Source organism: Scyliorhinus canicula, chromosome 9 (assembly GCF_902713615.1).
Source record: "Scyliorhinus canicula chromosome 9, sScyCan1.1, whole genome shotgun sequence".
Classification (NCBI taxonomy): domain Eukaryota; kingdom Metazoa; phylum Chordata; class Chondrichthyes; order Carcharhiniformes; family Scyliorhinidae; genus Scyliorhinus; species Scyliorhinus canicula.
This window is the reverse complement of record NC_052154.1, coordinates 79134766-79257684: the sequence shown is the minus strand read 5'-3', so window position 1 is coordinate 79257684 and position 122919 is coordinate 79134766. Positions and strand designations below refer to the sequence as shown.

General features: G+C 49.9%; 1 protein-coding gene and 1 long non-coding RNA gene across 4 annotated transcripts; one reads left to right on the top strand and one right to left on the bottom strand.

Annotated features, from left to right (window-relative positions):
- Window positions 1-4074: 4074 nt before the first annotated feature.
- Window positions 4075-51299, top strand: ccdc113 (coiled-coil domain containing 113). Of its 2 annotated transcripts, none has more exons than XM_038807018.1 (9): window positions 4075-4219; window positions 22391-22514; window positions 23403-23567; window positions 25062-25217; window positions 25781-25861; window positions 42212-42367; window positions 43109-43216; window positions 46134-46289; window positions 51013-51299. In XM_038807018.1, the coding sequence occupies exons 1-9, from the start codon at window positions 4110-4112 to the stop codon at window positions 51100-51102; spliced, it is 1146 nt and encodes a 381-aa protein (XP_038662946.1). In that variant the 5' UTR covers window positions 4075-4109; the 3' UTR covers window positions 51103-51299. The 2 variants fall into 2 exon arrangements, with proteins under 2 accessions (XP_038662946.1, XP_038662947.1); XM_038807019.1 differs by lacking the exon at window positions 4075-4219 and adding an exon at window positions 4269-4288.
- On the bottom strand, window positions 23421-91246 carry LOC119971459. Of its 2 annotated transcripts, none has more exons than XR_005461838.1 (3): window positions 91136-91246; window positions 89199-89301; window positions 23421-23498 (listed from the first exon to the last, which is right to left on the bottom strand). It is a non-coding gene; the product is annotated as an uncharacterized LOC119971459 (long non-coding RNA). The 2 variants fall into 2 exon arrangements; XR_005461837.1 differs by lacking the exon at window positions 23421-23498 and adding an exon at window positions 78967-79074 and having other exon boundaries at window positions 91136-91243.
- Window positions 91247-122919: the final 31673 nt, after the last annotated feature.

Here is a 122919-nt window from a genome sequence, read left to right as displayed (position 1 = left end):
GGAGGAAAGGAGGGGGGTGGAGGAAAGGAGGGGGGTGGAGGAAAGGAGGGGGGGGGGGAGGAAAGGAGGGGGGGGTGGAGGAAAGGAGGGGGGGTGGAGGAAAGGAGGGGGGGTGGATGGAACAGGAGGGGGGTGGAGGAAAGGAGGGGGGGGTGGAGGAAAGGAGGGGGGGGTGGAGGAAAGGAGGGGGGGGGTGGAGGAAAGGAGGGGGGGGTGGAGGAAAGGAGGGGTGGGGGGGGGAAAGGAGGGGGGGGTGGAGGGAAGGAGGGGGGGGTGCGAGGAAAGGATGGGGGGGTGGAGGAAAGGGGGGGGTGTGGAGGAAGGGGGGGGGTGGAGGAAGGAAAGGAGGGGGGGGGTGGAGGAAAGGAGGGGGGGGTGGGGTGGAGGAAAGGAGGGGGGGTGGAGGAAAGGAGGGGGGTGGAGGAAAGGAGGGGGGGGTGGAGGAAAGGAGGGGGGGGGTGGAGGAAAGGAGGGGGGGGGTGGAGGAAAGGAGGGGGGGGGTGGAGGAAAGGAGGGGGGGGTGGAGGAAAGGAGGGGGGGTGGAGGAAAGGAGGGGGGGTGGAGGAAAGGAGGGGGGGGGGGGGGGAAAGGAGGGGGGGGTGGAGGAAAGGAGGGGGGGGTGGAGGAAAGGAGGGGGGGTGGAGGAAAGGTGGGGGGGGTGGAGGAAAGGAGGGGGGGGGTGGAGGAAAGGAGGGGGGGGTGGAGGAAAGGGGGGGGGTGGAGGAAAGGAGGGGGGGGTGGAGGAAAGGAGGGGGGGGGTGGAGGAAGGAGGGGGGGTGGAGGAAAGGAGGGGGGGGGGAGGGAAAGGAGGGGGGGGGTGGAGGAAAGGAGGGGGGGGGGGAAAGGAGGGGGGGTGGAGGAAGGAGGGGGGGTGGAGGAAAGGAGGGGGGGGTGGAGGAAAAGGGGGGGGGGGTGAGGAAAAGAGGGGGGGGTGTGGAGGAAAGGAGGGGGGGTGTGGAGAAAGGGGGGGGGTGTGGAGGAAAGGGGGGGGGTGTGGAGGAAAGGAGGGGGGGTGGAGGGAAGGGGGGGGTGGAGGAAAGGAGGGGGGTGGAGGAAAGGAGGGGGGGGTGGAGGAAAGGAGGGGGGGGTGGAGGAAAGGAGGGGGGGGTGGAGGAAAGGAGGGGGGGGGGGAGGAAAGGAGGGGGGGGTGGAGGAAAGGCAGGTGGGGGGAGGAAAGGAGGGGGGGGTGGACGGAAAGGAGGGGGGGGTGGAGGAAGGAGGGGGTGGGTGGAGGAAAGGAGGGGGGGGTGGAGGAAAGGAGGGGGGGGTGGAGGAAAGGCGGGGGGTGGGGTGGAGGAAAGGGGGGGGGGGTGGAGGAAAGGAGGGGGGTGGAGGAAAGGAGGGGGGTGGAGGAAAGGAGGGGGGTGGAGGAAAGGAGGGGGGGGTGGAGGAAAGGAGGGGGGGGTGGAGGAAAGGAGGGGGGGGGGTGGAGGAAAGGAGGGGGGGTGGAGGAAAGGGAGGGGGGGGGAGGAAAGGGGGGGGGGTGGAGGAAGGGGGGGGGTGGAGGAAAGGGGGGGGGTGGAGGAAAGGGGGGGGTGGAGGAAAGGGGGGGGTGGAGGAAAGGGGGGGGTGGAGGAAAGGGGGGGGGTGGAGGAAAGGGGGGGGGGTGGAGGAAAGGGGGGGGGGTGGAGGATAAGGGGGGGGGTGGAGGAAAGGGGGGGGTGGAGGAAAGGGGGGGGTGGAGGAAAGGGGGGGGGGGTGGCAGGAAAGGGGGGGGGGGGAGGAAAGGGGGGGGGGTGGAGGAAAGGGGGGGGGTGGAGGAAAGGGGGGGGGTGGAGGAAAGGGGGGGGTGGAGGAAAGGGGGGGGTGGAGGAAAGGGGGGGGTGGAGGAAAGGGGGGGGGTGGAGGAAAGGGGGGGTGTGGAGGAAAGGAGGGGGGGGGTGTGGAGGAAAGGAGGGGGGGTGTGGGAGGAAAGGAGGGGGGGGGGTGTGGAGGAAGGAGGGGGGGGTGTGGAGGAAAGGAGGGGGGGGGTGTGGAGGAAAGGAGGGGGGGGTGTGGAGGAAAGGAGGGGGGGGGTGTGGAGGACAGGAGGGGGGGGTGGGAGGAAAGGAGGGGGGGTGTGGAGGAAAGGAGGCGGGGGGTGTGGAGGAAAGGAGGGGGGGGGTGGAGGAAAGGAGGGGGGGGGTGTGTGGAGGAAAGGAGGGGGGGGGGGTGGCGTTGGAGGAAAGGAGGGGGGGTGTGGAGGGAAAGGAGGGGGGGGGGTGTGGAGGAAAGGAGGGGTGGGGGTGTGGAGGAAAGGAGGGGGGGGGTGTGGAGGAAAGGAGGGGGGTGGGTGTGGAGGAAGGAGGGGGGGGGTTGTGGAGGAAGGAGGGGGGGGTGTGGAGGAAAGGAGGGGGGGGTGGAGGAAAGGAGGGGGGGTGGAGGAAAGGAGGGGGGGGTGGAGGAAAGGAGGGGGGTGGAGGAAGGAGGGGGGGTGGAGGAAAGGAGGGGTGGGGTGGAGGAAAGGAGGGGGGGGTGGAGGAAAGGAGGGGGGGTGGAGGAAGGAGGGGGGGGGGTGGAGGAAGGAGGGGGGGGGGGTGGAGGAAAGGAGGGGGGGGGGTGGAGGAAAGGAGGGGGGGGTGGAGGAAAGGAGGGGGGGGGTGGAGGAAAGGAGGGGGGGGGGGTGGAGGCAAGGAGGGGGGGGGTGGAGGAAAGGAGGGGGGGGGTGGAGGAAAGGAGGGGGGGTGGAGGAAAGGAGGGGGGGTGGAGGAAAGGAGGGGGGGTGGAGGAAAGGAGGGGGGTGGAGGAAAGGAGGGGGGGTGGAGGAAAGGAGGGGGGTGGAGGAAAGGAGGGGGGGTGGAGGAAAGGAGGGGGGGTGGAGGAAAGGAGGGGGGGTGGAGGAAAGGAGGGGGGGTGGAGGAAAGGAGGGGGGGGTGGAGGAAAGGAGGGGGGGTGGAGGAAAGGAGGGGGGGGGGGGAGGAAAGGAGGGGGGGTGGAGGAAAGGGGGGGGTGGAGGAAAGGGGGGGGGTGGAGGGAAGGGGGGGGTGGAGGAAAGGGGGGGTGGAGGAAAGGGGGGGGTGGAGGAAAGGGGGGGTGGAGGAAAGGGGGGGGTGGAGGAAAGGGGGGGGTGGAGGAAAGGGGGGAGTGGAGGGAAGGGGGGGTGGTGGGAAGGGGGGGTGGTGGAAAGGGGGTGGAGTGGAGGAAAGGGGGGGTGGAGGAAAGGGGGGGGTGGAGGAAAGGGGGGGGGGTGGAGGAAAGGGGGGGGGGTGGAGGAAAGGGGGCGTTGGTGGAGGAAGGGGGGGTGGAGGAAAGGGGGGGGTGGAGGAAAGAGGGGGGGTGGAGGAAAGGGGGGGTGGAGGAAAGGGGGGGGGGTGGAGGAAAGGGGGGGTGGAGGAAAGGGGGGGTGGAGGAAAGGGGGGGGTGGAGGGAGGGGGGGGGTGGAGGGGGGGGGGGGGTGGAGGAAAGGAGGAAGGGGGGGGGGGGTGGAGGAATGCACCAAGGCAAAATGCAGGACAAGTATGAATGGGGAGAACCGCAATGGACAAGGCCCAACAAAAGAAAGAGCGCACCCAGCGGATGTCCCCTCCTCCCCCAAAAGTACTGCGAAGTGCCAGGAGGCAACGAGGGCGGGGGCAGGCGACCAGCACCGACCCACACCGGGATCTCCCTGCAAGAGGCCTCTTCCCAGGAGAGCACAGTACCGAGTGGACGTACTCGGGGCCCTGGCCTGGCCTGGCCCAGCTAGCCACTTCTTTCTGCATCTGTCCCCATCACCTTGTGACCTCAACTTTGAACCTCGTAGGATGCTGCACCCTATGCAGAATAGTTAAAACTACAGTGGTTGTAAAATTCTTGTGAATACACGTTTTGATCTTGGAAAAAAAACCAGAATTAATTTCTTGATCATTTCTCTCAATAATTTGTCGTACAGATGGTAAATGCCGGTTCACTAAACCACTGAGAAGATGTTTGCTTAGTCCCCCCAGCCCATGGAAGCTGCTCTCCATGACCAAGATGGCCACCCACTGGAACAAGGTCCAGGCGTTTGCGCCTGCGTGTTGGCGCTTCGCTTTACCCCGCCTGCGCCTGCGCTCCCCTCCGGCCTCATCTGCGCCTGCGCTCCCCTCCGATTTCTATGGAAACGGGTGTAAACATTCGCAGCGCCGCGAGGTGGAAGACGGCCGGTCAAGATGTCGGAGCTGTTAGAGATAGACAGCAATTTGAGCGTAGATGCCCACCTGAACGAACGGATTAATGAACTGACCAATACAAAGCTCCAGAAATTGCTGGATGGTATTAGGTATCGAGCGCCTAGAACATCTAAATACAAACTAAATCTAAACAAAGCAGAATGAGGCCGGCGGCGACCGTGGGTAGCGTTTGCAGCGTTTATCTGGTTTTAATTCCAGAATTCGCAGTGCTTTTCATGCTTTCGTAATTCCAAACTGATAACGTTGACGAATAATACGGTTGTTGATGCTGAGCGAGTGTGGGGTCCGCGCTGTAGTGGCGCCAAATGCCACTGGCATCATTGCTATTGCTATTGCTTTCACCATTGCTATTCACTTTTGGGCAGTGTTTTCTATTTTTTGACACTGGAATAATGATTTGAATAACCTCTTTCTTTCAAGGACCTCAGTGTAATTTCCGGCACCTAGTGTGTGGGCTTAGATGGGTTGGTCTTTCCAGTGGGGACTGTAAATTTGCACTGTAAATTCTATGATATTGTGGAGTCCACCTTCACTCTGGAGATTTGGAATGGCACTGCTGCCTCACAGGGCCAAGGACCCGGGTTTGATTCTGACCTCGGGTGACTGCGTGGATTTCCTCTGGGTGCTCCGGTTTCCTCCCACATTCCAAAGATGTGCAGGTTTGGGTACTTTGGCCTGGGGAAATTACTCTGCGTGTCCAAAGATAGGGTAGGGATACAGGGTTAGAGTGGGGTTTGGGCTTCGGTAAGCTGCTCTTTCGAAGGGTGGCGCAGACTCGATGGGCTATAGGCCTCCTTCTGCACTGTAGGGATTGTATGGTTCTATGGGTGCGCCATCTTCTCATTGTTGTGCAAGGAACCAGCCCTAGCCTGTTGGGCTATGACTGGCACGCCAACTGCAGTTGGATTGGCAGCATATCCTCCAAGTGGGCTCTAGTAATAATAATAATCACTTATTGTCACAAGTAGGCTTCAATGAGGTTACTGTGGTTTATGTACAGTACTAAGCAAATTCCCGGAGGGATTCCAGCCTTGTTTGGATATCATTAAAGGGCTCTTGGCCCTCGATCTCCTTGCTGCTAAAAAAGGATAAGGATTCAATAGAGTGAAGGTTATACAGGCCTATATCGCTATTGAATGTGGATGCGAGATATTGGCGAAGGTGCTGGCGGTTAGGTTGGAGGGGTGCCTCCCAAAGGTGATAGGGGAGAACCAGACGGGGTTTATGAGAGGGAGGCAGCTATTCTCGAATATTGGGAGGGTGTTAAATGTGGTTGTGACGCCGGCGGAGGGGAGGGAGACAGAGGTGGTTGTTGCGCTGGACGCAGAAAAAGCATTTGATCAGGTAGAGTGGTTGGGGATTGGGCCGTGATTTGTGGAGTGAGTGTGGCTATTGTATAGGGAGCCGAGGGCGAGTGTCCGCACAAACAGTTTGAGTTTGGGCTATTTTGCTCTGCATCGGCGGACCAGGCAGGGATGTCCTATGTCCCCTCTGTTATTTGTGTAGTGATCCTTACTTGAGTGTGTACAGAAGGGGCTGATGGGTAATGGAAAGACCACCAGGGGGCAGCACGGGCATGTATAAAAGTGACGCCGAGGAACGGAACGGAAATTTAGCTCAGGGCTGCTAGTGTGGTCAGGCCTAGTTGCTGAGCATAGAAAAGTTGTAACCTCATTTACAAGTGCAGTTCTTTAAGTAAGAGCTCACGCGGTTATTTAAGTTGTGTTGCTCAATAAACCTACCATCAAACTTCTGGACAACCTCTAACCTTCTTTCCAGAGCGTCTACTGTAACTGAGTTACCATCTCTACGGGTAACAAAACATGGTACAGGAGTGGCTTTATTTGAACAGCACTAGATAGATTAGGTTAGAGACCAGAAAGAACCAAAGCAACCAGCAAAAGCAACTGGCCGGCCGCTCGACTGTGGAAGACTTCACAGCATTTTGATTCCAAACAACCTACTGAAGCGATGGATCACACGCTACTTCCAGAGGTGCTGAAAACTACCGGTAATTTAAATAGTAACTGGAAAATGTAGAAACAGCAGCTTCACATATACATGGCATCTATGGACCTAAATGCAGCCACCGACGAGAGAAAGATTGGACTATTACTCTCAACGGCAAGCCGGCAGGCGGTAGACATTTATAACTCACGTATGGTGATACTGAAGATAAAACTAAATATCAAGTGATAGTGGCAAAATTTGATGACCACTGTAAATCACAATCAAATGAAATCATGGAACGATTTAACCTGCGTAACAGATTCCAGAAAAAAGGGGAGACTATCTCCAATTTTGTCACAGATCTCCGCTATGCTGATGTAACAGACTCCATCATCAGGGATCAATTAATCTATGGTCTTTCCGCCAAAAATTTAAGGGAATCATTAATGCAGCAAAATGATTTAACACTAAAAACCATAATAGCAAAATGCTTACAGCAAGAGCAGAAAAAGCAGCAGTACCTGGAGTTTCTTGAAAAAAAAACATGGAGAAGATCCACCATGAGGCAGACGTAAGAATGGTGGCCACTCCTCAGAGGCCTTCTTTTCCGGTGGCTGGCGCCCATAATGGCACGTCTGCGCATGCGCGCAATCAGGACAGACGCGATCCCGGAAGGACCCGGTACACGCATGCGCAGTACGCACAATACCGGCCCCAGTCTGAGCGCGCTGCACATGCGCGAACGCTGCCAGCGCGTGACAACATGGACGTCATGACGTGCTACCGCTGTGGCACCGCCCATTTAAAAGGGAAATGTCCTGCACAAGGGAAAAGGTGTCTAAAATGCTCTAAGGTGAATCATTTTGCCTCCCAGTGTCAGTCTACAGCCAAATACTACTCTCCAATGCAAAGGCATGGAAACTTTAAGGTACGCACAGTAGATGCAATGGACACTCGGACACCCGAAGAAAATTTTTCCAACCACGAAGAGTTCCACTCCTGGGAGAACACGTACGGTGTTGGAATCATAAACTCCACAGCGGAACCACATGAGCTGACCACACAGCCTCGATACGTGCATACCGTTGAATCCACAAGCAAATGGAGTGCCACGGTGCAAGTGAACAACTCCCCAATTACGTTCAAGCTGGAAACAGGAGCATTCGCAAACTTGATGACAAGCAAAGATCTCGCATCCATCCTAGGGACACACAAGATGCTACCTGCTGCATGCAAGTTAACAGACTACAATGGGAACCACATCACCTCGAGGGGATCATGCCACCTACAAGTAGTCAACAAGACAGTCACAAAAGGACTACGTTTTGAGATTGTGGACGACAAAGAACTTCACTATTAGGTGCTCAAGCCTGCAAGGATTTGCGGCTGATACAAAGGATTTTCATGTACACGGCTGACTCATCACGACTTGCCGATTCATACAGCTGCTTCTCAGTGACTATCCCGACGTCTTTCCTGGCATGGGTACGTTACCTTACAAATACAGAATCCTGCTCAAAGAGGATGAAATACCGGTCATTCATGCACCAAGGAGGGTTCCAGCTCCGTTGCAGGACAAGCTAAAAGCAGAACTCCAACGCCTCCAATCTCAAGGCATCATATCACAAGTCACACAGCCAACTGACTAGGTCAGCTCATTGGTGTGTGTCAAGAAGCTGTCTGGTGAACTCAGAATCTGTTTAGATCCCAAGGATTTGAAGAAAAATATTTGCAGGGAACACTACCCTATCCCCAAGCGAGAGGAGATAACGAGCAAAATGGCACAAGCTTGCATATTCACCAAACTTGATGCCTCACAAGGCTTCTGGCAAATGCAGCTCGATGATTCCAGCCGACTGCTGTGTACCATCAACATGCCATTTGGACGTTATTGTTATAATCGGATGCCCTTCGGGATTATATCTGCATCCAAAATATTTCACCGAATAATGGAGCAGATGACAGAAGGCATTGAAGGCGCCCGTGTATATGTTGATGACATCATAATATGGTCAACGACAGAGGAAGACCACATTGCTAGGTTAAAACAAGTCTTCCAAAGAATCCACTAATTTGGGCTGAAGCTCAACCAAGCCAAGTGCACCTTTGCACGTTCCTCTCTGACCTTCATGGGTGACACAATATCAGAGCACGGGGTGAAGCCGGACACTGAGAAGATCGCAGCAATTCAGAGCATGCAGCGACCACGTGACAAGAAAGCGATGCTCAGATTCCTAGGATTCATCAACTTCCTAGGGACGTTCATATCGAACGACGGCGTTAAGGCAAATGATAAGGAAGGACACGGAGTTTGACTGGACCCAACTTCACCAAGATGAATGGGACGATCTGAGACACCAATTGATGGCAGCTCCAACGCTGGCATTCTTTGACCCGGCAAAACCCACAAAGATCTCCACCGACGCCAGTCAACATGGAATTGGTGCGGTGCTACTTCAACAGAATGACCAGTCCGACTGGGTCATTCTTACGCTTCTCGAGTGATGACCGCCACAGAGTGCAGGTATGTACAGATAGAGAAGGAGTGCCTGAGATTGATCACAGGCGTGACCAAATTTCACCACTATGTGTATGGTCTCCCCACATTTTTCATGGAGACTGATCATAGGCCACTGGTTAACATCATCAACAAAGGTCTCAATGACATGACGCCGCGCCTGCAACGCATGATGATGAAGTTGCGGAGGTACGACTTCACGCTGGTCTACACCCCTGGTAAGGACCTAATAATAGCTGACACCATATCCCGAGCCATTGACGCTGACAATCCGCCACCAGCTTCCATTAATGATGTGGGAGCTCATGCACAGGGAGTGGTGCAGGGAGACACTCCCGGCAACGGACGAGAGGCTGCAGCAAATTCGACAGGCGACACGGGAAGATGCCATCCTGCTTCAAGTCATGCACAACCTTCAGCATGGCTGGCCAAAAGGGCGGTGCCCACAATTCCAAAACGTCCAAACTGAACTGTCCATGGTGGATGGCATCATACTGCGGAATGACAGAATCGTCATTCCACTGGCGCTCCGGGCGGACATACTCCGCAGGATTCACGAGGTGCGCCTTGGTGCTGAAAAGTGCAAAAGGAGAGCACGGCAATCAGTGTATTGGCCTGGGATAAACGAGGACATAACGAACATGGTGCTCACATGTGACACGTGTCACAAACATCGACCGGCATAATGCAAGGAGCCACTGCAGCAGCATGAGATGGCTACATCACCGTGGGACAAAGTTGGCATAGACTTGTTTCACTCCATGGTTCGAAACTATGTTCTTCTCATCGATTATTACTCCAACTTTCCGGAAGTACTGAAACTCCCGGATCTCACATCGGCGTCAGTTATCAGAGCCTGCAAAGAAACCTTCTCCACAGACGGTCATGTCCGACAATGGTCCTTGCTTTGCCAGCTGGGAGTGGCTGGAATTCGCCAAAACAGTACAACTTCAAGCATTGTGACGTCGAGTCCACACTTTCCTCAATCGAATGGCAGGGTGGAGAAAGGTGTCCACATTATTAAGCAACTAATCAGCAAGGCTGCTGACTCAAAGTCCGACATACACTTGGCCCTATTGTCATACCGTTCGTCGCATTTGAGCTCTGGGCTGTCACCGGCTCAAATGCTCTTCAATCGAGATGTGCGGACAACGCTACCAGCATTACACTTCACCAATCCCGATCACTCGCCAGTCCTGGACAAGATGCGTCACCAACGTCAGGTACAAAAGCAGCACTATGACCGGCAGGCAAAAGTGCTGCATCCGTTGGCAATCAACAACACGGTGAGGTTGCGACACCCGGCTGGGGGTTGGTCTAACATGGCAATGGTTCTCCGCCAAGTATCGCCACGATCTTACGTTGTGCAGTCTGATGATGGAATACTGTTTCGACGCAATCGGCGAGACCTGCTGAAGGTTCCACCTCGTCAACCTGCATTTCCAACATTAGATCTGCAGGACTCTATCATGCGACATCCTGGGATTCCAGCAGTGGGTGCCTGAATGGACATAGAAGACTCTGGGTCTCCATGCCCACTCAGGAGGTCTACCCGGATCAGACGTGCACCCAACCGCCTGAACTTGTGAACATGGACTGATACAATCATTGCTCTGCTCTGTTTTTGTGCATGAAACTAACTGTGTTTGAATTTTATTTTTAGTTACAGCTCTGCAACTATGAAAAAAAAAGTGAAAAAGAGGGATGTAGTGATCCTTACTTGAGTGTGTACAGAAGGGGCTGATGGGTAATGGAAAGACCACCAGGGGGCAGCACGGGCATGTATAAAAGTGAGACCGACGGCCCTCCCCCTCACTTTGGCTGATGTGACTGTGAGGTGAACAGGAACGGAAATTTAGCTCAGGGCTGCTAGTGTGGTCAGGCCTAGTTGCTGAGCATAGAAAAGTTGTAACCTCATTTACAAGTTCAGTCCTTTAAGTAAGAGCTCACGCAGTTATTTAAGTTGTGTTGCTCAATAACCTACCATCAAACTTCTGGACGACTTCTAGCCTTCTTTCCAGAGTGTCTACTGTAACTGAGTTACCATCTCTACAGGTAACAAAACAAGTTGCACTAGCCTTTGGCCATTGCGCTGAGGAGTTTGAGGGTGTGGAAGGGAAGAGTGCAGGGGGGTGGAATATAGCGTGTCTTTGTATGCGGATAATTTATTATTGTATGTGTCAGAGCCGAGCACTCCGAACGTTTGGGTACTTTTCAGGTTATAAGTTCAATTTAGACGAAAGTGAATACTTTGTGGTGTCGGGGGCAGGGGTGGGGAACTGCCATTTTGTAGGGCGGTTATCCACTTTAGATATCTGGGGATGCAGGTGGCGCTGGACGAGGGGGTGTTCCGTAGGTACAATCTTACTACGTTGCGAGGGAGTGTGAAGGCAGACTTGGCAAGGTGGGATGGTCTTCCTTTGTCACTGGCAGGTCGGGTGCAGGCGATTGAAATGAATGTGTTACCGCGGATTTTGTTTATATTTCGGTGCCTGCCGATCTTTTTACCGAAGGTGTTTTTCAAGGAGGTGGAGAAGTTGAATACCTCGTTTAATTGGGGGGAAGGTGGTTAGGATGAGGACGGTACTTCTGCTGAGAGAGTGGCAGGCAGGGGGGTTGGGCCTGCCAGATTTATTGTATTTTTAGTAGAGAGCGAATGCTGAAAAGTTGAGGAGTTTGTGGGGGGGGGGGGGAAGAGTCCCAGTGGGTTAGAATGGGGTTTGTACAGGGGGTCGGGGCTGAGGGCGTTGGCAACAGCATCACTCCCGATGGCCCCGGGTAAATATTCTGGGAGTCTGCTGAAGATTTGGAGTCAGTTGAGGCAGCACTAAGTTGTGGGCGGAGTCAAGAGAGATGCTGATTAGGGGGAACAATAAGTTTCAGTGAAGGAAGTGGGATGGGAGGTTTCAGAGATGGAAGGAGAGGGAAGTTAGGGTATTAAAGGACATGATTCTGGGAGGTTGTTTTGCGAGGCTGGAGGAGTTGGGGGAGAAATATGGACTGGGGAAGTATTTAAATATCTGCCAATCCTGGATTTTGCCAGGATGGAGGTTCAGAGCTTCCCGATAGCGCCGACTTCCACATTGTTGGAAGAGGTATTAACGACAGGGGGAATGGAGAAGGGGGCGGTGTCAGCAATTTATGAGAAGATTCTGGGCAAGGACAAAGTATCATTGGAGGGGATTGAAGCTAAGTGGGAGGAAGAGTTGGGGGACGTTATGGAGGACGAGCGATGGTGTGCGATGCTCCAGAGGGTGAATGCCTCAATCTCGTGCGCGAGGCTGGGGCTGATACAGTTGAAGGTGGTGTAGAGGCCGCACCTCACAAGGGTGCGGATGAGCCACCATGGAACTTCACTGTTTCCTTGGATTAGAGAATTTTATGGGCGCTTCATTCTGAATCTGGCTATCGTCCTTGCCCTCCTCCATTTGCTTCTGAAAAACACCAGCCGTGGGATTGGGACAAGGCCCAGGATATGGCGCTTAACAAGGTGGAATGGCGGTTATCTTCCTCAGGGGTGTTGACACAGTCTTGTATATCACGTATGATGCTACTCTATATGGTATTGGAGCAGTTTTGCCCCATCAAATGGATGACAGCCGCGACTGTCCGATCGCTTTTGTCTCCCGAACGCTGGCTACGGCTGTAAGAAAGTATGCCTAAATCAAGAAAAAGAAAATTTCACCAATACATCTAATGGCTGCCATTTTTTAATCATCACCAACCTCAAGCCATTGCGAGGCCTTTTCCATGAGGACAAAGCAGTCCCACCCATAGCATCTGCAAGAATTCAGCGCTGGGCTGTTATTGACTGCCGACAAATACTTTCTCAAGCACCGCCCAGGGACCCAGATTGTGCATGCTAATGCATTGAGCCATCCTCCCCTGCATGTCGAATCCGTGAATCCTTCTATGGTGGAGAAAATGATTGCTGACCTAAATTTCATAGACTCTTTGTCCATCACTGCCTTGTGTGCTCGTAACTGGACGCAAACCAACCCTGTGCTTTCCAAGGTGTGGTGACGGTCACACAAAATTGTTGAAGGTCCACAAGATGGCGTTGATCGCCTCCCAGGTGACCGTCAAGCAATTGTGCATTTCCCTTTCCACCCACGGAATCCCGGAGGTATGCGTGACCAATAACCAGGTGAGGAATTTGCTGCTTTTGTGAAGAGCAATGGGATTCGCCATGCCCGCACCGCCCAGTACCTTCATGATTCGAATGATTTGGCAGAGAGGGCCATGCAGATGGTTAAACGAGGGCTCCAGAAACAGATACCCACAGAACATAGAACACACAGTGCAGAAGGAGGCCATTCGGCCCATCGAGTCTGCACCGACCCTCTTAAGCCCTCAATTCCACCCTATCCCCATAACCCAATAACCCCTCCTAACCTTTTTTTTTTGGCCACTAAGGAAAATTTACCATGGCCAATCCACCTAACCTGCACGTCTTTGGACTGTGAGAGGAAACCAGAGCATCCAGAGGAAACCCACGCAGACACGGGGAGAACGTGCAGACTCTGCACAGACAGTGACCCCATCCTGCCAATGCAGCCTGCATGGGTGGGTGAAGCCATGTCGGTTTCACCTAGGGCTGTGCTGCGACACCACGCGGCATCAATGACGGTGCGCACGTCTGTAACCGGTGACGCCGTTGTGATTGGCATCACGCCGCTGCTAGTCCCTTCCGGGTCGGAGGTTTCCTGATGTTCCGGGTGGTCAAACTTTGCCTATATGTAGCTCCCTCCTCCTCGCCAGAGGACCCGGCATCGGATCCTCCGCGTGCTTTCCATCTACCTCCAAAATCTGCTCTATCAACTGCTGCCGCTCCGTCCTTACCCTGCCTCGTTCCCTGTGTAACGAAAAGTACCCTGAATTCATTTCATTTGTTCGCACACACGCCATCGGATCCTTATACAACAATTTCACCCATGCCACAAACCTCTCTAACACTGCAAACAGGTAGCTTCACTCTACTTGATCAAATGCTTTCTCCACATCTAGCACCACCAGCACCTCCAAGTCCCTCCCTTCTGCCGGAGAAAGCACAATATTCAACAGCCGCCGCACATTTGATGACAACTGCCTGCCCGTCTGATCCTCCCCAATCACCTGCCGAAGGCACTCCTCCAACCTGAACGCCAGCACCTTCGCCAATATCTTGGCATTCACATTCATCAGAGATATGGGCCTGTACGACCCATACTCTACCGGACCTTGTTTTTTTTAAGCAGCAATTAAATGGATGACTGACGCATGCACCCCTGACCATTGCCTCCTCAAACATTTCCACTAACAGCGGCACCAACATATCCTTGACCATCTACATTCTCCCTATCGTCGCCTGCACTTCTTCCACCCCCACTGGCTCCTCCAATCTTGCTCTCTCCTCCTCTTCAGGGCCCTCCAATCACCCCCAAAACTCCCTCATATCTGAATTGTACAAATCCCTGCAGAACTCTTCAAAATTTTGTTCACCTGCTCCGCTGCTACCACCAGCTCTCTTGTCTCATGCCTGACCCGAACAATCTCTCTCGTAGCCGCCTGCCGATGGAGCTGGCCTGCCAACAAGCAGCTGGCCTTCTCCCCATACTCATGCACAACTCCCCTCGCCCGCCTCAGCATGCCCTTGGACAGAAGGTCAAACCTCGCCTATGTGTAGCTCCTTCTTCTTCGCCAGAGGACCCGGCGTCGGATCCTCCGCATGCTTTCCATCTACCTCCAAAATTTCCTCTATCAACTGCTGACGCCCCTCCCTTGCCTCCCTGTCCACCTGTGCCTTAAATAAGGTGACCTTGCCCCTCACTACTGCCTTCAATAGTGACACCTCCTCATCCCAATTGAACCCTAGGTAATCCTCAATCACATTGCTCCACACTGGGTGGAGGTGGACATGGTCTGAAACAGCGATTGCAAAATACTCTACCTTCCTCACCCTAGCTAACAGTGCCTTCCCCATCACACAAAAAAATCAATCCTCAAATACACATGTACTGGCGAAAAAAGCAAATATTCCCTATCCCGCAGGTGCAAAAACCTCCAGGGGTCCACTCCTCCCATCTCTTTCATAAACACGGCCAACACCTTCATGGCCCCCCCCACCCCACCCCAAAAGGAGTCAGCGAACGTGGCTTGGACTGTCCGCCTTTGGATCCAACACTAGTCAGGTCCCTTCCCAGTATTAACTGGTGTGTAACCAAATCCTGAATGGCAGCCAACATCATTTTCTTAAATCCTACATCGTCCCAATTTGGTGCCGATACGCTAACCAACACCACCATTCTCCCTTCCAATGCATCCGTTACTATTACCTGCCCCCTTGGTCTGCCACCACCTTCTCCATCTGAAACGTCATCCTCTTACCCATCAGAATTACCACCCTCCTGGCCCTGCTGTCAAAGCCCGAGTGGAACACCTGACTCACCTAGCCCTTCCTAAGTCTCACCTGGTACTTCATCCTCAAATGGGCCTCTTGCAACAGCACCACGTCGGCTTTCAAGCTCTTCAAATACGAGAAAACGTTTGCTCGCTTCACCTGTCCCCCAAGCCCTTGCATGTTCAAAGTCACCACGCTGACCGGAGATCTCTCACCTTCCTCCCAGCCCCTCCTATCAGTCATAAGTGCTACTCCTGGCCCGCCCAGCAGGCGGGACCCAGTCCGACCTCTAATCACTGTCAGCCCCCTACCCCCCTTCCCAGAAACCTCCCAATTACTTACTCTCAAGAACGTCTTCCTTAGCATCGACCCCATCCCCCCACCCTTCACACTTCCCAGGCCCATTGAAACTTGTCCATACAGGTGCCAATGACCGTGGCCCCTCCCCCCACCTTGCTGCCATTCACTAGCCAATTTGCATTTGCTAGCGAGGTGGCCCCTGCCAGACCCCCACCCCCCACACAGAAAACCAAAGCAACACCAAATCCCCATACCCAAACCTTCCAAAACCCCCACCCAATAATCCAAAGAAAACATCAAATCCCTGCTGATCATTATCAACTCCCAAACCATCCCTTCTCAACTACAACTTTAATCACAAGTTAAGAACAAAAACCAAGAAAAAAAAAGAAGAGAGTTCTACCACCAAAGTCCAAACTCATTTCAGTCCCAGTCCTTCAGCTTTCACAAACGCCTTCACCTCCTCCGAGGTCTCAAAGTAGAAGTCCTTAGAGTTGTGCGTCACCCTCAGCTTCACCGGATAGACCACTCCAAACCTCACACTACTCTTGTATAATGCCACCTTCGCCTGGCCAAAGGCCAATATAATAAAAAAGAATATTATTATTACCTTCTCGCCAGCTCTGCCCCAAGATCCTGGTATATACCAACACCTTCCCACCCCACCTCTTGATTTGTCTTTGGCTTCAGCTGGGGTGCTCGGTGGACCCTGTCCAAATTGTAGAGAGAGAGGTCCTCCTCCTCTCCCATCAACTTAGGAAGCATCTCCACAAAATACTCCGTCGGCCTCTGGCATTCCACCCCTTCCTCAGGCAGTCCCACAATCCCTAGATTCTGCCTTTGTGACCTGTTCTTCAGGTCCTCCACTTTAGCTCTCTGCCCTTTATTGCTCTTCACTACCCTCCGCAGCTCCTCACCCACCGAGGTGAACTAGTCTCTGTGCCCCGACAATGCCCCCTCCACCCCTTCAACGCCTTTCCTTGCTCCCGTACTGCCATCAATGTCTTAGCAAAAGCCTCCTTTACCGGGACAAGAGTCTCACCTACCACTTCTTGAGCGAGGTCATCATCTCTTTCCGATGCACATCAAAATGCTTCAAGAACAGCTGTTCAAACTCCACCGCCATCACTTCGGCCAGCTTATTCACCGTCATGGGCGCGGCTCCACTCGGCAAGCTTGCACCCATCATCTTTCCTCCTGCTGGACTGAACCAAACTCATCGCTCGCCCCCTTCTTCCCCTGATTCTTCTTCTGGAATCTCAACATCCTACAACGTCTTCACACTTTCCAACACCTAGTCATCCAAAATTGCCCCCAAAAACTGGGTATAAAGGGCCAAAATCCAGAAGCTCTAGCAGGGGCCACCCAACGTGCGGCCTCCACCTACATGCTGCCACTGGAAGTCTTGAACATTTTAAAATATATGTGCAAATACAAAAACACAGCACAAAAAAATAACAGCACCCCAAACCCCCTACAACCCTCCCCCAAAAGTTGAAAGTGACCAGCTCTGTAAAATACAGAACAAACGTTTGCCAATTTATATAGAACCTCCCAATTGACCCTCTCAGCGTGTATTTAGCATTCTCCAAGTACAAAAATTCCAGGAGGTCCCCCAGCCATACTTAGTCACTGGGTGGTTCCGCTCCAGCAGAACCCACCTGCGAGCAATCAGCGAGGCAAAGGCTAAAACATCTGCCCACCCCCCACTCCTGCCTGCAACTCCGGCAGCTCTGACACCCTGAATATGGCCTCTAGGGGACCTGGCTCCAGTACCCTGCCCAAGATCACCGACATGGTGCTGAACAAAGTGCCCCAAAAGTTCCCTAGCTTAGGACATGCCCAGAACATGGGCAAAATTCTCCCCTACCCGGTGGGGCGGGGGGTCCGGTGTAGTGGAGTGACGCCAACCACTAGGCCCGCGCCGGTGTGGTTCCCGCTCCGCCGACTGCCTTTGGCGCCACGCCGCCCGGCATCGGGGCTGGCCGAAAGGCCTTCTCCGGTCGGCATGAGTCCGTGCATGCACCGGCACATGCGCGGTGGAGGGGGTCTCTTCCGCCTCCGCCATGGTGGAGGTCGTGGCGGGAGCGGAAGAAAAAGAGTGCCCCCACGGCACAGGCCCGCCCGCCGATCGGTGGGCCCCGATCGTGGGCCAGGCCACCGTGGGGGCACCCCCCCGGGGTCCGATCGCCCCGCGCCCCCCCCCCCCCCCAAGGACCCCGGGGGCCTGCTCCCGCCACCTGCTCACGCTGGCACAGAGGTGGTTTAGACCACGTCGGCGGGAGAGGCCTGACAGCGGCGGGATTTCGGCCCATCGCGGGCCGGAGAATCGCCGCGGGAGATCCGCCGATCGGCGGGGCGATTCCCGCTCCCGCCGATTCCCGGTTGGCGGAGAATTCCGGCCATGGCGGGGGCGGGATTTACGCCGGCCCTGGGCGATTTCCCGACCCTGCGGGGGGGTCGGAGAATTCCGCCCCCTATGTACATGATTCGCTGGGCCCTCCCACACTGCTCACACTTAACTTCTACCCCCTCAAACACCGACTCATCTTTGCCCTCGTTAAGAGTGCTCGATGCACACCACCTTCAGTTGTATGAGCCCATGCCTCACACACTTCTTTTTAAAAAATATTTTTATTCTCCATTTTCACATTTTCTTCAGAATTTACACCCCACCAACAAACAGTAACAAATACAATGTCAATCCCCTTATCAACAACAACGATCCCATCCTCCCACCACCCCCCAAACAACGGCCCACCTGACAATATAAGCATCAAATAAAATGAAACATCCCAAGGAGGAAAAAAGCAAAAGGAATCAGAAATCGCCTATGGTCATCATTGACATATATAGTCCACCCCCCCCCCCCAATATTCAACGCCATCCAATCCCCGAAAGAGTACCGTGAATGACACCCATGAATTTTAGACACCCCCACCCCCCCCGACTCCTCCCCTCCACTTCCTCTTGTAAACTCCTCCCCCCAACCTTGGTTATGCTCACACACGTCTACGTGGCATTCACCCTTCAAAAGGCCTCACACCACACCCCCTCCTCCAATTCACCCCCTAACTCCTCCCCCATTTTGCTTTAATCCCCTCCAGTGATGACCCGTCCTTCGCCAGCAGCTTCCCATAAATATCTGAAGTTATACCCTCCTCCAACCCGGCCAGCGACAGTGCCCCTATACCAAGGACACTGGTGGCGCATCCAAAAAATTTGAATAAACCTTCCTCACAAAATTCTGGACTTGCAAATACCTGAACGCCTCAGACTGCGCAAGCCCATACTTCTCCACAAACTCGCAAACCGCCCCTCCAGGAACAAATTCCCCATTGCTGCTACCCCCTTATTCTCCCAACCCCTAAACCTGGCGTCTATCCTAGCCGGTTCAAAAATATGGTTGTCCCTGATGATACATCCTCAACCTACTCCCCCCTTTAAAGTGTTGCTGTAATTGCCTCCATAATTTAGCGTAGCTACCGCTACCGGGCGCCCTGGAAACTTCCTTGGGGAAAGCGACAGTGGGGGAGTCATCGGTTCCCGCAATCCCATCCCTTCACACGACCTGGCCTCCATCTTTACCCAAACTGACTCTTGATCCCACCCACCAACCCAACACCTTCTCTGCATTCGCTGCACAGGTTCAGCAGCCCCAACCCCGCTGAAGGCCGGTCCCTCTGTTGGGCCACTCTTCGGATGCTCACCACCTTCCATGCCGATATAAATGACAAAATCATGCTTTCCACCCCTACAAAGAACACCTTTGGTGGAAACACCAGCAGGCATTGAATCAGGAACAAGTGCCGTGGCAAGATATTCATCTTCACCGATTGCACTCGCCCAGCTAATGTCAGTGGGAGACTGTCCCATCTCTGTAGGTCTGCCTTCAGCCTGCTCACTAGGCTTGTAAAATTTAGCTTCCAAATCTGCGCCCAAATCCTTACCACCTTTACCCCCAATTGGCTGAAATGCGAATTTGTCAGCCTAACCGCCAACACCCAAATTAGTTCTCCTCCCCGGTGGAGTGACCGGAAAACATTCGCTTTTGTCCCGATTCAGTTTATACCGAGAAAAATTTCTTTAGTATCCCCATTGTGTCCCCCATCGTTGGGACCGGATCTATGACATACAACAGGTCGTCAGCATACAGTGACACGCTAAGCTCCTCCCAACCCCCTCATAATCTCCCTCCATTTATACAACCTCTTCAAGGCCAAAGGCTCCATCGTCAACGCAAATAGGAGAAGGGACATAGGGCATCCCTGCCTCATTCCCCTATGCAGTCGGAAGTAGCCTGAGCTTACATTATTTGTCCGGACACTATCCTTTGGCTCTTGGTACAACAACTTAACCCACAACACAAATTTCGGCCCTATCCCGAATCGCTCCAGCACTGCGAACAGATACCTGCACTCCACCCTCTCAAAGGCCTTCTCTGCATCCAGCGCTCCCCTCTGCCTGAGATAATACCACATTCAACAGATGCTGTACATTGGAAGACTATCACCTATCCTTCACAAATCCCGTCTGATCCTCTCCAATGACCTGCAGCAGACACCGCTCCAATCTGAGCGGCAACACCTTCACTAAAATATTTGCGTCCAAGTTCAAGAACGAGATTGGTCGGTATGACCCACATTCCATTGGGTTCCTGTCCTTCTTCAAAAGGAGTGAAATGGAAGGCTGGATCATCGTTTCTGGGAGCACTTCCTGAGCCACTGCATCCTCAAATGCTTCCACCAGCAGTGGAACTAACATGTCTGCGAACTTTAAATAAAACTCCACCGGGAACCCATCTGGCCCTGGTGCCTTTCCATCTGCATATTCCCAATTGCCTTCCTGACTTCCTCTGCCCCCAGTGGCTCCTCCAATCCCTCCTGGTCATTCTCCTCTACCCTTGGACACTCCATCTCCTCCAAAAAATGAACCATGTCTGAATCGTCCTCAGAGGTTCTGAGTTGTACAAACATCCTATTCACCTTCTCTGGGGCGAAAACCAACTCACCCCCCTCTCCTGTATCGGAATGATTTCCTGGGATGCCGCCTGCCACCTCAACTGGCATGCCAGCAGTCTGCTGGCCTTCTCCACTATTGACTGATTAACTCAATCAAAAATACTGGACTCCTATTTGTAAGTTACATCGCAAAAGAGATGCGGGGAGTGGGTGGGAAAATGGAGTTGCAACCAAAACTCAGCCATGATTGTACTGAATGGCGGAGCAATCACAATGGGCTGTGTGGTCTACTCCTCCTTTTCTCCTTGGGTCGACATGGTGGTGCAGTGGTTACTGCTGCCTCACAGCACTAGGGACCCAGCTTCAATTCCGGCCTTGGGTCACTGTCTGTGTGGAGTTTGTACATTCTGCCTGTGTCTGCGTGGTTTCCTCCCAACGGCCAAATATGTGCAGGTTAGGTGGATTGGCTGTGCTAAATTGCTTCTTAGTGTCCAGGGATGTGCAGGTTAGGATACACGGTTATGGGGATGGGGTGGGGTGGACATGGGTCGAGTGCACATTCAAAGGGTTGGTGCAGACTTGATGGGACAAATGGCCTTCTGCACTGTCAGGATTCTACTTCTTGTGTAAGTTTTCAGTAGATAGATGGCCTTGAAGGTGAAATCACACACTTCTCCCAGCTTTCCAGTGGGCTTCCTTCTCCCTGCCACAAGATGAATCTTCCAATGTCTTTTGAAAGTCATTTTACTCAATCTTCTGAGTATCTATGAACCGCCTTCCAGCAACAAGGCCCTAGTGACTCCTTGGTGCTTAAATCTCCACAATTTCCGTTCTTCGAACCAGATCCTTGTGGCTAACAGAAATCTGTCTTCCTCTGCTTTGCACAGGATCAGCTTTTTGCAGTCTGCCTCTCCAGGTCTCTGAGTTGGTGAGTCTGTGTCCAGAAAGACCAGCTATGCCTCTTTTGTGTTAAGGTGTGAAAACTGGCACTTGATTTTATTTAGGTATTTGGCTGGGCCTCTCTCCCCATGACAACAAAATCACATGGGCAGAGATTAGTATATTTCACCAGGACATCCTGTTTTACCTTAAATTAAAGGAGACATTAAAAACAGAACTGTCTTATAAAGTTCCACATTCATAACACTAACATAGACACGCCTATGGTTACAAAGCACTAAATCCTCTGATTCACCGTGATCAATGCTATTGACAATAGGTAAGAAATCTTATGCCTTTGTGCATCTCCTGTCATCTTATTCCATTTTAAATGCCTATATTAATATTTAAATTTACAATAAAAACTGACTATGTAAACTATTATGCTGTGATTACATCTCCCAGCCAGCAAATCATTATTGGTTAACTAGCAGCATTTGCAGTTGTTACCAATATTTTCTCTCATTCTCTTTAAAATTTGCCATCAATTTGCTTGAACACTTGACCTCTCTTCACATCCTGGGAATCACCCATCATCAGTCCAATGGGTCACGAGCACACCCATGCTGAGTACATCAAGCTAACATTGCAAAATTAGATAGGGATCAGCTCACTGATGACTTTGAAGGTGTTAGTTATCCACTACTTGATTAACTGACTGATTGAAGTAGCATAAGGATAGATGCTCCTGTTTGTTTGCAATCAGTTGTTAACCAGTGATGCTGATCCTGATCAATCAACTTAAGATTTAATGGGGGCAACAGTGGGTTAGCCCTGCAGCCTCACGGCGCTGAGGTCCCAGGTTCGATCCCGGCCCTGGGTCACTGTCTGTGTGGAGTTTGCACATTCTCCCCGTGTTTGCGTGGGTTTTGCCCCCACAATCCAAAAATGTGCAGGTTAGGCGGATTGGCCACACTAAATTGCCCCTTAATTGGAAATAAAAATGAATTGGGTACATTAAATTTATATTAAAAAAAGGAAAACAAAACTTAAGATTTAATAAAATTATTGATTATGCGACGTATTAAATCATGATATAGTAAGTCTGCTAATATTGTGATATTTAAGAGGGACTGTAATGTCATGGCGGACTCAAATTAACTATGCACTCCATTTGATATACTTTGAGCAGTTCAGAATTTCTTGTGTAAGCCATCTTATGAACCTCTGATAATCTGTGCCTTTCAGTGATTTATTTTTCTCTTTAACATAGTATTTCCAATGAAGCCTTGCAGATAGAGTCCGATATGCTTGCTAAGTACTATGAACGCATGGTGCCCAAAGAATTGGCCCTACAAGCCCAAGCTCAAGCACAAGAGCTTGCCCAGTTGGCACAGGTAGTACCAAAAGAGCAGTATTAATACTTTTGCATTGGTTTTTAATGTTCAAAATCTGAGAGAAAGGAACCTGAAATATCTATAGCAAAATTTCATACCTGTTTGATGAAAAGTAGCTCTGGCTTTACAAAGTGATTCACCTGTCATGGCAGTCCATCTTGTATAGGATGTAGGCCCAATGTTAGTGGTATAATGAAGGAATGTGAGGTAAAATCTGAAGTTGAGCGCAACTAAGATTAGTAATATTTTGCAACTGTTTTTATAATGTTAAGAATATTCTTAATTTTGCCAGGGAAGAGAGTTTCAGCTTTTCATTTGTATGAGAAGAACAGATGGGGAGGGTAGCTATTTAATAGCATGATGGCTGTGAAGAACCTGGCTCACTGTCAGCACCTATGTGGAAAATGGTTTGCTTGCCTAGCAGTTCTTTATAACCAACATGTACTTGGAAATTTACACTCCCTGTATGCTTGCCATACCTTTATAGGTAGCACATAAATCTGGTGTCAGTGATTTGAATGAATTTGAAAAGTGGAGTTTGAGCTGCCAACATTTTTCTCGGACCAGTAAGTGCTTCATGTCTGCAATTTCAGCCAAGCTGAGTTCACAGTCCTGACAGTAGCAGTCAGAACTGCAGGAAATAATGAGCAGATATTGAGTAAGGGCTTCCCCCAATGGGAAAAAGGAAACATCAAGGATGAGCTACACCAAGAAACGCATATACTGTCTGAGCCCACTGGCTGAATTAACCTGGGAAATTTGACTTAGCCTTCTCAACCAAAGATATGTGGCAGAGGAAAAGCTTGAAAAGTTTAGAAAAAAAACAATGATTAAGTTTTATTATAAAATGTAAGGTTCAGAACTTAAAGTATTTGGTAAATCTTGTAGGGACGGTCAAGACATCGATCCAGGTCTCGCATTGCGGCAGTAGAGCGTCTTTTGACTTTAACAGCAGAGCAGAAATGCAACATTGCTTATAGAGAACTAGAGGAAACAAAAGAGATATTAGCAAAGATGAAGCATGAATCAGACCACACAATTCGGATTTTACAGGTAAGTGACAACACAAAGCCATGTTGTTCAGTCTGCACATATCAGTGACTTGACTCCAACTAGATACTGTGTAGGCAGCTAGCACTGTATTTCAAATATTCATACTTCTCAAATGGCACCTAAAACCAAATTAGAGGTCTGTCGTTGCTAAAGTATTCTATCTAAACTGCTGGTTTGTGATTTGCACATAAAAAAATTGATGGAATCATGGAATGTAATTCCAAAATAGGAGAAAAATGTTTTGAATCGCAAGTAAGGATTAAAGAGAATACGAGCGTCTTGGAGATAGAGGATGTCATGGAGGCGTTAAAGACAGAATTTATTTTGTTAGAGTTAAGAAATAATAGAGGTATAATTACACTTCTAGGTATATTTTATCGACCACTGTCCAGTGAGATAGATATAGAGAGAAAATTTGTAAGAAAATTACATGGAGGTGCAAGAACTATAAAATAATGATAATAGGGGTCTACTTCAATTGTCTTATATGGACAGGGATAGGAATAGTGTAAAAGTCAGCGAGGGGGAAGAGTTTCTGAAGTGTGCTCAGGAAGTGTGCTCTTGATCAGTACTGCATTTTCCTGGTCCAATTAGGAAGTATTGCTGGATCTGGTTCTATGAAATGAAGTGGATCAAGTGTCAGAAGGGGAACATTTAGGGGATAGTGATCATAGAATCATAAGCTTTGGGTTAGCTGTAGAAAAGGACAAGGAGAAATCTAGAGTAAAAATATTTAATTGGTTGAGGAGCAGCTTTCGTGCGTTGAGAATGGATCTGGCCCAGATGTTTTTGGAAATATTTTTATTGTGATTCTAACGATTTATTACAAAGTTTACAAGAAGGAGAACCACCCCCCCCCCCCACACCAATCACATATAACAACCCCTCCCCCACACCAATAACAGTTAACCCCGCCTCCAACCCACAACTGTGTGATTTAGTATTTTATTGGTTTCGCATTTTATATTACATGTCTTATAGTGTCTTAGTTATTTGCATGTGACAGCATCCTCCGAAAACTGGAGATGGAGATGTACATGCAGGATACCCAGATAACCCCGTCTCTATCTCTGTCCCCCTTTTGGATATGCATTGGCCCGTCTTGTCCGCTGGTTTTATTTACATGTTTACATCTGTGTGTGTGTATGGGAGGGGGGTGGGCGCGGGGGTACATTCTCATGGAGAAAGCTAGGGCCACCAAAGTCAGATTTCCCTGGATGATGGAAGAGATAGTGAAGAAGCTGAAAAAGAGGGTAAATGGCAGATGTTGATAATGCAAGCAAGAACCAGGTTGAATATAGAAAGTTCGGAGGGAAGATAAAAATTAAAATCTGAGAAGTGGAGGAAGCATATGAGAAAATTGATTGCTAGGAATTTCCTCTGATCTATGTTTGCCCTGTTGCCATAACTGATTCTCAAGAAAATTCCTGGCTACTATCTTTGTGACTGCTCAAAGTGCAAAGGTCTTTAACTCGGTGTGTTTTTTTTCTCTAGGCTACGCTTGAGGAAGCTGAGTTTGCACTGGCTGAAATTAAAAAAGCAGTCAATGAGTTTGAACGCGATATCGGGAGCTTTGCACAAAGCAAAAAGGGAAGCACAATTGTAACTGAGACTCTCTTTAAATATTTCGAGGACAAAATCCATGCAAAAGTGAGTTCTATATCAAAAATTAGCAAATCCAGCAAACAGCCCAGAACTAGTGAACATAAGTAATAGGTAGATGTAGAACTGTCAGAAATCACCAAATGAGACAGTGGGTTGCTTTTCTGAGTAGATGCTGTCAGTGTGAAAACTCACCGCTGGCCAGGTAGATCAGGAAATTGAAGTTTGTGATTTTCTGTTCATCCGGTCAGAGCAGCAGCCTTTACCCCATGATAAGTAAGGAGTGAAGAGGGTAGGAGCAACTTCAGAGGGATGCAGGCAGACTGGTGAAACGGGCAGACGCATGACAGATGACATTTAACACATTTTGCGGGGGGGGGGGGGGGGGGGGGAATACATGCACTAAATGGCACAATTTTAAAGGGGATGCATCCATAGCATAGGTTACTTTCTCAAAAGACTCCCAGAAGTTGAGTAAACGTGATTTCCCTTTCACAAAATCAAGATATGAAGGTACTGAGTTGTCTTGTAGTTAATGTTTGGATAGTGACCAGTGTTAGCTGTGGTGTTTCCTACACGCTGCCCTGTCTGATTGTTTCCTTTCTTCTCAGGAAATGCTGATTGATAAGCTGCAACTGAAGAATCATGCATGGAAGATGCTCAAGGCTAAACTGCACCAACAGCTCCGACTGGTTTGTAAAGGGAGGGTGGCAGGCAGGAACACAGTTATCACAATATAATTTCTGAGATACCACCGTCAATCACTTTTCTCTTTCAAATGCAGCAGTAATGAAATGAAAATCGCATATTGTCACGAGTCGACTTCAATGAAGTTACTGTGAAAAGCCCCTAGTCGCCACATTTCGGCGCCTGTCCGGGGAGGCTGGTACGGGAATCGAACCGTGCGGTTGGCCTGCTTGGTCTCCTTTAAAAGCCAGCGATTTAGCCCAGTGAGCTAAACCAGCCCCTGCGAGTTACCTTTTTAATTTGTGATATAAATTCAATGAATTGCATCATTTGAAAGGAGCACTTTGAGATGTCCGGTAAAGTACTAGATAAATCACAGAAGAGGCCCTTCAGCCCATCGGGTCTGCACCGATACATGAAAAAAAGTCTGACCTGCCAAACTAATCCCATTTGCCAGCACTTGGCCAATAGCCTTGAATGTCATGACATGCCAAGTCCTCAACCAGGTACTTTTTAAAGGATGTGAGGTAACCCGCCTCTACCACCCTCCTGAGCAGTGCATTCCAGATCATCACCACCCCCTGGGTAAAAAAGCATTTTCTCCCCCCTAAACCTCCTGCCCCTCACATTGAACTTGTGTCCCCTCGTAACTGGCCCTTCAACTAAGGGCCACATTGCTCCCGATCCACCCTGTCGAGGCCCCTCATAATCTTGTACACCTCGATCAGATTACCCCTCAGTCTTCTCTGCTCCAGCGAAAATAATCCAAGCCTATCCAACCTCCTTTCATAATTTAAATGTTCCATCCCAGGCAGCACCCTGGTGAATTGCCTCTGCACCCCCTCCAGTGCAATCACATCCTTCCTATAATGTGGTGACCAGAGCTGCACACAGTACTCCAGCTGTGACCTCACCAAAGTTCTTTACAGCTCCAGCATGGTCTCCTGGCTTTTGTAATCTATGCCTCGATTGATAAAGACAAGTGTCCCATATGCCTTTTCTATCACCCGATTAACCTGCCCTTCTGCCTTCAGAGGTTTATGGACAGACACACCAAGGTCCCTTTGTTCCTCGGAACTTCCCAGTGTCAGGCCACTCATTGAATACTTCCTTGTCACATTACTATTTTCAAAGTATATCACCTCACACTTTTCAGGGTTAAATTCTACCTGGCACTTTTCTGCCCATGAGAGCATCCTGTCTATATCTGTAGAAATGCAAGTTTCTCTTCAGTGAAGAAAGATTGGTGTTTACTTAACACCTCATTGTATATCTCAAAGCACATCCAAGTTACATTTAAGTGAAATGACTCGTAGAATTGGCAAATATTGCAGCCATTTTGTGCACGTGCTGTATTATCCCACAAGCACCATTAGCCATTTGGACACAAGAAATAGAATGGAATAGTTGGTAGGAAATAGATGCAACAATAACTTTTATACTACAGATCACCTTGGAATAAAACAACCCAAGGTGCTTCTTCACAGGACCATTAGCAAACAAAATTTGGCAGTGAGCCAGATAGAGATATGAGGGCAAATGGGCTAATAAAGCAAAAGCAGATAACTTTTCTGTGCTGTACTGTTCTATGTTCTAACTGCAGATGCTGGAATCTGAAACAGAAAATACTGGACAATCTCAGCAGTTCTGACAGCATCTGTGGAGAGAGAAGGGAGCTAACGTTTTGAGTCTGGATGACTCTTTGTCAAAGCTACTGACAAAGATAAGACTGTTGTTGTGTGGCAAACTGACATCTACCTTGCAAAGCCTGTGTGCCACTTCTCAGACAGTTGCTCCTACCTTCTCCTGGATCATGACTCCACCACCGAGCATAAAGCCACTGTTTCCAGGATTGTCACTGACCTCGGGTGGGATTCTCCCGTACCCGGCGGGGCGGGGGGTCCCGGTGGAACGGACTGGCATGAACCACTCCGGCGTCGGGCCGCCCCAAAGGTGCGGAATCCTCTGCACCTTCAGGGGCTAGGCACGCCCTGGAGTGGTTGGCGCCCCGCCGGCTGACGTGGAAGGCCTTTGGCGCCACAGCAACCGGAGCCGAAGGGACTCCGCCAGCCGGCGCAGGTTCGCGCATGTGTGGGAGCGTCAGCAGCTGCTGATGTCATCCCCGCGCATGTGCAGGGGGGTTCGCCTACGCGTCGGCCATGGCGGAGGCTGACATGGCCGGCGCGTAGGAAAAGAGTGCCCCCATGGCACAGGCCCGCCCGCGGATCGGTGGGCCCCGATCGCGGGCCATGGCACCGTGGGGACACCCCCCGGGACCAGATCGCCCCGTGCCCCCTCCCAGGACCCCTGGGACCTAGTCCAATTTGCGCCGGCGGGACCAGGATAAAACCAGCGGGACGTTGGCCCATCGCGCGGGCTGGAGAATCACCGGGGGGGGGGGGGGGGGGGGGTCGCTGACCGGCACGGCGCGATTCCCGCCCCCGCCGAATCTCCGGTGCCGGAGGATTCGGCAGCCGGCGGGGTCGGGATTCACGCCGCTCCCGGTGATTCTCCGACCTGGTGGGGGATCAGAGAATCCTGCCCCTCATCTCCTCTGGAGATCTTCCCTCCACAGCTTCCAATCTCATAGTTGCCCAAACCTAGACAGCCTGCTTCGACCTCTTCCCTAAGATCCACAAACAGGATTGTCCCGGTAAACCCACCCAGGTCCTGTTCCTGCCCCACCCTACTCACCTCTTCCTATCTGGTCTCTATACTTTTTCTTCTTGTTCAGTCCCTTCCCACCTCCATCCATGATTTCTTTGATGTGCTACAACATAACAACTTCCAGTTCCAGCCCTAAACACCACCTCTTTACCATGGAGTCCAATGCCTGTATACCTCCATTCCCCACCATGATGGTCTGAGGGTTATCCTCTTCTTCCTCAAACAGAGGCCTGAACAATCCCTATCCACCATCACTCTCCTCCATCTGGCTGTCACTGAATAATTTCTCATTTAACATGTCTCACTTCCTCCAGACCAAACGCATGGCTATGGATACCCTCAAGGGTCCCAGTTTTGCCTGTCTCTTTATGGGGTATGTGGAACATTCCCTGCTCCAGTCCTACTCCGGCCACATCTCACAACTCTTATCGGTACATCGGCGACTATTTCAGTGTCGCTCCATGTTCCCGTCTGGAACTGGAAAAATGTAATAAGTTCACTTTCAATTTCCACCCTTCTGATATACCTTCAATTCACTGAGAGGCAGAAAGAGCCAGTGAACAGTAGGCTTTATAAGTCATGAACTTGCCGAGCCAGAGTCAGTAGTACAGATGAATGCCGCCCACAGGCGACCGGTCTATATATGGCCCCGGTGAGGACGGAGCCAGAGGCGGAGCCATACTGGGGTCACAGTACAGTACCTGGAAGCAGTTCATATCACCACTTCCAGGTCGTAGGTCACGGGATACAGTATCATGCATGCGTTATGGTGAATATATTCACCCCCTGCTAAAAAAATCAAGTCCAGCGGGGGTGACGTGGGGTCATTACATATTCAGTCTATCTGGAGGCTGGATCGTTCTCTTCGACCTCCGCAGCTCTGGCGGTGCGGCGGGCACAGTTGTCGCAGGTGGTGACTCCAGGGGCGTTGTGTCTGGAGCTTGAGCGTCAGTCCGGGGTGTCGGAGACGGTTGGGGTGTGGGGGTAGGCGGGGGGGGGGGGGGGTGATGGGTGGCGGCAGTGTCGGCGTGGGACAATCAGGAAACCCAGGGGAGTGAACGGGGCACTGTGGGTAGTGGCGGGCAGCGGGGAGGGGGGGATGAAGGCAGGGAGGGTGCGTTGGCGGGGGAACCAGCTGGAGCCAGGTCCCGTAGGGAGACCGAATCTTGCCGTACGTCCTGGTGCGTGATGTAAGCTTATTGGGGGTTAGAGTGGACCAGCTGGACCCTCTCGACCTTATGGCTCCTCATGTGCCTCCGGAGAAGGACTGGTCCCGGAGTTTTCAGCCAGGATGGAAGTGAGACCCTGGAGATGGACCTCCTGGGGAAGATAAACAAATGATTGTGAGGGGTCTCGTTCGTGGCCGTGCAGAGGATCGATCTGATGGAGTGGAGGGCGTCGGGGAGGACCTCCTGCCAGCGGAGGATCGGGAGACTTCTAGACCTAAGGGCCAGAAGAACGGCCTTCCATACCATCGCGTTCTCCCTCTCCACCTGCCCGTTTCCCTGCGGGTTATAGCTTGTAGTCCTGCTCGAGGTGGTGCCTCTGTTGAGCAGGTACTGACGTAGCTCATTGCTCATGAACGATGTACCCCTGTTGCTGTGGACGTAGGCAGAGAAACCGAACAGTGTGAAGATGCTGTGCAGTGCCTTTATTACGGTGGCTGAGGTCATGTCGGGGCAGGGGACGGCGAAGGGGAAGCGGGAGTACTCATCGATGACAGTGAGAAAGTATATATTCCGGTTGGTGGAGGGGAGGGGCCCTTTGAAGTCAATGCTTAGGCGCTCAAAGGGCTGGGAGGCCTGTACCAGGCGGGTCTTGTCTGGCCGGTAGAAGTGCGATTTGCACTCCGCGCAGACTTGGCAGTCCCTGGTCATGGCCTTGACCTCCTCGGTGGAGAAGGACAGATTTTGGGCCTTAATGAAGTGGGTAAGCCGGGTGACCCCCAGGTGGCAGAGGTCATTGTGGATAGCCCAAAGTTGGTCATCTTGCACGCTGGCGCATGGGCCACGGGACAGGGCATCTGGGGGCTCGTTGAGCATCCCAGGACGATACCTGATATCGTAATTGTAGGTGGAGAGTTCAATCCTCCACCTCAAGATTTTATCATTTTTTATTTTGCCCCGTTGTGCGTTGTCAAACATGAAGGCTACCGATCTTTGGTCGTGAACGAGGGTGAACCTTCCACCGGCTAGGTAGTGCCTCCAGTGCCGCATGGCTTCCACTATGGCTTGTGCTTCCTTCTCGACAGAGGGGTGTCGAATTTCAGAAGAGTGGAGGGTCCAAGAGAAGAATGCTACTGGCCTGCCTGTCTGGTTGAGTGTGGCGGCCTGTGCGATGTCTGACGAGTCGCTCTCTACCTGAAAAGGGTTGGACTCATCCACCGCATGCATTGCGGCCTTGGTGATGTCAGCCTTGATGTGGCTGAAGGCCACGCGGGCCTCATCCGTCAGGGGAAAAGTGGTTGTTTGAATAACTGGGCGGGCTTTGTCCGCATAGTTGGGGACCCAATGGGCGTAGTAGAACAGCCCCAGGCTGAACAGTTGTTCAGCTGTTTTGGCTGCGACTGGTTGAGGGTGACTGCGCCCAGCTGCGGGTAGTCTGTGTGGTCGGTGGACTCATAAGATGACGGCCCCCATGAGTCGCACCTGTCGGGCTGGGGTGAAGATGGCAACCAAGGTGGCCGCCCCCATCGGTCGCACGTGTTGGTCGGTCCCGGGGCCGGCGGCTAAGATGACGGCTCTCGTGAGTCGCACGTGTCGGTCAGTGTTGGGGCCGGCGACCAAGATGGCGGGGCCGGCGACCAAGATGGCAGCCCCCACGAGTTGCACGATGCCGATGACGCATCTGACGGGGGTGTTCCGGGCAGGCACGCAGCCGCATTGCGGGGTCTGTGGGGCTGCGTGTCCATGGGTCGGGCCTGGTGCGTTTTCGATTTCTGGGACTTAGGCCGGCCCAGACAGACTCTAGCGAAGTGCCCCTTTTTCCCACAATCGCTACACATCGCAGTGCGGGCTGGGCATTGCTGCCGGGGGTGTTGACCCTGGCCGCAGAATTAGCACTGCGGTTCCCCGGGCTGGGCTGGCAGATGCGCGGCACAGGCCTGCGACGTAGTTGGATCCGATGTGGGCCGCGACGAGGGTGTCCACGAGGGGTTCGCCAGGCCCGCGGGTAACGCGCTGAGGCTCTGGTAGGCCACCTCTAGCGAGATAGCTAGTTTTACCGTGTCCCGCAGGTCGGAGGTCCCGTTTTCTAGCAGGCGCTGCCTGATATAGTTCGAGCGGACCCCCGCCACATAAGTGTCCCGGATCTGTGAGTTCATGTGTTCCTCCGCCGTCACATCTCAATACCTGCAGTTCCTCGCGAGTAGGGTCATGATTTCGAGATACTCGTCCAGCGATTCTCCGGCGCGTTGACGGCGAGTAGTGAGGAGGTGTCTCGCGAACACCTCATTTACAGGCCTCACGAAGTGTGCCTTGAGAGTTGTGACCGCCGCCTCGTACGTGGCTGCTTTCTTGATCATTACTGAGATTCAATGGCTCACCCGAGCGTGGAGGAGTCGCAGCTTGAGAGTCTCTGAGGAAGGCATAGTGGAGGAGTCGAGATAGGCCTCGAAGCATCGGAGCCAATGTTCGAATATTTTCTTGGCTTCGGACGCGCGGGCGTCGAGTTCGAGCCTGTCTGGCTTTAGAGCGGCTTCCATAGTGCTGTCGATGACTAATAAATTGATATACCTTTGTGGTGAATGTGATTCACACCGGATTATAATCTGTATATACATGTGTCTATATTGTAAGTGCAGTTGCACTACCTGACAACTAGGGGGAGTAGCTCTGGGAATGCTCGAGAATTGTACTGGGCTTCTCCCTTGGCTCCGCCCAGGACTCCTCCCCCTGGAGCTGCTGTATAAAGATCAGTGCCACATGGTCAGCCGGCCAGTTTACCAAAAGTTCAATGGCTAACAGGCTGGCTCTGTTGTGAGTATATTAAAACCGCTATTCTAATCCTACAAGCACGTGTCCGTAGAATTGTTGGTTCCAACAATTTAATATACTCAGGAAACAGTCGAAGAAATCATGGAAGCAGCCCTCAAGCCCGGACGCCTAGAACTTGACCCACTAGATGCAGAGGCTAAGGAAATTATTTCCCACTGACTGAGATGTTTTAAAGCCAACTTGACAGAAGCCAGCACAGCCGGAATAATGGAGGAACAAAAACTCAGCCTACTACATGCGAGGGTAAGCCACAGAATCTCCACACAGCTGAATCCGGCTGGTTCTTGCACCGCAGCGCTGGCAATATTGGACAAAATGTACGTTAGGCCCATTAACGAGATTTATGCACGCCACGTGTTTACAACTCGCCATCAGCGGCCTACAGAAACGCTAGCCGAGTTTGTAAGGGAATTGAACAATCTTTCCAATGACTGTAATTATCAAGCCGTTACCGCGGCTGAACATGGGGAGCTTGCTGTGCGGGACGTTTTCGTGGCGGGCCTTAGGTCTAACTATGTGTGCCAAAGACTGCTAGAAAAGGGGGCCCAGGACTTAGACACTACTGTGGAGGCTGCTACCACTATGGAATTTCCATCCGCAGCCTCACCTCGTTTCCCGCGGACCTTGCGACCTCATTGTGGACCCCCGACCAACAGTCCCCCCAAGCCTGTGCCGCACGGCCCCCCAGCTACCGCGCTGCCAAAGTCAGTTACTCTGCTGCCCCCGCCAGCTACTCGGCTGCTCGAGCCTGCCATTTCTGTGGCCAAAGCCAGCACCCTCGGCAGCACTGCCCGGCCCATAACTCGACCTGCAGCAGCTGCGGGCGAAAAGGACACTATGCCAGAGTGTGTATGGCGAAGAAAGCCCCAGCCTCTAACTCTCCCACGGCTCAAAGCACTTGTTCCGCCCCAGCCTCTAACCCTCCCACGGCTCAAAGCACTCGTTCCCTGGATTCACAGGCCTGCAGGACCCGAAATGCTGCAGCCGGTATGCCGACTCCGCCCCCACCCGACATGTGTGACTCATGGGGGCGGCCATCTTGGGATCCATCCCCTTCAAACTCTGAAACTCACCTCGACGACTACGAACTCAGAGGGCAGTCATCACGGGGCCACTCCAGCACAGCTGATCGAGCCGCCGACTACCCGCAACTCAGCGCAGTCACCCTGGATCAATCCCGCCCCAAGCACCTACGAAGTTCGATGGCGGAGGTCCAGATCAACGGATACAGCACGCCATGCCTCTTTGACTCCGGGAGCACTGAGAGCTTTATACATCCAGAGCTGGTAAGACGCTGTTCGCTTTCTATTTTTCCGGTGAGCCAAACTATCGCCCTCGCTTCGGGCACCCACTCAGTCCAAATCCAAGGACGCACCGTTGCTACGCTCACAATTCGAGGCGCTAGTTATTCAAAATTTAAACTTTACGTCCTGCCCGACCTCTGCGCGCCAGTCTTATTAGGCCTGGATTCCAGTGCAACCTCAAGAGCCTCACCCTCAGCTTCGGCGGGCCCCTGCCCCTACTCACTATCTGCAGCCTAGCCACGCTGCGCATCTCCCCCCCCCCCCCTCCTCTCTTCACTAATCTCACTCCAGATTGCAAACCAGTAGCTACTCGCAGCAGGCGATACAGCCTACAGGATAGGGTCTTTATCCGATCGGAGGTCCGAAGGCTGCTCAGTGATGGGATCATAGAGGCCAGTAATAGTCCCTGGAGAGCTCAGGTGGTGGTCGTCAAGACCGGGGAAAACTTTTGCATGGTCGTCGACTATAGCCAGACCATAAATCGCTTTACGATCCGAGACGCGTATCCCCTCCCCAGAATTGCAGACATGGTTAATCAGATCGCCCAATATCGGCTATTTTCCACGGTGGATCTGAAGTCTGCATACCACCAGCTCCCAATCCGCCCGGAGGACCGCCACTACACGGCATTCGAGGCCGATGGCCGCCTCTTCCATTTCCTCCGGGTCCCTTTCGGCGTCACTAACGGGGTTTCGGTGTTCCAACGAGCAATGGACCGAATGGTAGACCAGTACGGGCTGCGGGCCACGTTTCCGTATCTGGACAATGTTACCATTTACGGCTATGACCAGCAGGACCACGACGCCAACCTCCACCGTTTTCTCCAAACGGCACAGAAATTAAATCTCACTTATAACAAGGAGAAATGCGTTTTCCGCACAAACAGATTGGCCATCCTCGGCTACATCGTGGAGAACGGAGTCCTGGGCCCAGACCCGGACCGCATGCGCCCCCTCTTAGAACTCTTCCTCCCTCATTGCCCCAAGGCCCTCAAACGGTGCTTGGGGTTCTTCTCATACTACGCCCAGTGGGTTCTTCAATATGCGGACAAAGCCCGCCCACTCTTTAAGGACACACGATTTCCCCTGTCAGCTGAGACGCGCCAGGTCTTCAGCTGCATCAAGGAGGACATCGTCAAAGCAGCCATGCGGGCGGTGGATGAATCCACTCCCTTTCAGGTTGAGAGCGACGCCTCAGAGGTAGCTCTAGCAGCCACTTTAAATCAGGCAGGGAGGCCCGTTGCATTTTTCTCCCGTACCCTATCTGCTTCAGAACTCCGACACTCCTCAGTCGAGAAGGAAGCACAAGCCACCGTGGAGGCTATTCGTCACTGGAGGCACTACCTCGCAGGTAGGAGGTTCACCCTCATCACCGACCAACGATCGGTTGCCTTTATGTTTGACAACTCGCAAAGGGGCAAAATAAAAAATGATAAAATCCTTCGGTGGAGGATCGAACTCTCCACCTATAGTTACGATATTAAATATCGACCGGGGAAGCTCAACGAGCCCATGGATGCCTTATCCCGCGGGACATGCGTCAGCGCGCAGATCAGCCGTCTGAAAGCCATCCACGTTGACCTCTGCCATCCAGGGATCACCCGGCTCGCCCACTACATCAGAGCCCGAAACCTGCCTTTCTCCATCGAGGAGGTAAAAGCGGTCACCAGAGACTGCCCGATCTGTGCAGAGTGCAAACCGCACTTCTATAGACCAGACAGGGCCCACCTGGTCAAGGCTTCTAGGCCCTTTGAACGCCTTGCGATCGATTTCAAAGGGCCACTCCCCTCCACTAACAAGAACATCTATTTCCTCAACATCATCGACGAGTTCTCCCGATTCCCTTTTGCCATTCCATGCCCTGATATGACCTCCCACACAGTCATTAGGGCCCTGCACAGTGTCTTCACCCTGTTCGGTTTCCGCACAGCGACCGGGGTTCGTCCTTTATGAGCGACGAGCTGCGTCAGTACCTGCTCGACAAGGGCATTGCCTCGAGCAGGACTACCAGCTACAACCCAAGGGGGAACGGACAGGTGGAGAGGGAGAACGCGACCGTCTGGAAGACCGTCCTACTGACCCTCCGGTCTAGAAAACTCCAAGTCTCCCAATGGCAAGAAGTCCTCCCAGACGCGCTCCACGCAATCAGATCCCTCCTCTGTACAGCTACAAATCAAACCCCTCACGAGAAACTCATCATTTTCTCTAGGGGCACTACCACGGGAGTCTCACTTCTGGCGTGGCTGAGGACACCAGGCCCGGTCCTCCTGAGGAAGCACGTCAGGGCGCACAAAACTGACCCCCTTGTTGAAAAGGTGCACCTCCTCCATTCCAACCCCCAGTACGCGTTCGCGGACGGTCGCCAGGACACAGTATCCCTTCTGGGACCTGGCACCCGCTGGATCTAGCCACCCCCTACCCCCGCTGAGGAACCCCTTACCCCGTTCCCTATACTGCCGCCCCCTCGCGCCCCGATTCCGCAAGCTCACCCCACCGGTTCCACGCGCCCCCAGTCTCCGGTCGAGCCAGAGGTGTATAAAGTTCGGACGAGACCCGCCCCGGAGTCTGCCATCGTACCCCAGCTCTCAACACCCACCCAGCCACCGCAAGAGGCTGCAACCCCGGTGCTCCGCAGATCGAAAAGAACAATTCATCCACCGGACAGACTAAATCTGTGAGCCACCACCCCCGCTGGACCGATTTTTTTCACAGGGGTGAATGTGGTGAATGTGATTCACACCGGATTATAATCTGTATATACATGTGTCTATATTGTAAATGCAGGTGCACTACCTGACCACCAGGGGGAGTAGCTCTGGGAATGCTCGAGAATTGTACTGGGCTTCTCCCTTGGCTCCGCCCAGGACTCCTCCCCCTGGAGCTGCTGTATAAAGATCAGTGCCACATGGTCAGCCGGCCAGTTCACCGAAAGTTCAATGGCTAACAGGCTGGCTCTGTTGTGAGTATATTAAAACCGCTATTCTAATCCTACAAGCATGTGTCCGTAGAATTGTTGGTTCCAACAACCTTCAATTCACTGAGAGACAGAGAGAGCTCATGAACAGTAGGCTTTATTAGTCATGAACCTGCCTAGCCAGAGTCAGTAGTACAGATGAATGCCGCCCATAGGTGGCCTGTCTATATATGGCCCCGGTGAGGGCGGAGCCAGAGGCTGAGCCATACCGGGATTACAGTACAGCACCTGGAAGCAGTTCATATTACCACTTCCAGGTCGGAGGTCATGAGTTACAGTATCATGCATGCGTTATGGTGAATACATTCACCACACCTTCTATCACCTTCACATGGTCCATCTCCGACACTTCCCATCCTTGACCTCTCTACCTCCATTTCTGGGGACGGAACGTCCACTAGCCTACATTACATGCAGCTTTGACAAAGAGTCACCCAGACTCGAAACATTAGCTCCCTTCTCTCGCCACAGATGCTGTCAGACCTCCTGAGATTGTCCAGTATTATTTGTTTATGGGCCCAATAAAGCTTGGTCAAAAGGGTAGGTTTCAAGAAGCATTTTAAAGGAAACAGAGGTGGAGAGGCAGGGAGGGAACTCCAGGGCTTAGGGCTCATAGACAGCTGAAGTTTCAGTTGCCAAGGATAATTTGGGGTGCACAAGAGGCCAGAGGTCTGAGAGTTGTAGGGATGAGGAGGTGGCAAAAATAATGACTGATGAGGCAATGGAGGAAAATAAACACAAATATGTGAATTTAAGGTTCTAGGTATTGCCAGACTGGGACCCAATATGGGATGTCACAGTATTAGAGTATTGAAGTCTGAAGCTCATTGATGAAGATTTCAGCAGTAGATGGGCTGAGGCAGATCCTCCGCTTCGCCGCAAGCGCACTCACGCCCATGGATTTCCTAATGGCATGGGGGTGCCCACAATGGAAACCCAATTGGCCAGCTGCCGGGACGAAGGATCCCGCTGCCGGAAACAGGTGTGCCGGGACGGAGAATCCCATCCAAGGCCTGCGTCTTCTCAATATTTACGCAGTGGGTTCAAAGATTAGTTCCTTTGTTTTTAATTTTGCTGGTTGAGGGAAGAATATTGACTAATATTATGGTTCTTTAATGTATACTTGACCTACCAGACCAGTCAGAAGGGTTTGATTTAATGCTGAAAGTTTTGCATCTCCAGCTGAAGTCAGTGCCAGGATGCCTGCATCCTTTCAAAAAAAAGTCAGTGAGTTGTGGGTACCATACAAGAGTTCTGCTACAGCTCACAATTTCTGGGGAAATAAATGGGCCCAATATAAACTGAGATAGTCAGTAGGTTGAGTCAGGGAGGGAGGAGAGTGCATCCTGGAGTCAGGCAATGGTGGATGGCAGCAGTTTGTTTATGGAGCCAGAGGAATTACTATTCTTTCCGATCCACAAAAGCTGTCCCCCCAAATCTTATTGGCATTTGGTGAATTGGCCACAAACAATCTCTTTAAGGGCTGCTGATTTGACCACTCACCACCCAGTGCAAAATGGGTGAGTGTACTTGGCAAATATTCCACCCAGTTGCACCTAAAGGTTATAACTGCAACCCGACAGAGAGCCACAGGAGAAGCCAAAGAGGGAGATGACCAGAGAATGAGAGATACAAGGAAGAAGTAGCAAGAAATAGTGAGATCTTGAGAAAGACATTGTACAGAGGAGTAGAACAGGAAGAAAGTGATAGATGGAATAGATAGAGATGCCCAAGATAGAGATGCCCAAGAGCCTTGTTGACATAGTTCAGAACATCAGGAAAATTACGCTGTGCCAATGAGTCGTAAAGTTTTGAACTATCCGTTCCCTATTTCCAATTGGAGAACATGCACATGTTCATACAGGGATATTTACTCTATACACTCGGCATAAATATAGTAAGCAAAGAATGGATTAATAACTTTCCACAGAGGAAATCTTAAAACAAAGAAAAAAATAGGAGATAGTCAAGAGACGGCTTCATTCAGTTGACGGCATTCTTGCCCCATGTTCCAATGCTGTCCCAGATCTTGATGATGTAATCTAAGTTTATAATTTCTGTTGCACTGACGCAGTGTTGCATTATCAGATGTGCCATTCTGTGAATGAAACCGTGAACGGTATCCCTTTCAGATGGTAGCAGTATTTGAAAAAGAATAAACGGCGCGATTCAGCAACCCCATTGCAGGTGGCGCGGATCTGGGCGTGTTGGGTGAATAGCAGGAGAGAGCAAAATCGTGGTTCGCGGGAACCATTTTGTGCTTCACCAGACCCACTCCCAGTGGTGAGTTCTGGATCTTGCCCATAAATGGCGAGAATATCATTAACCCTAATTTTCATTCATTTAAATCTCATTAATTAGATTGAAGTCAAATGCAGTGGCCTCCCGGGAGTTACCTAACTCCCAGCATAGAGTCACGCTGGCATTATTTAGTACTCCTTTTCAAAAATGTGAAGCTGGCGTAATGGCTACCGAGAGGAAGTGTGGAGGAAATTAGTCCTTTTCATTTATTAGCATGGAGTCTAAGGCACCGGAGATGCTGCCCCAGTGCTTGTGGGTGGGGGCCCTTCAAGGAGGTTGGGCTTGATCGGGGGCTGGAGGGATCCAGGCCGGGGGTCGCCCCGGGCGGGGAGATGGGTGATTCTGCATCTATGCCCTGGGAAAATGCATGACAGCTACACCCTGGGGCACTCAAGAGTCCCCGGCATCTTCGAGGACCACCCCAAAATGAAGGGTTGGCTCATGGGGGGACCAGAGATACCCGCTGAGGTCATGGCTGATGATGCCACTGCGGAGGTCTGAGACCGAGTCAAAGACCAGAGTGCATCGGGCTGCTCAAAACGCAGGTCCGATGCTACATCCCCCCCCCCCCCCCCCCCCCCCCCCCCGCCCGAGGATCTTCCAGTTTGTGATATTCTGCTATGCACAGGAGCAGGGTGACATGCCTGGAGGAACACGTCGCCTCATCTGAGGAGGAGGAGGAGCCGGACCAGGAAGGACATGAGGGCGACCACGTGAAGAAGCCGGAGGATGGAGGACATGCTGAGGCGAGGGTCTGACATGTCAGGAGGACCAAGGAGGCCCTCATTGTCTCTAGATTTCCTAGGATGTTGCTGAGTGCATCAACTCAAACATCCCCCCCCCACCCCTCCATCATCTCTCTGTTGAGAGTGCACTCACACCCATCATCATGACGGAGTTTGCATCGGGGGCGTTTGATTTCGGACTGGTGGAGGGGGGGAGAGTGACTGCTGGCCGCCTTACAAGTGACACAGGTGTCACCGTGCCACCCTGTTCTGCCTGCTACCCTTGAGATGCACTGGTGCCAGTAGCGGGGGAGGGGGAATTCAGAAGAACTGGAGACCACCATCGTCTCCTTGGTGAAATGCCCGGTGTTAGGCTCCAGTGCTTCCTCCTCCCTGAGGGCCCTGGGTGACTCCATGAGATGGAGGGGCAACGAGAGTGACCTCCAGAAGTCTCTGCGCATCTGGCACTGCCGGTCTTGGAGGCTCCCCATTGTCTGCACCATGGTGTCGCCACCCTCAACGCTGGTCCTCGGTAACTACGCCATGCTCTGGAGTGCCTTGGCAATGTCCACCTATGTTGAGAACCACATCAACTGGGACATGATGTTGAGGCCCTCAGCCATGGTTATCACAGACTGAGCCATTCCTTGGACAACATCATTCAGCGGTGGAAGCCACGCTCCAGGGTTTCTACTCGGTCACCAATTTAGCTGTGTTGACCTGGGTGCCACACATTGCTGCCACCGTCCTCTGCCCCTGAAGGCTTTGGGACTCCACCAATCAGCCTTGCAGTGGCTGGAATGTCGCTGACTCCCCGTCCTGAATCTCACAGTTCTGGCCTATCATCTGCATCAGCTCTGGGAGAATCTTCTCCAGAGGCCCGGCATCTGGGACCCAGCTGTGTCATGGGATCCAGCTGATCTCCGACTGCTGTCTTCCTTGGATTTGCTGCCTCCACCTGATGTGCATCAGCAACTGTGTGGTGCTCACCAGATTGTGCCCTCGAAGCCTGTACACTGATGTTGCCCATCGAGGTGTGTGCTTCTGCGCTGGTGGAAGGTGCAGGTGATAGCTGTGACACAGCCGGTGTTCTCCTCTGAGCTCTCCTCTGAGGCATTCCCTTGGGTGGCAGGAGAGGGTACAAATCCAGACTCGGAATCTGAAGCAGCAGAGAGAGAGAAAAACAATAGAAAGAAAAAAATTGTTTTAAAATCTCCCACAATAATTAAAAGTTGAAGGAATGAGATTCCACACTTACAAATTTATAATTATAATTTCAAAGAGATTGCCATGTCATTAAAAGATTACTGAGACAGAAATGGATAAGCCATTTTGTGGTGAGTTTCCTCCAATATCGACACCATCATGCCATTTAATACATTTAGGGGGAACCAAAATGCTATTTCCATGCAGCTTACAGAAAATGCTATATCTAACACAGCAGGTTCTAGGGGGCGATTCTCCACTCCGCGGACCAAGTGCCTGCACCGTCGTGAACACCGTCGCGTTTCACGATGGCCCGAACAGGGCCTGGGCACGACCTATTCTGGCCCCCACAGGAGGCCAGCACGGCGCTGGAGTGGTTCACGCCACTCCAGCGTCCTTACGCGGCACCAAATGGGCGCCGCGCCAACCTGCGCATGCGCGGGGAACTTCTTACGCACGCCGGCCTCGACGCAATATGGTGTGGGTGTTCAGGGGCCGGGGTGGGGGGGGGAGAAGCCGGCCCACCGATCGGTGGGCCCCGATCGCGGGCCAGACCCCTTCGGAGGCACCCCCGGTGAGGGCGAACCCCCACAGGCCGCCCCCAAGCGTTCCCGCAGAGTTCCTGCTGGCAGCGACCAGGGGTGGACGGCGTCGGCAGGACGCTGTCGTGTCGGAGCGGCCGTTCGGCTCATCCGGGCTGGACAATCGCCGCTCGCCGTTTGCGGCGATTCTCCGAGCGGCCCGGTGCAATTCACGCGGCGCTGGTTTCGGGGGGTTGGGAGAATCGCGTGCGGGGGTCGGGGCGGTGTGGTGCGATTTGCGCGGAGCCCCAGCGGTTCTCCCACCCAGCCGGGGGGGGGGGGGGGAGAATACCGCCCCTAGATTTTCACATTTAACTGCTTGATGGAAGTTGTTCTCCAATTTCTGCATTAATCCCAGTCAGTATCATTAGCCTCACAGCTATTTTCACAACAAAGTCTGGCCAAAGATAATTTCTTCCTTTTAATCTCTGATTCTCCTCTTACAGCCAGCACTAATAATCTGAAAATAGAGTTGTCAAAACTTGGGGTGAAGATTGGCTGTTCTTTCTGTCAGTAGTTGTGTTATAATGTGGTTTGGTGAAAGGGGCAAAAATAACCAGGAAAAACTGAGAATATGTTTTGAGTATTTCTTTCTGTACCTAGAAAGAGGAGGCGGGGGAGGTATTGCGGGAGGTCGACTTTCATCAACTGAAGATTGAAAACAGCCAATACTTGAAGCAAATTGAACAGTACAATCAGGACCTCCTGCAGCTCAAAGTAATGACCGGGAAAACTCAGTTGGTTCTCAACTCCTACAAAGTAAGTTTTGACTGACACACTATTCAGACTATCTTGGTTACATACGGTCAGACACCGTTTGAATCAGATAAGTTGATATCTTTTCACTGGATTGAAGGGAGGACAAGATAGTGCAGTGGGTTCAATTTTCACCTTTGATATTTTAACTTGGTGGTTAACATTTCTCCTCTTCCTACTTCAAAGTCCAATGTGAAAACATACACTGGGCTTAATTTTGGTCCAGTTCCTACAGCAACAGGCCCACAGTGTGAAATTACCCACAGCTGATGGAAAAGTGTCAGTTTCACCCATGAGCCTCTAACATTATTTGATTCAATAGAGGACAATCGTCTGAGATTTTGGGCCTTATTGTTGGGCCATATGTGGAGAGAGATCTCCTTTGCATTTAATTTGTGCTGCACTGACTTTTTAACAATTGAGAATTCAAATTAAGGAAATGTTTAGGAAAAAATGGGAATGGGTGGTTGAGGGAGGTGAATACTGATATAGCTAATGGAATTTATACTAGATGGATTGGTGGCTCGGGGAGGAAATGGAAGACCATGGGAGGCAAGTGATGTTCAAGACTAGGAGGAGTGAGTCAAGAGATGGTATGGCTGGAAGTGGGAATTGCAGATATAAATGGTATTGTGGTTTAAATGCACCAGTAAAGCCTGGAAGGCACAAGGCCCAATTAAAACAAACTGTATTGTTAAGATGTCTACCATGCTTTCAAATCCTCTGGTCATGTCCCTTTTCCAGAGGCAGTTACATAGAATGTCATCAGAGACAAAGCAACTTATCAGCGAAATAAAGTCCAGACAGGAGCTGCTTAAGAAGATTGAGCTTGAGACTACAGAAGTGGAAGAAGTAGGTGATAAATGATGTATTTTGCTAGAAAATACTGATCTCTTGTTTTTAATTTTAAAAAATACAACAAAATAATAAAAAAGATATTCATAGAGTTCTCCAATTAATTATTTTAATATAGAATTAAAGGTTAACTTGCTAATTGATGTGGACAGCAACACGTCTGTTTAAATGCAGCAATTAAAAATGTAATCAATGTCCGAAATTCTCCCGTCGTTGCAATTCACTTTTTGCGCCAGCAGTACACCACTGCCAGTGGGTTTCTCAGCGGCGTGTTGTGGTTTTAATGGGAAATCCCATTGACAAGCGGCGGGAAAATAGAATCCTGCTGCCAGCGAACGGCTGGGGGATCGGAGAAACCAGCCCAATGTTTTTACTTGCCTCAGCCTATCCAATTACTGCACATTTGATGACAATCTCTTCCTCCCTTTTCCTTAAGGCATTGAGGAATTAAATTGGATAGCCCACGAAAACAGATGCAGGAGTCTTAATGTGCAATTAACCCACAACCTTTAGTGTAATACTGGCAAATGTATACTTCTGTTCATTTTCATGATTTCTGCATACAGCAAGTGCTGACCACATTCTTCATTGGTTGCATGCATCAGCAACGGCACAAAATCGTAACTTGCTAACACCGGTTTGGCACTGTTTAAAAGTGAGCAGGTGCTGCCAGTTGTGTAGTATAGAATCTGACACAACATGGGAGGGCACAGGTTCCAAATCTTCAATTGCTTCCTTGGAGGCTTTGCTGGAGGAGGTAGAATGTAGGAAAGGTACCAGGTGATGCCTGGAGGGGACCAGGAGGTTTTACCAGTCACGTACTCAAAAAACAGTGAGAGCTGAAAGCCACGGAGGTCATCATCATAGAAGTAACAGTGCAGAAGGAGGCCATTCGGCCCATCGAGTCTGCACCAGCCCTTACAAAGAGCACCCTACTCAAGCCCACATATCTACTCTATCCCCGTAACTCTGTAATCCCCACTTAACATTTTTGGACACTAAGGGCAATTTAGCATGGCCAATCCACCTAACCTGCACATATTTGGACTGTGGGAGGAAATCGGAACACCCGGAGGAAACCCACGCAGACACGGGGAGAATGTGCAGACTCCGACAGACAGTGACCCAGCCGGGAATCGAACCTGGGACCCTGGAGCTGTGAAGCAACTGTGCTAACCACTATGCTACCGTGCTCCGGTGAATACCAGAAGTCAAGCCCCGAGGACCTGGATACAATGCTGCAACGTTGAGTTCCAAAATGGCAGCACTGGCACCAAAGAACAATACAGCACAGGAACAAGCCCTTCGGCCCTCCAAGCCTGCGCCAATACCACGAGACAGGTGTTTCCTACTTTTGGCAACCCCATTCACTGCACTAGTACTACTACCCATAGCAGTTTGGGGTCTGGGTAATAAGCACAAAAGGCTTGTGCTACAGATGCCATGTTGAAGTGCTATGGACATACAGGTGCTAATTTCTCTGATTTTTTTTTGATGAGGTTTGATTCCTTAATTATCTGTTGCCCTTTTAGAATGTTGCCAAAGAGGTCATTCTTCATGTGTTCACCCTACTTAACAAGCTGTTGGATCACTTCACCGATTACCGCCCCATCAGTCTACTCTCGATCATCAGCAAAATTAAGTGCTATTAAGTGGCAATTTCCAGCAACAACCTGCTCACTGATGCTCAGTCTGGGTTCTGCCAGGGCCATTGAACCCCAGACCTTATTACAGCCTTGTGTAGCCCCTCGAGGGGCTATGAAAGTGACTGACAACAAGGCAGCATTGGCCTGAGTATGGCATCAAGGAGTCCATACCTAGCACAAAGGAAGATGGTTGTGGTGTTGGAGGTCAATCATCTCAATTCCAAGGTACACTGCATGAGTCCCTCAGAGCAGTGTCCTAGCCCAACCATCTTCAGCTGATTCATCAATGACTTCTTCTATCATAAGGTCAGAAGTGCGGGATGGTCACTGATGAGTGTACAATGATCAACACGGAAACAGTCCATCTCAATATGCAGCCATACCTGGACAACATTGAGACTTGGGCTGATATGTGGCAAGCTCATGCCACACAAGTCCCAGGCAATGACTATTTCCAACAAGAGGGAATGTAATTATCTACTCCTGACAGAGGCAATCTAACCGTTTCCCCTTGACATTCAACAGCACTATCATCACTGAGTCCCCTGCTATCAGCAATCTGGTGCTATGATTGACCAGAGGTTGAACTGGACAGCCATGTAAATACTGTGGCTACAAGAACAGGTCAGAAGCTCAGAATTCTACAGCGAGTAACTCGCTTCCTGACTCCTCAAAACCTTTCCACCATCCACAAGGCACAAGTCAGGAATGTAATGGAATACTTTCTAGTTGGCTGGATGAGTTCTGCTCAAACAACACTCAAGAAGCTCAATGCCATCCAGGGTAAAGCAGTTCATTTGACTGGCACTCCAACCAACACCTTAAACATTCACTCCTTCGACCACTAATGTACAATAGCAGCAGTGAGCACCATCTACATTGATGCACTGCAACAACTCACCAAGGCTCCGTCAACAGCACCCTCCAAACCCTTAACCTCTATCACCTCAAGGGACAAGGACAGCAGATACATGGGAACACCGCCATCTACAAGTTCCCCATTCAAGCTATACTGCATGCTTGGAACTATATCGCCATTATATTTAATATTCCTTCACTGTCAACATCCTGGAACAAGTTTTCTAACCACACAGTAAGTGCACCTAAACTATATGGACAGCAGCAGTTCACGAAGGCAGCTCACCCTACCTTTTCTAGGGCAATTACGGATGGATAATAAATGCTGGCCTAGCCAGCAACACCCACATCCCGTGAATCAATACATTTAAAAACATATTACCTTGTGTTTCTCCCCTTTGCAACTGCAGGACAAAGCCAAAGAAGAGGAGCTAAACAGGAAGTTCCGTGATGACATTTCCAATTACAGAGTGCCGGATGTCCTTGAATATGTGCGTGAGACATGGAACCGCTTTGACTTGGAGAAGAAAGTGAAAACCTGGGAACGTAAGGTTGACATTGCTGAGGTGAGTGTCACTCTGGGTTTGTGAAGTGATGGTGAATGTGACTGCATTTGGGCTGCAGAACTAAGTGACATGTGTCTGGATAATAGATGCATGGACTTGTATCTACCTTCCGAGAGCAAGGCAATAGTAATGAGTTTAATTATCTCTGGATTGCAAAGGTGTGCAATGGTAGAATTTGTTGTGACAGGATGGCTGAGGGAGTCTGTTGAATAAGAGCGAAGTGACGCCCATGGAGAAAAGCCAGCATTTTTCTCTGGTACACCGATAGCCTATTGAAACACTGGCATGAAATATGTTAGCTTGTCAAACTTCATCCATTGGATATTCCAAGGGGGAATCAATGTGAAAATATCAATGTTTCTGTCAAATTAAAATTAAAAACTTGCACTTGCATCTTATCACAGCTTTCATGAATAACAAAAAGCACTTCCTGCAATGAATAACTGCAAGGTGTAGACACTGTAGGTATGTAGATATGTTGGTCAATATAGAAGCCAATTTGCACACAGCAAACTCTCATAAAGAACAACTTCTCATAAAGAACAATTAAGGGAGTGATTCAAGTAACAGGGAACAAAGTCCCACAGTGAGCCTGTTGAGCCACGTGTTTCCCGGCGTTCGCAGCAGCGAGAAACACATGGCTATACAATGCCACATTAACTCACGTTAAATAATGGGCCTCAGAGGGGATCGAGCGGCTGATCGAGCGGCTGAGGGTGCACATAGCCCCGTTTTCTACATCAAGGAGCTCCACTTACTGGAACACCTCAGTTCCGCCATTTTAAAATGGCGTCCTGATCTCTGAGGCCCCAATGCGACACCGACCCCTCCCCCCCCCCCCCCCCCCCCCCAAGCCCCAACACACTATGGGACAGTCTAGTCGGTGTCTCACTCTAATATGCAAATTTGCTAAAAAGTGATCCCACCCCCAATGGGCGGGATTTCATCGCAGATTCTCGTGAGAACACATTAGATCTCGCAAGCCATTGTGAACTAGGTAGATCCCGGGACCGGGGTCTCCTGGCTTCTATTTGCCATGCTCTGCTTCGGCAAGCTGCTTTTTGGGTGCAGCATGGCCATTGGATCGCACCCTAGATGTTAGTCAGTTTATCGGGATTGTGGTTAAATGAAAAATACTGGCTTGGAAACTTTAATATTCATCTCAACAGACACCTTATCTGACAGTGCAGCACTCCCTTAATGCTACATTAAATGCCAGCTTAGATTATCCATTCAGATCCTGGAGTGAGTTTGAATTCACAACCTTCAGTTACTGTTTGTTAGTATTTACAATAAAGAAAGAGGTCAGCATGTCAAACATCCTCAGAAAAGTAATACTGAATCAGGATCAGGACCTCACCCAAATTAATGTAAGCAATATAACAGTAATGAAGAAAATAATGGCATGTAAAAGTGACAGGTCTCCAGGACCAGATGGTTTCCATCACAGAGTGATAAAGGAAGTAGGTGAGAATATTGCCAATGTCTGAACTCCAATCTACCAAAGTTCCTATTCAGGAACCATTCATTTAGATTGTAAAATTGTGAAAGCCATTCTGCTTTTTAGTAAAGTTGAGAGAGGAAACTCAGGGAATTATAGATCAATTAGTTCATGTAGACACCACCTATGTCGCAAAATCACAAAAGTCTATAGTTAAGGAATAGGTGACGAAACACCTTGAAACTTTCAGCAGATTAGAGAGCCAGTATGGATTTTTAACAGGTAGGTCATGTCGAACATTTTTTTTGAAGAGTTGATTCAAATAATGAACAGAGAAATGTCACTGGATGTTATTTATGTGTGTTCCCAGAAGGCAATGAATAAACTCACTCGCAAAAGACTCTTAACTAAAGTTGAAGCTTATGGAATTGAAGGAAAATTATTGACTGGTCAAGATATTGGCTAATTGGCACCAAATATCCTGCAAATAACTGTTATTTGCATATTCATGGTATTTATTAATGATTCAGGAGATGGGGTAGAAAGCCACATATTGAAGATTTGCAGCAATGTAATAAAAATCTTTATTAGTGTCACAAGTATCCATTAAGGGGAACAAAAAGGGTATTTTTTTCCCCTAAAATTTAGAGTACCCAATTCTTTTTTTCCATTTAAGCAGCAATTTAGCGTGGCCAATACACCTACCCTACATATGTTTGGATTGTGGGGGTGAGAACCAAGCAGACACAGGGAAAATGTGCAAGTTCCACATGGACAGTGACCAGGAGCCATGACTGAACCCGGGTCCTCGGCGCTGTGAGGCAGCAGTGCTAACCATTGCATCATCGTGCTGGCCCGCTGCTGAGTAATTTCAGCACTTTCTGTTTTTCTTTCAGATTTCTAGCATCTACAGTATTTTGTTTTTATTTTAGGGTCACTGTTGGATCATCCTTCTATGAAATTGTTGCTGCAATTGCCCACCACATTAGTCACTGTACTTCAAAGTATTTCACTGTGCTTGAGGCAGTTTGAAATGCTGAGGAGCATATCTTTTTCTGACGTGCACTGCTGCTGTATGCTTTGATCTCTTAAGAAAGTCAATTTGGATCAATTAGTAAGGAACTCTTGTGAAATACACAGAGGGATTACGAAACAAGCGGAAGACAGAAGTGATAGAAAGGAGGAGAGACTGTCAGAAAGAGGGAAAGAATGCAAAAGAGTTGAGGGCAGAAAGATATGGAGCCAGATATAATGCAGTCTGCCATGGCAGGAAGCATGGTAACTAGGCCCACTTAATCGCAGTGGAGGCCAGGCATCAGTTTCCTGGTGACGGAAAAACCTCCTGCAATTAATTGGAAGTGGAAACAGGATCATGGGAGAAACGCGCTTGCTTATGGTAGGTTGTCAAATAGGCTCAAATTGACAGCACTTAATCTGGTTGGGCCTCTCCCTCAAAAGCGATTTTCCGACTGATGGACTTGAATCCATGCTGGTTCTGTTAAATTCTGTCCATGATACAAGTTTTCATTTTTGCTGCTGATGGGCTAAAAATTAGCTTTAATTATAAGGCTGCCTGATTTGATTGAACTCAATGCAAAAAGGTATAGAAAATGAGTGTGGGCCGATAGGAAAACAAAGGAGTTTTAAGGCATTTGTATTGGTAAACATTAGAAATACGGTATAGTTCTAAGTGAGATTAGTTTAATGTTTTGCTGGAAGGTAGGGTAATTCCTACAGTTAGATTCATAGTGGACGGCCAAACATGGTTGTATGTGTGGGGGTTGGCTTTAACTTCAACTGTGTTTCCATTGTGCTTAGAGTAGGTTACGGCGCGAAGAGTAAACAGAGGCTAGCAGAAGTAGCAGTGGTCGCTGAGCAACTGGGAACCTTTTAAGGTAGAAAGGTGTTTGAATTTAGTTTTTAGCTGAATTTGTTTTCAGTTGAAGGGCACCAGGGAGTGAACATCTCAAATCTGCCAGAGGAAGCTGGACAGGACAAGGAAGTGGCAAAGAGGCAGACTTTCCAAAGACCCAGATACAGTCCAAATAACTAGGGAATTGGGACAGAAAGAATGTCTTAAGATTGAAGTTGTAATGAACTCCAATTGGCTTTATTGGTTGGCCAATTGGAGTATGAGCTCCCTCAATGATAGCTCATTGAGGGGGCCCATATAATCACCTGTGTAGGCTTTGTGAGCCAGTCTTAAGTTGACTGGACTGCTAGCAGCACTGTTTGTGGCTGCTCCTGTAATATCGTTATTGTAAATAAATATTGGTGTGGTGACGGAACTCCTGCCTCCCGTGGATTACTACAGAAGTTAAGAGAGCAGATACCAAGGTATTGTTCAGTAGAATTCCGGAGAAAAGTAAAAGAAGTGTTCTGAGTTAAAGAGTCAGTTACAGTAACCAGAGTTAAAGTCGGAAACCAGACTTTATAGGTAAATCAAAAGCTTGATGCCATTTCCATAGACTCTGGGAATCGAGAGATAAAGTAATTTTAAACTGTTCATAAAACAGTCAAGACAAGGAAATCCTCAAGGGTAAGTTGAAAATCCTGGATGCTGGATTCTTTGTTAAACATGGAGCGGAAGCTTTGTTTAAGAGTCATTTGGAAAATCTGGACTGGGTTTTGGAATGCAAACCACTGATGGAAAGCACTGTTGTGAAAGAAAATTTTAAACCGTACTTTTTGGGAGTGAAGTTTAGAAACTCTCATGTGATAATCTTCTTGGAGGATTCTGCAGAGAAATCCACAGATATTCAGAGTAGAGAGTGTATTTGATCACAGCCAGTCTTGTGTGTTTAAAGGGACATTGTATTGCTGAAACTGCTGTTGCTTAAGATATATTTTGTAAACCATGTTAATCTTAAAACCTGGCTATATTTGTTAAACTAAAGGGGAGTAAAGAAATATTGTATCATCCAGTTTTTTTCATGTTTAATATATATTTTTTGTTGTTACAAAAAAATTACCGGTCCCGTGATTCTGTTCCCTCCACGTTTTCTAAAAAAAAAGTTACGATCTTTTAAGCTTGAGTTCCATTCTGGGTTTATCCTGTCCAGTTATAGTATCAACTGGAATCGTAAGGATTTTAAAAAGGATAGTTTGATTCTATTTTCGGTCCAGTGGTCTGAAAGTGAAGACTTGCCCCACAGAGTCACTCAGAAGGTTTTCTTGGAAGTAAAAAAAAAAGAGACTCCAAGAGATACAGGTAATTACAGGAAAAAGAGATAATATTTTGAACATCAAGTAGTAATCAACTAACACTTAAACTTTTTTCAGCTTGCGCATAAAACTTACAGTAAAACCTGGGAGAACATAAAAATGTACAACGATCAAGATCAGGACATGAATAAAACCAGCAGAGAGTGACCAGGACATGGAGAGATTCTTGATACCAGAATTTTAGCACCAACTGGACAAGGGAGCAACATTCACAGGAATCCAAAGGAAAAGGTTTCTCAGAATGAAGAATTAATTTAACCTAGCTGCAAAAGACAGTCAAGTTCATGCTGATAATCTGATTCTATTATTATTCCAAATAAATAAAGCCAGCTATTGATTCATTGCTCTGTTGCCTACTTACAACCTCCTAATTCTGTTGTTACTATCAAACTAACAGTTAAAAATGTAACGTTGAGGGCATGTCACAGCGCTGTATTTCGGGATTACCTTTAAGAAACCCATCCCGCTGCACTGTTTAAAAAAGATATATATTTTTATTGGAATTTTTGCACTTAATATCAAAACTTTGCAGAACAATATAAAAACAATAATAATAACCAAAATAATAACTACACCAAGACAAGTATTACAAGTTGCCACCCTGTCTGTGACGGTAGTCCAAGTAATTTCATTTCCTTACACTTTCCATTAGTGTGTACCATACATTTTATTTCAGTGTTCTTCTTGAGATTTTTAACATTTAGTACTAAGAATTATACACAACTTTACATTTGTATTCATAATTACTGCCAGAACTTTTTCATTGTTACATTGCTTATAATTACATTTGTTTGCTGGTGGTGGGTAAGTCCTGTTCTCCGCTTGAGTTCTCGAGAAGGGTTTGGACAGTCCGCCTTCCCGGTTTGACATGTGTGGGAGGGATAGTATCCCTCCCTGCAAATGGCTTTCCTCCCTGTTTCTCCTCTGCTCCCTTTCATCCCTGCGGTGCTCCTTGCCCCCCCCTTCCCCCCCCCCCCCCCCCCCCCCAAGTTAGTTGCTGGTTGAAAACAAGTCTGCATAGAGGTTTGTAAACTTCTTCCACGTGTCATGGAATCTCTCTTTGGACGCCCTTATCAAGACTTTCATCTTTTCTAGTTTCAGAAACTCTATCAGGTCTGAGAGACACTCCGAAGTCCTGGAACTTAGCAGAAGTCTCCACCTGCTGATCAGTGAAGCCACGGCCTCCATGTCCAGAGCTCTGGATGCTCCGGCACCCCGAAGACCACCATAGTAGGGCACGGCTCCATCTTGAACCCCACAACCTAGAATGGAACACAATCAAAAAAGGCCATCCAGAACTCCGAGTCTGGGGCAGGACCAGAACATGGGGATGTGGTTGGCTTCGCCGCCCTTACACTGCTCGCACTTATCCGGGAAGAACCCGCTCATGCGTGTCTTAGTAAAGTGTGCTCTGTGCACCACTTTAAGCTGCATCAGGCGTAGCCCGACGCAAGAGGAGTTTGAGTTGATTCTGTGCAGTGGCTCGATCCTCCCCCTATCTCCATGCCCAGCTCCTCCTCCCATTTCCGTTTGGTCTTGTCCAGTGGGGTCCTGACGTTTTCTTCGAGTCGTCTGTAGATGTTGCCATATTTGTCATCCCCTAACCAGTCCAGCCCAACCATTGTGTGTCCGGGTCTCTGGGGGAACATTTTTGTCTCCTTGCGGAGAAAGTCACTCAGCTGCAGGTACTGGAGCTTGTTCCCTTTTGGAAGTTGGAGCCTCTCTGAAAGTTCATAAGAGCAGAATTAAGCCATTTGGCCCATTGAGTCTGCTCCGCCATTCGATCATCGCTGATCACATTCTGGCCTTAACTCCACCGTCCTGTTCATTCTCCATAGCCATTCCACCCATTACCAATTAAAAATCTGTCTCTCCTCAAATTTACTCACTGTCCCAGCATTCACTGCACTCTGGGATAGCGAATTCCACAGATTCACAACCCGTTGGCAGAATTAGTTTTTCCTCAAATTCATTTTAAAATTTGCTACCTCTTATCCTAAGACTATGGGGCGGGATTCTCCGATCCTGGGGCTAAGTGTTGACGCCGTCATAAACGCCGGAGCGATTTACGACAGCGTCATCTGGCCCCTAGGATCAGCGGTCCTGCGCCGCACAGGGGGCCAGCACTGCATTGGAGAGCCTCACGCAGCTCCAGCTGCCGATACAGGCGCCAGCATGGCAGGTGCAAGTTCCCGCATGCGCGTGTGCTGCGCTCTCCGAGCCGGCCCCCAGGGGCCCGGCACGGTGGAACATAGGCCCCCCCCCCCCCCCCCCCCGGAATAAACCGCCCACTGATTGGTAGGCCCCGATCGTGGGCCAGGCCACCTTGGAGGCCCCCCTCCCCCATACCAGGACGGACCCTGCAGCATGAACGCTGAGGTCCCGCCGGGTAGGACCAGCTGCTAACGGCGCCAGCGGGACTCATCAGGCATTTGGCCTGTCGAGCGTGGCGAATCGCCGGGGGCAGCCCCCGACTGGCGCTGCGCCGACCGCGCTGGCGTCATTGGCGCCTATTCTTCAGTCGGCGGACCGGCGTCGGAGCGGTGTCGCGTGATTCGCGCGGGGGGGGGGGGGGGGGGAGGGGTTGGAGAATCCCGCCCATGATCTCTTGTTCTAGAATTCCCCACAAGAGGAAGCATCTGCTCCACGTCTACCTTATCCATACCATTTATCATATTGTATACCTCAATTTGATCACCTTTCTTCTAAACTCTAGAGAATATGCCTAAACTGTTCAATCTCTTCATACAACAAATCCCGGGGGCGCGATTCTCCGTAAATGCGGCGAGTCATAAAGGCTGCCGTGAAACTGACCGTGTTTCACGGCATCCTCCGCGCCCCCTCCCGGGACCCGATTCTCTCCCCCCCCGGGCGGGGCTAGCAGCGGGGCCCCGTGAAGCACGGCATCGCGGCCTTAGCGATGAAAGAAAGGCGGCGGAGGAAGAAAGAGTGCGTCCGTTACGGACGCACTGCCCGCGATCGGTGCCCACCGATCGCGGGCCCATGCCCCCCTTGGCACGGCCGTGGTACTGCCGTGCCAATCGGGGCCCTGGATGCCCAGAACGGGCATGTTGCGGCCGTTTTGTGTCGTGGGGCGGCCGTGTGTGTGGGGGGGGGGGAATAGCGGGAGGGCATGAAAAATGTCGGGGACGCCCTCCCGCTATTCTCAGATCCGTCGTGGGCAGCGGAGAATCGCGCCCCATATCTCTGGAATCAACCTAGTGAACCTCCTCTGAACTTCCAGGTGTGATCTCACCAATGCCTTGTATTGTTGCAACAACATTTCCTTACCTTTATACTCTATTCCTTTAGCTATAAATGCCAACATTCATTCACTTTCTTTATTATCTGCTGCACCTGCATGCTTGTATTCTATGACTCATGAATGAAGACCCCCCAGATCTCTCTGCATCGGAGCACCCCGAAGTCGCTCCCCATTTAGATAATAAGTTGCCTTCCCATTTTTTTGACCTAATCCGTGACCTCACACTTATCCATGTTAAACTCCATCTGCCATATTTTGGCCCACTCTCCTAACACTATTTATATCCATTTGTAAGTTCTTATTTCCTCATTGCAACTTACTGTCCAAACTATTTTTGTGTCATCTGCAAATTTGGCTATGGAACCTTCTATCCCTGTATCCAAGTCATTAATATACATTGTAAATAACTGGTACCCAAGGATCGAACTCTATGGCACTCTGTTGCATCAGTGATGGCACTAGTTACATCTTGCCATCCAGATAAAGACCCAATTATCCCGACTGTCTTCTGTCCATCAGCCAATCTTCTGCCCAAGCTAATAAATTACCCCTAATCCCATGTGATCTAAGATTGTTAATTAACCTTCTGGGTGGCACCTCATCAAACGCCTTCCGGAAGTCAAGATATACTACATTTACAGGATCACTATTATCCAGTTTACTTGTTAGATCCTCAAAGAACTCTAGCAAATTAGTCAAACATGATTTGCCCTTCATAAAACCATGCTAACTCTGATGGATAGCGTTTGGACTATCAGGGTCACCAGTCTATCATCCACATACATATCTACTACTTTCAACTTCCGGTTGCGGCTATGACTAGCTAAGCCGCACATTTGGAAGCTCCTGCAACAAAGGTGTTTTTGGGCCAATTGGAGGGCCCCAACGGCGCTGAAAAAACGAATCCCGGTGGGGGAAGGTCCCCTGAGGAGAACTAGACCGATTTTATGGTCGGTACCCGGAGTGGAGCGGCAAGAAAAACGGCAGCAGCTCCCCAAAAAAAGCGGGGGAAGAAAATCAAAATGGCGGCCGGCGGTGCACCGGAGGAGTGGAAGAAATGGGCGGAGGAGCAGCAGGCCGCTCTCCTCCGTTTTTTTCACGGAGATGAAAGTGGAACTCTTAGAGTCCATGAACGCGACGGCCACCAGGTTGGTGGGAGCCCAGGCGATCCAAGAGGCGTCGATTAAAGATCTGCAGCAGGAGATGGCCGCGAGGGAGGAGGAGGCCACAGTCATCGGGGCAAAGGTGGAGGTGCACGAGGCACTCCACACGAAGTGGCAGAGCCGCTTCGAGGAGCTGGACACTCGGATGAGGAGGAAAAATTTGAGGATCCTGGGCCTGGAAGAAGGCCTGGAGGGGTCGGATCTCCCGGGATATGTGGCGGAGATGTTGAGCTCCCTGATGGGGGAAGGGGCCGGTCCGGCGCCCCTGGAATTGGAAGAGGCATACCGGGTCATGGCCAGGAGGCCTAGGGCAAACGAGCCCCCGAGGGCGGTGCTGGTGCGGTTCCAGCGGCTAAGTGATCGAGAGAAAGTCCTGAGGTGGGCTAAAAGGGAGAAAAGCAGCAAGTGGCAGAACTCGACGGTAAGGGTGTACCAGGACTGGAGTGCGGAGGTGGCAAAGCGGCGGGCCCGGTACAACCGGACAAAGGCGGTGCTACACGCGAAAAAGATCAAATTTGGAATGTTGCAACCGGCGCGCTTGTGGGTCACCTACAAGGACCAACATCATTATTTCGAGTCCCCAGAGGAGGCCTGGACCTTTGTACAAGAGGAAAAGTTGGACACGAACTAAAACCTGGGAGCACCGGCGGTCGTAGCCGCCGGGGGACTCTTGATTGTGCAAGTGGCCCTTTTCTTTTTCAGGCCAGGTCGGAACTGGGTAACAGTTTCGTGGAGTGTTTGGGGTGTTTTTTCTCGAACGGTTGACTTTTCTGAATATTTTGAAGGTTTCGAGTTGTTGGGTGTTTCTGTATATTTGTACTGTTGAAATCTCTATTGTGGGTCGTTGGCTTCTTATGGGGTGTTTTTTCCCGTTTCCAATTTCCCTTAGTTATTTACCCCTCTTACCCTTTTTCTTTGGGTGCTTGGGGGGGTTTTTTGGTTCTTTTTTTTCTTTTCGGGTTATGGTTATCTGCGGTTATTTATACTGTTTGATGGAGGGTGATGGTTGGGCACGCGGTTAGTTGATAGTTAGTTAATTATTTTGTTATTTAAGTATGTAGTTAAGTATTTATGTATTTAGTTGCCATTGGGTATTTGTATTTATATCGTTAAGTTGGGGAGACGGGACGGGGGGGAGCGGGTTGATTATGCGGGTCTTTCTCGGGGGTTTTAAGGGGATCTTTCACGGGCGCAGATGGGGTGAACCGGGAGGAGTCGGAATGTGGCAGGAGCAGCCGGGTCAGCGGAGACCAGCTGACTCTCGGGAGTACGATGTGGGGTACATCGCGGCTAGGAGGGGTCCTAGCCAGGGGGGGGGGGGGGGGGGGGGGGGGGACTGGGGGGGGACACCGGGTTGCTGCTAGAAAGACCAGGGACGAGAAGGGGAGAGCCGGGGGGGGGTGGGGGGGCCATCGCTATGGGAAGCGGGTCAGAAAAGAAGGGATGACCCGGGGCGAGCAAGGGACAAGACATGGCTAATCGACAGGGAGTAGGGACGGGTCGCTCTGCGACCCGATTGATCACGTGGAACGTAAGGGGGCTGAATGGGCCGGTCAAAAGATCAAGGGTCTTCTCACACCTGAAGGGACTGAAGGCTGATGTAGCAATGCTGCAGGAGACTCATTTGAGGGTAGCAGATCAGGTCCGCCTGAGAAGGGGGTGGGTGGGACAGGTGTTCCACTCAGGCTTGGATATCAAGAACCGGGGGGTGGCGATTTTGGTGGGAAAGAGAGTGTCGTTTGTGGCGGCAGAGGTGGTGGCAGACAAGGAGGGCAGGTACGTGATGGTGAGGGGTAGGCTGCAGGGAGAGAGTGTGGTACTGGTAAATGTGTATGCCCCGAACTGGGACGACGCGGGTTTTATGAGGCGCCTGCTGGGCCTCATCCCGGGACTGGAGGCAGGGGGCCTGATCATGGGAGGGGACTTTAATACGGTGTTAGACCCTGGGCTGGATAGATCGAGTTCCAGGACGAATAGGAGGCCGGCAGCGGCAGAGGTGTTAAGGGGGTTCATGGAGCAGATGGGAGGGGTAGACCCATGGAGATTTGGTAGGCCTAGGGCGAGGGAGTATTCTTTTTTCTCCCACGTCCACAGAGTGTACTCTAGGATCGATTTTTTCGTATTGAACAGGGGGCTGATACCGAGAGTGCAGGACACGGAGTACTCGGCCATTGCGATATCGGACCATGCACCACATTGGGTGGACGTGGACATGGGGGAGGCGCGGGACCAACGCCCGTTGTGGCGCCTGGATGTAGGGCTGTTGGCGGACGAAGAGGTGTGCAGAAGGGTGAGAACGGGCATTGAGAACTATCTGGGTACGAATGACACAGGTGAGGTGCAGGTGGGGACGGTCTGGGAGGCCTTGAAAGCAGTGATTAGAGGAGAGCTGATCTCCATAAGGGCACACAGAGAGAGGAAGGAGAGGCAGGAAAGGGAGAGGCTGGTGGGGGAGCTCCTAGAAGTAGATAGGAAATATGCGGCGGCGCCAGAGGAGGGGCTATTAAGGGAGCGGCGTAGCTTGCAGGCCAGGTTCGACCTACTGACCACTAGGAAGGCGGAAATGCAGTGGAGAAGGGCGCAGGGTGCGGCGTATGAGTACGGGGAAAAGGCGAGCAGGATGCTGGCACACCAGCTTCGTAAGCGAGATGCAGCCAGAGAGATTGGGGGAGTGAGAGAGAGGGGTGGGGATGTAGTGCAGAAGGGGCAAGAGGTGAATAGGGTCTTTAGGGACTTCTATAGGGAATTGTATAGGTCTGAACCGCCGAAGAGGAGAGGGGGAATGAAGAACTTTCTCGACAAATTGGGGTTCCCAAAGGTACAGGAGGAGCTGGTGGAAGGGTTGGGGGCGCCGATAGAGCTGCAGGAGCTAATTAAAGGGATAGGCCAGATGCAGGCGGGGAAGGCGCCGGGGCCGGATGGGTTCCCGGTGGAGTTTTACAGGAAATTTGTGGACTTGGTGGGTCCAGTGCTGGTGCGAGCCTTCAATGAGGCGCGCGAGGGGGGGGGTTCTGCCTCCAACAATGTCGCAGGCCCTGATCTCCTTGATTTTGAAGCGGGACAAGGACCCGGTCCAGTGCGGGTCCTACAGGCCTATCTCCCTCTTAAATGTAGATGCCAAGCTGTTAGCAAAGGTCCTGGCAACCAGGATAGAGGACTGTGTGCCAGGGGTAGTCCATGAAGACCAGACGGGGTTCGTGAAGGGACGCCAACTTAACACAAATGTTCGGAGATTGTTAAATGTGATTATGATGCCAGCAGTGGAAGGGGAGGCGGAGATAGTGGTAGCGCTGGACGCGGAGAAGGCATTTGACAGGGTGGAGTGGGAATACTTGTGGGAGACGTTGGAAAGGTTTGGGTTTGGGGAGGGATTTATCAAGTGGGTAAAACTGCTCTATTCAGCTCCGATGGCAAGTGTGGTAACAAACGGGAGGAGGTCAGAATATTTTGGGCTCCATCGAGGTACTAGGCAGGGATGTCCCCTATCTCCCTTACTCTTTGCATTAGCGATTGAGCCGTTGGCGATGGCACTGAGGGGTTCAGGGGGGTGGAGAGGACTGACAAGGGGAGGGGAGGAACATCGGGTCTCGCTCTATGCGGATGATTTGTTGTTGTATGTGGCAGACCCGGAGGGGGGAATGCCGGAGGTAATGGGGATACTAGCGGAGTTCGGGGACTTTTCGGGATATAAATTAAATCTGGGGAAAAGTGAGGTCTTTGTAATACACCCGGGAGACCAAGGGGAGGGAATTGGGAGGCTCCCCTTCAAAAGAGCAGTTAAAAGTTTTAGGTATTTGGGGGTGCAGGTGGCAAAGAACTGGGGGACCCTACACAAGTTGAACTTTTCCAGACTGGTGGAGCAGATGGAGGAGGAGTTTAAGAGGTGGGACATGGTGCCGCTGTCGCTAGCAGGGAGGGTGCAGTCAGTTAAAATGACGGTCCTCCCGAGGTTCTTGTTTTTGTTCCAGTGTCTGCCCATCTTCCTCCCCAGGGCCTTTTTCAAGAAGGTAACGAGTAGTATCATGGGGTATGTGTGGGCACATGGCACCCCGAGAGTTAGAAGGGTCTTTTTGGAGCGGAGTAGGGATAGTGGAGGGCTGGCGTTACCCAACCTTTCCGGATATTACTGGGCGGCAAATACATCGATGGTACGAAAGTGGATGATGGAAGGGGAGGGGGCAGCCTGGAAGCGCATGGAGAGGGCGTCCTGCGGCAACATAAGCTTAGGGGCACTGGTAACGGCACCATGGCCGCTCCCTCCCACGAGGTATACCACGAGCCCGGTGGTGGCGGCCACCCTCAAGATCTGGGGGCAGTGGAGGCGACACAGGGGGGAAGTGGGAGGTCTGATAGGGGCACCACTAAGAGGGAACCACAGATTTGCGCCGGGAAACACAGGAGGGGGATTCCAGAGCTGGCAGAGGGCGGGTATTAGACAACTGAGGGACTTGTTTATAGAGGGGAGGTTTGCGAGCCTGGGAGAGCTGGAGGAGAAATTTGGGCTCCCCCCGGGAACACGTTCAGGTACCTCCAAGTGAAGGCATTTGCCAGACGACAGGTAGCGGGGTTCCCCGCGCTCCCCGACAGGGGGGTGAGTGATAGGGTGCTATCAGGGGTCTGGGTCGGGGAGGGGAAGATCTCGGACATCTATAAGATTATGCAGGAGGTGGAGGAGGTACCAGTAGAGGAGCTGAAAGATAAGTGGGAGTTAGAGCTGGGGGAACAGATAGAGGACGGGACATGGGCAGACGCCCTGGAGAGGGTTAACTCGTCGTCGTCATGTGCGCGACTAAGTCTCATTCAATTTAAGGTACTGCATAGAGCCCACATGACGGGGACAAGGATGAGTCGGTTTTTTCGGGGGTGAAGACAGGTGTATTAGATGTTCGGGAAGCCCTGCGAATCATGCACATATGTTTTGGGCATGTCCGGCACTGGAGGAGTTCTGGAAGGGGGTGGCAGGGACGGTGTCGAGAGTGGTGGGGTCCAGGGTCAAGCCAGGATGGGGACTTGCGATCTTCGGGGTTGGGGTGGAACCGGGGGTACAGGAGGCGAGGGAGGCTGGAATATTAGCCTTTGCGTCCTTGGTGGCTCGGAGGAGGATCCTGATTCAGTGGAGGGACGAAAGGCCTCCGAGTGTTAACACCTGGTTAAACGACATGGCAAACTTTATCCAATTGGAAAGGATCAAATTCGCCCTGAGAGGGTCGGTGCAAGGGTTTTCCAGGCGATGGCAACCCTTCCTAGACCTCTTGGATCAGAGATAGAAACTGAGGCCATGACAGCAGCAACCCGGGAGGGGAGGGGAGGGCGGGAGGGGGGGAGGGGGGGGGGGGGGGGAGGGGGGAAAACGACGAAGGAAGTACGGTAGCGGCGGTGGCACGGGCAAGGCCTGCCCGAGGACGCTGCTAGAAATGATAAGTTGGTCTGACTGTCGGTTCGCCGGCGCGGGGGGGGGGGGGGGGGGGGGGATGCGCGGGTAGGGGGGGGGGGGGATTCTTTTTCTTTTCCTTGTTAAGTAGGGGGGTTTGACTTTGTTTTGTTATAATTTAAATGTAAATGTAGGGGGGGTTAAAATGTTTGTATTTTGAAAAATTCAATAAAAATTATTTTAAAAAAAAAACATATCTACTACTTTCTGTATCCCTCTGTTCTTCCCTTCACGTGCCAATTGTGCCGTCTATCCTCACCGGTGTGAACCTACGATTGTGCAGATGGGGGACTCTATGGACATTGTGCCTGAACTGATTCCATTTCCTTAGAATGGCCACTGTCATTGGACTCCTGGAGTGTGTGTGTGGGGTGGGCTGGGAGTGGTGCGATGGCCAGTGCTCGGAGCGACGTTCCCATGCAGGAGGCTTCCTCTTTATGGACCCTGTCTGCTTCCAGTTCCCCCTGGTTCTCTCAGCCACACCCTCACCCTCTATATTTGCCACCCAGTAGTAGAAAGGAGGTTCGGTACGGCCAGGCTTCCCACATGTCCCCCATCGGTGTAAGATGTTCTTGCCTATCCTAGGGATCCCCTCCCCCCCCCCGACAAAGGCCTGATTTTCTTTTCTTATTTCTTTATTTTTTTATAAATTTAATGTGCCCAATTAATTTTTTTTCCAATTAAGGGTTTAGAGTGGCCAATCCACCAGCTGCACAACTTTGAGTTGTGGGGTGAGCACGCAGACACGGGGAGAATATGAAAACTCCACGTGGTCAGTGACCCAGGGCTGGGATTGAACCCAAGTGCTTGCCGCCATGAGGCAGCAGTGCTAACCACTGCCATTGTGCTGCCTTACAAAGGCCATGATTAACTTGTCCACCCTGGTGAAGAAGGATTTGGGGATGAAGATTGGGAGTGATCTGAATACGAAGAGGAACCTAGGCAGCATGTTCATTTTGACTGACTGTACCCTGCCCGCTGGGGAACGAGGGAGTGAGTCCCATCTTTGCAGGTCCCTCTTCACCTCCTCCACCAGGCTGGAGAGGTTCCACTTGGAGAGCCTTGTCCAGGTCTAGGCCACTTGTATCCCCAAGTACCTGAACTTGGTTTGGGTCACTTTAAATGGTAGGCCTTCCAGCTCCACTGCTCCCTCTCGAGGGGTTCATTGGGAAGATTTTGCTCTTTCCCAGGTTGAGTTTGTAACCTAAGTTCTGTTATCTTCCCATGCTGGCTAGGGGGTTCGACACGTAGAGGAGCAGATCATCTGCGTATAGTGAGAGTCTATGCTCTCTGCCTCCTTTCTGAATGCCCATCAACCATTCCACCAATCTGAGGACAATGGCCAATAGTTCAATTGCCAGTGTGAATAGCAGCGGGGATAGCGGGCATCCCTCCCTTGTTTCCCTGTGCAGCCAAAAGTATTTGGAGCTCGCCTTAGGAGCGCTGTACAGGAGCTTCGGCCACTCAGTGAACCCTGGTCTAAACCCAAATTGTTCAAACACCTCCATAGGGTACCTCCATTCTACTCGATCAAAATCTTTCTCAGCATCCAGGGAGGCAATCATCTCGGTGTCATCTCCCTTGATGGGATCACTATTACATTCCGCAGGCATCTGATGTTCGCTGTTAGTTGTCTGCCCTTGACAATGCTGGTCTGATCTTCCGCGATCACTTCAGGCAGGCAGCTCTCCAGGCACCTCACCAGTGCTTTCGTTAGGTCTTTTACATCAGTGTTTAAGAGAGACATAGGTCTGTATGTGTGGTGGTATGACTAGGAGGTTTACGGTACCTATCTGCCATTGGTGCAGAGCACTCGCTGCCCATTGGCTCCGGTCGGTCATGTGCCTCTCTGCTGATTGGTTGAGGCCAGTAATGTGACTGCTCACCCATTGGCCGAGAGGCAAGTAGTCCCGCCTACGAGGCGGGGTATAAGAACCCGTAGGACCCGGCAGTCGGCCTTTCTCTGTAAGTCGACTGCCGGGCACACAACTAGTTGATTAAAGCCTGATATTTGGAACTTCTTCACGACTCGAGTCCAATTGATGGTACATCAATTTAATCAACTAGAATTTTGAAATGGAGCTTCGGATCAAACCAGACTGCCTCCGCATCAGCCCGCATGCTACAAACGCGTCAGCAACTTTTAAACATTGGCTGGCGTGCTTCAACAGCTACCTCTCCACCACAGGCAGCCAACTCACCAAGGAGCAGAAACTCCACATCCTCCACTCGTGCGTGGGCACCGCCGTCTACTCGATGATTGAGGATGAACAAGACTATGACGCGGCCATGGATCTTCTGAAAGGACATTTTCTCGGGCCTGTTCAACCAAGTATACACACGGCATCTCCTGGCTACAAGGCAACAGTTCCCCGGTGAGTCCCTTGATGAATTTTATCGGGTCCTCGTTGTCTTGGGGAGAAATTGCGCCTGCCCGCAACGTGGCACGCAACCCCCCTGTCCCCCGCTGACACCGACTCCCTCACAGGCCTGCGCTGCGGGACGCCCTGATAAGCTCACGGGGCCCCGCTGTTACTTCTGTGGCCTGGCCAAGCACCCCCGCCCCGCGCTGTCCGGCCCGCTCCGCAGTATGTAAGAGCTGCGGTAAGAAAGGTCATTATTCAGTGGCCTGCCAATCAAAGTTGGTTCGCTGCTGTTCCGCGCAGCGACCGCCCCCCCGCGCTTCCCCAGGGCCCCACGCGGCACACAGGCCTCTCTGCCCCCGCTCCCGGCCACCACGAGCGACCCACGGACCTCTTTGCCCCTGCCTCTAGCCACCACGTGTGACCCACGGTGCTGCCATTTTGGGTCCCGGACACCACGTGTGGGTCCTGGGTGCCGCCATCTTGGGGCCCTGATTCCACGTGTGGGTCCTGGGTGCCGCCATCTTGGGGCCCCGACTCCCCGTACGGCCGATGGGCGCCGCCATTTTGAACCAACACAGAGGACCCCACCAGCGACTACTCCGCAAGCGAAGATGACCCAGACCTCCTGCCACGACTCGCTGCAGTGACTCTCGACTAGTCGTGACCAAGCACGCTCTCCATGGCGACGACACAGATCCTTCTCTATGGACACGAAACGAGCTGCCTACTAGACTCCGGGAGCACAGAGTTTTGTCCACCCCGATACGGTAAGACGCTGCGCGCTCCCTGTTCACCCGGTCAAGCATAAGATAGCTCTAGCCTCAGGTTCGCACTCCGTCCACATCACCGGGTGCTGCGTAGCGGACCTCACAGTCCAGGGGAGGGTATTTTTAAATTACAAACTCCTCGTCCTCCCCCGCCTCTGCGCACCGGCACTCTTAGGACTTGATTTCCAGTGCAACCTGCAGAGCTTGACCTTTAAATTCGACGGCCCTATTCCCCCCCTTACAGTCTGCAGCCTCGCGTCCCTCAAAGTGGACCCCCCTTCCTTGTTTGCGAACCTCACCCCGGATTGCAAACCCGTCGCCACTAGGAGCAGACGATACAGTACCCAGGACCGGACCTTCATCAGGTCCGAGGTCCAGAGACTACTAAAGGAAGGAGTCATCGAGGCCAGCAACAGTCCATGACGAGCCCAAGTGCTGGTAGTTCGGACTGGGGAGAAATACCGAATGGTCATTGACTACAGTCAGACCATCTACAGCTGGACACGTACCCTCTCCCTCGTATTTCCGACCTGGTTAACAGGATCGCGAAGTACAAAGTCTTCTCCACGGTGGACCTTAAGTCCACCTATCACCAGCTTCCCATCCGTGCGAGTGACCGCAAGTACACCGTGTTCGAGGCAGATGGGCGCCTCTATCACTTTCTAAGGGTTCCATTCGGTGTCACAAATGGGGTCTTGGTCTTCCAGCGGGAGATGGACCGAATTGTTGACCAATACGGTTTGAAAATGAAATGAAAATCGCTTATTGTCACGAGTAGGCTTCAATGAAGTTACTGTGAAAAGCACTTGTCACCACATTCCGACGCCTATTCGGGGAGGCTGTTACGGGAATCGAACCGTGCTGCTGGCCTGCCTTGGTCTGCTTTCAAAGCCAGCGATTTAGCCCAGTGTGCTAAACAGCCCCTATAAAATCGCTTATTGTCACGAGTAGGCTTCAATGAAGTTACTGTGAAAAGCCCCTAGTCGCCACATTCCGGCGCCTGTCCAGGGAGGCTGGTACGGGAATTGAACCGTGCTGCTGGCCTGCCTTGGTCTGCTTTAAAAGCCAGCTATTTATCCCTGTGCTAAACCAGCCCCTTTGTTTACGGGCGACCATGCCGAATCTTGATAGCGTCACCATCAGCGGCCACGACCAGCAGGACCATGACATCAACCTCCAAAAATTCCTCCGTACCGCAAAATTCCTTAACCTCACATATAATAAGGATAAGTGCGTGTCTCGCACCGGCCGTCTAACCATCCTCGGCTACGTAGTGCGTAACGGAGTGATAGGCCCTGATCCCGAACGCATGCGCCCCCTGATGGAATTCCCTCTCCCCAACTCCCTCAAATCCCTCAAACGCTGTATGGGCTTCTTCTCTTATTATGCCCAGTGGGTCCCGAACTACGCCGACAAAGCCCGCCTCCTCATCCAATCCAACACTTTTCCACTGTCGATGGAAGCCCGCCAGGCCTTCAGCTGCATCAAAGCGGATATCGCAAAGGCCATGATGCGGGCTATTGACAAGTCCCTCCCATTCCAGGTCAAGAGCGACGCGTCTGATGTAGCTCTGACGGCCACCCTCAACCAAGCGGGCAGACCCGTGGCCTTCTTCTCCCGGACCCTCCACGCTTCCGAACTCTGCCATTCCTCGGTGGAAAAGGAGGCAGAGGCCATAGCTGAAGCTGTGCGATACTGGAGGCACTATCTGGCCGGCAGGACGTTCACCCTCCTCACAGACCAGCGGTCAGTGGCCTTCATGTTTAACAACGCACAGAGGGGCAAGATCAAGAACGACAAGATCTTGCGATGGCGGATCGAGTTGTCCACGTACAACTACGATATCTTGTATCGTCCTGGGAAGCTCAACGAGCCCCCTGATGCCCTGTCCCGCGGTACCTGCACCAGCGCGCAGATTGGCCGCCTCCGCACCTTCCACACGGACCTCTGCCATCCAGGGGTAGCCCGCTTCTATCACTTTATCAAGACCCGCAACCTGCCCTACTCTATTGAGAAGGTCAGGACCGTGACCAGGGACTGCCACATTTGCGCAGAGTGCAAACCGCACTTCTACCGCCCCGAGCAAGCGCATCTGGTAAAGGCGTCCCACCCTTTTGAACGTCTTAGTATGGACTTCAAGGGTCCCCTCCCCTCCAACAACCGCAACACCTACTTCTTAAGTGTGATTGACGAGTACTCCCACTTCCCTTTCGCCATTCCCTGCCCCGACATGACCACGACAACCGTCATCAAGGCCCTCCTCTCCATTTTCTCCCTGTTCGGTTACCCCGCGTACATCCACAGCGACATGGGGTCCTCCTTTATGAGCGACGAACTGCGTCAATTCCTGCTCAGCAGGGGCATCGCCTCTAGCAGGACGACCAGTTATAACCCTCGGGGTAACGGGCAGGTCGAGCGGGAGAATGGCACAGTCTGGAAGACCGTCCTACTGGCCCTACGGTCTAGAGATCTCCCTATCTCCCACTGGCAAGAGGTCATCCCTGACGCCCTCCATTCAATTCGGTCTCTCCATTGCACTGCCACAAACCAAACGCCTCATGAACGTCTTCTTGTTTTCCCCAGGAAGTCGTCCTCAGGATCCCCACTCCCGACTTGGCTGGCCACCCGCGGGCCCATCTTGCTCCGGAAGCACATGCGGGTGCACAAGTCCGACCCGTTGGTGGAACAAGTCCAGTTACTCCACGCTAACCTGCAGTACGCGTACGTGGAATATCCTGACGGTCGGCAGGACACGGTCTCTCTTCGAGACCTGGCACCCACCGGCGTGCGGCCTCAACCCCCCACATCAACACCCTCCTCCCAGTCCCAACCCCCCCGGCGCCCCCGGCCCCCCCGCAACCCAGCGCACAGGAACCCCCTCCCTTGGCCAGAGCTTCACTAGCACCGACCAGGGGTACGGACACAGGATCACGACCGCCACTCCCGGAGTCAAGGACGGCCACCGGCCCGACGTCACTGGCACCACTGCGACGGTCCAGCAGAACATCGAGGGCTCCCGACAGACTGATCGCATCGATCTGATGTTCCACAGGACTTTTATCGGACTCCTCGTGTCATTCAGAGTTCCAATGTACAAGTTGCACATTTTTTTTCTTCGTTTTTCTATTTGTGTACTGTTCATTGTATCTGCACAGTCGTCACGAGCCAGTGGGCAGCCACCATTTACCTCGGTACACCTCGTTCTCTCTAGTCATACCACCGGTCCAACAGCCCCCCCCCGTTTACTCCTGCCCCCCGCCCCCCCCCCCCCCCGGCTTCTTTCTCCACAAGGGGTGAATGTGGTGGTATGACTAGGAGGTTTACAGTACCTATCTGCCATTGGTGCAGAGCACTCGCTGCCCATTAGCTCAGGTCGATCATGTGCCTCTCTGCTGATTGGTTGAGGCTGGTTGAGGCTAGTCACGTGACTGCTCACCCATTGGCCGAGAGGCACGTAGTCCCGCCTACGAGGTGGGGTATTAGGACCCGGCAGTCGGCCTTTCTCTGTAAGTCGACTGCCGGGCACACAACTAGTTGATTAAAGCCTGATATTTGGAACTTCTTCAGGACTCAAGTCCAATTGATGGTACATCAGTATGATCCACACTCTGTCAGGTCTTTGTCCATTTTGGGAATCAATGAGATCTCAGCCTGGGCCAGCGTGGGCAGCAGGGCCCCCTTTGACAGTGAGTAGTTGAACATCTCCCACAAGTGCCGGGCCAGCACTGCTGCACATCTTTTGTAAAAATCTTTCGAGAACCCATCGGTCCTGGCGCTTTGCCTGATTATATAGAATTAATGCATTCCAGTCTGTTGAGGAACTGTTCCATCACTAAGTCCCCCTCCGAGGATTGGGAGGCGTTTCACCCTTGGTAAAACTTTGCAGCCTCGTTCACCTTTTTTGGTCTGCTGCAATCCTACTATTTCTGTCCCTAACTTGCGTAATCTCTTTTGCAGCTGCTGGCTTTCTTAGCTGGTGTGTCAGCGTGCAGCTGGCCTTGTTCCCAAGATCATAGAAGGCCCTCGTGCCTGGTGGAGCTAGTGCACTGCCTTCCTTCTGGAGAGCAGATCAAATTTCATCTGGCTGTAGGTTACATAACGGTTGATGGCTTGGGATATCTTTGTACAGAATTCCTTATTGGCGAGGAGAGCTGCATCCAGCCCCCATGGATGGCATTGGGCCCGGCATCCTCACGTCCATAAAACCATAAGACATAGGAGTAGAATTAGGCCATTCAGCCCATCGAGTCTGCTCTGCCATTCAATCCCCCTCAACCCAAAGATGTGCTGGGTAGGTGGATTGGCCATGCTAAAATTGAACCTTAATTGGAAAAAATTAATTGGATACTCTAAATTTATTTAAAAAAAATGATTGATGTGTTTCTCACCCCATCCACCTGACTTCTCCCCATCTCCCCTGATCCCCAAATGAATCAAGAACCCCCAAATGAATCAAGAACCTATCTATCTCTGTCTTAAAGACACTCAATGACTTGGCCTCCATAGCCTTCTGCAACAATGAGTTCCACAGATTCTCCACCCTCTGGCTGAAGAAATTCCAACTCGGAGCCTTATACAGCCTCAGAAGAACACCCTTGCTCTTGTATTCTAGCCCTTTCAACATGAACGCTAACATTGCATTTGCCTTCCTAACTGCCCATTGAACCTGCATGTTAACCTTAAGAGAATTCTGAACTAGGACCCCACAGTCCCTCTTAAGTGTGTCTCATGTAGGAAGGCTACTTACACCCTCAGACTCATGAGATAGGCGAGGACTCTGGATCCTTTCACCGCCCATTGAGTTGCCTCACATTCCATGTTACTATTCGGTCAGTCACTCTCACCCTGTCGGCCTGGACCTGTTCATCCACGCCTGACCTTGCTCACGGGCCATTCAAGATGGCTGCCGACTACTTCCTCATTTTCATCATCTTCATGTTTTGTCTGCTGCAGCTGGCGCTCTATCCGCGCCCCCTCTGTTTCTCCCCTTGTACCTCCTCCGAGACCCCCCCTCCCCCTTGGCTTTACCCCCTTCTCTACCTCCCTCAACTCCCCACACTTATCACCCTTTGTTTCCCCTGAAGTTCTGTTTTTCCCTTCCCCTCTGCCAGGCACTCCCTCCCTACCGGGAGGCGCACGTGGCCTCCACCTTCACAGTTCTGCCGAACACCAGCCTGCCCGCTAGTGTAACCGCTCTTTTAACATTCGGATTCCCCTATTTAACAACCAACTATTTAATGAAGTTGGTAAGCCCTCCTCACCGACCAGCTTCCAGAGTTTCATTGCTACATATTCCATGGGGTTTCTCCCCTCCGTGCCTTCCAGCAGCCCCACAAATCTCAAGCTTTGCCGATGCGATCGGTTCTCTTGGTCGTCAACTTTATCCTTCAACCCCTTCTGGGTCTTGACTAGGCTCACCACCTCAGCCTCAAGTGCCATGATACAGTCCCCTTGGTCTGTGGCAGCTTTTTCAAACTATCCAGGCCTCTAGCTTCTGCTCCATATTGTCCATTGCCTCTATCATGGGGTTCCTCCACGCTGTCTCGAGGGCTGCCAGGAGGTCTTTTCTCATCTCCTCCCTGTGTCTCTGGCGCTCGGAGGTGATGAAGCACGTCAATTTGTCCATCAGCGCTGGGAGCTCTTCAGGGTTGACCCTCACCAGTTGTGCCTCCAGGTGTGGTTCCCTGCACCGGGGCTGAGGTTTCCCTCCCCTTGCCTTCACTGGCTTTTCGACTGGGCAGCTGATTCTTTCTCAACTTGCTTGGAGTGGGTTGATGGCGGGGTTAGTCTGGGGGAATATGAGTAGTTTTGGTGCCCGTTTTTTGGGGTTAGTCGATGTTCTTAGACAAGAGCCACTTTTTGTGCAACCGCTTAGCTCATGGTTGCCACCGGATGCCTGCCCTGTTGCACTGTTAGGAATAGGGGAATCTTTTACCAGAAGGTACATCCTTTAAGTAAGAATATTGGGTACTATCCCAGCAAAAATGTGTAATTGTGCAATAAAAACTACACTGAGTACGTCATTTTAAAAAAAATTTAGAGTACCCAATTATTTTTTCCAATTAAGGGGCAATTTAGCATAGCCAATCCGCCTACCCTGCACATCTTTGGGTTGTGGGGGTGAAACCCACGCAGACACAGGGAGAACGTGCAAACTCCACACGGACAGCGACCCAGGGCCGGGATTCGAACCCGGGTCCTCAGCGCCGCAGGCAGCAATGCTAACCACTGCATTGAGTATGTCATAATAAATTTAAAATATTGAAGTTCAGATCCATTGGTTCGGGTCGGTGTAGGGGGGACTTCCGGTGACGGGGATGTTCTGAGCGGATGCAGGAAAGGTGGCTCTCCTCCTGAAAGTTGGAATTTGGCACTTTTAGCCAAAAAATAGGCTACTAAATTTGAGAACCCTCCCCCCCCCTTCTTCGTTCAAGGTGGATATTGCAAGGTTGGTGGCAACCCAGGACATGCTGAAAGGGAAGATCGAGAACCAGGAGAACCGATCACTTCGCCAAAATCTCCGCATTGTGGGCGTCCCGGAGGATATCGAGAGCGGGAATTCCACAGAGTACCTGGCCCAGATGCTGGGGAAACTAGTCGAGGGGGGAGAACTTCCCCAAATCCCCGGAGATAGACAGAGGCCAAAAGCGGGGAAGTAGCCCTGGGCCATCATCACAAAGCTGTACCGGTACCAAGACTGGGAGAAGATCCTGAATTGGGAAAGGCATACACGGTCCTGTAAGTGGGAGGGACACTCAATCTGTGTGTACTAAGACATTGGGGGCAGACCCGGCCAAGTGCCGGGCTGAATTCAACAGCTAAAGCAGCCCTTTACAAGAACAAGGTGCAGTTTGGGATGCTATATCTGGCCAAGCATGGGTAACCTTCCAGGGGAAGGAGTACTAATCCACTGCCTCGGCTGGAACTGCTGGGAAGGCAGCAGCAATAACAGTGAACACGACTTGCTTTATAAATAAAGGACAATTGTTCGGGATAGAACTGCCTAATTTTCGATCTGCATTGAGACCCGGGAAGGAGGGGGTGGAAGTGGTGAGGTGCAGAAACGGATGGGGAGAAGGGGAGGATGAACAAAGTGGATAGGTGATCGCTCCGGGTGGTGGGAAGGGGGACAAGCTAGCGAGCAAACTAGCGCAAGGATGTATGGGAGAATGTGGGGTGGGGGGGCGGGGGGGGTGCAGCACAGCTTGAAAAAGGGAGAGAGTGCCTGGCAGAAGGAGGAGAGAAAACTCTATATGGGGGGAGAAAGGGGGGTAGTGAAAAAAGGGTTGACAGGCCCGGGATGGGGGGAACCGGGAGGTTGGAAGGGGGGGGGGGGGGGAGAAAATGCTGGCCACGAAGTGGCACACATGGCAACAGCAGGAACAAATACACCAAAAATGGCCATCTTGGACGGCCCCCAAACAAAGGGAAACCCTGAAGTGATGGAGCCCGTCCACATGGCAGATATGGCGACAACGGCCATTTTTGATAGACCCTGGACAAAGGGAAACCCTGGTGTGCAGGAGCACCTCCACAAGGTAAGTCCGGGCTATCAGGTAGGCAAAGGCAAACACACCAGCCTCTCTTTCCTTCTGCACTCACGGATCTTCTGATACCCCAAATATCGCCACCCACAGGCCCAGAGCCATCTTCACCCCCAAGATCTCCAACATTGTCCCCAAAAAGGACTTCCAAAATCCCACCAATTTCATGCAGGCCTTTGTGGAGATAACAGATATTCAATAATCCTGTGTTGTTTTTTACATTCAACTCCACATGCTACAACGTCACATTCTCTTGCCTGATAGTGCAGAACATAACAGAATAAGAAGAATACTGGCGATGAGGAACAGATAAAATTATTTTCAAGCAAGAAGAGAAAATCAAAGCTTTCAACATTGAGGCAGAACCCTTTTTTTTAAATTAAGGGGCCATTTAGCGTGGCCAATCCACCTAGCCTGCACATCTTTGGGTTGTGCGAGTGAGACCCACTCAAACTCCACACGGACAGTGACCAGGGGCTGGGATCGAACCCGGATCCTCAATGCCGTGAGGCAGCAGTGTTAACCACTGCACCACCATACCACCCAACATTGAGGCAGAATCAACAGCAGGTCAGCCATTTGCCCATGGCATCGGACTGGTAAGGTTGTGGGACAGAATAGATTAAAAAAGGTCCCTACCTAAAATTAAGATCGTCATATCAAGGAGTTCTGGCTGCAGAACTCATCATGTGCGTAGTAAGATTAAGGCATGGAGATAGAGTGAGACAGAGAGATTACTTGCATCACATTAAATCCAAGGCAAGCTATTACAATTGGTTTATATTACAATATAGATAATTTATATTAAGGGAAGCTCCTGAAGGGAAGTTGCAAACAGATCCCAGTATCACTGTAAAATGGCGGGATAGTTTGGTGCCATTGGCCCATTTGAGGAAGAATCCAAAAATTGGAAGTCTTATGCAGAAAAATGTCATTACTCTGGGCACGACTTAACCACATAATTGCACGGATCTGGGCATGTTAGGTACATAGCGGGAAAGGTCAAAATCGAAATTTGCATCAGTTTGCAATTTACCCGACCTGTTCCCGATGGCGAGTTCCGGCTCTCGCCCAAAGATGGCGAGAATACCATTAACCCTCATTTGCATTCATTTCAAACTCATTAGCGAGATTGAAGTTGAATGTAGTGTTCTCCCGGGATACCCGACTCCCCAGCGAGAAATCACGTGCGGGTCATTTAGTACATCTTTTTTTTAAAGTTTGGCTGCCACAATGGCTACTGAGGGAAAGGGAGGGGGTGAGTAGCAATTTCCATTTTCCGGTATGCAACTCAAGGGAATCAAAGCTTTTGCTCCAGTGCTCGGGGTGGAGGGTAGGGGTTGCATGTGGGGACGGATAATTTGGGGGGGGGGGGGGGGGGCGGTTGGGCTTGCTTAGGGGGCTGAAGCGTACCATGTCTCAGGAGATAATTAGTGCATTGCATGTCAAGCAAACTTTGAAGCCTGAACAGTGTGCTTGAACTCTTGGATCCTGAGCATCATAGAGGCAGATGCCAACAATCAAAGGTATGTTTGTGGATCAGGGGCAGCATGTGGTGCAGTGGTTAGCACTGGGACTGTGGCGCTGAGGACCCGGGTTCGAATCCCGGCCCTGGGTCACCGTCTGTGTGGAGTTTGCACATTCCCCCCATGTCTGCGTGAGTTTCACCCCACAACCCGCAGGTTAGGTGGATTGGCCACACTAAATTGCCCCTTAATTGGAGAAAAATTAATTGTGTACTCTAAATGTATTTTTAATAAAGTGTGTGGATCAGGGGAGGGGACTTGAGTACAGTCTCCCTAATGTTCCCGGCAGATGTATGATGTCTGGGAGCTCCTGATGTGGCTGGGGGTGAGTGTACAGAGCCAGGTTTTCCAGCTCAACTGGCTCGCAGGATAGCACTCAGAGAAGGCAGGACGCGCCTACTCTGGGGGTCCCAGGTGAAAGCCCGAACTCATTGTCGGTCTATATCCTTCTCCAAATCCTTACATATACAAAAATGGTTGCTGGTGTCAATCCTGCAGCGGCTGCCCTCGCGTTGCTGGTGGCAGCCAAGGTGGCCAGACGCTGTAGAAGGCAGCAGCAGCGGTGCAGGCTGGAGGCGGCACCACATGTGCAGGGAAGGGGAGGCCAGCGACAGCCCAAGGCATACAGCCATCGTTGATCATTCAATCAGCTGAGTGAAAGCATGTGCCACAGAAGACACCGTCTCAGGAGAGAGACAGTGCAGCAACTGTGCTATTTCCTTGTGGATTTGGCATCCAGTGTTGGACAGCCGCTCCTGGTGGCTGTGAAGGTTACTGCAGCCCTCACCTTTATGCCATTGATTCATTCCAGGGCTCGAGCAGCAGTGGCGTGCAGAGGGGGGGCCGACGGCGCATTGGCCCCGGGCATCCATTGGATGGGGGCATCCAATCAGAGAAGGAAAAAACTTTTTTTTTTTTTTTTTAATTTTTTTTTTAAAATTTAGATTACCCAATTATTTTTTTCAATTAAGGGGCAATTTAGCGTGGCCAATCCACCTACTCTGCACATTTTTTGGGTTGTGGGGGAGAAACCAACGCAGACACGGGGAGAATGTGCAAACTCCACACGGACATTGACCCAGAGCCGGGATCGAACCTGGGACCTCAGGTGAGGCGGTTGTGCTAACCACTAGGCCACCGTGCTGCCCCAGAGAAGGAAATAAGATAGTAATTTTAAAATTTCAGCGGTGATAAATCAATTTTTGGAGGCTCACCACACTGCAGAGGCAGTTGTTAGTCCTTTATTCCTTTAACATGGTGTACCCTTTCTGTCTAGAGAAAATGGTCCTTCTCCCCATCCCCCCACACGCATGCGGATGATGTACGTGGTGCAACCATCAAAAGCAACAAGCAGACGTGGCTGTTCGTTCCTGCGTTTCCTCGAGTCATAACTCGTCTTTTCTTCAGCTTTTTGTGCATCTAGATTAGTTCTTTTACCTACTCAGGTCAGTGAATAGCTCTAGAACAGGTGCAACTATGGTTTTTATAGGTTTTTTGGCGATATTTAATGAAATATTTACGTGGGATGTAGTAAGAGTGAAGCCTGGATGATCAGAGGACTGCTATGGCATTTAATCTCGGAATAGGAGACATTTATTCCTTAACATGCTAATATTCGAATACAGATACCACTAATTTGCAAGTCTATGATATAAATTGCACAAAATTATCAGTGGAGAATCAGTGTAAAATAATTTGATACGAAGGAACAAAGAAATGAAATATGGTTTATCCGTCTGCAACTGACCGATTGTTTACCATTTTCTTCCCATTTTCTCATGCGTCTTACGGTTTTTGAGATAGAAAATGAAATGTCACGAGTATTTCGTGTACAACCGAGTGGAGCACAGAACAGGAAAAAAAAGAGGGCCAGAGTCGAAGAAGAGTCCCATCAAAGAGGGGCATTAGATGCATGGATAAAAAGAAGTAAAGAAGAAGTAGGAGAACCTGGAGAAGTAAAAGATGATGTGGGTGCAGAGAAGGATTTTTCTGATACGGATTCAGCTCGGTCACAACATAATACAGTACTCTCTCTCCTCAGTCTCGTTGTCAGGATGATGATCCATGTGAAGAAAATAAAGAAGATTTTTGCATATTTTTGCAAAGAAGCGATTTTGGCTGTTTGAAGAAACCGATTCCAGATCATTTGAAGATGACAATATTACAACATGGCCCTGAAAGATATCAGAATAAAAGTGGTCCATTTGCTGAGAAGGATGGGAGATCATTTTCCAAACAGTGGTTTGATAAAGTTTCCACAAACGGAGAAATTGTGGAGAGAAAATGGTTGTTATACTCTCCATATCGGAAAGCATGCTACTGTTTTGTTTGCTTTTTGTTTTCAAAGGAGCATTTGTCGTCTGTGTTAAACTTTGGAAAGGAAGACGGTTTCTCCACTTGGAGAAAATTAAATCCAACAATACCTGACCATGAGAAAAGCCCTTCTCATAGAGCTCACATGAGGGAATACCTGAACCTCGTAGTTCGACTCCATCATTCAACTACGATAGATGCTGAACTTCAACAGCAAATGTCTGCTGAAAAGAAAAGATGGAAAGCTATAACTGAACGGATTGTCGAGGTTATATCCTTTCTGGCAAAACAGAATCTGGCCTATCGTGGACATCGAGGAGAAGGAATATCTGGGTTATCAGAGCCAGGGGAGACAATCAGTGAAAATACAGGAAACTTTCTAGCAACAATCAGACTTTTGGCCAAATATGATGACATCTTAGCAAAACACTTGCAGAGAGGGAAAGAGAAACCAAAAAGTGTCACCTACTTGTCCAACAGAATTCAAAACGAAATAATCAATCTTCTTGGTGAAACTGTCAAGAAAAATATAATTTCCGAAATTAAGGACGCAAAATATTTTAGCATAATGCTGGATTCAACTCCAGATATTGCCCATGAAGATCAGGTTTCTGAAATTCTGCGTTACGTTCATATTGATGAAAACAGAAAAGTAGAAATAAAGGAGACATTTCTGGGATTTTTTCAAGTCAACAAGAAAGATGCAGTCAGCCTGGTAAATAAATTCAGGAAAAATTGGAAGAAGACAAAATTTCCATGAATGACTGTCGTGGTCAAGCATATGATAACGCAGCCGTTATGGCTGGAGTGAGAGGAGGTGTTCAACAAAAAATTCTTAAAGTTAACCCAAAAGCTGTGTTTGTGAACTGCGAGAACCACAGCCTCAATTTGTCCTGTGTCCATGCAAGTGAGGTGCAACCTGTTGTTGTTACATTTTTTGGCATTCTAGAAAAACTCTTTACTTTTTTTTCTTCATCTACTTCTCGTTGGGAAGTGTTAAAATCATTTGTCACTCGGACTGTGAAAAGACAGTGTGACACAAGATGGAGTTCCAGCCATGATGCTGTGCAAGTAATCCACGAAGAGTGTGACAACGTTATTGCAAGCCTTCAACACCTGCTGGAAGGAGAATTTTCAAGGGAAACTAAATCTGATGCAGGATCGCTACTGAACTCTATTCAACAGTTCCCGTTTATAGCTTTATTAAATTTTTGGTACTCAGTTTTATCATCAGTGGATAAAGTCTCAAAACGTTTGCAGGATCCGAAAATGGGGTTCCATGAAGCTTCTTGTGATCTGAGAGGACTTATTCATATCTTGAATTTGAAGAATGACGAAATTATCCACAATGCAATAGATTTAGCCAATGAATATTGTCAAAATTAGGGAATACCAATTGCACGAACAAGGAGAAGAAGAAGAATGCCTGGAGAGTCAGCAAGAGATAGTGGACTGACGGCACAAGAAGAAATGAATAGAGTAATGGTAGAGATTGTGAACAGATTAAAAACTGAAATTGAAGACCGCAGTGTCCGTCTTCAAAGACTCAGTGACCGATTTTCTTTTCTTCTGAACTTGAATTCAGGAGTGATTGAAGATGAACAAGAAAGAGAGAAATTAAAAAAGGAATGTTCAGACTTTGCAAATTATTATGACAATGATGTGGTTGCAATTCAGTTATATGACAAAATTATTGATTTTGTGATGCTCCTTCGAGCTGGAGGGAATAGAGTTCCCCCGATCCTAAAGATGCTCTGGAGTCTTTACTGCAGTATGGGAGGGATGTCTTTCCGACGCTGTGTGTTTCATACAGATTACTGCTTACAATCGCATTTTCAGTCGCAAGCTGTGAAAGGTCATTTTCAAAACTGAAATTAATAAAAACATATCTGAGGTCTTCTATGTCACAGGAGCGACTGACCAACCTGGCTTTAATAAGCATTGAAAAAGAATTTCTCACAGCTGATGTAAAAAGTGAAGTAGTTCAGGTGTTTGTGACAGGAGGTATCATTTGGGGAAAAGAACTTAATAAATTTGATTGATTTATATTAAAATCGAATAAAGTGTTTATTTCATGTTTCATCTGTGTTTATATATTCAAAATGTTTTCCTTTCTCATAATATTTCTCAGTATGTTAGGCCTTATACTTGAGTCTTTGGGGCATACAATCAAGATTTGCCCCGGGCATCACCAGACCTCTGCACACCACTGTCGAGCAGGGACATGTGCCATTTCTCAATCTACAGCCCACAGGTGATAAATAGTCTGCATGCCTGGGCATCAAACTTGATCACCTGTGAGCTGGACCAGGCCCACCAAGATGCCTGGGCTGCAGAATTTGTCGCCATCACCAGGATACCCCAGGTCCAGACGGCCATCGCTGGCATGGATGTCACCCTGCACACACCGGGGCATCAGGGAGTGCCGTTTATTAACAGGAAGGGGTTCCACTCCCTGAATGTTCAGATCGTGTGCAGCCACCGCCTCCGTATCATGCACGTGTGTGCCCGCTACCCAGGGAGCTACATGACAGCTACACCCTGGGGCATCCAAAGATCCCCGGTGTCTTCGAGGACCACCCCAGGATGAAGGGTTTGCTCTTGGGAGACAAGGGATACCCACTGAGCTCATGGCTGATGACGCAGATGTGGAGGCCTCAGACCAATGCGGAGATCCGTTATAATGAGGCCCATGTTGCCACCCATGCTGCCATTGAGCGCTGCATCGGACTGCTGAAAATGCGGTTCTGATGCTTGGACTGCTCAGACGTGCCCTGAAGTACACCTCCCAGAGGGTCTCCGGCTTTGGGTGGTCTGCTCTGCCCTCCACAACCTGGCACAGCAGCGGGGTGACATGCTGGAAGAGGAGGGATATCCGACGTTGTCTGAGGAGGAGGTCGAACAGGAGGAGCTGGAGGATGAGCCCAAGGAGGAGCCTGAGGATGCAGGACAGCCAGTGGCAAGGGTCCGGCATACCCGGAAGACCAGGGAGACTCTCATCCTCACTAGATTTTCAGAGGACGAGGCTGTGTCCGTCTTCTCAACCCCGCTCATTTCCCTCCCCGCTTTTCACTCCCTCCCCCATTTCCCCTTCCCCTATCTCCCTCTTTCCCCCTGAGTACCCCCCTACCCTCATATTCCCCTCCCACCATTCCACAACCCCAATCACACCCACCCTCTCCGAACACCAAGTTCCACCCTCCAAGGGACTGTGTAACATCACTCCAGAATGATGGACCTGTGTTGGCACTGTCAACGGGTCACTATTGTTATAACTAATGTGCGGTCAATTCCAGCCCCACTTGACCTGGACTCACAATACAATTGATATTAACAATTAATTCTTAGAAAATACCCAAAGTCTCTAGTCTTTTGATGCTGAATAACTACAGTCACCAAGTTTGTACATATAAACACAATTAATTTTAATCAAAACAATAATTATAATTAAATCTGCAGCAAATACAACTGGTTAACTATTATCTAATTCCTAATCACCCCCCCCCCCCCCACCCCTTAACTCACCCACCCCCTATACACACACAAGACAAAAAAAACACAGAGGAGAGAGGGGGGTGTAAAAATAATGATGTAAGTAAAAGGATAAGAGTCTTTGTTTCAGATGGTTGTCTTCCAGTATATCGTTACCTAGGCTTTCAGTTTGAGGTTTTTGTTTTCAGACTGTAATGGTTTTCACTATTTTCACTTCTCTGCATTTTTATAAATCAGCAGTAGGCAGCATTTCTGGAGAAAGAGAGAGAGAGAGACAGACACTCAGAGCTTCTTCTCAAAGCGTCCAGGATCTGATTGTCACTTTCTGCGTCCTCTGAAAACCATCCCACATCAGGTAGGACCCCAATCACTGCCTGTCACTAGGCAGAATATGGCCGTTTGCCAATTCATTGGCTAAGAGTCAACCAATCTAACTAAATCTCTCCGATATCTCTTGGGTGCCAAAATATCTGAGTTTTTCCTGTTTAAAAGCTAAACCTCCACAGCACAATGTACCATTTTGCAACTTTTGAGTTGCTCACTTCCTCTGCTCAACTTAAAGATATATGTCCATTAAATATCCATGGATTAAAGACATTATGGAAATGGGAAATACGGGAATCAACAGGAGGGGTTCTTACATACCTCCGTTCCTAGGGCACGGACGTTTCATTATGAGGTACGCAAGACATAAATCACAAATACATTATTAATTCATTCATCGCATCCTCATTATATAAGTTCCCTTCCCAGTTCCTTCATTGGTAACTGGTCAACCTTTAAACCCGTGACAAAACATCCGCTATCACTTTATCCCTTCTGGGGATGTGTACAATTTTGAATTGAACTGTTGTAATAATAAACTCCAACAGAATAACCTTGCACTCTGGGTTTTAAACTTTTCTAAAAGCACAAGCAGATTACGGTCCGTACAAACTAAGCTTTGTTTATTGTCATGTCAGACATATACTTCAAAATGCTGATAGGCTAGTAGCAATGCTAAGGTTTTCTTTTCAATGGTGAAATACTTTCTTTGGTACGCAGTTAGTTTTTTAGAAAAATATCCCACCGGCATCTCTATTCCTACCTCGTCGCCTTGTAGTAGCATTGCTCCCACCCCCAGGTCGCTGGCATCCATGGCCATTTTAAAGGTCTGGAAAAATCTGGGGCAGCCAGGGTCCGCCGGGGAGAGAATCGCTGGGGGCCGGCGTCAATCCCGCCCCCGCCATGTCCCGAATTCTCCGCCACCAGAGATTCGGCGGGGGCGGGAATCGTGCTGCGCTGGTCGGCGGGCCCCCCACGATGGGCCGGAGTCCCGCCGCTGTCAACCCTCTCCCACCGGCGTGGAGAAAACCACCTACCTTACCGGCGGGAGCAGGCGACGCGGGCAGACTCCGGGGTCCTGGGGGGGGGGGGCGCGGGGCGACCTGGCCCCAGGGGGTGCCCCCACGGTGGCCTGGCCCGCGATCGGGGCCCACCGATCGGCGGGCGGGCCTGTGCCGTGGGGGCACTCTTTTCCTTCCGCCTTCGCCATGGTCTTCACAATGGCGGAAGCAGAAGTGACCCCCTCCCCTGCGCATGTGCGAGGATGACGTCAGCAGCCGCCGACGCTCCGGCGCATGCACGGACTTATGCCGGCTGGCGAAGTCCTTTCGGCCCCGGCTGGCGTGGCGCCAAATTTATGTGGCATAATTGGTCCTTCTTCCTACAATCTGGAGTATCAATTAGGTAAGTCATCTTACTCACTCTCCTAACCACCTTATGGGAGCAAATGAATTTTGCTTTCAGAGGTTCACCCTGCAATGTCAACAATGCTAATACCTCATCTCCAGCCTGGAAGGATCTGGACGCAGCATGTTTGGCTGCCCACAGTTTCATCTTGCTCCTGACACCTTTGAATGCTCACCGGCTACCTGACAAGCCCCTGTGAGTCTTTCTAGAAACCTGAACACTAATCCAACAAGAAGCTTCTCTTTCATCAATTTTAATGGACCCCATATTTCATGGCCATAAACTCATTCAAATGGGCTAAACCCAGTAGATTCGTTCAGAGAATCTCTGGTGGCAAATAGTAAAAAATCCAATCCCTTGTCCCAACCTCTTGGATATTCATGGCAATAGGCCCTAATCATGGTTTTGAGAGTCTGACGATAGCTCTCCAAAGCTCCCTGAGTTTGTAGATGATAAGCGGTTGATTTTAATTGTTTGATACCTAAACTACAAATTATGTCCTGGAAAATTTTAGACATGAAGTTAGAACCCTGGTCAGATTGTACTTCTAAGGCTAGGCCATAGCCTCAACCTTTCCACTACTACCTTAGCTGTAATTGTTCTCAAAGGTATAGCTTCCATGAATCGGGTAGTCATATCCATGATCCTAAGAATTAACCAATGCCTGCCTTCATTTTAGGCAATGGTCCTACCCAATCTGCTAATACCCGACTAAATGGTTCTTCAAACACTGGTATGGGTATTAAAGGTGCGGGCTTAATCCAATGTTGTGGTTTACCTATTATCGGACAGGTATGACAGGTTCTGGAGTTGCACTACATCCTTCTACAGTCCTGTCCAGGAAAAATGCCTGTTGACCGATGTCTGAGTTCTCCGAACTCCCACATGGCCTGCTATTGGTACCTCATGTGCTATCCACAATACTTCCCTACGATATTAGGACGGTACCACTATCTGATGAACAACTGTCCATTACTCGTCTTCAGGTCTATGAGAATGTCTCCACTTCCTAATCAGAACTCTGGTACCCCCTCAGGCTCAACCTCTGTGAGATCTATGTATCTCTGGATTTGCCTCCTGGGTCTCAATTGATTAAGCCCCACCAAACATTCCCTCGGTATTATTTTCAAAAAGATATATTTTATTGAAGGTATTTTCAAATATGTACAGATCAGAAACGTGCCAAGAGCAACAGTAAACCATACTCAATTTACCCTATTCCCTTGTACCACCCTCTCCACCCCCTCTTTTTGTCTCCAGCACTTCCTAAAACCCAACCAAAACACAAAGAACTGCCCTCTCCAGCTGATGAGTTAATGTCCCTTAAAGAAGTCATGAACATCCTCCACCTTGTGGAGAATCCCTCCTCCGCCCCTCTTATGGCAAACTTAATTTTTTTCTACATGGAGCAACTCTGCCAAGTCGTTCACCCATCCTCCCCACTTTCGGCAGCTCCGAGGCCCAAAGTCATACTGCTGAAGCTTCATCATGAGCCGTTGTATCTGCGGGGACATCTGGCATAGGGTTCTTGTGGACTATCATGACCAGTGGCCTGTGGTCCGTCTCAACCAAAAATGTGGGAAGTCCAGAAACATAATCACGAAACCTTTCAAGCCCGTAACAAGTCCCAGGCAATTTGTGCATACTTGAGCTCTGAATTCGTCATGTCCCTCGAGACAATGCTACCGGCAGCCAGTCCCCATTCGCACTCTGTTGCAGCAGCACCGCTCCGATCACATCTTCAGATGCGTCCATGGAGATTCTTGTTTCCTTAGCCGGGTCGTAGAAGGCCAGAACGGGCGCCATCGTGAAGGAGACACAGAACGCTCTCCATTCCTGCTCATGTTTCGGCGATCACTTGAAGACCACATCCTTTTTAATGGACTCCCTGAGCTGGGACATTTTTGAGGCAAAGTTGGGAATGAATTTTCCAACAAAGTTGATCATATCCAGAATTCGCAGTACACCTTTTTTATCCGTGGGTCTCGGTATGTTAATGATGCCCTTGATTTATTGATCATCCGGCTGTACCCCATTCAATGATATCCTGTCTCCTAGAAAAGTGATGGCATCCACGGCAACTTGGCATTTCGCCTTATTAAGTTTGACGCCATTTTGACTGACCCTTTGGAGCACTTGAAAGAGCCGAGCAGCATGTTCCTCATGCGTGGATCCCAGATAATGATGTCATCCACGGATACACGCACACCCAGCAGCCCTTCCACAATGTTTTCCATGGCCCAATTAAATATTTCTTATGCAGAGATGATTCCGAAGGGCATCTGCTGAAAACAGTACCGGCCAAAGGACGTATTAAAAGTGCAGTCTTGTATATGCCTCATCAAGCTTCAGCAACCAGAAGCTCTGCAACACATCCAGCTTGCTGAAGCATGTCGCTCCAGCCATCACGCACGCAATTTCCTCCCTTTTTGGGAATGGATAGTTCTCTCTATTGATGCTCGCGTTGAGGACCTTTGGGTCCATGCAAATTCTCAGGTACCCATTCCTTTTCTTGACACATATCATCAAGTTCACCCTGTCCGTGGGCTCTTCGATGCACCTGATGACACCCAGGATTGTCATCCGCTGCAGTTCAGCCTTGAGTTCCTCCCTCAGCGGAGGACGAATGCGTCTGGGCGCATGCACCACCGGTCTCACGTCCTCCTTCAGTTGTATGCAGTAGGTGAACGGTAGGATGCCAAACCCCTGAAATACCCCTGGATATGTCTTGGAGATGGTCTCCACCGAGGCGTGTTGGGGAGGTGCCATTCAATCTGCGGTGTACACCCACTTGATTAGCCCGAGCTATTCACAGGTCTGCAACCCAATAAGCAATTCACGATCTGCTGCTATCACAGAGAATTGTGTTTTGTGCGTCATCTTTTTAACAGTGGCATCCAGCTCGCATTCTCCCACAGTCGTGACCTGACGCCCATTGTAGTTCTTGAAAATCATTCCTGCTGGATCAGTGTGCTGTACCATCTATAGCTGCTGCATCTCCAGTATCAAACTTCACTAGATGACCGTTCCATTGAGCATTACTGGGATCGTCGACCTGTCCTCAATCGTTCCCACATTTGCCTCACTCTGACTGCAGACTGTTCGCGTCACATCTTTGCCCAGGCCGGCTGAATCATTCGACTCATTTTCAGTAACCATATTTATAGCAGCCCGGTAATTGACCCTTTTGTCCTGACCTGGGCTCTTCTTTACTGCCTGATCAATTGTGCATCGGCGAGCATTGAGGCCCTTCCTGCCACACTGGTAACAGTTCCTTTTGAAAGCAGGACATCACTGCAACAAGTGGCTGTTGCCACAGCTCGTGCACAAAATGGAGGATGGAACTTGCTGCCTTAAATGGCCAACCCAATGAGACCACGCTTCTTGTGATTTTCAAAATAGCCGCCCCATCGAGACCACGTTTCATCTTATGTCTTTTACCGGTGTGTTCAAAATGGCCGCCCCCATAGTGAGCATGTTTCTTTCGGCAGTGCGAAGCAGTGTGCTCAAAATGGCCACTTTCCCCGGGACCATGTTGCATGTTCGGCTGCATACCAGTGCGCTCAAGGTGGCCACCCGCACATCGAGACCATGTTTCTTATAAAACTGCGTCTCAGCATTTGAGGTGCTAGAATCATTTCTCGGATTGGCACTAGCACTGACTGTGCTGAAGGCCCCGATTTGCTGCATAGAGAGCTCACTTGCCTGGCACATCCTGATGCTGGCATCCAGCGTGAGGTTGTCTTCCTTTAACAACTATTCTCGTAGAGCACCATCCGAGATTCCATATACGATTTTGTCTCGGATCATTGAGGATTGCAACTGTCCACAATTGCAAGACTGGGACATGTGCCATTTCTCAATCTACAGCCCACAGGTGCATCCGGAGGTGACAAATAGCCTGTATGCCTGGGCATCAAACTTGGATCACCTGTGAACTAGACCAGACCCACCAAGGTGCCTGGGCTGCAGAATTTTTCGCCATCACCAGGATGCCCCAGGGCCAGATGGCAGCCTCTGAAGACCCAGAGAGTACCTCTAAGGTCAAGAACAACCAAATCCTTGAAGTGCGTGGGCAACCACTGGGGAGTAGATGTCCATCATATTATCTTTCCCATTAACTCCATCATTACTGTGTAGATTCATTGCCTGCCCTTGTATATACATATTTTGATAACTATGTAAAAGTACAATGGTTAATTGTTGTTATGGGACCTCAGAAGTGAAACGTGTAGGTGGGGGGGGGGGGGGGGGGTGTTATATATTTGGGGTTGTTGTTCTGTGGTCACTTTTAGAGTGTAGTCACGTGTATATTCATGACTTCATTGGTTGCTTCATGGGCTTTGCCTCAGTCTGGACCAAACCGTTCTAGTGTTTTTAAAAAATATTTTTATTCTGGGGGACTTCCGGTGGCGCCCTCGAGGAGGCAGGTCGCAGGTCGGATCGCTCCCGCCCGAGATGGGCAAACGGACCTTTGTCAACGGACTTTTTAGGGACCTGGCAGCCTGAATTGGTGGAGGAGACGACAGGGAAGAGGCTTTCTTCCCGGGGTATGGGCAGCTGGACCAGAAGCGGTCGAGTGGAGCGGCAAGGATCGAAGCGGGAGCAGCGGGGAACCCAGGCCGGGCGGCCAAGCATGGCGGACGGCGGGGACCGGGGAGCGGAGGCTCACTGGCCAAGGGAGGAGCAGATGGAGTTTTTCAAGAACTGCTTCGCCGAGCTGAGGAGGGACACGCTGGACCCGATGAGAGCGGTGATGGACCGAATGGTCGAGACACAGGCGGCCCAAGGGAAGGCGCTCAGGGAGGTCGAGGCGAAGCTCTCCAGTCAGGAGGGCACGGTAACGGAGCTGGAGCACGAGGTGGAGGAGCTGAACGCCCGTCAGAGGAGGATGCAGGAGCAGCTTGAAGAGCTGGGGAACAGAGCCAGGAGGCAGAATTTACGAATCGTTGGCCTCCCCGAGGGCTGCGAGGGGTCGGATGTGGGCGCATACGTGACGGGTATGCTTGAGGCGCTGATGGGACCGGAGGCCTTCCCGCAACCCCTGGAGTTGGATGGGGCACATAGAGCCCCCGCAAGGAAGCCCAGGACGGGCGACCGACCGAGGGCCTTGGTGGTCCGCTTTCACCGGCTTGCTGACAGGGAACGTGTGCTGCGATGGGCCAAGGCGGAGAGGAGCAGCAGATGGGAGAACTGCGAGGTGCGCATTTACCAGGACTTGGGAACGGAGCTGGCCAAGAGGCGTGCAGGATTCATCAAGGTAAAGGCAGCCCTCTACAAAAAGGAGGTGAGGTTTGGAATGCTATATCCTGCAAAGCTTTGGGTTACGTTTGAGGAACTCCACTACTACTTTGAGACACCAGAACAGGTTTGGACCTTTATTAAAGACAAGAAGCTGGACTTGAACTAATGGGCACTTAGTTCTTTCAGCGCTGTACAGTGGCGGCGGCCTGTTAACTTAAAATTGCTCTGATTAGGACTTTTACTAAAAAAAAGAAGCTGGACTGGAACTAAAGGACTCGGGGCTTTCAGACATTTTGTGTGGCGGCGGTTTGTTAAACTATCCTGTACTGCAATGTTTATCCAAGATTGTTTTCAGCCTGGACAGAGAGTGGGGGCTGGAGGGCGCACTGTTTAGGGTCCTTTGGGGGGATTGCAATGGGGGGGGGGGGGGGGGGGGGGGGGGGATTGCAATGGGGGGGGGGCCTGTGCTTGGTACCTTTTGGTGCGAGATCGGGGCCTCTGATAGGGGGATGGGCTAGGGGCTAGTCACGGGACTTGAAAGGGCTCGGTGGGATACAATTAGGTTAATGGGTCCCTGGCGTGTGGGGGGAGGGCCTGAGCGCTGGGACGGGAGACAGGTAGGCGCCAAGGGCAGGGGTCAGTGTGACTAGCGTAGGTCAGGGGGCACCAGGGAGATCGGAGGGGGGGCGGGGCGGGCTAGGGCCAAGCGCAGGGCTGACCTGGCAGGTCAGGCCTGGGGGAGTAGGGGAGACCAGGCGGAGGGGGGCGGGGAGGGGGAAGAGGGTTAGGGCCACGTTAGTTTAGTTTAGTTGAACACGTGTGGCATGGGCAAACAGAGCTGGCAGGGTAAGTGCCTTATGGAAGGATCTTTGGCTTCAACATTTATTAACATGTTTATTCTTTCCCACTGTTCGTTCTCACTATGTTAAGGCTCTTTGCACAGGGCCATTTTTCGCTTTGTAACTGTTACAAATTTGTGTTAAATAAAAAACTTCAAAAAAAAAATAAATAAATAAATATATTTTTATTCTGAACCAAAGTATACAAAACACACTATGGGATTCTCTGTTTGCCAACGGCTAAATCGGGAAATGCGATTGGGCGGAGAATAGCTTCCGACTCCAAAATCATGATTCTCCGTCACCTCAAAAACATAGTTTTTTTCACTTTTTCCGCAATATCCCCGAATTACATTGACACTCTCGGCGACTCCAATGACCTCCACCCCAGTAGAATTCGCCACTGGGCAATCTAGAGTGGCGAAGGCCACAACATTGGTCCCCCTCCCATCCAGTAGTTCTGGCAGCTCCGACATTCCGAAAATTGTCACCAATAGGCGCGGCGACATCTTCACCTCCACGATCACCGACAGTACTTCAAAATCGGGCTCCAAAGACCCAATAATCTCGGACATGACCAAAACATGGGGACATGATTTGCTTGCCCTCCTCCACATCTCTCGCACTTATCCTCTACCTATGAAAAGAACCTGCTCATATCAGCCCGCGTCATATCAGCCCTATGTACCACTTGAAACTGTACCAGGCTTATCTTAGCACAGGATGACGTTGCATTCACCCAGTGCATAATTTCACTCCAAACCCCCCATCCCAATTCCATTCCCAGTTCTTCCTCCCACTTCAGTTTTATCTCCTCAATTGGCACTTTCTCGGTGTCCACTAATCACCCATAAATGCCCCCAATCTTCCCATCTCCCAGCTTGTCCTGTGTTAACAACCTATCCAGCAAGGTATGCTCCGGTAGTTGAGGGAACGAGGCTAACTTCTTCCGCACAAAGTCCTGCACCTGTATATACCTGAACTCACTCCTCCTTGGCATCTGGTATCTCTCCTGTAACTCTCCCAACCTTGCCATCCTCCCTTCCATGAACAGATCCCTCACCCACTCCAGCCCTTCCCTCTGCCAATGCCTATTCGTCGGTCGTATCCACCTATGCCGGAGCGAATCTGTGATTCCTACCTATTGGGGCCAGTACTGATATACCCCCCCACGCCAAAGTGCCACCTCAACTGGTTCCAAAGCTTTAGGGACAATGCCATCACCGGGCTCACAGTATATTTAATCAGGGAGAATGGGAGGGGGGGCCACCTTTTAGGAGTTAACAGATATTCAATAAACTGGAGGTGTTATTTACATTCAACCCTGGTGCTGCAACTTCTTATTATTTTGTCCTAAGTGTGCAGAACATAATACAGACTTTCCACGAATCAAGGGAGTTTTAGATTATTAAAACCAATACATCAATTATCTCACGAGATGCTTCTTTTAAGACCCTAGGATAAAGTTCATCACAATGGGGCCTCCAGTTTAAGTCAAGGTCAAGCAAATATTCATAAGCTTGGTCCCCATACACATAATAAAACTGGTTATAGAACATACAGTGCAAAGGAGGCCATTCGGCCCATCGAGACTGCACCGACCCACCCAAGCCCTCACTTCCACCCTATCCCCGTAACCCAATAACCACTCCTAACCTTTTTGCAAACTAAGGGCAATTTTAGCATGGCCAAACCACCTAATCTTTGGACTGTGGGAGGAAACCGGAGTACCCGGAGGAAACCCACGCAGACATAGGGAGAACGTGTAGACTCTGCACAGACAGTGACCCAGCAGGTAATCGAACCTGGGACCTTGACGCTGTGAAGCCGCAGTGCTATCCACTTGTGCTTCCGTGCTGCCCACGGGTTATATGTGGGTTAACCTTTATAGTTGAAAGGAATAGCTATCTAGAAAAAGCAAGGTAACTGGAAAATCAGTCTTCAACCTGAAAATATGTCTTTAAGAATCATCTTGGCTTTCTTCCTCTCAAACTTCAATCACTTTAGGACTTAATGAAAATAAAAACAAGTGTAAAATTGTTCTTTCGAAGAAAATTGTAGCTTCAAGACTGACTTGAATGCTCTCCCAAGGAAAGTTGGTTTATTTAGCAACATTCTTGCTTCGAAAGACTTCTCCAGCTAGACTTTAAGATTCTGATGGTAAAATCATGCTTCTCCAGAGGAGTTGAATTTCTTGAATTTTTGTACTATTGAAAATAGGATGAACAAATCAATTCTCTATTTACTGAACGTGTGACCAATTTCCAAAATATAGATCAGCTCCTTTTGAACCTTGCTTGCTTTTTGTTCAGTTGCATCATGCTGTACTGTGCTACGATCACTATTATAACTGCTGTTGAAAATCCTATTTTGCGTTCTGGATTGCTCTTAATTGTAGCAAACTTATGTATCAGGGTGCCGAACTAATATCAACACACCTTAGACTATTCATAGCCCATAAGGACTCGCTATCTTAAAGTGGAAACAACATGCTGCATACTAATCGGAACAAAAAGATAAACTTTAAAATCACTTGTTACTGGTTCAAGAACGCCTTCTCACCTGTATGCAATGAAGCTACATCCATCGCAGCAAGAGGACTGATTGCAAGACTACTGTCATCCCAAAATCCAGACTGACACTACTGTTTGACACTGAGCATGTTCTGCAATATCAGATGTGACATCCTTCAGACAATATGTTAACACAAAGATGTCAGCTAATTCTCGTGATTCTTGTACATATTTGAGATCCCATAATATTATTCAAAGCAAAGCAAGTTCCAGTGCTGCCTTGTCTATCACAACTAAAACCATATTAACCAGTAAAAATCAGTTTGCTGTTGGTGGGACCTTGTGTACAAAACAGGTGTCATATTTGTTTATATAAGTCAGTCATTGTATGTGTAGAGCTTGGAGATGCGATATGATAAAACATAAATTAAAACTTTTTAATCATAGGGCAGCATGTGGCACAGTGGTTAGCATTGGGACTGTGGCGCTGAGGACCCGGGTCCAAAGCCCGGCTCTGGGTCGCTGTCTGTGTGGAGTTTGCACATTCTCCCCATGTCTCCGTGGGTTTAACCCCCACAACCCAAAGATGTGCAGGTTAGGTGGATTGGCCATGCAAAATTGCCCCTTAATTGAAAAAAAAATTGGGTCCTCTAAATTAAAAAAAAAATCACCTGCATAAATATTGGTTGAGATCAAGTTCAACCCATCAGTTCAAATAAGGTGGAGACTAGAGGAAATTTAAGAAACAATCTTTGCAAGAATGACTAAACTCAGTAGATATGATTTGTACAATCTAATGAAGCCTGAGTTAATCTAGAGATAAAGTGGAAACTAGTAATTATGAGTGAGGGAGCTCAGAGAACCTATTTTGTGGAGTTTGTAGACTGTGCTGGCATTGATGGTATAATGTCAAAGGCAGAATTAACTGTTCGAGTATTTATGGCTTGGGTTTTTATAGGGCCAACCCCCACATCTAGACTCTCGAATGTGATGTGGAGGCTGAAGCGTGACAGCTTTTGGGCTGACTGGATCCAACAATATAGCTGGTCCAACGACTACCCTGATTGCTATCTCCACAGTACCCTAACAGTAGCTGGTGGGGATGAAAGGGGAATGAATAGTCAGTCCCAATCTAACAAGACCTAATGCTGCCTAGGGTTGATGATCTCCAAAGATGATCCAAGACTTAATTTGGCTTTGTTTCGATCAAAGTGCAGAGGCAAATTACTCTCATTACTTTGGTGGAAGCTTTGCCAACTAAATGTTGTCTCATAAGCTCCGAAAAGTACTTGGTGCTGCGTTGGAATCTCCTGCAGCTGACTTATGCCACCTGTCGTCACAGGAGGCCTCAACATGGCAGGCACGAGTGCTGGGGCACTGGTGTTTAAATGCAGCTCTGGTGACCCGCTAAATTGCTGAAAGTAGCCTGATCGGAGAAGAAGGGTTGATCGGCTGTTCCAGGAATATTTTATACAACAACACTGATCAGCCCTGGGGCAGCAAGGTTGCGCAGCGGTTAGCACCTCTGCCTCACGGCGCCGAGGTCCCAGGTTCGATCCCGGCGCTGGCTCACTGTCGGTGTGGAGTTTGCACAATCTCCCCGTGTTTGCGTGGGCTTCGCCCCCCACAACCCAAGAGATGTGCAGGGTAGGTGGATTGGCCACGCTAAATTGCCACGTAAATTTGGGGGGGAAATGAATTGGGTACTGTAAATTTATTTAAAAAAACATTGATCAGCCTTTCAATGAGAGACCAGGCACAGCACCGATTATCTGGTGGGGCGGTGAAATTTATATAAAATTTATCAGCTGCTCCAAGGAAAATAGGCACGTTAAAAAAAAACTTTGCACTTCAATGAAACTTTAAAATATATAAGACTCCATAGCGGACTTTTTTTTGCGTGGAAATGGTAAAAAAAAAAGGGCCAGGGATATTGCTAAGGACCCCCAATCTCACGATTTAAATTTTTGTTTTGTTTGTTTTTACCTCTGCTTTTCGTTGAGTTCGGGGAAGTTGAAGTGAACATTGAATGGACCGGAGCGACTGGGGAGCGGCCGGGCTGGCCGGCCGCCGGGTGAGCGGTGACAAAGTAAGCGGGTAACCAGGCAACGGTGAGCGCTACCGGGGTTGCTTGGTAACTGCTGCTCGCGCTCTGCCAGGCGGCGGGCGGCCGGTCGCCCCCCCCTCGCCCCCTCCCCCGGTGTTGTGATCCGGGGGACTGAGCCGCGTGTGGCCTTTCCTCCCCACCACCCCAACCGCGCGCAACACTGATGCAGGAAAATGTGGCCAGAGACGGCAGAGGGCGGAGGGAACCCAACAAGACCAGGTCGATCGGGGAGTTGGTCCTGCCCGGGGGCCCCGTGGGCGAAGTGAGGCAAGTGTCGAAGGTTAACCCGACCAGACAGAAAGAGCTGGAGGGGCTGAAGCGAACCAGCGTGGCCGTGCTCAAGTATAACCCCGCCCTCGCCAAATCCCGCCAAGGCGACAGGCGCAGGAGCTCCGCCAAGAAAGGCTCCTCCAAAGACATCGCCGAGCCTCGGCTGTGGAGCAGCATAGACGGTGGCACAGGTCGGTGCAGTGACATTTAGTGGGCAGGACAGAGGTCCAACACTGACAGTGGAGGGAAGCCTGGGCCAAGGAACAAAAATAAATGCACTGTTTGTTAAATATTTCCCCTCCCAATGAACGGCAGAAGGCCAGGAAGTACAAAGGGCCCTTGGGATGCATGTCCCTGAAGGCACCAGGGCAGGTAGATAAGGCGGTAAAGAAGGCATATGGGATACTTGTCTTTATTAGCCAAGATGTGGAGATGCCAGCGTTGGACTGGGGTGAGCACAGTAAGAGGCCTTACAGCACCGAGTTACAGTCCCAGCAGGTTTGTTTTGAATCACTAGCTTTTGGAGCGCAGCTCCTTCCTGAGGAGCGTTCCAGCTCTGAAGAGAGGCCAGTTAGGCTGGAATTGTTCTGCCCAGGGAGAGAAGTTTGAGGGGGTGGGACCTGATTGAGGTGTACAGATTTATGAGGGCCATATCATAAAATCAAACAATCCCAACAGTGCAGAAGGAGGCCATTCGGCCCATTGAGTTTGCACTAATTTATACTGCCTGATAGCTGTAACCCCGTAACCTAACCTGTGCATTCCTGGAAACAAAGGGACAATGTATTATTGGTAATGCACCTAACCTGCACATCTTTGAACTGTGGGAAGAAACCGGAGCACCTGGAGGAAACCAACGCAGACACAGGGAGAACGTACAAACTCCACACAGACAGTCCCGCAGAGACAGGGAGAACATAAAAACTCCACACAGACAGTAACCCAAGGCAAGAATTGAACCCAGGTCCCTGGCGCTGTGAGGCAGCAGTGCAAACCACTGTGCCACCATGCTTCTCTAGGACAGATAGGAAGCGACCTTTTGTCTTAGTAGAGGAGCCAATAACCAGGGGGCAAAGATTTACGGTAAGGGGCAGGAGATTTAGAGGGAATTTGAAGAAAAACGTTTTCACCTAGAGGTAATCTGGAATTCGCTTCCTGAAAGGGTGTTAGAGGTGGGGAACCCTCACAACATTTAAGCATTTAGATGAGCACTTGAAATGCCACAGCTAGTGGCGGAAAATGGGATTAGAATAGGTCAATGCTTGATGGCCGGCACAAACACGATGGGCCGAAGAGCCTCTTGATGTGCTGTAAAACTCTATTACCCTCTGAGGGGAAAGACCTCTGTATGTATGTGAGAGAGAGACTCCTCACCGTTAAGATTAACCCCAAGGAAAAAGGACCTCTGAGAGAAAGAGTGATGAAGGAGAGTAACCTCTCTCTGCGTGTGATTCATTCAAATTTAACTCAGAGGGAAAGAGTGGAAAGAACATTGCCTTGATGTAGCTTTTCATGACCTCAAGAATTTGCAAAATGTTTTGCTGCCAAATATTAATTTGTACATGGCAAGATCCCAAAACAGCGTGGTGAAAGTGACCACATGATCTGTTTTAACCATGAGCGCGATTCAGCGGAAATAAATTGAAATCCGCTTTCGGGTGTGTTTGGCAGGGTGTTTCCCAGCCACTGCAGTGCCGAGATTCACTCCCCTATTCAATGGCACTTTACTGTTTTTTTGGACCTCAGGGAGTTTCTCCCCATTGAGGCCACACTTTTCTTTTCCTGCACTGGTTAGCTGAACTCGCCAGCAGGACCGGCTCCTCGCAGATTGGGACGCCATTTTGAATGGCTGCCCCGATCTCTGTACCTGCCCCCCACCCCCATTCAAGCCTCCCTCCACTGCTTTCTGGAACCCCCGGAATGGCAGTGCCAGGGTGCCCAGGTCTTGCCCATAGGCAAGCAGCACCCCCCCCCCCCCTCCCCCCATGGCCTGACCCCAGGCAATGCCAACCTGGGAACCTGGCACTCTGCACTGCCAACCAGGCACCCTGACAGTCCATGCACACTTCATGCACAATGTTCCCTCATCAACCCTCTCTGTTGCTTCATGAAAATACTCAGTTAAGTTAAATAAGCACGATTTACCTTTCCCAACTCCATGCTAACTTTTTACTCAATAAATTCACATTGTCCAAGCAAATGTTAGTTTTTTTCCTGGATGATCATTTCAGAAAGCTTTTCCACCATGGAGCTTTAGCTGACTGGCCTGTAGTTACACGGTTCGTCCTTGCACTCTTTTCAACAAGGCGGTACCATTTGCAGTTCTATAGATCTCTGGCAGCTCCTGGTATCCAAAGAGGACTGGGAGATTATGGCTAGTACCATCGCAAATCCCACCATTATTTGTCTCTCAGCCTTGGATGCAGTTCACTTGGTCCTGGTGACTTATCAACTTTAAGTACAGCCAGCCTTTCGAGTACCTCCTTTTCAATTTTTAGTCTAACCATTATCTATACTTTCTCTTTTGCTATGACTTTGGCAGCATATTCTTCCATAAGACTTAGGCCAGAATTAGGTCACTCAGCCCATCGAGTCTGCTCCACCATTCAATCATGGCTGGTATTTTTCTCATCCCTATTCTCCTGCCTTCTCCCATAACCCCTGATCCCTTTATTAATCCTTGGCAAAGACAGATGCAAAGTACTCATTTAGTTCCTCAACCATACCTTCTGCCTCGATACGCAGGACTCATTTTTGATCCATAATTGGCCCCACTCCTCTTCCTAACCTTTTACTGTTTAAGTTCCTATAGAAGACATTTAGATTCTCTTTTATGTTGGCTGTCGGTCTATTCTCATGGGGTTTCTTTGCTTTTTTGATTTCCTTTTACACTTCTCCACTTAACTTTCTATAATTGGCTTCATTCCAATGCCGTTATTTTTTTTTTTACAGTAGAATGCTTCTTGTCCTTCTCTATCGATCATATGAAACTATGATCACTGTTCCTGAAATGTTCCCCTGGTGACACTTGATCTGCTTGACCTATCTCATTCCCCCAAAAACGATTTAGTCCAGTTTCCTTCCTCATTGGACTGGAAACATGCTGAGAAGAATACTCTCCTCAACACACCTTTGAAACTGCCTCCCCTCCTCTGCCTTCTACATTATTACTATCCCAGCCTATGTTAGGACAAGTGAAGTCCCTCATTATCGCTCCATGCATCTCTCTGTAATTTCCCTGCAAATTTTCTCTACTTTATTCCCTACTCTGTGTTGGCCAAGAGGATACATCCAGTAGCATAATTGTATCTCAATTTATTATTTCTTAATTCTAACCAAATAGATTCTATTCATGAACTGTCTAGAATATTCTCTTTCTCAAGCACTTCAAAAATCAATACTGAGACCTATCCTCCTTTCTATCTTTTCTGAACATTTTGTATGAAGAAATACATAGTCCCCAGTTCTACCCTTTTTTGAGCCCGGTCTCTGTTATTGCCACAATGTTATATCCTCATGTGGTTATCTGAGCATGCAGCTCATCAACTTAATCATGTTTTTTTAATGTTTACATGTTTACATATATGCATTGTACGCCTAATTTAGACCTCTTGGTTTGGATCCACCTAATATCCTATTTCTTATAATGCTATCTGTTTCTCTCAGTCATGATGTATCTCACTTCTTTTTAATGCTACATCCTGGTTCCCATCTCAACTACCAAATTAGTTTGTACCTTCCCCCAACAACCCAGCAAATTCCGTGATTATTACATTGTTTCCAATTCTGTTCAGATGCAACGCATGTCCTAACATTCTACACTCATGCACTGCTGCGAGACCTGGGTTCTGAATTGGAGCAATCCAGAGATTACAAACTTTGAAGTCTAATTTACTAATCTCTTTCTTAGACACCTAAATGCTTCCTGCAGAACTTTATTCCTGTTCCTACTTATGTCATTGGTACTGATATGGACTACGACCTCTGGCTGTACACTGCGGACCTCAGAATGTTCTGCAGCTGCTCAGTGGCATCCTGTGCCCTGGCACCATGGAAGCAACATACCATCCTGCATTCTCGTATGGTGCACAGAAGAGTCTGCCTGTTCCCCTCGCTTTGAATCCCTTATCATTATTTCCTTCTCAAACATCCTCCTCCTGGCCAGTACAATAGAACATTACAGCACAGCACAGGCCCTACAGCTCTTGATGTTGCGCCGACCTGTGAAACCAATCTAAAGCCCATCTACACTATTCCATTATCATCCACATGTTTATCCAATGACCATTTAATTGCCCTTAATGTTGGCGAGTCCACTACTGTTGCAGGCAGGGCATTCCACACCCCTACTACTCTCTGAGTAAAGAACCTACCTCTGACGTCTGTCCTATACCTATCTCCCCTCAATTTAAAGCTATGTCCCCCTCGTGCTAGCCATCACCATCCGAGGAAAAAAGCTGTCACTGTCCACCCTATCTAATCCTCTGATCATCTTGTATGCCTCTATTAAGTCACCTCTTAACCTTCTTCTCTCTAACGAAAACAGCTTTAAGTCCCTCAGCCTTTCCTCATAAGATCTTCCCTCCATAGCAGGCAACATCCTTGTAAATCTCCTCTGCACTTTTTCCAATGCTTCCACATCCTTCCTATAATGCGGCGACCAGAACTGCACGCAATACTCCAAATGCGGCTGCCCCAGAGTTTTGTACAGCTGCAACATGACCTCATGGCTCCGAAACTCAATCGCTCTACCAATAAAAGCTAACACACCGTTCGCCTTCTTAACAACCCTATCAACCTGGTGGCAATTTTCAGGGATCTATGTACATGGACACCGAGATCTCTCTGCTGATCCACACTACCAAGAATCTTACCATTAGCCCAGTACTCTGTCTTCCTGTTATTCCTTCCAAAATGAATCACCTCACACTTTTCTGCATTAAACTCCATTTGTCACCTGTCAGCCCAGCTCTGCAGCTTATCTATGTCCCTCTGTAACTTGTAACATCCTTCTGCACTGTCCACAACTCCACCGACTTTAGTGTCATCCGCAAATTTACTCACCCATCCTTCTATGCCCTCCTCCAGGTCATTTATAAAAATAACAAACAGCAGTGACTCCAAAACAGATCCTTGTGGTTCATCACTAGTAACTGAACTCCAGGCTGAACATTTCCCATCAACCACCACCCTCTGTCTTCTTACAGCTAGCCAATTTCTGATCCAAACCGCTAAATCACCCTCAATCCCATGCCTCCGTTTTTTCTGCAATAGCTTATCATGGGGAACCTTATCAAACGCTTTACTGAAATCCATATACACCACATCACCTGCTTTACCCTTGTCCACCTGTTTGGTCACCTTCTCAAAGAACTCAGTAAGGTTTGTGAGGCACGACCTACCCTTCACAAAACCGTGTTGACTATCCCTAATGAAATTATTCCTTTCCAGATGATTATAAATCCTATCTCTTATAATCTCTTCCAAGACTTTGCCCACAACAGAAGTAAGGCCCACTGGGCTATAGTTACCGGGGTTGTCTCTACTCTCCTTCTTGAACAAGGGGACAACATGAGCCATTGTACAGCTGAGCCATTGTGCCATGGACTTGGCACTGGTTCTGATCCTCAGCGAAGCCATCACTCTCATCAGCATTCAGAACCAGTTATCGAGTGAGAAGCACTCGGCAGACTACTGTACCACCTGCCTGTTCCTCTTTGACTTTCTGATGGTCATCCATTCCCTCTGTGTCTGCATACTTTTACAGTGTAGGTGACACATAGCTGTCAGCCTCACAAATGCAGTATCAGCTGCTTCTCAATCTCCGAAACCCAGAGCTCAAGCTCCTCCAACTGATCATACTTCCTGCATGTGCGGTTGCCCACTCTTACTGTCTGTGTCGAGTCTGCACATCCTCCCCGTGTGTGCGTGGGTTTCCTCCGGGTGCTCCGGTTTCCTCCCGCAGTCCAAAGATGTGCAGGTTAGGTGGATTGGCCATGATAAATTGCCCTTAGTGTCCAAAATTGCCCTTAGTGGTGGGTGGGGTTAATGGATTATGGGGATAAGGTGGAGGTGTTGACCTTGGGTAGGGTGCTCTTTCCAAGAGCCAGTGCAGACTCGATGGGCCGAATGGCCTCCTTCTGCACTGCAAATTCTATGATATCTCTATGATATGCAATGGGTCCTAGAGTTCCTACCTAGAACAGGGTGTGCACTCAATCGGATAGAGGTGCCCTGCCATGCTTCGGTTTTTTTTTAGATGACCAACCAAACGTATCAGAAATAAACATATCAGATTTTTAAAAATACTTGAGGCTTAAAATGGGGGAGACTGAAGTTGGACAAAGAAGCAAGTAATCAAGAGGTCCAGACTAATGTTCTGAGGATACAGGCTCAAGTCTCACCACAGCATCTATTTGGAATTTAAATTTAATTAAAAGAAAACCTGCAGTTGAAAGCTGATCTCAGTAATGATGACCAATAAATTATCATTGGTTCTCATAAAAAAAACCATCCGATTTACTAATGTATTTTAGGGAAACAAATCTGCTGTCCTTACTTGGTCTGGCCTACATGTGACTTCAGATCCACAGTAATCTAGTTGATTCTTAACTGCTCTCAAGGGCGATTAGGGATGGACAACCAACGTTGGCCTTGCCAGCAGCACCCTCGGCTCAAGAGCAAATAAAATGTAACTTAAAGCCTCACACTTTTATAAACAAACATTATTCGAGCTGTTTATTTTGGATTCTTACCTCAATACCTATGATCCCAATTTCGGTTTCTTTCCATTCTGCTGCTCCTTTCTTTCTCAAAGTGTTGGCCAGCACATTAATATTCCAGAGAGAGCAGACAGGGCCTCAGTTGACATTCCATCTGAAAAATGGCACTTCCGACAAAGTAGCACTTCCTCAGCACTGCACTGGAGGGTCTGTCTGATCATGTGTGCAAATCTCCCTCTGCGGTGGGGCTTGAACCCACAACCTACTGATCGGAAATGCCAAATCCACTGTGTCATAAAACTATTAAAAATCAAAAGGTTTGGTATAAAAATCATATGTTGGTATTTTTTTCAAAAATAAAGCAATATACATTGGTGGTCGGTGTATACACCCTTAATAGTGGCTTTGTTAATCTCTAACAAGTTAGAATTTTTAATACAAAAACTACATTACTGCACATGAAAAGGCGTTACAAAAGATTGTTTGAAAACTCCTTCACCTGTTAACCGGTGTGATGATGACCGTACCTGGAGTCTGATGCCACATTCTCTTCCCCGAGGGCAATGAACCTGCAGCAAAAAGACTCAGGGTGCAGAACTCGAACCTCACAGCTGCTGGATGTCAGGCATGTAGGAGAGAGGGTTCATCACCATTTTAATGCATTTCTATGTGTCGGTCTGTTACCTGAATCCATGTATCTCTTTCATGCTTAAATTAACTGGGCTGTTCATATTATGTTTTGAATCTTTCTGTGGGCACATATGTGAGTTATCAACAGACTAATACCATGTGCCATTTGCGATACATTTGTGCATATCTATTAATTTATAAGTATTTGATTTTACCAGTGTTGTTTGTATTTTCTTTCTTTTTTCAAATCTAGAGTACCCAATTCTTTTTTCCAATTAAGAGACAATTTAGCATGGCCAATCCACCTGCTCCACATATTTAGATTGTGGAGGTGAGACCCACGCAGACATGGGGAGAATGGGCAAACTCCACACAGTGACCCGGGGTCAGTGCTAACCACTGCGCCACCCTGCTGCCCCAGTGTGATGTTTATAAATGTATTTATCTGTGTTATTAATCAGTGCAATTTGCCTTTGTCAGTTGTAAAGTAATTATGTGAAGTTTTGTTCCCCAAGCATCCAAGCAACTCCTTGATTTGTGCACAGTCTAATTTGCATCTTTTCTTTTAAATATATGTAGACCACATTCCTTTTTAATTGGCGCCAGTAAAGTTAATCTATTGTTGACTATTTTCTCTTCCTTTCAATTTTTACATCAGTTCTCATTATGTCCTGTTCATTGTGTCCCAGATGTATTCCTAGAGCAAACTGCAAATTCTGTTTCCTTTTAGAGATTTGGCTTCGATGTTCTGTGTGTAGCATATCACCAGGTGTTTATACACAAAGGATGCAGTAGATTCCTGTCCACGTAACACCAAGCCATGGGGCCGCTACCTCCACCTGCCCGGTCAGTGCACGGCCGTGCTCAGCCCATTAACTACAATCTTCCTTTCACGAGGAATGTGTAGCGCAGATTGTGTGAAAGTATGAAGCATTCTAAAGCTCAGGGAAAAGAAACAAAATTGTTTTTGTTAATTTGTGTCATTCCAGTACCAGGCTGAGCCTTGGACTATGTCGTGGATCTGTATTTACATTCTCGGAACCATGTGCAACCTTTACCCTGCAAGTCGGCGGCCCTTTCTCCATTTGTCTGCTGTAAATTATGCTGCCACACTGCAGGAAAAAAACGCCTGGAGCAGGATGTGGCAGGTCTGAAGGCGGGATTCTCTGTCGACTCATGGAATCGGGCAATGCGATAGGGCGGAGAAGTGGTTTTGATGCAGAAATTGTGGCGGGTGCCAGTTTCACGCTAAATCGCAATTCTCCGGTGCCTCAACAGCGGCGTCAATGTGTTCCACTTCTCACGTATAGTAAACACCGCCAATATATCATTAGTGGGTCTGACCCGGTATTCTCCAGGGCCTCCGCGATTCTCCGCCCCCAATGGGGGGGGAACATCTGCAGTGCCAAACGGGGCTGCTGTGTAGCCCATTGGACCTCGTTGGACAAAGGTCTAAGCACCATACTCGCATGTCAGCCTTTTGCCCCCTGCAGACAGTGGCCTTCCTCCTAGTTGCCACAGCCATAGGGGATTCCCTGCTGCTGTACAAGCTGGATCTGCTCGAGGAGGAGTAAGCTGCAGCAGCATAACGGGCCCCAAAGGAACAGGAGGCAGTCGCTGAGGATGGAGAGTCGGCCACCCAACAGGCCAAGGAGGAGAAGGTGCAAAGGAAGTGCCGCATGACGCTTTGTGTATACCGACAGCGCCTGTCATTCGAGGACCTGCTGGACCGGGCATGCTGTCAAAGGCTCCGATTGAGCAGGGGGACAGTGTGATATACATGGCAGACCATGGTGCATGTGGTACTGTGGAGGAATGGGAGAGGACACCCGCTCCTAGTGGCCATCATGGTGACGGTTGCCCTGAACCTTTAAGCATGGGCTCCTTCCAGGCGCCAAGTGGGGACCTCTCCAGGATCTCTCAGAGCTCGGTGCACAGGCGCATCCGCGCCATCAGGGAGGCCCGAAATGCACAGTTGGCACAGTACATCCACTTCAATGTGCACCGAGCCCACCAGGATTCCGGGGCAGCAGGGTTCACCGCCATCGCCCGGATGCCCCGGAGGTGATCGATGGGAAGCATGTCGCCCTACGAGTACCTGCAGATGACAGGCCACTCTACACAAACCGAAAGGGGTTCCAGTCGATGAACGTACAGCTGGTGTCTGACCATCAGATGTACATTGTGCACGTCTGCGCCCAATATCTGCGCAGTGTGCATGATGCCTTCATCCTGGCACACTCAACCATTCCTGGCCTCTTAGAGGTGCACCCGCGGCTGAGGGGTTGGCTCCTGGGCGACAGGGGTTATCGACTGTGGCTATAGCTGATGAAGCCTGCCCGGATGTGCAGATTCTTTGGGGTGGAAGACAGGTGTGAAAAATGTGCGGGAGGACCAGCGAACCATGTCCACATGTTCTGGGCATGTCCGAAGCTTAGGGGATTTTGGCAGGGGTTTGCAGATGCCATGTCCACGGTGTTAAAAACAAGGGTGGCACCGAGTCCAGAGGTGGCGATTTTCGGGGTGTCAGAAGACCCGGGAATCCAGGAGGTGAAAGAGACAGATTTTTCTGGCCTTTGCTTCCCTGGTAGCCCGGAGACTGATATTATTAGCTTGGAGGGACTCAAAGCCCCTGAAGTCGGAGATCGGGCTATCGGACATGGCTAGCTTTCTCTGTGTGGAGAAAATCAAATTCGCTTTGAGAGGGTCACTGTTAGGGTTTGCCCGGAGGTGGCAACAGTTCGTCGACTTCTTTGCGGAAAATTAATCGTCAGCAGAAGGCGGGGGGGGGGGGGGGGGGGTTAGTTTAGCTTAGAATAGAGGGTCACCCCCTCCCTCACCTGCAATTCCCTCCGTGATTCCTACCTACCGCACTATGGGGTGTGGGCCCTGGGTTGGCAGTAACATCGGGTCTGGTCCATGGGATGGAGGATGATGACAACCCTATCTGCGATGAGATGTGGTGCTCCGCATCGTTTGACAATGTCTGACCCCTGCCCACGGTAGCACTTTCCACCGTCCGCCTGAGTGGTCCCTGCGCATGTGAGCTGGCCATTCCATCACATGGTCCCATTGAATCCCCTAGGGTGGCGGAGGTGGGGATGGTTTTGGGGGGGGGGGGGGGGGGTTAGAATGGGGTTGGGGCACAGGAGCGGTGAGCGCTTGGTGAACTGTGATCCCTGAGCCAATCCCACCCCCAACGTCCGCCCATTTCCGACCGCCACCCGCGCCCCCTCTGCGGCCTCACCCCTGACCTTCTGACAGAGCAGGTTGTAACGTTGTGCACAGGTGTTTAATGTGAACAAATATGTACAGGTTTGTGCCCTAGTCCCTATCGCTAAACTGTGCCCTTCACCCGTGCCAACTTAACTGCTGTCTAATTTTCTTTATTTTTAAAGAAAAAATTTTAATAAACATTTTACTGAGGTATTTTGGTATTATAACAACAACACAATAAACAATGTACATGAAACTATAAACATAGTGCAAAAGCCGTCTCCCACCCTGCCACATTTAGCACACCAAGGGGCTGGTTTAGCACACTAGGCTAAATCGCTGGCTTTTAAAGCAGGCCAGCAGCAGGGTTCAATTCCCGTACCAGCCTCCCCGAACAGGCGCCCGAATGTGGCGTCTAGGGGCTTTTCACAGTAACTTCATTGAAGCCTACTCGTGACAATAAGCAATTTTTATTTTCATTTCATTTACTCTAAGCTAAACTAACCCCCCGCTTCTGCTGACGATTAATTTTCCACGAAGAAGTCGAACGGTTGCCACTTCCGGGCAAACCCTAACAGTGACCCTCTCAAGGCAAAATTGATTTTCTCCAAACAGAGAAATCTAGCCCTGCCAGATAGCCAGGTCTCCGGCTTAGGGGGCTTTGAGTCCCTCCAAACTAATAGTATCCGTCTCCAGGCTACCAGGGAAGCAAAGGCTTAGAACGTCTGTCTCTTTCTCCTCCTGGATTCCCGGGTCTTCCGACAACCCGAAAATCGCCACCTCTGGACTCAGCGCCACCCTTGTTTTTAACACCGTGGACATGACATCTGCAAATTCCTGCTAAAATCCCCTAAGCTTCGGACATGCCCAGAACATGTGGACATGGTTCGCTGATCCTCTCGCACATTTTGCACACCTGCCTTCTACCCCAAAGAATCTGCTCATCTGGGCCAGTGTCATGTGAGCCCAGTAAATGACCTTAAAGTGTATCAGGCTGAGCCTGGGCACATGTTGCCATAGACCATCCTCTGTCTCTCCTCCCAGCTCCTCCTCCCACTTGCGCTTCAACTCCTCGGTCTGCGTCTCCTCTGACACCATAAGTTCCTTGTAAATGTTAGAGACACTCCCTTCTCCTACCCACCGTCTGGAAACTATCCTGTCCTGAATCCCCCTTATTGGTAGGAGCGGGAAGGTTGACACCTGTTTACGTAGGAAGTCCCGCACCTGCAGATACCTGAATTTGTTTCCCCTCTCCTACCCAAACTTCTCTTCCAACGCCCTCATACTTGGAAAGCTCCCCTCTATAAACATATCCCCATCCTCTCAATTCCTGCTCTCCGCCATATTTGGAACCTCCCATCCATACCCCAGGGCAAACCGGTGATTATTACAGATTGGGGACCAGACCGTTGCTCCCTCTGCTCCCACATGTCTCCTCCATTGCCCCAGACTCTCAGGGCTGCCACCACTAAGGGGCTGGTGGAGTACCGTGCCGGCGGGAACAGCAGAGGCACAGTTAACAACGCCCCCATACTGGTGCCCTTGCATGAAGCCGCCTCCATACGCTCCCATGTTGACCCCTCCCCCACCACCCACTTCCTGAGCATGGCTATATTACCCGCCCAGTAATAGTTACTAAAATTTGGCAGCGCCAGCTTGCCCTCTCCCCAACTCAGCTCAAGCATTACCTTCCTTACCCACGGGGCCTTGCCCACCCAAACAAAGCCAAAGATCACTTTGTTGACCCGTTTAAAAAAGGACCGCAAAAAACAAGATGGGGCAGCAGGGTAGCATGGTGGTTAGCATAAATGCTTCACAGCTCCAGGGTCCCAGGTTCGATTCCCGGCTGGGTCACTGTCTGTGTGGAGTCTGCACGTCCTCCCCCTGTGTGCGTGGGTTTCCTCCGGGTGCTCCGGTTTCCTCCCACAGTCCAAAGATGTGCGGGTTAGGTGGATTGGCCATGCTAAATTGCCTGTAGTGTCCTAATAAAAGTAAGGTTAAGGGGGGGTTGTTGGGTTACGGGTATAGGGTGGATATGTGGGTTTGAGTAGGGTGATCATGGCTCGGCACAACATTGAGGGCCGAAGGGCCTGTTCTGTGCTGTACTGTTCTATGTTCTATGTTCTATGGGGAGACATTGAAACACAAACAGGAATCTCGGGAGGACCGTCATCTTCACCGTCTGCACCCTCCCAGCTAATGACAATGGAAGCGCGTCCCATCTCCAAAATCATCCTTTATCTGGTCTACTAGCCTGGCCAGATTTAATTTATGCAGCCGGTCCCATTCCCGCACCACTTGAATGCCTAGGTACCTAAAGCTTCCCCCTACTAATCTAAAGGGCAGCTCTCCCAATCGCCTCTCCTGTCCCCTCGCCTGGTCCGCAAACATCTCACTTTTCCCCATATTTAGCTTATACCCCGAAAACCAGCCACATTCCCCTAGAATCCTCATGATTTCTTCCATCCCCTCTAATGGGTCCGATACATACAGAAGCAGGTCATCTGCATAGAGTGAGACTCTGTGCCCCCACCCCCCACACACCCCCCGGGACAGCCCCTTGAGGCTCTTGGAGCAAGTGCCAACTCTATAGCTAGTGCGAACATCAGTGGGGAGAGGGGGCATCCCTGTCTTGCCCCCGGTGCAGTCTAAAATAGTCCGATGTTGAGGTGTCTAATTTTCTGGCCTAACACTACATCTAGCTGGATCCCCAGAGGGTACATCAGGAGTGGAGGCTGCCTGCTGTGATTCCTGAACTGGGATCCCTTTGGCATCTGCCTTCTGGGGAGACCGTGCCTGGATGGGCCCGACTTCTGCTCAGGTGTCCCAGGTGGCGAGGTGCTGCTGTGTTCTGCCTGCTGCTCACTTGCAGGAGTCTCCGGCAAGGGACCCATCATCTCCTCCTCCCTCGGAGTGCCCGATGGCTACTTCATGGGACTGGGGTGAGATCGCAGTTATCCCCTGAGACTACCCGCCACCTGGCACTGGCAGTCCTGTAGGTCCGCTGTGTCTCAACTAGGGTCTGCATGCACATGGCCATGGAGCACAGGGAGTGGACCATCTCCATCTGGGACTGCGCCACATCACTCATTGACTGTGCCACCACCTTCTGGGTCTGTGCCACAGCAGCCAGTGACTGCGCCATCTCCCTCTGTGTTGTGCCATGCCGGCCAGCACCTGGGCAATGCCCACAATGCTCTCAGCCATGGCCAGCTGTGACTGGGCCACGCTCAGGAGCACCGCTACAATGTCCATGGCTGCCTGTGAGAGGGCAACCCTGTCCTGGGCCTTGGTCACCGCCTGCACAAATTTCCCCAGGCCTTGGACATGCTGATCGATAAACAAAACTCTCGCCCCCAAGACCTCCACCACGGATGCCACTCATGTGGCGCCTGCAGGTGCTGGATGCTCGTTGACAACCCTTGAACATGCAGTTCTGTGGCTTTGCGACTGCATCGCCATGATCGATGGGACTGTCCGTTCCAGAAACCTGAAATCCATCTGGATGGCAACTAGTCCCTGGGGTCAGCCTGCCCTCCGACCGTCTGCCCCCTCAGGAGTTCCTACCTCCACCTTCTATACTGGAGCGTGTTTAGGGTGCGCTCCAGATAGTTGCCCGATTAACATGCCCAAGTTTTCACTAATATGCCCAACCGAGGTGGGTGTCTCTGGGATGGTGGAGCGCGTTGGAGACAGCTGTGACGGGAAATCAGTTTCATCATCGGACTCAAGCTCAGGGATGGCCTGGATCTCGGGTTGATGGCTCCCGTCCATTTCAGTGTCCACATCGCTGCTCGGCAACTGGGATTCTGACTGGGGGCGGGGGACACCAGAAGGACCCGCCCCATCACCAGCAGCTCCTCCAAGACACAAGACAGGACACATGATTAGACTGTGGAGAGTGGGGATGGTGTGGGTGTGTTGGGCAGGGTGAGGGGGTAGTGTGGGGGTGAGGATGGTGTGGGGTGAGGGTGGTGTTGGGGGGGATGACGTCACGGGGATCCGAAACTCAGCAGGGTCTCACTTCCTTGCCCCACACCAATCTCTACCCCGGCGACTGCCCTGTCCTCAGGCCTGCCGACCATGTTCAAGGCGCTCTGCTTTGCCTTGGTGAGAGGCTGGAGATCCGGCGGTAGCCTTCCAGTCTTTTCCCGTTTCCGGCAGTTATGGGCGGCCTTCTCCTGAGCGGAGAGAGGGAACAGAAAATGCACAATGTTAGACAGTTCGCATGCAGCCCAGGGGGTGGGTAGCTGTGGCTTCAGTGGCCAGGGCACCCATCCAGGGTGGCCGATATTGGTGTTGGTATGTGGTGCAGGGTGGGGGGTTTGGATGCCCGCCGGGTGTGTGTATGTGAGTGTGTGGGCTGGGGGGGGGGGGGGGGGGGGGGGGGTAGGGTTATGGGTGTGTGGGACGGGGGTTAGTGCTCGGGGCACTACTCACCCTGGCCACATTGAGGAGGTTGTACAGTTTTTTACGGCACTGCTGGCCGGTCCAGACGGTGTTGCCCACGGCGCTGACGACCTCTGCCACCTGCGCCCAGGCACACCGAACGGCGGCAGCTGGCAGCCTCCTTCCCACTCGGGGTACAGGGTTGCACGCCACTCCCTCCATGCATCCAACAGGGTCTCAAGCTCGGCGTCCGTGAACCTTGGTGCCGCTCACCTCGCTGTCATCTTGGCTGGGTTGGTGTGTGTGGGAGTGAAGTGTGTATATGCAGCTGCAGCGTGTCAGGCTCCTGAGTGTCTATCGTGAATCCGGCTTCTCAACTCTCAAGTGCATCCTCGAGGGCACACGCTCCATGCCCCAGAGGATGATTAGTGCTTGCATGTCCATCAAACTTTGATGCCTGAACAATGTGCCTGAACTCTGGGAGCGTCAGCACCACAGAGGCAGCTGCCAACAATCAAACACTAAAGAGCAGGGCTTCAGCACTGGGATCTTCCTGCGACTAAATAGTAAGTGTGTTGGTGAGTGGAGGGTAGCTGAGCACAGTCTCCCTAATATTCCTGGCTGGGGCCTGGGGGCTCCTGGTGTGGCTTGGGTGAGTGTGCAGAGCAAGATTTACCAGCACAACTGGCTTACTGGATGGCACTCAGAGAACGCATAGTAAGGGTGGGGGAGGATTGGGGAATTCCTTCCAGATAAAACTATGTTTGCTGGAGTTGGTGGCACGGAGGCTGCCTTTGTATTGCTTGTAGAAGTCGAGGCGGGCAGACACTGTAAGAGGCAGGCTAGAGGCAGCAACCCATGTGCAAGGGATCTCCACACACCCTGAAGACACAGCCAGCCATCTGCTGAGGAGAGTGCTCTATCGGAGGATAGGTGCTGACGATGGGCCAAATGGCCTGCTACTGCCCTGTAGGAATCCAAGATTCTCGGAATCCAGAAAGGGAGGCCAGCGATGATCCAAGGTGTACAGGCATCGTTGGTCATTCTATGAGCTGACGGACGCCATGTGCCGCAGAAGACTCCTTCTCAGGAGAGAGACAGTGCGGTACCTGTGCCACGTCCTCACTCAGTGTGGCCATGAAGGTCACTGCAGCCCTGAACCTTTATGCCACCAGGTCATTCCAGGACTCAAACAGGGACATGTGTGGGGTATCACAGTCATCCGCCCACAGGTGCATCGGGGCGTTGACAGATTCCCAGGCAGCAGACGATATCACCTTTGAGCTGGACCAGGCTCACCAAGATGACTGGACTGCAGGATTTGCCCCCTTCACCGGGATGCCCCAGGTCCAGGAGGTGATCGATGGAACGCATGTCGCTCTGTGAGCACCAGGGCATAGGGAGTGCTCTATATTAGCAGGAAGGGGCTCCACTCCTGAATGTTCAGATCGTGTGCAACCAATCTCCAAATCATGCACTTGTGTGCCCGCTACCCTGGACTTGTGCATGACAGCTACATCCTGGGCACTCAGAGACCCCAGTATTTTCAAAGCCCACCCCAGGATGACAGATTGGCTTGTGGGGGACAAGGGATACCGCTGAGGTCATGGCTGATGATGCCGGTGTGGAGGCCCGAGACCGAGGCGGAGACCCGACCCAATACAATGAGGCTCACGTTGCCTTCATGCCATAGTTGAGCGTGCATCCGCCTGCTGAAAATGTGGTTCCGATGCCATGACGGCTTTCGCGGTGCCTTGCAACACCGCCCCCCCCCCCCCCCCCCCCCCCCCCCCCGAGGGCCTCCCGCTTTGGGTTGCTGTGCTCTTCACAAACTGGCACAGCAGTGGGGCAACATGCTGAAGGAGGTGGAGGGACCTTCAGCTTCATCTGAGGAGGAGGAGGATGCAGCAGTCGAGGAAGAGCTGGGGGGCAAGACAGAAGGGGAGCTGGAGGATAGGCGGTGACAAAGGTCCGACATGCCAGGAGGACAAGGGAGGCCCTCATTGTCTCCAGATTTTCATAGGATGAAGCTGTGTCTATCAGCTCAACCTCTCCTTCCCCCAACCCCATTTCCCTCCCTCCACATTTCCCGCCCTCCCCCTTAAATTTGCTGCCCTCCGCCTCGATTCCCCTGCCCCCCCACCCAATGTCCCCTCCAAAGGCCTCTAAGTCATCTGGTGCTGCCTATTGTTTGCACCATGGTGTCGACACCCTCAGTGATGCTCCTCAGTGACTGAGCCATGCTCTGTAGTGCCTTGGTAAAGTCCATCTGCGATTGGGACATGTTCCTCAGGGACTGGGACATGATGTTCAGGCTCTCAACCATGGCCCTCACAGACTGAGCCATGCCTTGGCCACCACCACTCAAGGCATGGACGTCGTGGTCCAGGTTTTCTACTACGGTCGCAACCCTAGCAGTGTTGGCTTCGGTACCTCGCATTGTCTGCACCATCTCCTATGCCTGCAGCCTTACTCCTCCACTTGGCCTTACAGTCGCTGGAATGTCTCTGACACCGCCTCCTGAATCTCATGGCTGTGTCCTATCATCTGCGTCAGCCCTGGGAAAACCTTGTCCAAAGGCTCGGCATCTGGCTGGGACCTAGCTGTTTCCTGGGATCCAGCAGATCTTCAACTGCTATTTCCCTTGCATGTTCCTGCCTCCATCCCTCCTGCATCAGCAACTGTGTGGTGCTTACCAGATTGCGCCGTGGAAATCTGTCCACTAATGTGGCCCATCGAGATGCATGCTCTTGTGCTGGCGGAAAGTGCGGGCAATAACTGTAGCCTCGGCGGTGGTCTTCTCGGAGCCCTCCTCTGAGGTGTTCTATTGTATGGCAGGGGGTGGTCCGGTCTCATCAGATGGAGATCCTGAACATGTGGTCAGTGAAAGGGAAAGATCATTTTGTCTGACATGAACAACTCACTTGAGACAGGTTATCTGGGTGAAGAGGCAATGGATCCTCACCTCTCTGGTGCAGCCAACATTGCTGTTCGTTGACTGCTCTCTCCTCAGGCAATGCCATGATTTCCAAGGCCCTTTCTTCATAGTGGCTGAAGACTCGAATCTCCTGTATTGGCATTTTCCCGTTTATTATGGGCTACCTTCGCCAGCAGGGACAAAGCGAAGGCATTATGAACTGCACGCTTGATGGGTCAGGGGGTCTATAGCAGGTGGTATGTGTGGGCACCATACCTGGACGTGAAGGGATTGTGCTGGTGGGTGCCGGGGGTTCTGAGGAACAACGAAGAAGATCGGATATGGGGAGGGTACAAGGTGTCAGGCAGTGGATTGGCGGAGGTGGGGATGGGGTTTGGAAATTTGCGGGGTAGCAGGTAGAACTGATGCTAGGCGACAGGTGGTAACTTGCCCTTGCAGCTAGTTGTAGTGTGCGTTTCTTCTTCCTACATTGTACGGCGGTCCTCCGGGTCATGCTGCCCGCACTGACAGCCACGGCCACTGCCTCCCAGGTGGCATTGCTGATCCTGCTGCTGGTCCTCCGACCCCCTTGGGGGAACAGCCTCTCATCCACAATGTTGAGAAGCCTGAAGTCAGCATCCCGGAAGCGAGGAGCAGGTCTGGACGCTGCCATTCTTGTGTGTTGATGTGGAGATGCTGGCGTTGGACTGGAGTGGGCACAGTAAGACTAATAATAATAATAATAATCGCTTATTGTCACAAGTAAGCTTCAATGAAGTTACTGTTAAAAGCCCCTAGTCGCCACATTCCGGCGCCTATTTGGGGAGGCCGGTACGGGAATTGAACCCGCGCTGCTGGCATTGTTCTGCATTGCAAGCCAGCTATTTAGCCCACTGTGCGAAAGCAGCCCCGGTCGTCTTACACCATCAAATTGAAGGAAAAAGCATACAAAGTGGCAAAGATTAGTGGGACACTAGAGGATTGGGAAATCTTTAGGGGGCAACAGAAAGCTACTAAAAAAGCTATAAAGAGTAAGATAGATTATGAGAGTAAACATGCTCAGAATATAAAAACAGATAGTAAAAGTTTCTACAAATATATAAAACAAAAAAGAGTGGCTAAGGTAAATATTAGTCCTTTAGAGGATGAGAAGGGAGATTTAACAATGAGAGATGAGGAAATGGCTGAGGAACTGAACAGGTTTTTTGGGTCAGTCTTCACAGTGGAAGACACAAATAATATCCCAGTGACTGATAGAAATGAGGCTATGACAGGTGAGGGCCTTAAGATGATTGTTATCACTAAGTAGGTAGTGATGGGCAAGCTAATGGGGCTAAAGGTAGACAAGTCTCCTGGCCCTGATGGAATGCATCCCAGAGTGCTAAAAGATGGCTAGAGAAATTGCAAATGCACTAGTGATAATTTACCAAATTCTGGGGTGGTCCCAGCGGATTGGAAATTAGCAAACATGACACCACTGTTTAAAAAAGGAGGTAGGCAGAAAGCGGGTAATTATAGACCAGTTAGATTAACTTTGGTAGTAGGGAAGATGCTGCAATCTATCAGCAAGGAAGAAATAGCGAGGCATCTGGATGGAAATTGTCCCATTGGGCAGACGCAGCATGGGTTCATAAAGGGCAGATCGTGCCTAACTAATTTAATGGAATTCTTTGAGGACATTACCAGTGCAGTAGATAACGGGGAGCCAATGGATGTGGTATATCTGGATTTCCAGAAAGCCTTTGACAAGGTGCCACACAAAAGGTTGCTGCATAAGATAAAGATGCATGGCATTAAGGGTAAAGTAGTAGTATGGATAGAGGATTGGTTAATTAATAGAAAGCAAAGAGTGGGGATTAATGGGTGTTTCTCTGGTTGGCAATCAGTAGCTAGTGGTGTTCCTCAGGGATCGGTGTTGGGCCCACAATTGTTCACAATTTACATAGATGATTTGGAGTTGGGGACCAAGGGCAATGTGTCCAAGTTTGCAGACGACACTAAGATGAGTGGTAAAGCAAAAAGTGCAGAGGATACTGGAAGTCTGCAGAGGGATTTGGATCGGTTAAGGGAATGGGCTAGGGTCTGGCAGATGGAATACAATGTTGATAAATGTGAGATTCTCCATTTTGGTAGGAATAACAGCAAAAGGGATTATTATTTAAATGGCAAAATATTAAAACATGCTGCTGTGCAGAGAGACCTGGGTGTGCTAGTGCATGAGTCGCAAAAGTTGGTTTACAGGTGCAACAGGTGATTAATGTTAGGAATGTTGTCCTTCATTGCTAGAGGGATGGAGTTTAAGACTAGGGTGGTTATGCTGCAATTGTATAAGGTGTTAGTGAAGCCACATCTGGTGTATTGTGTTCAGTTTTGGTCTCCTTACCTAAGAAAGGACGTACTGGCGCTGGAGGGTGTGCAGAGGAGATTCACTAGGTTAATCCCAGAGCTGAAGGGGTTGGATTATGAGGAGAGGTTGAGTAGACTGGGACTGTACTCATTGGAATTTAGAAGGATGAGGGGGGATCTTATAGAAACATATAAAATTATGAAGGGAATAGATAGGATAGATGCGGGCAGGTTGTTTCCACTGGTGGGTGAAAGCAGAACTAGGGGGTATAGCCTCAAAATAAGGGGAAGTAGATTTAGGACTGAGTTTAGGAGGAACTTCTTCATCCAAAGGGTTGTGAATCTATGGAATTCCTTGCCCAGTGAAGCAGTTATGGCTCCTTCATTAAATGTTTTAAAGATAAAGATAGATAGTTTTTTGAAGAATAAAGGGATTAAGGGTTATGGTGTTCAGGCCGGAAAGTGGAGCTGAGTCCACAAAAGATCAGCCATGATCTCATTGAATGGCGGAGCAGGCTCGAGGGGCCAGATGACCTACTCCTGCTCCTAGTTCTTATGTTCTTATGCTCTTGTGGTAGACTGTATCCACTTCCTGGAATCTGGCTGTGCCTTTTTTTCTATCACTATGGGCCATTCTCTGTACCACTTTCATCCTCTAGGATATGAGGCGACTCTGTATGGAACATTATGGATTAGCAGCTTTATACTTTCTAGTTTGTTTCAGATGTGCTTAGCTCTATGAATATTTAGTCACACTTCTTAGCAATGTGCAAACTTTTACATGTGAAGATTATTTTGCTTCTCAAAGAAAGATTAATGGGCAGATCACATGGGTAATAAAAACAGTACTCTTTCGAACTTTAATATTGACGTTTTGAAAATTGCAGCGCAAACTCTGAGCCAATTGAATAATATTTTATTTTTAAGAATGAAAACCCATCACTTAACCAATGTTCGTCACTCGTTGTATCTTACCAAGGCTTGCAGCAGCTTCCAGTCCAAATTATTCTCCCTCCAGTATGCCTTTGAATGTACTCAGATTTACTCAATTGTGTTGTGGTTTGCTTGCCGTTACTCTTCATTGTTGTCACCTCCCAATCACTGTCTCTGCACTTCTCATCATCCAGCTTCTAACAGCCGACTCCTGCTTCCTGCCCCAGTTGGCTCCTAGCCCCACTGGCTGAGTGTTCGTCCAATATTATATGAATATATCTTCATGCAGAAAGGGACTGCAGATCTGCAAACCAGGAGTCATGGAGCCCAGGAAGCAGGAGTGGCCGTCAAAAGGCGAGATGCCACTGAGTTTGTAGAGCAGGACTTGGAGTGGAGCTGGAAGTCAAATTAATATTGAGGCTAAAAGAGTGAAGTTATGAGGACAGGTTGCATGAAGGTAAGTAAAGAAGATTGAAATGTGATCTAATCAAGGTGTTTGAAATATTAAAAGAACCCAAAAAGTAAATAAAGAATAGCCATTTCCTCTGATGAGTAAATTCAGAACTTAAATCTTAAAATTACAACCCAGCCAATCATAAATGAATTCAGAAAATACCTTTTCACCCAAAAGATAATAGAAATTGAATTGTTCAAGATTGAGATTGATACATAATTGTTGGGTAAGGATATTAAAGGATATGGAGCTACGGCGAGTAAAATTGCGTTGAGGTATATAGATCACGTAGAGATGATCTACTCCCATTCCGATGTTTCTACTAGCTAAGCAGGGACTTCAAAGGTAGTGAAAACTTACAGAAGTGAAGGGGCAATGCACACTAGGATCCAGTGTAATCACAAAATTTGCCAAGGCCTAGCAAGAGAACTGAAAAGGAGGCAGCAATGGCTATTGAATGGGAGAAAAAGTATTTGAAGCCCAAAGGAAGCCAGTAATATTGACAGACTAGAGGGCTGTATGGTTGATTCCTGATCCTACATTAATGACATTTGAATAAATAGGAATTATTTTGTGATGAGAGTTGTAAAGACTAGATTCAGTCGTGCTAGCAATAATTTGTTTACAGTCTGTAATAAGGACAAAATTTGAAAAGACTTCAATCGTTTGACTTCTTTCTAATGATGTTTTTTGTGTTCTTTTTATAGAAGTTTACTTCTCCGGCCATGCAATCCGACACTTACAACCACGCTCTCAAAGGTTAGGGCCACAGTATGATTCCCTTTTCCACTTCTGTTTGATTTTGTTTTTGCCTATTACACCACAAGCAAGAAGTTGTTCTTAAAGCTGATCAGGTACTCGTTCGATTTCAGTTCTCCTGATACACGTCTGGATTCAGCAACAAACACAAATCAATTAAGGACAACTCCTCAGTGGGAAACCATAGAGACTCCAGCACCTATGCCACAACCTTGGCCTCCTGTGAAGAAACCAGGTAATATTCTATTAGACAGTACAGTCAGAATTGCTGTCAACCTTTTCTTGGGTGCCTTACAAAATGTTCCCTTTATTAGGATGCAAATCTTATTTAAAGCCTGCAACCTGCCCTTAAAGCATATACTTCTTTATTATTTGCTCGTTATGACAAAAAGCTAACATTTTTTTAAATGAAGGCACGATCTTTGTAGAAAAGTGACCATGTACTATTATCGTTTGCTGCCATCAGTCTACCTTTTCTGCATTTATCTGACCTACACTGGAATGGATTAGCACATGACAGTGTGTCACAAATTAAGCCAAAATACATGCAGTATAATTTTCCATAACATTTGCATTCTCATTTATATTTGTAGTATGCACATATGAAAAATGATGTTCACATGCTATTCATATAAGCTCTAGATAGGATGTATTCTGAGAGGGCTTTTCGGATTCCTCAGCAATATATGATTTTTCTCAGAGACACATCAATGATTACCTTACACTACACTGTTACTTGTAGAGACAGTAACAGATGTGGGGTGGATTTAGTGGAGCCTGCTGGAGCAGCAGGTGGGGGAGCCAGAAAGAATGAACATTGGGAAAATGCTCCTCAATAAAGTTGCGGGAATCCTATCCACTGGCAGTGGGAAGACAATTAGGTTCATTAATGAGTCTTTTAAACCCAATTATCCTTGAACCCACTGGAATTTTAGTGGTGGTTCAGGCATTCTTCCAAACTTGCACTGCTTTCCAGTGCCTTACAAAGGCCTCCATGTAGTGAGGAGCCCTCGTTCACAGGTACTTTGTGCCTGATCGAGGGACTTGGCATTAGAAAGGATTGGAGGTCAGGGGGGGTGACGCTGAAAACTTTCCCCTGGCCTTTCCTCGATTCCAACCCCCCCCTTACCTCATCTCATCAGCAACCCCCTACCTTCAATCTCAATCGCTCATCAGTGTCCTGAAATTCAGCATCGATCCTGGGACGGGCAACAGTCACTGCTCCTGGTGACGCTGCCTGCAATGTAGAGCTACTAGCCAGCACCTCTCGGGGGATGGGGGTAAGGGCAGGATTTCCGCCCTCCAGGCCATTAATCATGTCCACTTAATGCAATATTGTGTATAATTCTGGTCGCCACACTACCAGAAGGATGTAGGTGCTTTGGAGAAGATACAGAAGAAATTTACCAGGATGTTGACTGGTCTGGGGGGGGGGGGGGAGGGGTGTATTAGCTATGAGGAGAGGTTGGATAAACTTAGATTGTTTTCACTGGAACAACGGAGGTTGAGGGAGGGACTGATAGAGGTTTACAAAATTATGAGAGGCATGGACAGAGTGGATAGTCAAGATGCTTTTCCCACGGTGGAAAAGTCAATTACTCGGGAAGTAGGTTTAAGGTGTGAGGGGAAAAGTGTAGAGGAGATGTGCGAGGCAAATTTATTTACACAGAGCGTGGTTAGTGCCTGGACATGGTGGAAGCAGATACGATAGTGTCATTTGAGAGGCGTCTTGAATAGGATGGGAATAGAGGAATACGGACCCCGGAAGTGCAGAAGGTTTTAGTTTTGATTGGCATCATGATAGGCAGGCTTGGACGGCTGAAGGGCCTGTTCCTACACTGTTCTTTGTTCTTTAAGTGCCTGACAGGCAATTCCTTGCATTGGATCTTGGAAGTGACATACAGTTCTCACCAGTTCTCTAACCAGCAGTCGGTCCCACATTGTTGGAATAAAATCTTGTCGATGGCCTCATTGGAAACTGCACTATGCATATGTTTATTGATGAATTATTTGATGCAGGGCATGATACTGCCTGTGGCCACATGTTATGAAAGTTATGAAGTGAAGGTGTGCTTTCTAGAACATTGCAGAAGTTAACATTGCTATATCCAGAGCCACGTCATAGGACATAGTCTTTTATTTTTCCCATTGAAATAAAGGCTGGTTTGAGGGAAGAGGGTTGCACTTGGGTGGATTGGCCATGCCAAATTGCCCCTTAGTGTCCAATGGTTAGGTGGAATTGCTGGGGAGTGGGCTTCGGTAGGGTGCTGTTTCAGAGGAAAGGGTCGGTGCAGACTCTATGGGCTTGATGGCCTCCTTCTGCACTGTAGGAATTCTATAATAATATTTATAAATAAAACCAGAAATGGGTCTTCAAGATAAAAAGGTAAATTCATTATATTTATAATTTTCTTTTTATGTTATAAAACACAACTTTGTCACAAATCTTTATTGCTGCAAAAGCCTGAATAAAATAGCTTGTGGTATTTGAGATTGTGGCAAAAACTGGAAGCTGGATGCTGAGAATCTCTGAATGGCAACTCCCCCCTCCCTCCATCCCCTCAGTGTCTGATGGCAAATCAGTGTAATCCTCCCATCCTATTGATAAGGGGAGTCAATCTACTTGGCAAGAGTACTCAGTCAACTTGCAGCGCAGAGTGGCTGTGCCATTGTGCAGATGATGCAATGTAAGACTAGAAAGCATCTGTGACATTATCTGTACCCTGAGATGTTAGGACATGTGTTTACTGTTGGTTCAAAGAGTGAGAAGGGGGTAATTTGAGGCTGATCCTGTGGCTGATGTATACCTTCATGTTTTATAGGTGCCTCAACAGATGCCCTCAACCTTCTGTGAGGTGGCCATGTGAAGGATCCCAGAGAAGGGTGATATCATCCCTCCTTTCTTCTTACCCAGCTGTAGACCCCATAGATGGTGGATCTCCAATATCATGAATTTATCCCTTACTCTTCACCTTCATTTATCATCCTCCTCCTCAGATCCTGTGGTTGGGATCTTCATCCAAAGATACAGCCAGGGGCAGCAATGTACATGAATCTATATCAATATGAACATTATGAATTATGGACATATATTTTCAGACTCTGCATCTTTTAACGGGCAGCTATGTAAAACAACAAATTATGTTTTTATTTGTAAATTTTTCCCAGAATAAAGATTTTAAAATAATCAATGAACATTCTACATGTTTTTGCTGACTCTGTAGTGAGATCAAAATCAATACCACGATTGCCAATTATGTACGGTTGAGATGTGTATACACGATATAAGTTAAGCCTTTAAAAATAATTTGCACGGATCTTTGGATTCTGTAGATGTGGTTTCTCTTGTTATCGTCTGAGTTATTTTACCTTTTGTCCTCCAGATATGTTTAGTTTCTGTGGTTCAGACTATATTTATAGGTACTCCCAGGTCTCAAATAGAGTGTGCAATGAAATCTTGGGACCATCATTAGAAGCTAAATATGAATTCTTCAAGTATTAGTTTGGAGATTTGGAAAACTAATGGTTTCCAGTCTGGAGCAGCAGAGGGTGCATAGGTTTCTCCACCTGGTTATAAAGTGCATGATAATATGAAACTAGGTCATGTGCAGCTTGTGTAAAGCGGCAGCTCCTTTTATGGAATCAGTTTATTTTAGAATTAAATTGAGAAGTAAAGATTATTTCCCAAATGTTTCAGCGTTTTCTCACATCAAGGTAACCTTCCACATATCGCCCTCTTCAGTACTCTTCCATGTTTAACACTACTTGCAGAAACACTGAGGGTGGCAGGATACAGGATGTACTCTGGGTGGAGACTTGAATGTTCATCACCAAGATTGACGCGGGAGCATCACTACTCACCGAGCCATTAAAATTCTGAAGGACATATCTGCCAGACTGGGACTGTGACAGGTGTTGATTCAATCAACAAGACCAAAAAACCTTCTATACTTTGCCCTCGTTAATCTACATTTTGCAGATCCATGACTATAAAGGTAGGAATGACCACCCCATACTCCTTGTGAAGGCGATTATTTTTGTGGTGAGCCAAAAGGAAGGGACCGCCACTCCAGCAAAATTCTTCACCGGGCAACCAGACAGGCGAAGGCCACGACATCGGCCTTCCCTCCATCAGCTCCGGCATTTTCGATGACTCAAAAATCGCCACCATAGGGTCCTGTCCCTCACCCTATGTAGCACCTCCACACTCTCCAACCTATGTCCTCCCATTTCTCCTTAATCCTCACCACTTGCGTTCCCCCCTGCTCCCTCAGCCAGCTTTAACAATTGGCAGAGGCCCATCAGCTGAGGTTCATAGAAAGCGCCTCAGAAAAGTCGGCCTGGACTGGGACCAGCAAGAATGATGGTCCCGTTTGGGACCTTGGAGCTGTAAGCCGCATTGGGGCCTTTACTTTAGTTGTCGAATTAAACTTCCTTTGGATTTACCTTCTCGGGCCTCCTGAGCTTTTATACTGGCAACAAGGAAACCAACGGCTTCAATCGTGGACATCTGACCGCACCAAAATTCCCCAGCACAAGAAATTGGTCGGTGAGACATTAAAAATGCTGCTTTTTGGAAAGTTAGAGGTCTTTGATGCAGGCATGGAAGGCTGTGCCCAGTATACCGAACGGATGCGGTATTTCTTCCAGGCAAATCGTATTGTTGGAGACAATATGACAGGCAATATGGGGCCTCGACTGTCAGCCTAATTAAGAGCCTCACCTACCCGGTGGCCCCAGACTCAAAATCATTTAGTGAACTCATAGAATCTATTGTGAATCATGGGCAGCACGTGGCGCAGTGGTTAGCACTTCTGCCTCATGGCACTGAGGTCCCAAATTCGCTCCCGGTTCTGGGTCACTGCCCCATGTGGAGTTTGCACATTCTCCCTGTGTTTGCGTGGGTTTCATCCCCAAAGATGTTCAGGGTAGGTGGATTGGCCACGCTAAATTGGCCCTTAATGGGAAAAAATGAATTGGGTACTCTAGATTTATATTTAAAAAAAATAATCTATTGTGAATCATTATGAGCCAAAGCCGTCGGTAATCATGCAGAGATACCGCTTTAACATAGCTGAGGAAAACACTGGTGAGTGTTTTTGACACCCTTCATAGGTTAGTCGAGCTCTGTGACTATGGCCCATTCCCCACTTTGAGATGTTGAGAGAGCGGTTGGTGTTTGGCATAAATAATAGGGGGATCCAACGGAGGCGATGAGAAGAACCAGCCTTGGGATCTAAAACTGGTCATGGAGTTGTCGCTATCCCATGAGAATGCGGAAAAGGAGATTCAGGAACTCCAGGGTTCCATGGACTACCGCATGCACAGCGCTGGCTGGCCCCCTTGTGACAAGCAACAACCTCTAAGGATAGGACTTACACAACCCAGTCCTCTTCAAAACAGTGCCGTAGTCAGACCCGCTAGTAAAGGGCCGGCACAATCCAACGGGATATCTCCACAGAGGATAGTGAGGAATACTTGCGGTCACAGGACCCATGGCGGTCGAGGCCACCAAAATCTCCAGTGAACGCGTCGCCCTGGCCAGGTGACACAAGCACCCTGAACCAGGGCTTTGCGCATTGCTCCACCCGAGGAGCAGCTAAACTGCACCCAGGCCCCCAAAGTAGCCCCGATAAGAATAATGCTCCAAGTTAATGATTACCCCTTGGATATAGAAATTGATACTGGCTGCTGTTTCAATTATTGGACAACAGATATTCCATAAGCTCTGTCTGGGGATCCAGCACTTGGGCTTGAAGAATACTAATTCCTGGTTGGCAACATACACTGGAGAACCATTAACCATCATTGGCACCACGGTGGCCCCAGTTACCTGAGGACAGCAGTTGGTCTGGCTACACTGGTAATGCTGCAGGGACCCGGGCCCAGCCCCATGGCGTGACTGGTAACAGCAACTCCATTTGAACTGTCAACATATCTTCTGGATGGGTACTGGGGGTTTGCATGAAGTCCTTGAAAAGTACCTGGAGGTTTTCCAGGAAGGCCTGGGAAAGCTAAAGGGGGCTACATCTAAAATCTACGTTGATCCATAGGCCAGGCCAAATATTTTAGGGCCCATCCTGTCTCAAACACCCTGCTGTCGAAGGTGGATGATGAGCTGAGCCACCTGGAGAACCTGGGAATCGTACGCCTGGTCCAGTTCAAAGAGTGGGAAGTGCCAGTGGTCCCGGTGCTGAAGCCATACAAGTCCGTTCATCTCTGTGGCAACTATAAAATGACCGTAAACAGGGTCTGGTCAGATAACCCATGCCACGGATAGAGGACCTGTACCCGAAGTTAGCTGAGGGCCACTCCTTCATGAAACTGGACATGAGCTGTGTGTACCTCCAGTTGGAGTTAGACGCAGTGTCTAGAAAATACATCACCTTCAGCACCCACAGGGGGCTGTACAAGTGCATCTCGATTACGTTCAGGGTGTCATCAGCATGTGCAATTTTCCAGCAGGTGACAGAAAACATTCTCCAAGAACTCCCCAGGGTGGCTATCTAACTGGACAATTTACTGATTATAGGAGTCACCGAAAAGGAGCAACTGGGCAACCTGGAAGATGTCCTTCAACAGTGTTCGCCTGAAAAGGGGCAAGTGCATATTCCATGCAAATATTTGGGATACTGCGTCGCTAAGAAGAGGTTGCATCCGATGGAGGAAGAAGTCCAGGACATCAAGGTAGCTCTGACACCCGAAAATGCGACAAAACTGAGGTAATTCCTGGAACTTGGCAACTATTATGGAATGTTTACCCTAAAACCTAGCTACCTTGTTGGTGCCTCTTCATGCACTACTGCAAAACAACCAGAAATGGACATGGAAGGTGCTACAAGGGGAAGTATACGGCAGGGTGAAGCGACACATGCTATCTTCAAAACTGTTAGCACATTATGGTCCGTCGAAGCCACTCGTCCTCACATGTGATGCCTCTCCATAAGGTGTTGGGCAGTGTTGTTTCAACAGTGGAACGATCCGACGGGAAGGTCGGTAGCCTTTAGTCTAGAACCCTGGCCGTTATTCGCAGATTGAAAAGGAAAGTCTCGCCATGACTTTTGCAGTTAAGAAATTCCATCAGGCGGCACGTGGCGCAGTGGTTAGCACTGGGAGTATGGCACTGAAGACCCGGATTTGAATCCCGGCCCTGGGTCACTGTCCGTGTGGAGTTTTCACATTCTCCCTGTGTCTATGTGGGTTTCATCCCCACAACCCAAAGATGTGCAGGTTAGATGGATTGGCCTTGCTAAATTGCTCCTTAATTGGAAAAAAATAAATAATCGGGTACTCTAAATTTATAAAAACAACGAAATTCCATCAGTACGTCTACAGGCATAATTTTACTGTAAACAGGGACCGTAAGCCCCTACTCAGCCTTTTCAAGCAAGATACATTGACACTGTCGATAACATGGGCCAGGATTCACGTTGGATTTTGCTGTTGGAGGCATATGAATACACATTTGAATATCGTCCATGCACACATATTGTGGATGACCTTAGCCAACGCCCACTGCCTGTAAGCACTATGGGAGGATCCTTGCCCCCCTCCCCCACCCCCTAACACCAGCGCAGGGCATCCTTTGCATGCAGAAACTGGCTGTTTTGCATCTTTGCAGTGCCCATCTGGCAGTGCCCAAGCTGGCTGCCAGGGTCCAGGATGGCACAAGCAGTGCCAGGGCATCACCCTGCCCAAATGACATGCAGCTAGGGACCTCCGATCCCTGGGAGACCCTGACGAGTGCCATTCCGTCTGGTCCCCATTTGTGGGGGCCAATGCTAAACGGCGCTCGCCTGAAGTCTCTGAGGCAAATGGGATTAATACCAAAGCCTCAGGCACCTCAGGAATCTGACGTTGGATCTCGCGAGGTGTTGTGAGCCGAGTAGATCTCGTGAGCGGGCTTTCCCAGCTTTTATCAACCACGCTGCGCTGCGACGAGCTGACATTCGGACAGCATGGTCGTTGGATCACGCCAAGGTTTCTGCTCCTGATCGATGCCCATTCAAAGTGGATGGGCACGCACCGAATGCATCACTTCGCGTGCCACCGTAGAAAAGTTGGGCCAGTCTTTTAACACCCACGGGATTCCAGAGGTGATTATCATTGACAGTGGTACCCCCTTTACCAGTGAGGAATTTCAAACATTTATATCAAGGGTGAAACACATCTGAACAGACCCATATCATCCATATTCCGTTGGTCTGGTGGAACGGGCAGTCCAGACATTTAAAAGGGTCATGCAAAAACAAACTGCAGGGTCAGTTGATACAAAGCTGGCACGGTTCCTGTTTACTTATCGGACTACGTCATACGCTACAACCGGGATAGCTCCGGCAGAGTTGCTGATGGGCCGACACCTCTGGGCCATCCTCTGTTTGACATTCCTGAACATTGGTGGGAAGGTGGAAAAGAAGCAGAAAAAGTATCATGATCATCGAATGTGCGACAGAGGGTTTAAACCTGGGGACAGGGTACACATTCAAAATTTTGGGAACGGTTCCCAAGTGGATGCCAGGGACGATAATGAAGAGAACAGGACCAGTCACTTACTCTGTCAAGATCGGAGATCGAACCGTGCAAAAGCATGTAGACCACCTCAAAGGCAGTGAGCCTGCCCCAGAACAAACCACGCTGCATGAATCTGTCCCTCAGCCCCCTCCACCCCTGCCAATCTACCATCCTCAAACCAAGGGGCACTCTCCACAGAGACCTGTGCCCAGGCCAGAAGGATGCGGACAACTCAGCATCTGATATGGGCACGGAACCCTCAGTACTTTCAGAGGACGTTACAGTTGGACCCCCTCATAGTTTGACGCTCCCTGACACCATACATGCCCCTCGACCCTGCCCCACAGTTGCAAGAAGCAGAGCCACGGGCAAAACAGCGAAGGAGGTCCCCTCTGCAACTGGCTACGGAGGGGGGGGGGCTTCGTACTTTGGGGGGTGAGGGATTTAATAACCCTCACGACACCCATGGGGACACCCCAATTGATCTCCCCATGGGACTTGAAGACCATAAGACAT

What these genes read in the sequence shown, in the direction of transcription:
- ccdc113 (XM_038807018.1), top strand. Translation starts at nt 4,110, where the DNA reads ATGTCGGAGCTGTTAGAGATAGACAGCAATTTGAGCGTAGATGCCCAC. An exon ending in AGGACAAAATCCATGCAAAA is followed by an intron (nt 25,218 to 25,780) that starts GTGAGTTCTATA and finishes CTTTCTTCTCAG; the next exon opens with GAAATGCTGATTGATAAGCT. An exon ending in TGGTTCTCAACTCCTACAAA is followed by an intron (nt 42,368 to 43,108) that starts GTAAGTTTTGAC and finishes TCCCTTTTCCAG; the next exon opens with AGGCAGTTACATAGAATGTC.